General features: G+C 38.0%; 1 protein-coding gene across 1 annotated transcript; it reads left to right on the top strand.

The window, feature by feature from the left end:
• Window positions 1-40,270: 40,270 nt before the first annotated feature.
• On the top strand, window positions 40,271-141,995 carry LOC150078093 (uncharacterized). The gene is made up of 6 exons (XM_090384768.1): window positions 40,271-41,285; window positions 87,479-87,674; window positions 110,779-111,014; window positions 125,340-125,533; window positions 135,768-135,902; window positions 141,361-141,995. The coding sequence occupies exons 1-6, from the start codon at window positions 41,073-41,075 to the stop codon at window positions 141,521-141,523; spliced, it is 1,137 nt and encodes a 378-aa protein (XP_090240894.1). The 5' UTR covers window positions 40,271-41,072; the 3' UTR covers window positions 141,524-141,995.
• The last annotated feature ends 2,184 nt before the right edge of the window (window positions 141,996-144,179 follow it).

Genomic DNA, 144,179 nt, shown 5'->3' with positions numbered 1-144,179 from the left:
CTATTTCAAGTATCGATGCATTCAGCAATGTCAAAGGGAGGGAAAATGGGGAAGAAAAGAAAGAAAGAGAGGGAGAGAGAAATAATTAGATGTATAGATAGATGATATACGGAAAGAAGTAGTTATTCCAAGGTCAATTGCACAGTGTAGCAAATCTACTTGTCTTATCCTCCAAATATGGAACATCCATTTACATAGCCTGGGGCAACTTCGAACAGGCGAAACCGGTTATCTAATTCATCAACAAGTTCACAAAAACAATTCCATCTCTTTCTCCGAATGTATTTTTCTTTTTTCCTTTTTTTTCGGTCGAATTCGTAAACTGGAAATTACAATGGTTATTAAAATCCACGCAAGGTCCCTTCCTATTTCTAGAAATGACTGAATACACCCTTTATTTTACGCCTATTTCTCCTTGAAACACTAAGTTTGAAATATTTTAATCTATATTTAGAGATATACCACTAAAAATCCATGAACGATCAAAGGTATGACGATAACACCAGAATGGTTCCTTCATCCTCTCATATTTTCGATAATATTTAGTGACAAAGGAGAAATCAATATAAATAAACCTGCACTCTTAAAAACAAAATTCTAAAAGAAACCCATCAGGTGAAAAACATTTTCTATTGTTTTCTTTCGCTCTCTTCAATTCATTTCAAACTTTCCTTTGGCTATTCCTGAAAAGGGGTGGGAGAACTGAGGGGAATACACTGGAATGTTTTTCTATTTACTCTTTGAGTCTGAGTTGGTCGTTCACAACCCTCCTGTCGCCATCTATGAATACGAAGGTCTGGGAACGGAAGGTCAGTGAAAAGATTATCTCCACAAAGTAATGGCATTAATCAAAGCTTTACGTGTCACACTTTCCAAAGAAAAGTTTTACATGCCACTTCGCCCTTCCCGACTTCGGTGACTCGTCCGCACCATGTGGGTCACTAAGGGGGGTGACCCAAACCCGACCTCATGACCAGTTGTTGAAACGGCTACCGAATACTGATATGTCGTTGCCATAAATTTGCCAAATGGAGACCCAGCTGACAACTATCCACACCCTCGGAAGTGTAGGATGGGGGAAGTGATGTTTTTCGTCTTTGAAAGGAAACTGAAAAGAAGTAAGAGGATGTAATGCGAAAGCGAAGTGTATTGCAGTTAGAAAATTGTAAATTCGACCAATTGTTTCATGGTATTTGCTGAAGAAAACTATTCAACGTGCACGATGTACAAGGGATGCTTTCCTGCAGAGATTATTTCAATTAGACTTCTTATTCAGCCCAATACTAACTTACAGCTGTTAGGGCTTCGAAGTAATTTATGTGATGGGCGATACCTTCTAAAGTACTTTGACATCACTATTAAATCATGTAGGGAATGATGCTATGGGATTGGTAAAGGTCCTCGGAGAAAGACAGAACGGTATACAATACAGATCGCCTATCACGCAGTTGTAACAAATTTTCTAAGAAATTGTTACTAAGATTGGGCGCAGTCAGTGACAATAGTTGACCGTCAGTATGATACATTGCCAAACAGGAATTGATAAAATCCAATGTATAATTTATGGCTAAAAGGAGGGTCTAAATTCCTTTGACAAGGATCCCGGACCTTTGTTGCCTGCAGATATTTTCCTACGACAATTGTCACAAAACGTTCAGGATTCAACTTGGTGCGAGTTGTCTTAAAGCAACTTCAGATTTGTATTAGAAGTTTCTCATGGTTAGTATTCTGTATTAAAATTTAATACAGAATACTAATAGTATTCTGTACTATTCGGATGCTTTCACACTCTGAAAATAATTTTTGTCCAATATGTTTTATAAAAATTATGAAGGTATTTCTCATTAGGAATTTTCCTATCTTTCTGAAGTTAACTGAAGAGAAAATCTTGTTTTCGTTTCATAGCCTTTTTAATGCCGACATACTAACACATACAGTGTTAGTATGTCTGCATCAAAAGGCTGAAATGAGAAGATAAAAATATACATAGAATTTGTAGTACATTATTACCTACGTACTACAAATCTACTAAGGATAAACAATGTCAAGGGCTACCCGACGACCTTCAATATTATAGATTAAATCCTCCAATAGATGGGGGCTCAAAATGCAATATCTGACGGACATCTGTTGATGGAAAATTCAAAAAAACATAAATCGAAAACTATTTAATGAATAAATAAAAATACACAATAGAAAAGATGTTAAATCAATGGATATAAGAACTGTAACAAATGTCTCTGTTTTACATTAATCTTTAACCTCTCCTTTTTATCACAGGCCTGCTCATCTTCACACACTCATCAATATTTTGGTGATTGTCGATCTTTAATGATGTCCTTAACAATAAATTCCAACTTAATGTCATCTTTCTTGACGTCAAGGATGTTTTTGATAGGGCTATTTTCTGTTCCGGCTATGTTTAATATTCTACAAAATTATTTCAACATCAATGAAAATATCCTTCTAATCTTGGCAATCATCCTGCAGGAGAGGTACTTTTCAGTCATCCAGCAACAATTCCTGCTTGAATACACCGCTTTAAGGAATCCCACAAGGAGTTCTCTCCACCCTACTGTCTACCGTCACACTTGAGTCTTTCCTCTCCAATAATCCCAATTGCTATCGTATGCAGATAACCTTAATGTCCGTCTCTTCTGATGATCCAAATCAAGTTCCCATAAAAACTAGACAGACTAACCCGCTGTTAATTAAACCTCAAATCTACTAAAACTCAATTGGCCTGGAAATTAACCACAGAAAATCAGTTTAAATTCCATTTACGCTGAAAAACAGAAGAATGACAAAACTATCCAAATCAGTAACTCTCAAATTCAAAAAGTCAAATCCTGTAAAAACCTTGGGCTCATTTGGATTGAGAGCCTTGCATTTCTCCAGCCTGTGGAACACCAAACAGGAACTTACTGGTATAAACAACCCAATAATGACCATACAATATACTCAGCGATGCACTATCCCAGTTTTCATTTATGCATCTGTAATTTGGTCGTCTACTCCATCAACTCACCTATCGAAATTGCTCAACATTGAATACTGGATCCTCCGATGGCTAAATGAACTCAGAATCCACCAAGCATCTCGAAGTCAGTGATGCTCGCTAAGTTTTAAGTCGTCCATTGGAAACAACTTGTTGCAGCTAGAAAGCTTACTGCCTTATCTGAACTCATGATGAAGGAAATTGACACCCCTGATATCTCCAGGTTTCTGATAGACTCTCAAGGAGAAGAAACGACACACTGCACCCGAACCTTGACTGCCTTCAGCATTTCTGCCCACTAATACAATTCCTCTGTGCAATAGGCCCTGCCTAGATATCAAAAAATACAGAGCTCAAGCTTTTTCACGATCATTTCCACATATTCAATTCTCATGAAAGCCTGTCATTTTGATGTGTTTTAGTGTGCTGATTATTTCACAAGATACCTTATTAAAAAGATTTTCTTTGATTAAGTCTAAAATACGTATACTGAACTAAGTATAATTTTATATTATATTATTTCTAAATAGTTACTCTACTAGCTAAACAACATGGGTATCAAAGCTGCAACTCTCCTAGCGCAGATGCTATACATAGTTTAAACTGAATCAATAAATAAATAAATCCTCCTCACTTGTAGGTTTTTAAAAGCTAGCTCCAGCTACCCAGTCACCTTGATGTCTATATTTACATCCGCGCAAACGTTTCTTTTTTTTTTCCTGTTACATTTCCGTTTGGTTCTCCAAACCGTGCCAGCCACTTATAACATAAAAGATAGCCTTTAAGGTACCGTTGATGACATCCTAATACAAGGTGTCAAATCAAATAATGGTGACATTTTTCAACAAACAGACTGACCACTGTTCAGGAAACAATCGCGACAGTGTTCTTCATGGAACAATGATGGACAACCTTTGTTGTTCAAGTGAACCATTCCTGTAGGACCAAAATATGTTTTAAGCAGAAATGTTAAATTAACCATCCATCCGTCCATTCCCAAAATAAACAGCAGTGCCAATGACCCCCGTAATGAGTAACGTACCCTTGAATGTCGCCAATTGTTTCTATTTATGAACTAGACTACATTCAGACCTCATCCACAACACTGCAGGAATGATTTTAGCAAGTCTAATGATTCCTTTATCCTTCACCTCTTAGAAAGATACTTGAGATTCACTCGCAAGAGATAAATACACTACAGAGCATAGACTACATTGTAACATACATGGAAACGGAATTTATCTTTTATATCTAAAATAAAACCATTTCTACGCTCCTAAACAGAATACGAATATAAGAAGGTTGATCAAAAATCGTGGTATTTCTCGCCATCCATTAGATACACCAATACAGTACGAGGCGAATCAAAGTATTAGGGTTTGCCCTATTTTGTAATAGACCAAGTAGATAAATTTGCAAGTAAGCTTTGAAATATGTACAGCCCATCACTGTTTCGTCTTGTGTGCGTTCCAAAGCAGCTTTGTCCATTTTTACAGACAACATAATCATCACAGATAGACCTATAAACAAAACAGCAACACACAGCCTAAGGAGTGCTGACAGAGAAAAGATCATTAATGTTTAGTATGGGGTGTGACATCACGATGACAGCATCACAAAGGTATACGAGACCCAGCCCAGAGGAAGATAAACACTACAAGCGAATCACATCCGCGTTCTCTATTTCTATAAATGTAAGCCTGCCAGTGTGTTAACGGTCCTGTCGGTAATCGACTTTTTCTCTCTCTCTCAACACACACACCTGAAGCCCTTCCGGCGTTTATGCAAATCACCACAGAACCCTTGCGCCAATGTCATTCAGGTTAGAACAAAGAATTGCCGGTTTGCCGTGTACGGTCTACGTCACTGAGCAAACGACCTATCGGAATGTTTCTAATTACCGAAGCGTGCCGTAAAACACGTGTTTTTGTTTTACTCTCCGGTATATTTTATGTGCACGCGACAGTCTCAAAGGTGAGCGCTAGAAAGAAAAATAAAAAAAGATAATTCATGACCATAGTTTTAAAAAAAATCTTTTTCCCTCCTCTTCTCCAATTCTTATATTCTTAAGAAAGGATTTCTGCTTTAAGATATCAAGGTGGACAACAAACAAATAATTATTGGATTCATTAATCTCAGGAAAACAAGCGTGAAAAAATTAACATTCTATATAATTCTTCGGAACCTTTGAACGAATAATCTGTGAGGGCAAATCCCTCTGATCTTTAACCTTTGCAGTTTGCCAAACATCACGTTTGAAAATTCTAACGGTGAGATTAATGAGATTCGACCACATACGTGTTCTGAAACATAAAGGTACTAGAAAAAATCATTTTTTTCCCCTCACCATCAACATATCTTCGAAAATCAGACTCTTCCTTCATATCCGATATATTTTCTGATATAAAGATAATATTCAACTATAAAGCCTCTCCACGAAAGTTAGATGTATTTGCGAATGAAAACACTTAAAGCAATAATCAACAATCGTTCTTATCGCTTGATCCGTGGATGCAGTTACTATAGCAACCTGATCATTACCATCGTTTGGTTGCTACAGCAACTGCTGTATCAGAGCTATGATCCTATTGTGATCACCGCGAAGAGGACCTGAAATATTAATCGCCTTATTTGTTTATCTGGTGTAAAAGGATTGATTCTTAGAGTTATCTTTATTCAAATTAAGAATTCAAAGAGAACAGAACTCTTGAAAAGGCACTGAAATATTGCTTTGACATCAGTTTAAATGTTGTAGTTTTAAGTACCTTAACGTTAGTAATTACTAGTCTCAAGAATTGCCCGGATATTCAACGACAATTCGGCAAACACGCGCATTCGCAATTATCCACGATCATTAACCATAGAGTATTGATCTATGCTCAGACCTAACTCTCCATGCCAACAATACATCTATTCTCCGATGTCAGTATTTTCCTCTTTATCCGAGAAACATTCATTGGGTGGGGTCTGAAGTACGTAAGCTTCACGATGCCTAACTTTGGGTGATCTGAGTTCTCACAGACTTCTGAGTGATCGATGTGTCAGTTTTCTTACATTTTATCGCTAAGCACTTTTCCCCATGGGGTTAAAGAGGAGGGGAAAAAGAGGGCAATTTAATCGACCTGAAGTTGTCGTCACACCCCTGGTGTTTACTGATTGCAAGACTGGTCGAGTGTTTTTTTTTTTCTTTATTACCCACAGGAAGAAAGTTCAGCTCATATAGCTTGCTTTTTTTCTTATACAATCAAAAGAAAAAGCAATAATGGAAGCTTTACTCTGCGCTATGGAAGGATTAGCCATCTTCACTGAATTAGCTATCATTAAGTCTTTTTCATCTTCTTTAAGTTTCCCTTGACATTTCAAAAATCTATGGTTTTAATCCTGCTGATCGGCTTTCATTCATTTGTGTTTCCTACTAAAAGGACCATAAATTCATGTGACAGACGTTGATCATTCTCGAAGTTTGTAGCATTCAACAGGGAAGTTGCACAAGCTGCATTCCCAATCCATACTTGACCTCCCTATTTTCCACAGTCCTTCCTGCTAATCTCGTTTATAACGTTATAAGGGACTCCATATTTGTTACTACCAATTAGTATTTCATCCCGTACCCATGGGATGAAATCTTGGATAAGTTCAACCGGTTTAATTTTCTATTCTAACGTTCCATTTCTGATGAAGCTCTAGAATTCTTTCATATTCTGCGGTACACGTATTACAAGAGTCATTTAAATCAGACTACTGCGGCTTTCTTCATGGAACAAGATATAGCACTCGCAGGAAGATAGGTCACAGCCGTAGGCTTGGTATTTCAGCATTTTCCCATCTGTACCGCTGCAGCTGAGATTGCATGTGATCTCGAGGACCACTACTATTCAGCAATTGTCCGTATCGATCAAAAAAATGTTATCGCTTTTCTTGGGATGGGAAGGGGATATGGAGCGAATATTTTTGGTTGGGGAGAGCTGGTTCCATTGTCGATTCGTGTAGTTGGTCTCCAAGTCGTGGTGCCTACTACGACTCATAGCCTACGATAATTAGATCAAAGAAATATTCACCCTCTTCATGTACGTGAGGTGAGTACGCTGCACCTCATTGATCGATTTGAGTGAAAAGCAGCGCAAGCTATACATGACTATTATATGGCTACAAATTTTCGCCCATTGCACTGTAAATTGCATTACCACATGTTGAGCACGTTTGGACATATTCATGTTGTTCAGTACGCAAACTATAACCACTGTTCCCACCTAGAATGAAGGATCTGACATGCCCGTTATTCTTATAACATACAGAATGTTTCGCTTATTGGAGACTGCTCGCATTTGGGTCTCTGGTGGAGAATTGCGAAACTATAATTCTTCCTTGTCCATTCTCTTCTGCATCCTCCTAACGTAGACGTTTGCTGATTTAAAAAATGAAGTCAATTATTCTCGCTATACGTCAGCACAGCCTTGAAATTCAGTCAGCTCCATCTGTATCTATATTAAAGAGTCAAATCAACATTCGCAGCAAATGAAAAATATACAGACTCCTTTCTTTTAACATATCATTGAATTCTTTAAGAGAACGTTATTCGTCAGCACACATTAAATTTTTTGTTCTTTCCCAACAAGAGAAGGTGAAAACTGTTCCAACGTTTTCTTTTCCACAACCGGATTTTGTTTTAGAATGTCTTAACATGATTGATAATAACATCTACCACGTTAAAAGAGATTTTATTTCTCAAATCTTAAAATTCTCTTCTAGCATTCTTTTCTGTTCAACCAATTGATTTCAAAAAACGTCTGAAATTTCCCAAAAAACTTTGCACTTCTCTACGTGGCATAATTCCAAGGCTCTCATCTATATTCTCCATACTCGTATGTATTAACAAATGCTCTCGTAGGTCGGATCAGAAGTCTTCTCAGAACTAACAGCCCTAGAATTGGCCATGTCTGTTCTATAATCAACTCCAATTTGGTTAATAATGAAAGATCAAATCAGAATAATTATAAGAATTTATTATGAGGCCTCTAAGCTGTCAATGCGTCTTGAGTTTTCGGATGGAAGAAGTTATACCATTCTCGAAAGGGATCGCCAGGCTCTTTTTTAAAAAGCATCTCTCGCGAGTTAAGCGAGAAGTTTTTTATTACATAAACAAACAGACTTCTGTTGGGCACTTAATAGTCAAAACAGGTGTCAAGATAAAAACATTTTCCTCCAAGAACGTTTTTCTAAAAAAAACCAAAAGCATTTTAGTCTCTTATTAAGAGAGTTTGATGTTTAAAATCCCTTATAATATGCTTAAAAAAAATCAAGGCAACTAACGTAAATGCCGCCACAGTCTTAAGGTCTACTTCGTCAGCTGTCTAACCTCCCCACAGAAAGGAATTAAAAAAAAAAAAGCGTGCACTGTCACCTGATAAGCATAACCAATGAAGTATATGCAAAATCCCACCTGCAAGCTGTGATACCAGGAAAAAATTCTTTGTGACTGAAGTAACCTTACTAAAATCTCCTGTAATCCGTTCTAATGAGTTTATAGACTCGTAAAAAAGCGTAATACGTCTTTAAAAATCCTTCAAAATTGATTATGGATTCTGTTTCCATTGCAACTCAGAATAGATTAAGTTTCTAAAACCAATTACGATCCACGACATACGAAATCCTAATGGGTACTTCACTCCGGGGGGTCAAATATGACTGATGGTGGAGAAAGCATGACTGTCATTATTAACAGTTCTTAAATACGCACACTGAATAAAGATGAGACTGCAGTGTAATTACCGCAAAGTCATATCTAAAAATATTAGCGAACAAGTTGGATACCCTCACTGAGAAAACTTGGTGAAAAAAAAAGGTTAACTGGGCTAAGCGTGCTTGGGTTAACGATCTGCAATGTAATTTAAAGTCATGATGTTTGCCAGTAACTCAAAAGAAAGATTTCAAGACTAAATCATTAAGGTCATCATCGCTAAGTGATCGATTTTCCATCCCCCCCACCCCCAAGAAACCAAATCGATATTATTCGTTTCAGGCGATTAAAATCTAACTTTACACAGAGTAGATTTAGGTGGGAGAGCTAGACAAGAAATATGAGTTTAATTTCTATGCAGCAGTGATTTTTGTAATACGCTGACCTTAATCTATGTACAGTAATTAGTACATTTAATCAAATTTCCCTGGAAAGTTTACTTTTCTTCCAGTTCTTTCTCTTTTTCCATGATATAAGCCTTCCAAATCATCAATTTCTCCACTAGTATGACACAAAATACACTGGTTGGATGAAAAAAATTCTGACTATTGTGCTAATTGCATTTTCTAACAATCAACTTCTCACGCGACAACCTATTTCCTGTGATCTAAAAGATACACTGCATGTCACTAAAACTGACCCACCCAGAAGTTTATATATTTAGCTCGATTCGCGCACTCGAATAGGTATCCACGTAAGAAAGAAAATGATTACATTTGCAAGTCAAAAATGAACTCATTTACTCTCAGAATACGAAAGAACATTAATATTGCGTGTTGTCCCCGGGGGACATTGATACAGAGCGCTATACATCTTGTAACGAGTGAAAAAGGTAGCGAATGTCATCCGGGATTTCTCTCCACATTTATTGCGTTTGTGCTCTGAACTCGGAAACAGTTTGGGCTAATATATAACCGGTTTGAAGTTTTATTCCGGAATGAAAAATCAAGAGTGCATAGAAATAAAACCACGGAACTCGTGCCCGAGAAAGACGAAATCGGCATGGTGCAAAAAATTCCACAAAAGTTCCTCTCATCTACATGGTATTTGAACCCAGGCCTGTTCCACAAGACATGGATGGACAACGATCATAGCCACTGCATTATACTTTAAACTTCAAATGCCTATAGTGATATAGTTAATAAATATTAAAAACAGTAAGGGACCCAACGTTGAACCTTGTGGGACTCCACTCGTAGCATTAGTCTATTAACAGCAGTGGGCATTAACCTTCCCTTTATTCACGGCGGTAACTTGCCCCTAATACTATAAAAGGTAAACTGCAGCCATTATCAATCCACTGCAGGATGGAAGCCTCCTCAACGATTCATGTTGAGGGTAAATGGACCATAATCTGCCACGCTGGCTCAGTGCGGGTTGGCAGATCAACCGTATTTAGCCGTTAGGGGCTTGAACCCCGGTCTACTCAAAGAGCGGTGCTAATGCACTCCCGATCCTGACCACACGGCTACTGAGGACCTCCCAATGCCATATTGCTCCAATTTCTACAGTTATTCAAGTCCATCTATTTCAACAATGAAGCCAAACCAATATGAGGCAACCATATTTACAACTTCACATAGGATTAATGCTTCCTACTTTGCGTAGACTTAACCAAACAAAATGATGAATATAAATAACAGAAAACAAAATGAATGACAAACAGCCAGCCCATAACACACTAAGCTAAAACTACAGTTAGGAGGCCCATAAAACACTAACTTAGACAAACAAGATAAAGTAAAGAGAGAAAATTTAATGACTTAATAAATAACTAAAACAAAATACGTTCTTTAAATGCCCACGACTTGTGTGAATGTCCCATAAAATACTGGAAACATTATCATAAATCCCACTTCCATTGCGTAGACCTAGGGAAGAAAAGAAAGACGTAGAAGCATTAGATGGGCTCCCTAAATATTCCAGTAGGAACAGCGTATGAATCAAACTCGGCAAAACTGTAGAAAATAAGCTCCATGTTTTCAGACAGGGATATTCGTCACAGGCAATGGGAAGAAACGAACAAAATACAGACAACAGAAATATGCCAAACTAAATTTGAATATTCGTTATTTCTTTATAAGACAAAATGATGGTACGCTGGCTTTAAAACTCGAATTACTGTCCCAAATGAAGTCAAAACAGACGATATATTTCTACTTAGGAAAGTAGGGACAGATTTCTACATTGACATTAAGTTTTTAGTAATACTTCTGTATTATTTTGAATGCTAGCGATCATAAATGCTGCAGTGAAGAATACGTTATTTTACATTTTTATGGTAACTCCCAGATGATAATCCTTCAAACCTATATTACTCTATCACGGCGAATGGACTGAAAGTTTATAAATTCCCCTGGAATTTCTCATTTCCCGTGGAAGGGACTTTGCTATCCTCGCTTGGACTGGCTAACTCAGCCACGGATTAAAAATGCCTATCAAAGCTACTTGCTTCATTGACAGAATTCGAACCAGGGCCTTTTACACTCGATATGGGAAGGAAAGTGATTATAACCACTGTGCTAGACGCAAAGACAACATTGAATGGTAATTTGTACAGAATCAGAAGCTGCTCGCCAGTTTTTGTCGATGCAGAGGAAGCAATATTTGTATTATTCCTGAGTCCAGAAAGGTCCAAAATTAGAGTTGAAAAAGAAAGATGCATTAGTGTCTAGAAATCTGAGTATTGTGGAAGATAATAGAATGGAAGCAGCATAGTGCATAGACAAAAAAAATATACATATAATCCTGATTTCCTGCAGCATTTATTCAGAAAGGAGTCTCCTACCATCACATGTAGGAAGAGACCAGAAAATAAACTGTCCATCCAACTGCCTAAATTAGAAGAGAGACTATAGGATCAAGGTTTACTTAGATCTTCATGCTAAATCTGATAAAATATCTAGCAAAATTTCGCAAAATTTCTTCAAATTTGTCTTTCTATTCTCTTCTGCTATAATTGGAGATATTTCTAGACTTAGAAAGATTTCAGCGCACGCTGCTGGACTTGTTCCAAAGGCTCAAAATGTGTCCCAAGAAGTTTTGATACTTCGGAACAAAAAGTCAGAGACGAGACAGCCAAATCAGGGATTAAGGGGATGTTCTATCTGAAGGATTCGTTATCCCGGAAAACGATTTTCAACATTAATAGATCAATAGATTATAAACATTTATTTTGTTAATTTATTACGATACAAAGAAGCAAATTTGATCCATAAAACCGTTCGCTAGGAATTTGTTACAGAAATGGTAATTATATACAACCACTACACCGGAAGGGAGGTGGAGGAAGGTCATAAGCAGTGTTATAAATATTAAGTCTTACGAAAGCGAAACTTTTGCCATGAAACAACGCATAGGCCATATGGTTGGATCTTTTTTCCACCACAATTAGGGTTCATTAAATAATCATGAGATGTGGTTTTGTTTGATATACCCTTCCTCGTAAACCTAGATTTTATCTTTATATATAACACGGCAACAATGTTTCCAAGATAGACAAGATGCATGTCCAGAACTTTATTAGATGAACTTCCTTAACGCTGAGGAATAACAAAGTAGCCTGTAACTTACGAGAGAGAGGGGAAAAAAGGAGTTCACCCTTGACGTTAATTAATGCATGCATACACAATGGTGTGGAACGGATAGTCAAACTTCTTACACATGTCAGACCTCACCTCATGGAACGCAGCGGTTGCCGTTACTTGTACGGATAGGCACGACACTTTGTTTTTTGTTGTGGTTCGTGTTAATGGATGCCATAAATGAAAACCAGAACCACAGGTGTCGGTTGTCATGGATACAGTGGCTGTGTCTAGTTTCCTCTCTCTTTACCATATTACCCCTACTAAAAAGAAAATAAAGGACGTTGCAGTGCTGTACAAAACAGCGAGGTTAAAAAAACAACTGTTATTGAAGAATCCCGGATGTAATTATCATAATGATTAACACCATCCCTGTTTCCTCTGGAACTTTCATCCTTCCCTAAAGTCCAATTTTTTCCTCTCTAAATCTATTCTTTTTAATTCCTTCTTTTTTTTCAATGTACTGGGTAGTCCCAAAAAAGAAACAATAAAACTATTTAAGAATTCAAATGTAGAAATTTCCGGTAACGAATTGCTCCATTTGTTTTAATAACGTGGAGTAATTGACCCATCTTTGCATCCTTTCGGGGCAGAGAAGAAAGTCGCAAGGAGAACACGTGCATATTTCAGTAGGGTGTTTTAACTGTTTACGACATCCAGGAACATCAAAGATAATACAAACCACCCGGTCGGCTAACTTTGTAGCGAACATTACCATTGTTTTCAAAAGAAACATCGTCAGACAGAAAAAAGTCGTTAGCCTACTTCTTAAAGAGTTTTCTGGGCGTTGTCAACATTACTTTCAACCTCTCAAAAATCCCCAGTCGACTTAAATATGACATGAAAGACTTCCGAAGGTGTTAATTAGAGAAAAGTAGAAACGCGCGATCTATGGAATGAGAGTTACGGCCTTCATTTGCAGTTCATTAAGAATGGCACGAGGAACTGCTAATTTGACAAACGCTATTCACGGCTGCCGAGCTTAACCTTTGAAGTAAAGGACAAATGTACAAAAGTCGGAGATTAAACTCGTGTGAATTTAAATACCAAGAAATGTCATTTACAGTGCGACTGCGCGGTGAGATTTAATTAATTTCAAATTCAATGCGAACGTGTTGTCAAAGGAGGGGGAAAACAGGACACAAACTGGCTTATTTGAATTGCACATACAGACTCCAGCATGCAAAACATACATTAATCAAGTGGTTAGAGGGCAACGATTGTTGTTTAAAGAATAATAATAATTTACAATGGAAATTCGATTATCCGAAACGTCGGTGATCCGAATTATTCTAGGGCCCAGCAGACAGCGTCACCCTCTTATGTTTATGTGTATATTAGTTTAATTTACATCGTTTAAATAATTTAACAATACGGCAACATTCTAAATTACAGCTGACCTCTTTCTTTTATCAAACTGAGCTGATATTTTTGTAAACTATCTGAAGTGGAAATGTAGGTGTGAACTTCGTAAGTTTCAAAAACAGATTTCAGCTAGCTCAGTTTGATAACGTTTGATTAATCAATCTGGAATGTTCGCAAAAATACTCTAAGTTTCAGGTGTAAAAATCAAATTTCGGAGTGGAGAGTAACAATTCTGAAAGTGCCAATTTGCGAGACAGTTCAATCTACTGATCGGTTTTTCACAGTCTTCGTTTCTTAGAAACGAAGAAGGTGAGAAGGTAATTCACACATAATACTATCTAGACGATTCCTGGAAACTCTGTTCGCGCATTACAGGTGTTAATGTCACGACAAGTGTTGGAAACAGAGGCTTATTCTAGATCTTCTTCTGGCGAAGTAGTGCAGACACACCAAAGAGATCTCAAACTAGAAATCAGGAACCAATCAAGCAGATAATACAACTGAGGGAGAGAATTAATCTAATCACGGGGCGGCAAATTAGCTTACGTCAATGTCGATTACAAGAAGATAGCCAGGCAAGCAAAAACGGACACAGACACTACACTTACCACTTAAGACCTATGTACGACCTGATAGGGGATTTATATTGGTCTGGAGTTTATCTCTAGTTGAAAGTTCAGAAAATAAAGAAATCTTTGGGAAAAGCCCGAGTGAAAACAAAAATAAAAACGCGCTGGTTTACATTAACCACGTCGATAAGCTGCGTGAAACTGAAAAGTAGTTGTATATTGGATATATCAATTGGCATACATCAATGTGCACGTGAAATCTATGTGTAAATCATGAAATCATGAAGATATCAATTGGCATACGTCAATGTGCACGTGAAATCGATGTGAAAATCATGAAATCATTTGGCATACGTCAATTTGCACGTGAAATCGATGTGAAAATCATGAAGATATCAATTGGCATACGTCAATGTGCACGTGAAATCGATGTGAAAATCATGAAGATATCAACTGACATTAATGTGCACATAAAATCGGCATATGGCTTCGCTTCTTTTAATTTTTTTTTTTTTTTTTTTTTTGCAACTTTCTTTCTCCTGAGAGGCTACTGTCGGTTATTTCCCCTCAGTGTGTTGGAAAAACTTGTCAGGAACCACAGATAAAAATTTAGCGTTCAGTTTGTGATCATAATATGTACTCCTTAAAATAGCAACGAAAGAACGTTGCAGTGAGTGCTTCAGGCTCTTACACAACCTATCTTAAACGACAAGCCACTAAAAAGCCTGTATTTCTAGTGGCTCTACCATGGTAATGTGATGCCTATGGACAGTTATATTTTCCCATAAACTAGATACGAGTCGTGGTTGTAATATTTATGACGGTTTATCCTCCAATATCGCTTGAAAGTGATATTCAGCGTGTCTACCAGACTGTTGGGAAAGGCATGAAGGTAATGCCCCATTCAGCCAACGTGTATTAGGGCCACTTTACTGCCATACAGAGAGACATCTCTACCAGGTACTAAAGACTACACCCACGAGTGTCTTAAATAATCCTCTCCCTGTCATGGGCCGCGTTTAAAATATTTTAAAGCTAGTTCTGGGGAATGTGGAGTAAATTTAGCCATAATAAGATAGTGGAAAAAAACATCTTAGGGTGCTTGAGTGTGAAGTTCTTTTGGTATTCGAGATTTCAGGGTTGGAATGACTTGAAGACAGTGGTCGTATGACAGGTGGGCAAGTACACTAGCCGTAAAAAAATTTCAATTCGCTCAAATGCATGGCTGTATAAGATCGGAAGAAGAGTGGTAGGTGGTCAAAGACACCATAGTTTTCTCTCCAGAAATGTGTGGAAAAGAAGGATTTTAAAACATAAACAAAAAAGATTTAACTTCTTTGTTTATCATATATTTCTTTATTTCTGTCTGCTCGTCTATCACTTGCCCTTATCAGCCACCACACTTGACGTATTCGCGTTCCTAATTCTGTTCTTTTCTTAATTCCGACCCTTGATATATATTTTCTCTGAATTGCATCCAGTACATGTCACATGAACTGGCTGTTTTCCATTTGGACAACATCCAACTTGTTAACGTTCGCATAAGTTCCGAAGTTAAACTTACTGTAATTCGAACTCGGAAATTCGTTGATGTGTTTGAATCATATAAGCTTAAGTTGGATCACTCACTCAGCATTTTTTTTGGCTCACGAATCGTTAAATAAACAGGATATTGAATGAAAGATTCTGTGGGTTTAATTTTCAAAATATAAATTCATAATACATCAATTTATTTAATAGTTCAATAGACATATCATAGCTTTCATTCTGAAACAACAGGAACTCAATACAAAAAGCCTGATGGCCTGAGGTGGCGTCACTAAGCCTCCTGATGCCCAGAGACATGAAAATAGGCCCTTCTTGTGGACAGGCCTATCTACGTAAATAAGAAGAACAAGAATAATGGGAAATCCAATGTAACCAAAAAGTGCTGTAACCAGATAGGTCGTCGGACTCAAAATTCATTGAACATTCGTTGGGTACTCCAACAAAACGAAATCAAAGTGGCCAACTACAAGCTTCTCCATAAGTTTATAGTAGCAGTCTTGAGAAGGGGGTGATTTTTCACTTCGTTCTTTGGAAAATTCATACCGTTATATGACAACACTTATGTGGCTTGTATAGCTATCAGAAGCGATCAAATTACACACTGGAAGGTACTGGAAAATTGGATTTCTTATTGCTGGTCACTTGTTTTACGTTTATACAAACCTCTCAAGAAATAATAAATGGCATCTCTGTATAACTTTTCATTCTTACAGCTTATCTCAAAAAATAAATATTTTATTCTAGCTATCATGAAGCTTCCCTTAATTTTGTCTGTCAGTGTACACAACACATTTTCTAAGCAACGCTTTTAAATGCCTTCATTTAGATTATAAACTGTTTGTAGCAACTATCATATAATAAATGTTTAGAATTTTTCAATGTGGTCCTCTTTAAATCAATGTATAATTATATATCCGTATGAATAGGTAAAAGATAGGAGAACCTTCCATTTTTCATTGATATTTGACAATTTCTTCGTTCCTGAACTACTGGGAGGATTAACGTTCTCAATTTTGCTCTCTCTTTCTCTCCGTTTCTGACGTCTTCAGCAATTCCTGTTTCTCCCCGCCGTTTAAAATAAATTCGACATCGGGATCTCTGCAGGAATGATTTATATGCAGATTATACCAAGTGAAGTTCATCGCGTCTTCTGAACAGGAGATCTCGTCCATCTATAAATCTTTCTCCGGCCTTTATGCAGAAGGATTTCTCAGAGCAATTTATAGCTGAAGGAATTTAAGTATCAACACTGGCACAATTCCAGAAATGAATGCCCTTTTCTTTCTTTTCTCCCTACCACGAGTATTTGATCGTATATTTGGTATTAAAGCCCTTCATTAGTTGTTGAACTCTTTAACCATAATCATTATTCATATTTAATGTTTTTCAATGTTTAAAATATATATACACGACCGATCATAAATAATTACACGGAATTTTTGAAACAGCTCACTGCTTAGGACTTCTGGAATGCACATACTTCAAAGAGAATATTTCTCATAATTTAAGAAGATAATTGCTCGTTTGTTTTGAATATATGCCAAGGAACTTAGGGTCGTGAGGTGTGAGTATGTAATGCTTCCTTAGCTAGATTAAAAACCCGGGTTTCTAACAGAAAAAGCACAGCTAACCTACAACGCTTTGAAAAACATTAATAAAAGTTCCTCTCGTCCGGGTGGGATTCAAATCCATCACTTTTCACCACGTTAGCCACGATGGCTCGATTAAGGAATGAGATGATGCGATCTTTGAGAAGTTTCCTATTAAAATTATCAAATTTCTGTTTTTTTATTAAAATATATAAGCATAAGCAACAATAAGTAAAAAAATAGCATAGTTTTGAAGTGTTTGTTCGCATTTTTCGTATGTAAATGGTAATAACATTAATTTTTATACATCCAAGCCATAAATTTCAGTTGTAACACTGACAGTTGCTTACATGACCCGTGTAATTACCAAGCTGTATGCTATTCTTTATGACGTAACGCGTAATTTTAAATTGCATGTTCATTGTGGTTACTAAAACGTATGTCAGGGTCACTTTGTATAAAGCGTGGATTAAGTTCCAAACCCCTTCTTTATAAGCATAGATGGACGACAGTTACTAAGCAACATTTGTATGCCGTGACAAAGCCCTTTGCTCAGAAGCACTTACCTCTTTTTACCATCGTATAACTGGCAATGGGAGGATTCATGAGGTATATCATCTGGAGATTTGATCCACGATTCTCATTGTTTCTGCAATGCCTATCAAGGCTGGATCAGGCATCGATAACCCGGTGTGGTCGTCCAGGGTCCTTTTTGGTGGACTTGGCACCTCATTTGATGTTAAGAATATAATATATATACATTTCGTATTTTGTGAAAGAATATCTAAATACGTTAGTATATTTGCCCTCGCTGTAGCACAGTTGGTAGAATCGCTGTCCTCCCCACACAGGGTGGAAAAGACCTGATTTCGAATCCTGGCGACGATGTGAGAATTTCTTTTGCACCTTTTTCACAGCATGGCTGAATAAGTGGGTCTCAGGCGAGGACAGCACGATTTTTCTCCCGGGAAACTCGGGTGGGTTTTTTGACCACCAAACAGTCAAATCGACCACAGAACACCCAATCTTCACAGACAATACGTACGGCACCATATAGCCTAAGTTGCTAATGCTCCTAAAACTCCACAACAAACATATTTCTAGTATTTGCATAAATTACACACGAACATTTAATAGGCTTTTTGTTAACTCCAAGTATATCGATCCCGGACGAGTGGCCATGAGGTTATCTCCCGAAAACTCTGGTTTTCATCCATCAAACGGGCAACCTGACCGCAGAATGCACGCAATTTATGGACACGATACTCTGACGCCTCACAGCAGTAGTCGGCTATCAAACAACAAAACAAAAACTGCTCACATTAGAGAAAGTCGGAATTAGACAATAAAATTGATTATGTAACTTTCATCTTTCTGGGCTATCATCATCCATTCTATTTAGATGCATTATTCGTGAGGGGAAGTGCCCCAGTGTAAAGAACGTTGATGTCATTCTGAAGTTTACATCCTGATGACTCGACATAGTGGTCTATCCGGTATTGTGGGTGGGATGACATCGAGTTTCCCCTGCTGGCCTCTCTACTACACCGATGTAAGGTGTGGTAGGGAGGGTACAAGAAGCAGACTCTTCAGTCAGGCTTTCAAGAGGGGGACACGGATGTTGCGTATATATTTCATTATCTGCTTAAATTCGTTTGCAGAATATTATAAAATTGATCGCACATGGAAGTAACCCTTATTTTAGGGTCCTTTGTGGATAGACCAATTCTCACAAGTGAATGTGTCTGGATTCGAGTCTGAAAGGAGATATTCGGTTTCGAACTGCTGTATAAAATTTTCACCTAGAAACTTGACTTTTTGAGATCGCCAATGAATGAAATGATCATATAATACAGTAGCAGCACTATCTCCAGACGTCCAAGTTGTTGTTATACATAAACTTTCAGTCTCTAATATTTCGTTTACAACGAAGACTGCAACACGTTTTCCCAGACAGCATATATTCGTAATTGAATATCTGCGCTCCTCAGATTTTTATCTTTCTGACTATTTAAAAGGATTAGTTCCAAACACGCTAACAACCATCACATATTGGAAGATTTAAAAGTAAATTTCGAATCATAAATTTCAACAATAACTGTTCGAAAACTACAGGTGTCATCAAATATGGTGAAAAGAGTTTGTACTTACATTTGGGAAGGAAAACCCTTTCAAAATTCATTGCAATCTCTCGAAAAGGTATCAGAACACGTTCATCGCACATTTACAACACTGTAACTCGCTTCAATAACGAGTATCCACCTTCCTGGGTAGGATTTCTACCAATGAACAATAGACTACAGCGGGTGTGGTCTTCAACTCTTACTGAAGAACAGCGATCAGTTGAGCTACCGATGTAGTCGACGTGATGGACTAACCCCCACCCGAAGTTCCGGCTCATGCCATTTGTTTCATGAGTTCAAATCGGACTATGCACTGGCCATTAGAACTTTTATACATTCATGTCCATGAAAGAATTTCGAACAGCACCACGGTATGGGAAGAAACAAATAAGAGTCTATTCAAGGACTGCCACATCGTAGAGCATGGAATTATCAAAATGTTAAGGTAGGCATCGGCGTTCATGGCATGACCACCATAGGTCTTAAGCCATGACATTAGAAACAGCCTACCACCATAAATCCACCGTCTCAGAGTCTACTGCATTGTTGGCACAATATACTCTGGCAGCAGACGTTCTGTAATCAGCCTCCACATCTAAACCCGGAATATCATCATTACACAGAACCGTTTTTCGGAGTTCTATGGATCAATTGCAACATTTGTGCGCTATGCAAAGCGAGATAGCTGACTGCAGATGATAACGTTTGACTTTTACTCCGCCGCAGGCTTCTTCGGTTTATATAAAAGTCGAAGCAGTGAGCTCGGTACTACACATTCAATAAGCTTCCTCTGCTTTGATAGACGGTGATGGCACTGTCACCTTTCCAATTCACGGTAACAACACCGACGGTCGACTTTGGAAGGTGTAGAGTTTCAGCAATTGCATGAATCGACAAACCAGCAATACAACATCGCTCGAAATCAGCCAGGTCGGCTGTACTTCTCGTGACAAGAATAACTCACTTGTGACTTATACGTCTTCCTTATATACCAATCGGAGTCACTTTCTTCATTTGAGATCCAATCGACTATGAAAACAGAGGTGTTCTGATACTTTTTGGAGAGCAACAAACACTGTTCTGCTACTTTATTAGGTACACCCCTGCTGTGCACACAAATGGTATGTCCCAAACGTTGCAAGTCACATGACTACAGTTGTGGATATAAATGCAGCAGAACAACCTTTCTAGTATCAGTTAAGCGTACAAACCATAGCAAGAATGGGGAAAAGGAGTGATAGAAAGGACTTAAACGTGGCATGGTAGCAGGTGCAAGACGTACTGGACAAAGCATCTCTGAAACGCAAGTTCTCCTGAAATTTTCACGCACCAGTTTCAAGGGTATATCGAGAATGGTGCAACGAACCGAAAACATCCTCTCAACGGCACTCCTGTGGAAGAAAATCGCTTGTTGATGAGAGGTCAGAGGAGGATGGCTACATTTGTGCAAGCAAACAGACTGGCCACAATGTCGCACATCGTCAGAATACAACCTTGGTGTGTAGAACAAAATATCGCAACGAACCACTAGTCGCACTTTGTCGCGAATGGACTACAAGAGCCGACGGCCACATCGCGTACCTTGGTTATCAATGAAGAACAAGGGAGCACGCCTCCTGTGGGCACAGCAACACCAGCACTGGACTATCGAGGATTGGAAAACAGTTGCTTGGTTTGACGAGTCGAAGTTACTGGTGCATCATGTTGATGGAAGGTTCAGAATTTGACGAAAACAACATGAATCCATGGACCCGTCATGTCTGATGACTACTGTGCAAGGTGTTGGAGGAAATGCTATGGTGTGGGGAATATTTTCTTAGCACACACCCTGGGTCATTGATATGCATATTTTCACGTCTGAATGCCACATCGCACCTAAACATCGTTGCTGACCAAGTGCATCCGTTCGTGTTGATAGTTTATCCTCAGTCAACTGGTTACTTCCAGCACGATAATGCTCCGGTGCACAAAGCCCGAATCACTATGGAATGGTTCCAGAAACAGGACAATGCCTTTTCTTTGCTGCAGTGACCAGCTCAGTCCCTAGATTGAGATTCAGGGACTGAGCTGGGACTGAGATTCAGGCTGTTTTGAAGGCTAAAGGAGGCTCAACACGCTACTAGGTAGGTGTACCTAATAAAGTGGCAGTACAGTGTATGTTAACAATAATAATCTATATATTTAATACGAAGCCGTTTTTTTCGACAGTCAGTGTGAGCGATAGGCTTAACCGATCGGGCTGGAAATGGTCTCAAATTGAAGATATTTCTTCCTAGGTGTGCACAAAGTTGTTAAAATTTTAAAAATTCCAAATAGATTTATTTTACGGAACGGGCCAGTTTTGTACTATAAACGGGAATAGTTCAATTTTTACTTCATAGATGGAGCCACATGAAGATGTAACTGTTAAACAAAGAGTTATTTAAATTGATAAGGAATTTTTTTTCTAATTAACAATTTCACAATCGTGTCCTTTGTTCCGAAAAAAATAATAACAGGACAGCTAGAGAAAAACTGTACTTTCAATAGAGAAATTTATGTACAGCTAGCTGTAGCCATTGCATTAGTAGAAGCATCCGATGCAAGAAAGCAAGCTTATGCAGTATCAGTCAAAAAAACAAAAAAATAAATAAACCTCCCATTTCATCCCTCAATTCGTTCCAAATGCCTGTCCAGCTCAGCCTTGAATTTATTTAGGCTATCAACTTCCACAACAAAGGATGGAAGTCTGTTCCACCAATCAACCACCCGCTGGCTAAAGGCAAATATTCGCACATCTATTCTACAACTGTCTTTCCTCAATTTGAAACTGTGCCCACCGAGGTTCTTAATCTGAGCAAGAGGAAGAATCCCATCAGCATTCAGCATGCACAACCCATTCAAAGCCTTATACACCTCAATCAGATCACCTACAAGTGCCTACTCTCTAGGCGCTCCAATTTGCAGAACTTAAGACTTCCTTGGTAAGAGCACCCCTTTGTTCCCCTGACCAATCTTGTTGCCATTCTTTGTACTCGTTCTAGCAACTCTACATCCTTCCTAAAATGAGCCCTCCAAACCTGCACACAGCAATCTAGGTGTGGCCTGACCATGCTTTGTATAACGGGATAATCACCTCTCTGTCCCTGCTAGCAAAATTCCTATATATCGTTGACAAGACTCCATGACCTGCCCTGCTCAGCGAACTTCAATATTTGATTGCAGGATTACCTCCAGGTCTTTTCACTTTCCACTTCCATGAGTGCAGTACTACACAGTTGGTACGTTTCTCTTCGGTTATTGCATATTGCTACCCATATCTAATACTTTGCATTTGTCAATGTTAAACTTCAGTTGCCACTTCTCAGCCCATTTGCCCAACTTATCTAGATCCAGTTGGAGCAGCATACTGTCGTTAACAACCCTGCCAACCTTTGTATTATCTGCAAACTTGGACATTAATCCTGATATACCTACATAAATCATTGATAAATATACAAAACAACAATGGGCCAAATACCGAATCCTGGGGAACTCCACTAATAACATTTATCCACAAAGAGCAGTGATATTGATTACCACTCTCTGTCGTCTCTCACTCAACCATCCCTTTATCCATTGTAACAACTTACCCTTAATGCCATACCTTTCCAATTTGTACAGTAGTCTTCCATGCGCAACTGTGTCAAAAGCTTTCCTGAAATACAAATATATGATACCAAAATTATCTTTGGCATTCAGTTCCTTTGTGACAACATCATAGTACCCAATCAAATTGGTCAGACTAGACCTTTTAACCAACCCATGCTGTGTCTTAACTATAACTGCAGTCTTGTCTAGATGATCCTGCAATGCTTCTTTAACCAGTGATTCCATTATTTTCCCTGGAACAGAAGTTAAACTAATAGGTCTATAGTTACTTGTGATAGAATGATGATCATTCGGTGTGTGCAACTGGAGGTGTGCAAATTATCACAATTGGTGATAGATTTGCACACCTCCAGTCCATGTGGACCTCCCCCGAGTACAAGGAAGCTCTCATAATTATGACTAATGGTTTGCTTATTTTCTTTGCTGCCTCCTTTAATATAACTGGATAGAGCCCGTCCAGCCCAGGTGCCTTTTTTATGTTTAACCTCAACAATTTCTGCTCAACTTTGCTCTCAGTTATTACAAAATCATTTAGCTCCCTGTTAGAGTTTGTTAAACTTCTGGCATCTCCCTCATTGAAAAACTCCTCATGTGTGAATGTAGATGCAAAATACTCATTCAGTTTTTCAGCTACCTGAGCATGATCATCAATAGTCAACCCATCTATGTTAAGTGGTCCAATCTGATTCATCCCTTTCCTTCTAGAGTTTATATAAGTAAAGAACTCTTTGCTGTTTTTCTTTGCATCCTTTGCCACGGTTTTCTCGTAATCTGCCCTCGCCTGCCTAACCTCCTTTGTGACTTGATTACAGACAAGTTTATATCTGCCATAGGCTTCTGTGTCACCTGATACTTTATGCATCCCATACATTTTTCTTCTCTGCCACAAGCCTCATTAGTTCATCTGACATCCATTTAGGCCTGAACCTTGGAAAGTATTTTTTAGTTGGAATGAAAAGCCTAGCCGCTTCCAAAATTAAGTTCCTGAAGACTTCCCATTAAAATTCAACGTTGGTAGCGTCATCAGTTGATCCCACTGTACAGAATTTAAAAACTGTCTGAAACCCCGTCACCTTTATGAAAGCAAAAGTCCTTCCCTTTAGCCTTGATGGTAGTTACATCTTTAAGTAATTCCCACATCAGTACATTGTGATCACTGTCACCCAGTGATTCCTTTATCTGCAAATTCTTAATGCATGAATAATCACTGCTGATAATCAAATCAACAGTATTACTCCCTCTGGTTGCCTCTCGAACATGTTGCTGTTAGAAACCAGTCATCCAATAAATCCAGAAAAGTCTTGCTACTGTGCGAGTGACCAATCCACAAGTTCCAGTCGATACCTGGAAAGTTAAAATCTCCCATAAGACATTCTTATTTACTGGCCCACTATTTCTCTGCACAATTGCTCATTATGCTCATCAGATTCATTAGGTCTATAACACACACACACACGCGCACACACTTCCTTTCCCAGTGTTTATATCACACTAAACAGACTCAACTGGCGCCTCCGTAGCCGAGTGGTCAGGAGCGGGAGTGCAGTGGCACACGCTCTTTGAGTACACCGGGGTTCAAGCCCCTGACTGCTGAATACGGTCGATCTGCCAACCCGCACTGGACCAGCGTGGCAGATTACGGTCCATTTTCCCTCAGCATGAATTGTTGAGGAGGCTTCCATCCTGCAGTGGGTTGATAATGGCTGCAATTTTTTTTTTTTTTTTTTTTTTTTTTTTTGGTGGACATTGCATTGTCCACCAAAATCAATTGGATGCACTTCCTTAGGATTTTGTGTTTCTTAACTAACAGCCTATCTATCCTTTCTGTACACATTGTACTCCCCAAATTCCAATTCTGCACTGCTTATATCTGTATGACACCACGTCTCTGATATCCCAACAATATCTGCCTTTGATGTCTTTACTAGCTTCAAGCTCATCAAATTTATTAACTATACTCCTAGCACTGGTGTATATGCAAGTATACATGCACCTGTTCCTCCTACTCGTAATTACCCTAACGCAGCCCATGTATTTACTTGTTCAACTATGACTCCCAGCAATCCTGGAATTCTCCATTACCTTCCTCTCTAGGCTGCTGCTCATTCTAATAGAAACAGTGCAAGAATACTTTTGCTTCTGCCTGCGGCCACTGTTAACCTTAATCAGCAAATATTCTTGCACCCTTTCGATTTAAGTGTACCCCATTCCTGTAGAAGCAGTCGCTCCTGTCAACAAGCACAAACCAGACTGAAAACAATTCTACCCCTCGAGCCTTGCACAATCTCTCAAGGGCCGAATTGATTGACAAGGCTCTCATCATATACTCCCCCCTGTAGTGTCTGGGTAGAATTGCAGACACTTTCACATTCAACCCTAACTAGCGACTTTTTTTCAACATTGACCTGTACTTGAGTAAATCTGAAACCTCTCCCTCTTGATGTCATTAGTTCCAACGTGTACCATCACCTTTTGTGCCCTTAAAAGATATCTGCTCTACGTCATCAACTTTTGCCCCTGCCAGACATACCATGGTCCTGTTCCACCTATCTTTTTGCATAATATATTCCCGTCTCTCTGACAATAGAGTCACCAACAACTACTAGTTCCTGTGGGACCAGCGCATTCTGCCTTGGAGATTGCCTCTGTGTTGCCATTGCAAGAAGTAATTCCAAGGAACCAAAAATTTTGGATGTCTCTATACCAAATAGTGAAGTAGTTAGGAGATTATGTAAAGTGATTTTTACGAAGTTTAGTGATAAAGACCAAAGTCACTAAAAGCTGATGGTTGCTATATAATTTTAGTAGAAAATCTAGAGATGGATTTTCAAAGGTGTAGTATGTTAACACATGCTTAAAAAATCCAAGACCCATAAAAAACATGCTTATTCTACATATAATATAAACCGTATCTTTAAAAAAAATAGTAGAAGTCAGCAAAGACTCAACATGGGCAGTTGATTATAAGTAATTTCATGAATGATTAATAAAACAAATGCAATGGATACATGAGAAAAGTTAAAACATAACAGAAACTTAGTGAGTAAAGAGAAATTAATCAATCCGAAGAAAATAATTCATCGGAAATCATGTGTAGCTATTACTTACCAAGTTGTGGAATTCCACTAGATAATTTTACAACTACACACACACACACACACACACGTTTAGAACTGACCAGTACATAGCAAATTATAACTGCATTTATTTCTGATAATATGGGAAACTGTATTGAAACAATATTTTACAAAGTAAATAGGAATAATATTGTTGACCAGCTTATTATAAAGGAGTTGTAGAGCTTTGGTGAACAGTATTTGGTTACTAAATATGTTAGCTAATCTGATGGTTTGAGTACAAATTATATATATATCAAAATCATTCGAATTGAACTCCGAAGACGGGGAACCATTCATCGAGAGCAACTTCTTTATGGAATTTATCCATCAGAGAAATGGGCAACCTTAAACTACCGGTGAGTCAAGACATCACCAGTAGATTGAGACTGCCGGAATCCTTATTGGCAATCGTTCAATCGGACGAAAGATTTTAAGATAATGTAACAATCTGCGATAATTTCCAGTCGTTTTTGTATCAAAACAAATAAGGCCATAAGGGACCAGTGTGTTATGTCTGTAAACTGCATGTATTCCATCGTTGGTTGGTTGGTTGCGCAGATGTGGGGAACCCCTGGTGGTGCCTTCCACAAAACACTATTCCGTCGTTGGTCTGCCTGTTTTCTTGATGGAAACCCGAGTTTCTGTGTAGAAAAACCGAACCGTGGAACCTTCATACAAGACCTATTAACAACATCCCTGTGCGAAAAAAAAAAAAGCCTATAAAAAGTTTCCTTTTTTGGCAGAATTCAAACCCAGGGTTCCATTAAAAGTACTGAGAAGCGATTATAATGCTAAAATCGTAAACTCTCTTTAGAATTTCAGTGCAGTTTCCTTTGCTACATTGATAACCGCGTGCGCTTAATTCCACTAAACAAATTTCTTCATATCCAACCAATTCCTAAGAAGATCAACTCCTTCCAATTGTCGTCATATTGCTGAGCGATAACTGGAAGGAACTGACCTTCTTAGGAATTTGGAGGATTAGAAAATTTTCATGCAGAACAAAAAAACACTAGTAGAATAACAGAGTGTAAAAAATGTCTCTTTCTAGAGGAACACTAAGGGCGACATCGAGTGGGACATGTTCAGTTCGGTACGAGAAGATTTGCAAAGATCCTCCATGCATGGAAAAGCTAAGAGAAAAAGTAAGATGCTTAAGGTAAGTCAGCCCTGTCATCAGACGAAGATGCAATGTCATCATTAGGATGTAAGCGGTGAAAGCGTGGATGAATACATTTTGCGGCCAATGTCTTTGGACACGTCGAGAAAATTCAAATGAAAAACCACGGTTTGGAGACGAGACAACGCACAAGGGTTTTAGGTGAAATGGGAATTAAGAAATTAATTTTGATTTTTATTTACAGCTATTTACAATTCGACTGCAGACAAATTTGAATCAAGGAGAGGTAAAATAATCATAATAAAAGATCGATACGTGATAAATCAATACAAAAACAACATATTACAGGGCAATAGACTTAAAATAATTAGGGCATATAATACAATAGACTAAAATAATTAGTGTATAACATATTACAGCAGTTTATTGGCAAAATAATCAATTGGGCTAATTTTTAACTACCATCTATAGTTGTTCCATTGCGTGTAATATTTATCGAAAGATCTGATGACATGTTCAAGTTTAAGAATGTTTTCATAAATGCGCAGAACTCTTTTCCAGCCTCAGAGTTTAATTGTAAAGAAAAAATTATTCGATGTGGAAACACCAGTTGACTTGAAACCAGATGCATTTTCGAATTAACACATTTCCGAAAGTTTTTTGTATCTTAAAACCTTAATATTTCTGTTTCTAAATTCCTAAGCTTTCCAACGATATGCTATGCGTCCACATTATCCCGTTTATTAGGTGAGAAAAATTTCCTCGATCACATGTTCATATTTCCCACTATCCTGGAAAAACTACTGCAATTTTCTGAGCTTTGAAAGTTTTTCCTCTTGTATAGGGCTAAGATGAAGCTGCGCACAAAATTTCATTAAATTTGGTCCAGTAGAAGATAAATTATTGTTGCCATCATACAAGTATGACTGCAACAATACAAGTTACAATAAATCGTTTCTCGCGGAAGCCGAAAATGACGTCACTTCCGTAACGCTTTTCGCATGATGGTATCAAAAATTTGGATTGTTGTTTTCATGTCAATTCAACTCTTACCACAGTGATTTTCTTCTTCTTTATTGGTGGGATTTATGTTTACCAGTCTTTCCTAAAACGCTGAGTTCCATATTAGAATTAGGAGCGAAGAACTTAGTCTTCATCTACAACTCCTCTTTTGCTCCTAATGTTCGTTTGTCTTTTAGTATCTGTCAGCAATTGAGGTTATTGACTCTATCCAAAAGGGAGCACTCGGGTTAATTAACTATCAATATCATTCAAAAATTCTCTTTATTCGCTACACAAATGTTTAGTTTCTATGAATTCTTTTAATTATGTCCATAGTTTTTGATACATGTAATTTTTAATATATTTTGATCTTGATTATTGTTTAGGAACTTGAAAAGCTATGAAGAAGTCACTGATAATGAATTTAAGTATTTTCAAGAAAGTACAACTGATAAATAGAATCGCCAACATTTCTTCGGACGCGTTTACAAATTAAATAACAGGCTTCAGAACTCCATACCCCTACAGTACCTTCACAGGCTGAATCTTATCAATGCTGATGTTTGCTGATTCTATCGAGGCAGTGTTAAGTGGGTCAGAAAACTGCTAACTTGGAGGATTAGAATTCACAAACTAATATATTAACAGTAGCCGCAAGCAGAGGTGAAAGTGATTCTTACACTACATCTATGGGAATGAGCAGCAGCTTGGAAAGCAAGTTGCTGGGGATTTCAAGAACTACTGGGAGTCATCATGGAAACAAGTAAATATATGGGCTCCGTTAAGGTGCCTAAGAGTAAGAACAGGTGCATGTATGCTTCCATGTACACCTTACACGACTGTAGAATTTGAAGATACAGAAAGGACAAACGAGATAGGAGGGGGATTATGCTCTTAGTTAAGAAACACAAAATCTAAGGCAGAGCATCCATTTAACATGGGTGGACAGTGCAATGTTGAGTCAGTTTGGTGTGACATAAGCAACAGGAAAGCAAAAATGAGGAGTGTATTATAGGCCTAATGACTGTGATGTATACAACGAACAAGTGTACAGAGAAATAGTGGGCTAGTAAAACATTGTCTTATAATGGGGGATTTTAACTTCCCGGATATTGATTGGAACTTGTATTTGGTCACTCGCACACTAGCGAGACTTTTGTGGATTTATTGGATGATTGTTTTCAACAACAGCATGTTCGAGAGGCAACTATAGGGAGTAATACCCTTGATCTGATTATCAGTAGTGTTTACTCACGCATTAAGAATCTACAGAAAAAGGAACTTCCAGGTACCAGTGATCACAGTGTACTGATGTGGGATTTACTTAAAGATGTAACGACCATCACAGTGGTAAAGCATCAGGGTTACTTCTTTCGTAAAAGCGACTATGTTGGTCCCAGACAGTTTTTACATTCTGTACAATGGGAACAACTGAGTTGTCACCAACAGCAAATTCTAAATGGGAAGAATTACAGGAATTAATCTCAGAAGCAACTAGGCTTTTCATACCAACTAATGAATACTGTTCAAGGTTTACACCTAAATGGATATAATAATAATAAAATTCTTTATTCACAAAATTTTACAAGGATACGATTCCCGTTACAGGCATGCAGAGGAATCTTACAATCTAATTGGAGACATTGTTTACTTAAAGATGAGACTCGTGGCAGAAAAGAAAATGCATGGGATGCATATAAAGTATCGAGTGACAAAGAAGCTTATGGTAGATATAGGCTAGTCTGTAATCAAATCACAAAGGAGGTTAGGCAAGCGAAGGTAGATTATGAGAAATCTCTGGCAAAGGACGCTAAGAAAAACACAGCAAAGACTAATTTACTTATGTAAACTCTACATGGAATGGGGATGAATCAGATTGGTCCACTTGATATCGATGGTTGGACCGTTGATGTTCGTGCTCAGGTAGCTGACAAATTGAATGAGTATTTTGCATCTACAGGCATGTGAATATTATTTAGAGAGGGGGATGCCAAACGTTTACAATCTAATTGGAGACAATAACTCTAGGGAGCTAAAGGATTTTGTAATAACTGAGAACAAAGTGGAGGAGAAATTGTCGAAGTTAAACATAAGAAAGCCACCTGCGTTGGCGGGATCTACTCAGTTATATTAAAGGAGGCAGCAAAGAAAGTAAGCAAACTCTTAGCCATAATTATGAGAGCGTCCTTGGATTCATGGGAAGTCCCAAGAACTGCAGATGCGCAAATGTATCCCCAATTCAAAAAGGGGGATCAAATGGTGACAAGAGTAATTACAAACCTGTAAGTTTAACTTCGGTTCCTAGGAAAATAATGGAGTCACTGGATAAAGAAGCATCACAGAATCATCTAAACAGGACTACAGTTATAGCTCAGACACAGCATGGGTTTGTTAAGGAGAAATCTTGTCTGACCAATTTGATTGAATAATATGATGTAGTCACAAAGTAATTGGATGCAAAAATAATTCTGAGATATCATATACTTTTATTTCAGGAAAGCTTTTGATACTGTTCTACGTGGAAGTTGTTGTTATTTGGTTTTTAGGAGCATTAGCAACTAAGGCCATGTTGCTCCTGGAATATGCGGTGGTCATTCCCTGACCTTTCCGCATATTCCGTATTTGGTGGTGACGGGCTCGAACCCCGGTCTAATCAAGAAGCGTGTGCTACGCACTGGTGCTCCTTCCCACCTGGCTACGGAGGCGCCTCTCTACGTGGAAGATGGAGCAGTATGGCATTAAGGGCAAGTTGCTTCTATGGATAAAGGAATGATTGAGTGGGAGGACAGAGTGGTAAGCAACGTTCCACTGTATTTGTGGACTACTGTTATTAATGGAATCTCCCAGGGTTCGGTGTTGGGCCCATTGTTGTCATCTATGTTTATCAATGATATTGACGAAGGTATATCAGGCTTAATGTCTAAGTTTGCAGATTATACAAAGGTTGGTAGGGTGGTTAACGACAGGCATCAGGGTGAGCTACTGCAATAATATCTAGGAAAATTGGGTTCGATGGGTTGAGGAGTGACAACTGAAGTTGAACATTGGGAAAAGCAAAGTACTGCATATGGGTACAGTAACCTCAGTAATGTATCAACTGTGCGGTACTACACTCAGGGTATTGGAGAATGAAAAACACTGGAGGTAATTGTGCTGTCAGATATGACGTTTTCTGAGCAGTGGAGACATGTTTCCACAGCATCTCATGGGATCTTATCAATGATATACAGGAATTTTTCTAGCAGGGATAAGAAGGTGATTATCCTTTTGTATAAGGCAATGGTTAGGCCACACCTCGGGTATTGCATACAGGTCTGGAGGCCTCATTTTAGGAAGGATGTAGAGCTCTTGGAACGAGTACAGAGAGGGGCAACGAGTTTGGTGAGAGGAGCAGAGGGTTGCTCTTACCAAGAAAGACTTAAGTGCTGCAAATTGCAGCGTCTTGAGTCTAGGAATCTCTGAGGTGATCTGATTGAGGTGTATAAGGCTTTGAATGGTTTGAGCAAATCAAATGCTGGTGGTATTCTACCACTTGCTCAGATTACGCACCTGATGGGGAATAAATTGAAACTGGAGAAAGACAGTTGTAGAAGAGATGTGCGGAAATTTGCCTTTAGCCAGCGGGTGATTGATTGCTGGAACAAACTTCAATCGGTCGTTGTGGAAGTTGATAGCTTAAATAAATTCAAGAAAGAACTGGACAAACATTTGGAGTGAATAGATGGGTGGAATGGGAAGTGTTTTTTTTTTTTTTTTTTTTTTGTCTGTCTGATACTGCGTAAGCTTGCTTTCTTAATTTCATTTGCCTCTGCTAATGCTAATTTTATGTATCCGCAACGACACGCGCAATTAGAGAACTTTTGATACTAATTAAAGAATTAAGAAAAAAAAGTATAAATGTCGAGTGTTGGAGAAGCCAAGAAATAATCCGATAAATTGCCAATAAATATTCTTGAAATGCATCGTTAAATTTTGATAACTCCACAATCTCAAATAGAAAGATTTCACTCGAGAGCGGTTTCCAATTTCTCTCGTAAGCATAATAAAGAACGAATGCAAACAGTAACTGGGAATGGGATGCTAAAACTTTTAATCACCTGCGCCTTTTGAATAAGAAAAGGAGTGCATTAAACGAATGAACTGAAGAATCCTCATAATTATCATACTTTTTAGCTGTTGCAATCTGTCAGCATAATTATACGGACGTGTACATGGTTAGCTTCCAATTTTGTGGTAAAGAGAAACCATTTTGGAATTGAAATTCCAATTTCAGTGGAGCAACATTTGGATGCCACAAGTAATCTGCAAATTGTTTCAGACCAGGCACATCTCTTCATGGCTGCGAATGGGTTCTTGCAACAGGATTCTTTCCAAGTCACAAGACCAGAATTGTACAGAACTGGTTCCGTTCAATTCTGGAACATGAGAATGAATTTAACCAACTGAGGTGTCCTGCCCAGTTATCAGATCTCAGTCGAGTTGGGCAAGTTTAAAGTGTAATGGATGGCTAAAAAAAAATGTTAAGATATCACGCTTAAGATAACAATCTACAGAGGTTACATATCATATGTAGTCAACTGTCGTGATTAAGAACAAACGCTATGCATCTGCATGGCACAGCAAAGAATGAATTCAATGAAAAAAATGAATAAAACTATGGATTGTTATAGCTACAGAAACTATAATAGTGACCAAATTACAAAATTAGCAATAAGCTTTATAAAAAAAATATAGTACGCCATAAACTAAAGTTACATATAAATGATAAATACTGAAATTATAAATAAATTATTATTCAAATGTTATTGACTATAATTTAATTTAAACTTACACTTGACCACTTGTTCCAATTTATACACTGACATTTCTTATTAGCATACGCTGCAGTATTAAAAAAAAAAAAATTTTCCTTCATTAATTCAGGTTTAGGACTGACAGCAGAGTGCTGCATGTTTAAAAGTTTCTAAAATTCTCGATTCTATCATATTTTATGAGATTTTGAAAATTTTATCGATTCTTGTGCTTTTTTTTTAAATTGAAATTATAATTACATACAAAGTCAAATTGGTATTTTTGTTATAACACTTTGTGGTCGCCCATTTATTTAAGTATGCGTATATTTATGTAGAGTGATTAAATACTGTTGTTTCGGATCTTCCTAAAATCACATTCATTCTATGGTTCTAGTCTTCAACGAGGACTGGAACTTTTATCCCGAGTCTGATAATTTGATAATTGTTGTTTTCTAGCCATTCCTCCACAAAATGATCACGAAATTCACCAAATATATTGAAGTGATAATTGCAGCCCCTAATTCACAAATTGTTTAACGACGAGATTTTTTTTTTCAAAATTTAATGCGATTACTTTGGAATTCCAATTGGGAATATTATTTGAACAGTCTGTTATAAATCTGGTTTTTGTTGGTTAAAAATATACTACGTGTCACAGGCTTTAGTATAATTGTAGCAAGAGCTCTTTAAAATTATGTTACTCAATTCCCTTATTAAGCGAAAATATTGTCTTCAGTACCAACGTCAAAAAGAAGAAAGCTCAATTCGGAGTCCGTAATCATCAAATCTTCAGGCAAGTTCAAAAATCAAATCTTTGGCAGTTGAGGCTGGCTCCTTCTCTGTCTTTATGTCAACTTTGCAGTTCTTTGGATTCAGTTCAAAACAGGGTTCAAAGAGCACCGAAACGCCGTTCTGTTTTGCCTCACTCATCAGAAAAGTCATTTACATACATGATTACTTAAAATAAGATAATTTATTAAGAGTATTCAGTTTCATAAAACTTTATTTCAACCAGGGAATCATATGGATAATTTCGCCCTGACATACTTTGGTATGTTTCGGAGACAAACAGGACAGGACAGGATAGCGCTATTAACTCGAAAACTCAATTGTCGCTAATGCTACCACACAAATTCGGTCTGGAATTCTGTTTAGCTTTTGCTACGATAATCCAGTGTAACTTTTCCCACCAAACATTACTGCCAGAATTACATCATTATGAAAGTTGGGAGAAAAATTTTGGTAAAGCAAAATAAGCTATCATTCGACATCTCTCTCATTTTTTCCTTAAGTGTTTGAAAATATTCACTTGAATATTAAAATACTATGTTTAGAATAAGTACTGAGACAAGTAAGGCCACGAGGTAATAGTACGTTGTTTCCAAAAATTACGTTTATCTTATGGTCAATTTTCCTTCTTTTGCAACAAAAATCCGAATTTCTAGGAGGGAAAACCGCTTAACCACGCTCGAGACCGATTAACTCGGCCACAGTGTGAATAAAGCCAATAAAAGTTAATTTCACAGTTTTTGCAGGGATGGAATTGAAGCCATGCCTTTTCCATATGTTGACAAAGTGCAACACCTATATATCTACTGTACTATCGCGTGGGGTTTAGAAAGAAAGTATATGATGAACAAAACATCAAAGCCCTCCCTTGATTTCGAATAATCTTCTGTCCACCAAGAGAGCAGAAAATCTTTCGAATTTTATTCGAACTTCGACCACACCTATGCTACCAGTTAATCAAATTGTTTCCTAATTAACTAAACGCATTGTATTTTATTTGCATATGCGCGCAAATGTTTGTGGAATGATAAAACTAACAAAACGCTTACGACCGCAGTTAAAATCTGAAGAATAATAGAATCATTGGTCAAATTTGACACGAGACTTCCCCATTGATAACTAGGTAACCTGCATTGTAAAACAAAAAGGACTGACTAAGGTGATTTTTTTGCTTGGTTATGAAAACTTTGCACAACATCACCATTAGTAAACAGAGAGCTTCTAAAATCATGGCGTGATCTGCATTTCAACTGTTCTTGCCACAAAAGTCTCTCGCCTAGTGTTTCTTATGAAATTAGGTTCACACTCTCCAAGATAACATTCTCTTATATCCAGACAACATATCAATTAAATGGCGTAGGCACAGCCCTCAAGAGACTTGGGTCTTTCTTCTTCAGGGATACTCTGAGAACCAACATTGTTTTGTTATTTAATATAAAATCGTCCACATCCACCCGTTCATTAAGCCTTTTTGTTGGAATCACTTGGGGGATCTCAAATGCTATAAATCCTGAGAACCTTACTGTCCATCAAGTTTCTATTCCCTATTGCCTTTCCCTTTTTTAATTGTGTGTGAGTGTTTGGTGACGTTGAGATGCGTATACAAAACACTTTAGAGGAAGCGATATCCAGTTCCACTCAACACTAATCTTTGTCTTCGCGCGCAATGAATAAATGGTTAGACTCATTTCCAGTAAGCGTCCGTAATGACGTATGGCACGCTCTCACAGGAACGCCACGTCCAGCAAAAAAAGTAGCTCAGAGGGGAGGAATTTTAATGTGTCTGTTGGCAGTAATGCAGTGAAGAATTCCCAAGGAACAAATTACTTGCAACTCTAAGATCTACTTCTTCCGTCTTGGAGTTACGTATTACATAAATTGTGGTCCCCCAAAGAGAAACTTAATTAAGTAAATAAGCATTAAGTAGTGCCATTTGTTACCATAGTAACGAATTTTCATGACATCATCGTTGTAGTGATTAATCACTTTGTGTCTGGATATGACACACAGAACTAGTCGAGATGCGTGGTTGGCGTCTTTCACTTGAATCTTGGGGTTTCTTTCACTCCCTCTGCTCTCCACTCAGTTATATTTAATGAAATATAGCGTTCCGAGGATCTGCTTCTTCAGACGTTAGCTTAATCTCGCCTTTATTTCTGTGTATGGGCAATTTTCTCCGCAAGAAAAATGGCAGTTTGGACACGCTATTAAACATATACAAGAAAAGAAGATGTGTTTCTGATCACGCAATTTCGAAAACAAGCAGGAAGCAATAGTGCGTGTTTATAAAGGAAAAAAAAAATATTAGAAATCTTTCCATTTATCCATCAGGGGAGTTACTAGATTGCACTAACATCTATTATAAATGGCATATCGAAGGTTTCTATAAATGTCAAAACTTCACTGTCATGGACATTGAACCAGATAATCTTCTGTTGGTTTATCAAAGACGAATCTTCGATGCAGTTTAAAACTAAAATATCGTACCTTCACACATTTGCATAACACCAAATATATATAAAGAGAAAATTTTATATAATTAAAATAATTATATAAAATCTTTCTTCATGCAATCACCGCGACTTTTGAAAATATGGTAGATGGATAAGATTATGATTTCTCCCTATTTAGAAGATGTAATATATTTCTTTCCAATGCATAAATTATTTCTTTCTGTCCAATACTCGCTTAAGACATTCCGACTAAACCCATCTGTCCTCCATTTTTTTTCCAATATTTATTATTGTCATTGCATTTCTTATCTACATCTTGGATTAAGATTTCTTCTCATTCTTGTAACCACTGTTTGGTTTCGTTTGTAAAATTAAGTTTTGCTGGATTTCTCAGTTTTGTGCTTTGGGTGTGGATTACATATTCGGATGGTAGAAGAACCCCGAGGAACTCTGATAGAAGATTCAAAGCCATAATCGCTCTTGTTCGCATGATTATTTCTCTTGATATTTCTGTTCAAGAAATTAATGAAGTATTCTCTTATTCTTAAAATTAACAGAATATGTAAAATCTTGGTGGAAGGTTAGGTACATGTAAAGGACAAAAGCAATAACGGCTATTAGGCGTCAGTATACTGTTCATAATTGCGTGTGTTCTTCGGTCGGTTTGCTGGACCAAAAGCCAAGGTTTCCGGGGGAGAAAGTCACGCAACGTTCGCGTGAGACCGACTAACACAGCCACGTTGTGAAAAATCTATAAAAAAAAAAAAATTCCCCTCATTCTTGAAAGGATTCCAATTCAGGCCTTTTCCACTCGCTGAGGGTGGATGATTATCATAACCGCTCTGATTTGTGAGGATTGTTGGAGGGTGATTTTAATTGGTACGCCATTATATGAACAAAAAATATCGTTTATATTTATTGCTTCTTGATTAGATTTATTTTAGATTTGGGCCAAGACAACTACACTGTTCGACAAAATTAAAAGAACACATAGAAAACGTGGTGTAACTTGTGCAGCTTGCGATGAAGCGGGACAAATTTTGGTATGGTGGTGGTGTACCACATAATAACGATGAAATGAACTGTGGTACACCAAAAAGAATTACCAAAAAAGGTCACATTACAGAAGCGATATATGATGTTCGAAAATGCGTCGTATGACATCAGTACGGCGTTTGATCCCCTCCATGAATAAACAGGCCTAACAGCGGCAAACCATGCCTTATTATAAGAGTGACTATAGGATTCTGTGGTAGTAAATCATATTCTTCCACCAGTTCAGACCTTAGCTCAACAAGTGACTGAGCAGCTGACTGTCGGTGTGCAATGCAACGCCTAAGGGCGTCCCACACACACACGTTCTATCGGATTTAAGTCTGATGATCATACTGGCCGCGGCAGTCGTCGGATATCTTCAGTTTCAAGATATTCCTCAACAACTTGAGCTCTGCGTGCAATGGATTTATCCTGCATGAAAAGAAAATCTGGGCCAACCGGACCCCTAAAACGTCGCACATACGGTTAGAGGATCTGTTCTCGGTACCTCCTCACAGTTACGGTACCCTTATCAAAAACATGAACAGGGGGTGCGGCCGTTGATCATTATTTCGCCCTCACAGTAAGTGTTAATTTCTCTGATGTTGGAGGGACAGTACCGCATTCCTCGTCGTCTCCAGATGAAATAACGTCTAGAATCTGTTCATAGGTTAAAACGGGATTCATCAGAGAACTGAAATATACTCCATTTGTCTGGACTCTGAATCATGGTACCAGTTTCGACGAGCTCTGCGGTGGTTTGGGATTAATGGCATTAAAAAAAAAAAAAACTGAAATTATTATATTAGGGCCACCGGTAATTTCTTACATATACCCAGTATATGTATTATATCTGTAAATTGCGTGTGTTCTCTGGTTGATTTGCCTGTTTTGCTGAACGGAAAAAAAAAAAAAAAAACCCTGTTTCTGGGGGAGGGGGAATCTTGCTCCTGAGACCGACTAACTCAGGACGGAGTGAAAAAATCCCACTAAAGTTCCTCGCGTCATCGACGAGATTCGAACCTGGGCCTTTTCCACCGGTGTGGGAAGGACAGTTGCGATACCACCGTGCTACCGCGCAGGAGGTTAATGGGATACAAACCACCGGCTTCCTTGAGTAGAGTCCGCTTGAACAAAGCCTTCTTAACACAGTCCGGTTGAAAATGTTTTCACCTGTGGCAGCAGCAACCTCAAAATAGTTGATGAAAGGACATCGTTAGGGTTCCTTCTTGCTGTTAGAGCCAGATAGCGGTCTGTTTTGGTTGATACAGCCCTCGGCCACCTTTTCTTATAGTGGTTCCTGTCTCCTGAAACTGCTTCCATAGTGCCAAAAAGACACTGCGTGACACATTAAGCGAACGTGCGATTTCCGCCTGCGACCGCACGGCTTCAAGTCGTCCAACAGCCCGCTATCTCAAAGTATCATCTAAACGATGATGACTTGTCATCCAGATGATGTGGCTATCCTACTGAGGAAGCCAAAGAACAGGAATGAAGTGATGTGTTCGCAACGCGTGTTTTTATAGGCATAAAAAATTTGCATAATGTGTGACTCTGTAAGATGGTAGATTGATTTCTATTGGACACTCAGAATTTGCATGCCTATAATATTAAATATTCACGAAACATTTTCTGTTATTTTGTCAAGCGATGTACCTTCGTGAAGTGTTAGTATACTGTGTCTGAAAACAGAGCGTATTTTATAGTCGGTTTTCTGGTTAGCGGGATGAAAAACCCATCACCAGTATAAATACCACGCAACCCTTTGCCAACACTGATTAATTCGGCGATTACGTGAAGCGAGCTGATAATCGTTCCTGCATCGAAAGGGATTCGAACCCACACCTTTTTTAAACGGTATCGATTGGAATAACTGTTCTGACCGCGAGGACGTTGTGTTTTCAATATATATCATCAAATATTATATTTTATCGATGGTTTTGAAAGCTACATGAGAAAAATCGACCTCCGAAAAGAGGGCCTATCTACACCTTCAGTAATCGTTATAATCAACTAAACTGAACAAACTAACATTAAGTTAAATCGAGCGTATTTTTCGATATTTAAATGTAATGAAACTCTGTTATACCATATAATTAGTTCAAAGATAGTTTATTACGTTCTTGTGACTTTACACTGTATCTGATATAAAAGTGATGTTCCAGCATCCTTGCCAGATTCATGAGTAAAACAATAGATGTAGGAGGAAAGGGGAAAAATTTTCCACTGGCATTTGTTCTTAGAAAGTTAAATAAAAATTTTATAAACCAAGGAATCACCAGACATCGTTATTCCCAAATTATATTGGACCTCGAAAATCAATTTAGATATCAGCGCATCCTAAGAAGTGACATGTAAACTTCTGATCAATTTTACGCTATTAGTACAGACTGGGCAGAAATTAGAAGGTCACTTTTGCCACGCTCCCCCGTTCCCTTAATGAAACGCTTCTCCTGCCAAGAGATCATGACCACAGTTCCACAAATCATACTCCTAACTGACGAATAGTTTAAAAACGGATGAGATATCAACACACGCACAAAGATACAAAATGCTAAATATTAAACACCGAGCAATAAAAGACCACAAAGTGGAAAAAAATAGAAGTTGCGTATAAAGTTAACGAAGCAAGCAACCCTGGTTCGCAAACCCCATACTGTACCGTAGCTATGATTATTACTGTCGAGAGACAGAGAGAGAAAGTTGAAAGCTCCCATCTGACCCTGTACGGAACAGATACTCGTACAGGCCAACTGAATGGTATAAATAGCTGCCACAGGTGGCGTGATAGTCAGTTGCACTCCCAGCATGAAATAGAAGGGACACAGAATCGGCTGGTGATCTCGTGGTTGAAGGCGGGACAGAACTCCTTGGAATGGCCAGCTGATCGGATCGGTAGGGTCGAGCCCCTACCTGGAGATGGATGAAGTTAAAGGAAACACGTGTTCTGCAAGGGTTGGCCGCCCGTCCTCGCTGCCGGTTGGACGTCGCTCGCTCGTTCGCGGTACTTTATGTCGGTCGATAGCGTTACATATTTCTCAGTCGCAAGGACGACCTCTGGTGTAGTTTTACATTCAAACTCCTTTGAGTCGTTGGCCGATATTTATTAGCGTCTACTAGACTAGACGCGTGAAATTATTTGCGAGAAGTTCGTATTTTGCCCGCCAGAGGGAATCCTTCGTTGGAGGAGTGTGTGGCTAATTTATAAAAGTGAACATCAGTGACCCAGGAACAAGTTCAATGGATTATAAGTGCCATTTGTTTTTGTTTTTTTCTTTTTTCCGCAAGATGGGGTTAATACTGGAAACAGACGAAGATTTTTAATCCGATAGAGGGAAACACCATGAAAATATTCAGCCCCATTGTACGTATGTATTTCGTTTTTGACCGCCGGCCCTCTCTCTTAACCTTCGATGAATTAAACACGAGGCTGAAGATGTTAATCCGGTAAATCTCTACTTGAACGGATAATCTCTACATCATCATCATCATCGCTGTGCAGTTTGTTTAGGAGGTGGGGGGCGAGGGGGAAATCCGCTTAACTCTTTCCGTAGAAAGTGGTAGCGTAACCTCCCGGTTACTACGATCCCGCGCGCTCTTCGAAACTCCGGAAAGGCAATGCTTGTCGGAGGAGGTCATCGACGGAAAGAGCACAACTCCACGGAGCTGCTGCTATTGAACTGTTGTGTAGGTTTAGTTGTATTCTCGTGTGTGTGGCCAGCGCACGTGGCAGTTGGAACGAGTAGTCGACAAAGACTGCAGAATTTGCTCAGTCACTTTGGTTCTACGACACATCTCTACCAAGAAGCTTTTAACAGGACTGAGAAACAGGTACGTGGTATTCATATTAATCATTTAAAGAGCATTCACCTTTGGGGTGTTGGTGCAGTTATTTATTCGAGGGCATATCCCTTAAATAATAGGGGAGAGCGAGAGATAGAGAGAAAAATATTCAGCCCTTTAAATAGTCTTCGATAGAAGAGTGTGTGAAACGCTCCACGATAGTTGAATAACACGTCAACAACCTCCTACTGATCAAATATTCACGTGCAACCATGTGACCTCCACAAGGGGAAACGAATATCTCTGTAAGTATATACTGTAGCAGGCTCTTTCAATTAAAGATATTAGCTATCAAAATGAATAGTGTGTGACCTACATTTTGAAAAGAAAACGTATCAGTCAATAGAGAGATAATAACCCACATTCCTTTTCGTATGAGGTAACCTGTCCATTATTAATTGAGCAGTAAAATTATATGTTAAAATGTACGGCTTGTCCTATTAACAGCAATATGAAATGCGCAGATATCTTAAAAGATCATTCCACGTAATAATAATTAACATGCATTTAAAGATACTGCAGTACCATTTGTCATATTTCGTTTTTCCCCCTCTGGCATTTAATGGTCATGATTTGAATGCTAATTTCTCCTAAGAGAAATTATTACTTAATAATTAACTGTCATCAATAAGGGCTTGGATGCTAAAATATATCTGGTTGGATAAAACATGCCCAACGGTAATTGGAAATGACTGGTCATGATAAACTATGGAGGCCTGGTCATGTCATCCAGTGAGTTAAATGTTGAACTTCCAGTTACATCAGAAGCGCTACAATCCAGCATGAATTTAGCCAATTTTTTTTAATTGTCATAAGCGTTTAAAATTTTAAACAACTTCATTAAAACAGCCATGGTTTTTCAACTCTTGCTACAGTACCATTTCAGGTAAAACTGGATTTGGATGTGTACAAGCATAAAAAGTGCGTCTTTTCTACTTGGTTATATTTCATTAGCATTTTTATTGTCTGGCAAATGTAATAGAAGTCATCTTGAGTTCTTTCTTATGACTAAGACATCATTGCAACTTCCATCAAGTTATTTTTTCTTGTTGCTATTGAAAACCCGTCTTCTATCAGGGAAAAAGATCGTTCCACATTTTTTTTTTCTCTTTCCATTTCTTGCAAGTCTTCTCCATGCATGGATACGAACAACCCCCTCTGCCAACGACCCATTATGCACGACGCCTGGGAAGAATGAGTGCCGGTCACTATTGTCGGCAGCGTACAGTAGGTGGTTGGTCCAATAGAAATTCCTTCCATCGTACATAACAGGGCATTTTTAGGCCTGTCCAAGAAAAGATTGATTTAGTGTTGTATCCATTCTGTCTGACTGCTTTTGTACTAGGAAGTAAAAATAGATTGTCCAATTCCAAAGTTTCTTAGAAATTGAAGACATCTCTTACCAGATATATCTAGTTTGGGATGAAAAGCAGATTTTTTCAGCTCAATTCATTTTTAACCTTGGAGTTTACGGATGACTAACTCGCTAATTTAAATTAAATCGGATGTTTTCAATAGAAACAAAGAAAAAATCATCCAATAGGATGTTATAACACGCATTCTCAAAAAGGTCGACTTTTCAAAAACATTGCCCAATGAAATCATTCCCTGTAAGACCAAAAAATATCTACCTCGGGGATTTTATTATTTATTGATAAGATATTAGTAAATATTATTGATCAAATAAAGATTCTGGAGAGTTAATTTACAAATATGCATTAAAAAGCAGAATTAAATTTCGATTAAGAAAGTATACATCGAAAATGTCTCAAGAAGTTTGCATTCTAGGGAAAGATATTGCTAATAATCAAACTAAACTGAAATTCAACCATAAAGATTTGCTAATTCTTATTTCCAAACAAAAACAACCATTTTCATTTAGTGATTAACAATAATTTGGTAATAAGACATTTCAAAAGAATAACGAACCATCTAAAAAACGAATCCTAAAAGAAATAATCCCGAACAAACTTCATTTTGAATTTTAAAAAATTAAGTCTGATATACAAGGTCCAAAAGAGGGCACTGGTGTTTGGCATTAAATAAATGCGAAGGTTTTTATGATGACCTATGGGATGGCCCATATTGTGTTGAGATAACGGGAAGCCGCAAGACGAGGAAAAACATTCATTAATATTCGATAGATAATTAGAAGTGTTAAGCTTTAATTATCTGTTGCTCTTTCTAATTACTTCGAAGTAACAAGCGCAATTTTTGTCATAAGCTAAAGTGGAAAGGAGGAGTCAACAACAAATTCAGAATAATTTGAAAGAAAGATACTCCACATCAGCTTACCGAACTAAACAAAACAAATCCAGAAATAACATCAAAATACTGGAATAAAGGTAGTTCTACCTACTTTTCAAAAGACCTAGCGGACTTCAAAAAAATAGAAGCATTATATTTTTTTGCACTTGATGAAATTTATGGTAAAATAGACACCCGATGGAAAAAACTTGATAAAGCTAACAGAAACAAACGTTTTGATACATGGCAACAAAAGAAGCATAAACCCCGTCCCATTTGCCAAATAGCTAACGGAGAAAAGTTTTGTACCTCCACTTGACCAGCTAATTCAGATCTGAATGGAAAAGATTGCCAGAAATTCCTCCAGTCTGCGACAGAACTCAATTCCAGGCCTTTTCACACAGGTGAGAAGAGATTAAGCCACTATACTGACACGGAGGTCCACAAATTGTGTAAGAATGGTTTATTTCTTAACTAATTTCTTCCGAAGAGATGATATATTATTCTGTAGGGTTTTAATTCTCGAATAATAATCTGTAGTCCTGATCATCAGATGGCGCCACGTGTTTCTAAGGGGTTTTCCTCACTTCAGGCTTTCGTCTTTGAATAAGAAGGGTTTTCTCCTTAACCCCCCCCCCCCTCCTTGCATTATGGAAAGCCCAGCCAGGATGGCGCGGTTTGAAAAACTAACACATTAGTCGTAGTCTGGGATTTTCTGAGAACAAGAGAACCTCCACCCGGAGATCTAACCTCTGCGGAGCACGTGCATTCTATTCACTGCTACTTCCTAATGATCGGAGAAAAGGGGGTGAAGACTTAGTTTTCTTTAAAAAAAAAGTCTAAGGTTTGCTTGCTTGTATGGGCTTTCTGGATGGATCGTGGATTTTCAAGTATGCCTTTAACGCATCTCAAATCCTCGGTTCTTACCCCATTAAAGGCCTTGTCCGCGGGGCGTAAGCAATCTTTGTGCTATTTTCTTAACCTCCCTCCGTGGGTGCATGATGTACAAAAACTAATCCCCCTCCAATTCCCTCCTATGCTATATGTAAGGAAGTGAAAGCAAATGGGAAGTGTCTTGACCTCTTTTTTTTCCCTCTTCTATTCATTCATGTTAGCGTAGGATTAACAAGAATAATTTTTTTTCAAATCCCAGCACCACCTTTTTTTTTTTTCAAGACTATCTCATGTTAAACAATCGTTGGTATTTTACCGCTAGCGAATGCTTGGAATTCAAGGCAAAAGTCTTATTTCGAAGGTTATCTTCCAAGAACTAATATTTGTAGTAAACTTTTATTCTTGGCTGGTTTCCATAGTAATAAATTATTCCTCGATCTGTCATCAGAATTATGCAAATAGCAACATGCAGCCCCAACTCCAAAGTATTCTCTTTTTTTCAGTCTTGAAACACCTGAGTTCCCAGTGGTGCAAACAGGTATCAAGTGTATGGAAATGCTGTATAAATATGTATTAGCTGAACGAATGTAGCTTGCTTTATTTGTTGGGCACTTAATGAGTTTGGGTGGCTCGGCAACTGCGAGTTCTTTAAATTGGTTAAGGCAAAAAGCCAAAGGAAATTTTATTCGTAAAATTGTGCAATGATTTCTGAGAATAAAAAGTACAGAATCTCGGACAATGTTGCCTGCATTCTGTGCTAAAGGCTAATATTTCATACCACAATGTAATTTTGAACATCAAGATTTCAAAACTACATATTTGAATGAACGGTATTCACTGTTAATTTTTGTTGATGACGTGAATGGTGGTTAACGATCGGGACCAGTCTTATGCTGCTTCAAAAGGATTTGAATCGATCGCAAGTATGGCTTAAAATTGGCAATTCGAGTTTAATACTACCAAAGTGCAGAGTATATTTGAGGAATAGAAACCAAGGAGTAGTTTATAGACTGAGCGGTTGAAATATGATTGGGAGGATAAAAGATTTGGATCTTTAAGGTGTGTACAAATTCCAGTGTGGATCCAGACTGGACCTACGGACCACCCAAGTGGAAAATACAACTGGCAAATCTTATCAGTTTTATACTCTCAGTAAGGCATGCAAAGATTTAAAATTGTGGTAAAATCTTGATATTTATTATCGAAACTATAGTCAACCTTCCAAACGTGACAAATCTAATTATACAACTGCGCATGAGTATTTCAATTTTCTATTTCCATTCGCACAACGTGTCTGCTGGTATCAGGAAGGGCATCTGGCCTTTAAACTCAACTGCAGTCACGGGCAGACCACAAAAAGTGTGGGAATCAACTGTTCGAGGAAAGAAAAACTCATAAAACAGACCTAGGGCAGGAAAATCTGGCCCGCCTCCCCCACATGTTACAGCTTGATTACTACATCTGTCAATGCACAAACAACCAGAGTACACATTATAACACTCTACCAATGGTTAAAACTTCCATTGTCGTTAACTTCAAACTTTAAGAGATTTCTTATTACTGTCATGCCATTACCCGACGGTCCAGAATCTTAATGACCACCGCAGTTATTTCTCCGCCGGCATGTTTGTTCACAAGAACAGCTCCTTAGTTACCCAAAACAGATTACACCTGAAGAACACGTCAGACGTGTTAAAGAAGAACCAGAACATGTCCCGTCAATCACGCAGTCTTGGTGGGGGTAGCATACAGCAAACACCTGCTGAGACACAGCGACTCCACTCCAGTCAACCACTCAAGTGTAACTACATTGTCAAGCTTTAGACAAGTGTCTCATCTTAGAACTTCGGATTTCTTTGAAAGGCGTTTGACCGTCAATGCCTACATTTCTGTAGATGGTAGAGATAGTGAAGTTGAGATAAAAGAATGGTTTTGTGTTATCGTGATGTCAAAAAACGAAGGAAAAAAGTTGGTCTAGAGTAGCTTGACTTGGTGTATCGCGTGACTTTGGAGAGCACTTTCATTCGATAAAATTTCGACAAGGTTTCTTCTTTTTTTTTCAATACTTCATGTGGTCATAAAATGTACAAAATTTTTACTTATTCAGCGAGAGATTTACATAAAATCATTACTTTGACTTTGTTCCTTTTCAAGCATCATTGGAACCAGATAACTGGTCGAGTGACGTCACAAAAGGGGTGGGGAGTATAATTTGATATTTATGCTAAACCATGTTATATGAAAGTCAAATGAACCACTGATAATCCTGGAACTAATCGAATGATACTTTAAATACAGTAATTAACATACTGGTTTATTTAATCACAGATTTGGACTAATTATGATAATCGCAATTATTATAATTACTGATAAAGGACACTTAAGCAAATAGGAAAATAACAGGCTTAGAAATTTATATTTCGAATTATCAGTTTTTTTCTCAGAAGAAAATTAATCACGAATTGGCATAAAAAAAATTGAATTTATTATCACCTAAACTGAAATCACCAGCCATTTTGGATATATACGGGCTGTAACCTGTTCACGAGAGCAATACCTTGAAGCTTTTAGAAGCAGAACGGAGTTAGTTGGTCTCAAGAGGGAGGTTTAGGTTTAATTTTTTTTTTTTTTAAGAAAAAGATAAATTCTGGGAAATCCTAACCATCTTTGGAACACATGATACTGAAATTTCCAAATAAAAAAAAAAAGCTTTATTTCAAAATTCGATTTAATATCAAATTAAATTTGTGTGCATCTTTAATTTCACAGTATTGGTTCTTAAAACCACCGCTCTTCACACCTAAGATGTTTCATCATTGCCATGAGATAGTGACGTCTTGTTTTCAATGCCCGCTGTGTTCCGTATCCTGATACGTCAGTGTGCAGCTGCGAGATACTCTCACAAGGCGGCCGACAAGTAAGTGGAACGCGACATGGAATAGCGGATCGATATCACTTGTTAAAAGCAAGTTCCAATTTAAGGCAGCTTGAGGGTGAATACGCCCGCTGAGTAAACAGTTTATGTTGTGTGATGATTATGTGGTAGATCGACGAAAGGCTGATGACAAGGAATGGTTGCGAGAATATAGCGAGTTCCTATTTGAATGTGCAGAATAAAATCCCAACTCTGAGCATTTAGGTTGTCTTACTATCCTAACAAGATGCTAACACGGAAACTATTTCACTGGATAGGTTGGTTCCCGTACGATGTTCTTTTATCCAACATGGATGAACTATGTCATTATTTTGCCCATGGTTACATTCATAACGATGCCTTTTATATGAAGAAAGAGGCCATCAACGAAGGTTACATGCAAAATTTGAAAATATACTTATCAATAACGCTTATCTGCATTGTTTTTTCAGTCGACCGTCTGGGACACTGTTGTCCTTGCAGTGAAGTGACAGCACTCGAAATTAAACCCTTATTCATTAAAAACTTAAAAGGTGGAGTGTCGTGAATTTTAATGGATTTGCCTAATGGGCGATTTTTATCCGGCTAAAAACAATATTAATTACTTTGACTCTGAAAAAATGTAGTCTTTCTAAAGGGCTTAATTCCGAGCGCTCTCACAGTCACTGGAGGAACAACAGCTTCCACAGATGGTTAATTGAAACACACTCAGAGAAGAGTTATTGTTGAGGAGTAGTTCTAATTTTATAACAATACACCAAAATTAACATGCACGCTAGGGACTATAGGTTTGAAAATTATCTTCGCGTTAATGGGCCAGCTAGTAACTGTGGATATATCCTCCAGCCAATGAGGTTAAAAGACGCTATAAATATCTAGTATGATACCACCATTTTCTGTTACTGAAGGCCCTTAAGTGCTAAAACCATGTTTGAACTTTAGAGCAGCAATGTTCCAGCTTCTTATCTCTTTTATAATTGAGTGGTAATGCTTTCGTGGATATGACGCCATTTTGTTGTGATGCAACGAAGCAGACGAGCCCAAACCTAATGGTAACGCTTTGAGAAGTTCTCAGGGTAGCGAAATTCTAAAGATCCTTTAGGACTGGGGTTTTAAGTTCCTTGATTCTAATACTCGCTCCAATTGCATTATTGAAAAAAAAACTTATCCTTTTTATCTCAACTAGCTTTCATTCAAATTCCAGCTTATTATTCTGCCTACAGTAAATTTCTGCATTATATGCAAAGAATTCATCAATAAATATAAATATGACTTTTACTTCCAAGAGTATAAAATGGCCTTTTTAACTCTTATTCGTTAAAGTCACTTGTAACTTCTATCCATCCGTCTAGTACTTGCCATCCTTCATGGTTTTATTTCAACTTCAAAGATAAAGTGACCTTCCAGCATTGTAGATAATTTTCAGCTGCTATCTCCTACATTGACTATCTTAATGAATCTCCACCTACTTCTATATCTCAGTATTATCAAGAAATAATACAAATATTAAGTAACTTCAGCACACCTCCCAAGCTAATTCTCTTGATTTATGTCAAATACTTACTCTTATTGCCCTGGTAACTCTTCTATAGCAGGTCTATTAAAAAAAAGAAAAATCCACCCAAATTATCAACCCATCGTGTTTGCTCCATTCCTTTTCAAAATAATGAAGAAATCAATTATGAATTCCTTCAGCGTTCATCCCTAAGTAACAGTTTGGTTTACTTCGTGTTTCATGTAAATATATTGAGAAACCAATTACATTTGGAAAAGGTATTTGGGTTTGGTAGAAAGGCTTTAGGGCTTTCTGAAAACTCATAGGTGTGTGACAGCTGCTCGTCTTCAGATATTTCAAATAAGATTAGCTTATCTCAAGGTTCTGTTCTTTTTCTTTAACTTTTTGGTATACCAATGTCTTTCACCCAATCCCAAGAAATGCTGTTTAGAATTTTACTGGTGAAGCCCGCAACACGTTCCTTTTTAGATCAACAAAATGCAATTCGTATGGAGGAAGAATACCCATATTTCTTGGCATAAATATAATGCATCTTCTGAAAAGCTATGACTTTTAATTAAGTGAAACACCAAATTAACTCAGCAGTTCCATTTCTGGTTAGAAATGAAGATTAGGATTCAGCGCAATCTCACCAAACAGTTTTGAGTATGTATTGAGGTGGAAATAATGGATATAATCCACGTCTTACCCACCAGGTGGAAAAGGCCTGAGTTCGAATGAGCCAATATCCTAATTTAGCGAAGTCAATGCGTTATTTTAAGCGACGCCCGATATGCGAAATTCTATTTGCATATCTAATTGCAATTTTTCTTATGAATAGACATCTCACTCTCGAACTTGGCTGATAATAATGCAGTCACTATCGTAAAGAATAGTGACATTTTATTCTCCATTTTAGTCTTTGGAAGAGGAAAATATAAACAGCCATTTTTTAGGGTCTTTAAAAATATACTTTAAGCGAGGCCTCCCTGTTCTGTAGTCTGCTATTTATACCGTACTTTCGGCTGAGTGAACTGTATCGCATTGCGTCTTTCATTGTGCTGTAAAAATTGCTAAGAAGGATGGTATAGCGGTATTCTTTAATGACAAAAGGTTTTAAAAGTACCAGTTTATAGATCGATTATCCGAATAGGTCATTCAACGCTTCGGATAATCAAGATTCCGTTTGTTATTAAAGTTTAGTTATTAAGAAGTAGAAAACAGAAGTATTAAATACTGCGCGCTTCTCTCTCTCTCTCTCTCTCTCTCTCTCTCTCTCTCTCTCTCTCTCTCTCTCTCTCTCTCTCTCCCCCAAACATAGTTCTGCACTTCATATAATCACGCTGAGCTTTCACGTATGTTAATAATCCTACCATAATTTATCTTTGACGTCTAAGAGATTAGAACAGCGCACGCGTGTTAATGATAACAGGAGATAAGCCGCGATGCTCACCATCCAACGATCAGCTGACCAGATAATCAAAATAAACACAAAAATGGAAGACTTATGAAATCCGCGCAAAGAACTGAAGAACCGGCTAGCCTTTTTCATCATTAATTAAAAGGGAAGTCAGAATGATATTGATCAAGAGGAGCTTCAATACAGGCGAAAGTTCACGCGTCTTCTCTGCCATGGTAGTGCTTTCCTTATTCCTACATTAATAGAAAATAAAAGTAGGTAACTCCCATAAGGACACAATTATAACTCAAGCTGTTACACGTGTACCGGATCAAACCTTAAATGAATCGGACGTTTTTCTCGCTCTAATAAGGGAAGACAAGAATTTTCCTTCAGCATTCAGTGCAATGTGATGAACACACTTTTGTCAGATGTCCCCATTTCACTATTTCTGGTTTCCTTATTTCGGGCTATGACTCTTGGCAGCTCTTCTGCGAGCTTCCGGTTGAGATTTTAATGTTTATGAAGAAAAATCTTACGTCACACACTTATATAAACATTCGCGTAGACTTTAAACCGCTCAAAAGTAGCCTCATCTTTGGCCACAAGAGTTTTGCTAATGCTAGCGCCAAGATGGTAAGAGTTATGTCAAAGATGACGCTTTCATCGGAGTAACAAGATTGGGACTTAATCCCTCAACATCGTCGACACTTACATGACGTTATCTACTTAACAGTATCGCGGGTTTTTTCACGCTTGGCAACAATTGAACATGGTTGCCACGGCAACTGCTGTATTACCGTGGTTACCACTTGAGCACGGTTGCTATAGCAACCGTTGTATTACCATAGTTACCACCGGTTATTACTGTATTCGAAGTTACAATACGCTGCCTGCTTCGTTTTGTAGTTCCTAAATAAAACAACAGGCGTCGCAACTGTCTGGTTTTTTTTGTTTACTGGACAGCCAAACCTTGACTTCTTTTAATATGAACTATGTCGATGCATATATTTGATAAAACGGGTTGTAATTAGAAAAGTTGTGGACGTAATTTATAACTGTAAGTTTAGATAACCCTCTCACATTTCTAGTCATTTTTTTCAATGTTGGAAATTGAGCTTAGAGATGATAATGAAATGAAAAAGTTTTTTTGTGTGTTTTCTGGTGCTGTAGTAGGGTCTGCTTCAGATGATGAAAAGTTCCGTTGCTTTCTCTAGATCGACAAATGACATTATCACCCATTACTTCTGGCAAGCTGCCAGCAACAAAACCCTTAGCTACAGAAGCGAATGAGTCGTCTATCCATTTACAACATACAAAAACACTAATAACTCAGCTGACTTTTTCCTAGTAACACTTCTGGTTTTTATGTTCACCTTGACTTCTCGCTTTGTCTTCTTAGGAGCTCATGGGAGTTAAGAATATAGCGTGTCTATGCGAATGTCTTTGAGATAAGAAAGCTTTTCAACGCACTTGATAAGAGATTTTGACAGAAACTTAAAACACCCATTTTCTGTACGAACATCTTTGTTTTTTGTTAAAAGAAACTTCGTTCCTTAGTGTGATTTCCTTGTGGAAATTGTACAGGCGTTTCAATTTTTATATTACGTGTCAGCGTGAATTTCCCGTACAGAGAAACACTCTTTAAAGGGGAAGATGTCATTCGTTCGAATATAGTAATAATCTTTATTGCGTATCAAAAGAAAACGCCCACGTATACGACTTACCCCCTAAGGAATGAAGCCAGGGGGTTAGGGATTATATACTCGTACAGGACGGAACGTTAGTCAATAACTTCTTAAGCAGTTTGTTATACAGTTCCATTGTCTCTAAAGTAAATGTAGTTTCCTTAGGCGTCGTCTACAAAGGACATCCTATGTTTGGGGTGGGGGAGGGACCAGCAAGTCAGAGAAAACGTGATATGGGAGGTTTCAGGAATGTGAACGCCCAACCCAGAAAACGTTGAAGCAAAACAACTCCCCCTTTCCCTCTGCTGGGAAAGACAAAACCCAGTAAACTGACATTTGACATTCGTGTCAAATTATATTAGCTCGTAACTGAACGCGTTTGGGTTGGGTTGTTTGAATTAACTAAGGCCATGAGGCGACAGTGTGTCGTCAGTATAACTGCGTATGTCCTAGGTGCCAATTTATTTGCTTTCAGAATTAAAGCAGGAAAAATATCGGGTAAAGTAATGCACTCCACCTAATACCATAAACCGAGAACAAATCTGAACAGCGCTCAAAATAACTAGTAATCAGTGTTTCAGAAAAGATGTGCATGCATTTTAAGAAATTACAAACCTCAATTATGTGGTGTGCACAAATTCAATAGTACTTTAATTGGCAACTGGTGGGCAATTGGTATTCTTTTAATTGATGTATAATTTGAACATCTAGTTAAAATTATCCACCAATTCCATCCTTTTAGTGGATAATTTGAACATCGATCAAATTATCTACTAAAAGGATGGAATTAAACATGCTTGTTTAATTTCATCCTTTGGTATGGTATCTCATCCAGTGGAATGACATCAGCTCACCAAATAATCTTGTCCAAAAACCTCGCGTCCTGTCCATCTTCGCTTTAAATCATTTACAAAACTCAACTTGACGAGCGAGATCATCTCATCCATATTGTATAGCATCTTCGCACATATTTTTTTTTTAACTTAGCTTTTGTGAAAATGCGATGTACATTTGCTCTGCTGAATCCAGTCTCACAGCGTTCCTTACAGATAGATTTTAGTGATCATACAAATAGCGACGCTGCAGTACCAGTTAGTTTTCTCTAACTTTAGTTTCCGCTACCCTTAACGAACCCAAAGACATTTAAAGATTTATAATTAAAATTTCTTTCAAAAACAGCTACTGTTTGACTTAATGCCAGCGAAAATTCCTCCCTGAAACTGGGTTCTGTTACAGTTAAGTCCTGATAAACTCCGGTAACAAGAATCATTTAGTAGCAGCCATCCACAGAAAGATATGCTTATCTATAAACGTGCAAATTCGGAAACTGGAGAAAAAAAATAATAAAAAAAAAAACCACGCGCGCAAGAAGGCAATAAAAATCTTTCTTTAAGAAAGAGAAAGAGTCCATTTTTATCGAGTACATTTTTGTGGAATAAGTCGTGTTTATTACCACCATACAGGCCTGAACACTAATACCGGAAGTAATAATAACAGCGAACAGATGTCACAAGGATGTTTTTCTTTCTGCCTTTTCTTTTTTTGTAACTTGCTGAATCCGCAAAATATCCAGCACTCTTTTAACCTCTGGTACCATATCAGAAAGGCACGCGTTAAAAGAAAGAAATAAAAATGTGGTGAACCGCTACATCGCACAAATCACCTTTTTGCTTCCATAAACTTTTTCAACCTTCTTGCAAAAGGCAAATATTCTTAAGACATCTAAAAGCATTATTTTTAAATAGTTTACTTACTAAAAAATATTTAAAAAATGCTTGGAAGCAAAGAAGTTTGATCTTTGATCAGAAAATATTGTAGGTTTTGAATTAATATGAACAGGATCGTCTGTAAAATTTACATACTTTAAAACATTTTAAACACTTTCAGAATTTAAAATTGTAGACTAACCAATTTTAATATTTGCTGGTGTAGAAGAATGAGGAGTTCTGAATTGGTGTACCAATTCAGAACTCCTCAATGCAGAAGATATAATACAGGACTATTTATTGTATCTAAAATATCTGTTTTAATCCATGGCACAAGAAGACGTATGTGGAGAAGTAAATTTAAATGTACACGACGCATAAAAAGTTATATTGCACAGTGAAGGTTAAAGACAGTGGCATAGAAATATTAAAATGCTAAACAGTCTTCAAATAAAAGTGCAGATTTTGAAATAGATTAAGAAATTCGTGTTTTATTAGATAAATTTTGTAGTGGGGACCATCCTATCATGGTGCTCACATAACTCAGGGTAATATGAGCATGCATGTCAGTGGAGAGTATATTAGTATGAGTGATGTTTACAGTTTCTTTATGCAAAGTTTCTGCTCCAGAGACATAAATGAAAGATGCTATTTCGAGCAATTCACAATGGAGGGTTTCTTTATTTACCTTTTAGTTTTCAATAACAGAAGACAATCTGTGGGTTTTTAATTAAGTGCAAAGATACATAAATTCAGTTGGAAGAGTTTATATAAGTTTTCACCCATAATTTCAATGCATTGTTTATGATATCACTCCTCAGAGTCATGTCTGTTCCATTCCTCTCTATCGCTGTGATCGATCACTGAATTTTCCATTACACGTTGGGCTCCAACAACCTTAAACTTAATGTTTTCTATTCAGGCCTTTAGATGCGCACGGAGGTTGTTGGATCTAAAGGTACTTTTCGTTGCCACTACATTTCTGAACGTCTATGCTGTACTTATAGGTGATCGTTTGTTCAAGAACTTTCTTTGTGTTCAAGGACCGACTTCTGTAATTTTTTTTCCTGCAGATTTGCACAATTTGGATGTTCAAATAACAGTGAATTTACTTTGCTTTTCAAGAGCGGATGGAAAAATTACTATCATGGTTTTCGATGGTTGAGAAAATATTTGAGTTGACAATAGCAATGATTGTATTTTTGGGGGATTTCAAAAAGGATCCTGCAGTGCAAGAAAGCCCTGAAAATCCACAAGGAAACTCGGAAGAGACCTGTGTTTGAGGACAAGTGTCAAGACTCGAGCACCGATATCCGGTTTCCATATAAACTCCACCTTGTTAAGACTTAAAACCTAGGGAAGATTTCTCTAGTACTAAACCAAATTGAACATCTTTGAAGACACCGAAAATATCAACACCATTCTTCACATGTGATGAGATATTCTTCTAGCTTCCTGATTGCCTTGTTTACTTCCTCTGATAGATGGGGTGCAGAGATTCATTTCGATTTAAATAGTCGAAGAATTTAGATTTCTCCTTTGCTTCTCAACTGCTAAAATCATTGACAGAACCGCAGAAAATGAACTGTCGGAGCCACATGTGGCCCGCGCATTTGAAACCCCCTCATGTATAGCGCAGTAACCGGTAACTACAGGATCGAAAGAACGAAAATCTCTTTACCCTAGCAACCAGTTACCATGGCAACGAAAAAAAAACGCGAAGGCCAGACAAGGTGTACACGTGAGGCTTTCCACTTTTTTTTTTGTTATCGTACACGCAAAGAACAGCTAATAAAAAATGATAAAAAGTAATCGCGCTTCTTTTCGAAGTAATACGAGTAATTACCCTCTAAGGTGTTCTGTTGAAGAATTGCAGACCCGCCCGAAGTTTCCTCACACTTTAACTGCGTGTTTATATAAAATACTTAACTAATTACCAACGTACACACAGTTCAGTTGAATAAATGCTAATTTTCCATTTGAGTTTCGCGATAAGGAAGTTACGTAGCTCATCTGTTTGACAGCATAAACATAACCTTGGCCTATTTTGTTGTGTAGTTCAATTAGTGTTAACAGTAATATTTTGGTCCAGGTATTCCTCGTTTAATAATTCTACTCCTTCGCTCTTTACAATGTGTATAATTTTCAAGTGTTTACTGCGAGTCATCAATCACTATGAATACGAAGAGAAACGTACGTGTCATAATAGGATAATTTACAAAGAAGTCAAGGATAAAAGCATTCATAACAGCTGAGGAAAAGACGCATTCCACTAGAATTTTGTATAGTGTAATGCGACCCTTTTTACACTGTTACTAAAAAGCTTGACGTGTGTGGTGTCGGCGATGTTGGGAAAGAACACATGCACGAACCATAAAAAAAAAAGAGGTTGATGGAAAGGTCAACATGGTGACGGAGTGTGTAGCCGCCAGTTTTTTCTTGCCGGTAACCCAGATATCTGTGATAGTCGATGGAATGCGGTACACTGAGCCAGTATGATATGTCGCATGCATCCTGAATGTTAATAGCTTCACCCTACATCTAAGAATCTGGTCTTCTTGCACTGAGATGGTGTTTAATTAATTGCAAAAGCGATGCCCGGCTGTCTGGAAGTGGAGCTGAATGTCTCCAGTGTTTTCTTTATAAGAGAAAAATCTTGTTGCCCTTGATGGAACACGAGATGTAGTTTGCGTTTTCTTGATAAAAGAAAGAAAAAACTCACTTTCCTTCTCCGTTCTGAATATTAATTAACGGCTTTATCTTTAAGTGATATGACATTACATCGTGTATCTCCCTTTCATCTCTGCGCAGTCTCCAAAATTAGTCTTATAAGCATTCGTGAAATTAAAAGTTAAATTCCTTCACTTTTTGGCTGAAATTTTATTCTTCATTGGTGTAATAGAACTGAATGAAACTTGTCAAAGTATTGGACAATTGGTATATAATAAACAGATATGCTTAATAACATCTTTCCTTTCCTCAGTCTTCCCATTTCTCCAGTTTTCAGAGAACACAGTTCCATCTGGACCACAAAATTATAGACTTTCTTTCGACAAAAATTTTAAAAGTTGGTCACGAGAGCAAGCTCAACTTTCGATCGACATTTCCCACCTCTATTCTTAGGGTAGTTATTAACATTATCATACGAACGCGGTTTTTGCGTTTAATCCACTCACTAGGCCTCCCATCAAGTTGAGATATGATGGCAGTGTACTTGCACGGAATTTCTTAGCATCTCATTACTCGATAGACATCGCTAAGAGAAGGAGAGCTGTTATCACACGCTTCTTAGAAAAGAAAAAAGTCATTATTTTCTTCTGTGTGAAGGAGGAGACTAACTGAACTTTCTCGAAAATTCCTCCTTTAGCTTTCCATACTTGCACTCACCCACTTCTAGAACTGAGATGATGACCCCAAAGAGTTCATCTGCATTCCAATAGCACGTGTGCAATATTTATGAAAGGGCACCACCCAACCTCTGTTAAACCGGAAATGCCCGAAAACACGGACATTTGTATTCGGCGCAAAGAGAAGTGATCTTGAGAACTTTTAGACGCCAAGAAAAGTATAACCATCGCTACGAACAGTTACCATCTAGGCTTTCTTAATGGGTTAAGTGGTTTGGTCCTCATACATTCTAAACCGTTTGTGTCGCAAGAAAAACTTAATGCTGATCGAATTTAGCCTAATTTTTACTAATTTATAGCGCATCTTTGTAATTGCTTCTAATGCTTTATTAATAAGCTAAAAATTAAAGCTTAAATGGTTAATTTTCTCTGATTTAACTTAACTATAAAAAGTCTGTTGAGACCAACAAATTAAAAGTATCTTATATTTCATATCTCCATTGATGAAGAGCTTCAGTTTCGTTCAAAGAAGTATATCATCAAGTTTTTTCAACTCAATCCACTGCTTCTCTAAAAATAGATGTTTTGTTGTAAAGTTAAATGAAACCGCATGTGAATGACGATGCATTTTATTTTTTAAACAAGCGCTGCAAAATGTTTCTTTGCTGGGTCACGCATATTTGTCTGTAACCCGAGAACGATATCTTTCGGTGTAAATGTGGTAGGTATTTCAGTATCTGGCCGTCTGGTATTTGTCGCTGAATAAGCTTCTCTTTGAGAGTTTTACTTCTCTGAGCTCTCTTAAACCTTTGCATCAATTTAAGATATAACGAAATAAATCATTTTTTTATTTCAGGCTTGTGTAAAAAGCTGATTGAATATGCAAATACCCTTCACATATGCGATGTGGTTAACATCAAGATGAAAAATAAAAGTAAAAAAACGAGCAGATAAAAAAAATGTAATCAGTAGTAATTTATGCGTGCCGTATGTGGTCTCCTGCCATAACTACACATTTGTCACCTCCGTGGAGGTGATTCGATCAGGTCATACAATCTCGACTTTGATCCGTCAAGGGCCTTTTCTAGCTGCTGGATTATCACAGGAAGTAAAGTAGTGTCTAGAAACTCCTAAGCATGTTCAATTGGGTTAAAATCCGCGGAGTAAAATAGCCAGTCTGTGTTCTCTGTATCATCGCATTGGAATTTTGCCGAGATCCCGTGATATACGGAAGAAACATTCGTCTGAGAATCGCATCTTTATACTTTTGGCCTGTCAGCGATCGTTACAAAGGACACAGATAAAATTCAACCAGTTTGTGCAAATCTACAGACAATATGGGTGTGCATAAATTACAACCTTTTCACAAACATTCAGTTTGATATTGTTTATTTTGTTTTATAATCTTGAAATTACTGGGTTTGGAAAATTGAATTATTTTATACAGCTAAGTGATAAGGAAGCAAACTTATTCTGCATCAGCAAATAAATTATCACAATGTTCCCCATTTCTAAAAGAAAAAAAAAAACAAATAAATAAGCCAATTCCATTCCGAATCTTGTCAAACTCTACCTCAACTACCTTGCGAATTAATTATTCCAATGATCAACAACAAGTTGCCCGAAAGTGAACTTCATGAGGTATAATATTCTGCTGCTTCCAAGAATTCAATATTTCTGTCCTTGTTCCACCTGCTAACGTAAAAACACTTCCCTCGTTCATTATGCTTATTCCTTTAACGACCTTCACCTCTGTCAGGTCACCAGGAGGTGTCTAGTCTCCAGGCTCCGAAATCCACATCTTCTAAGATGCTCTTCATAGGGATCATTAGCATTTCCAACCAATATAGGACCATCTCCAAAAGTTCTGTGTCACCTGTTTTTTTAGGTTAGGCCTCCAAGGTTTGAATACAATATTCCAAATGAGATCTCACTTTTTAATATATATAAAAAGGAGTAATAACCTACTATTCCTTACTAGCAAAGGTTCTACTGATCATTAACAATACCTCTGAGAGTTCGTGGCCGCTTGACTAAACTGCTTGGAAAACTTCATATCTGTTTGCATCATAACCCTAAACTAATCATTTCTAATCCTAAACCTTCTTTAATTCTGTGAATTAAACTTTAGTTACTATCTTTCACACCATGTGTAACCTACCTGTCGTTTTAAAGCAGCACAGCCGGGTCCCAATTGTACCTTTAAATCATAGGAATCCAGAGACCTTCCTTGTGTATCTGCATCATTATTAGTGAAGACAATCAGAAACAAGGAGTCCTCAACGCTGAACTTTGAGCGACTACGCTAGCTACATTACTGAATCTGTTGTCCCCGATCGACTTGATTTGTCAGCCAAGACCTCTTACAAACCAGTGTTGTGATCCTTTTAGGATTTCACTCTTGTCGAGGAGGTTCTTCTCTGTTGTATCCTTATCCCATTAATATAGATTTCTATGCAGATTTGTGGACGGCAAAGAATGCAATCCTTGTTGACTGAATTAAACTATGGGATTAATCTAAATGCATGAATATCTAAATGAAAATATCGGCAAAGAAAAAGTGAAAATGCAAGAGTTAAAGCGTACCAAGAACGATTGTAAAATAAAGCTATAAAACACATGAACTGATAAACCAAAAGATGTGATCCATGCTCTAACAGCAGTAACTTATTGTATAAAAATACAGCTGGAGGAAGTGAAACTTTCTTTTCCGAAATTAACTAAAAGCGTTTTTATTCAATGTTGGTCTACAAAGAGGAACTTGAGTCACGCTATATCACCGGGCATAGAGAGAAAAGATACCAAAGTTCTATCGAGAAACAGGAAAGAAATGAACAGGAGACAGAAAAAACACCCTTGGGGGTTCGTCGATGGGCAAGTAATGAAGAAAGTTTCGTGGTCATGTCCTGTCAGGTCCAAGTGATAAATTATATAAAGTGTACAAGTCCGTGCTAGTAGAGAAAAACCATTTTTACTTCTTCTAGAAACCCTTTTCTTCTAGTATCCCAGAAGGAACCTTTTTAGTGTCCTTGGGCGACTCTCGAGACTTGTAGAAAGTTAAGTTCCAAGGCCTTGCTTAGAAAGAATAATTAACGCGACGTGTGTATTATCTTAAACTATTTTTTGGTGCTCAAGGCCGATATTATCATAGTTTGGAAAGAAGAGTTGCCCACTATATCCTGATAGCATTTGTAAAGAATTACGCTATTTGGATATAAAGTATACGGCCGCCATAGCCAAATGGTCAAGCGCGAGGGTGCTCAAGGCACGTGTGCATAAGCACACGTGCCTTGAGTGACCGAGGTTCAAGCCCGTGGCTGCTAAATACGGTGCTGCTTGTTGTATTCTCTGTCTTGTGAACTCCTCTGACCGTGTGGTCGTCCTGGAGTATAAACAGAAATTTAATTTATCCTGTGAAATAGGAATCGAGGAGAAAGAAAGATGTGGGAAGGCTTCCAATTATAGTTATGACATTCTATGAGAATGTTTCATTGCAATTATAATATTTGAGAGCATGTAACAACACGTGCTTTTTATATAATTAAGTTTTCAAAAATTTTCTTGCTAAGTTCCATCTTGAATGGCGTTGTCGCCTGTTAGATTTTCTAAGTCGGTATTAATGCAGTATCTTCAGAGTTAAAGAAAGTACTCTGAGTTGGTACGTTTCAGCAAAGTCGATATTCTCTTTTCCAAGAATGTACATGACACTATACGACTTGCAACTAAAAATTGGGTCATTACACTATTTATGACCCAAGCATATCGGCAAGGATCTCTGATGACTCTTGGAATTTTTCTTCTTGGTCTAAGACTAAGCCATTCGCGCTACCCATAACTCATAACTGCATTTCCTCCTGTCAGTTTGTTAAATGCTTCTTTAAAATAAAGTCCTGGTACCAAGCTTATGAAGACAGACAACCACTACACTATAACATACATTTTCAGAAAACTTAGGGCCTAATTACCTCTGATTCGCCTCCAACCATGTAGATGTGGTGGTACAGTTTTGTCACAACAAATTCCCGAAAAAGGAATGGATATTATTCATTCAAATTCGAACGCGTTTTCTTCTGTGGAAATTTTGAAATTTTTAAGCGTCTAACCATGCATCCGGTATGGTGTCAGACAAATTTTTGCAGTCCTTTCGATTATTGTGGTCCTTTCAAGAGTTCATGCATTAGCAGGCTTTATTAGGGGGGACGTAAAGGGACTGTGGCCCTGTTTGTTACTCTGCCAACCAACTGATCCATTAAAATGGCAATTACAAATAGGATGCATAACTAAAGTCATCTTGGTGACTATTAATCTAAACATCCACTTGATACAGGTTTATTGGGAGGAAACAAGGATCTCAATCATGAATGGCTGCTTCTTATAAGATTTAAACGTTTTTAAGAAAGTATTTTTAATATAAATATGCAAATAAAATGCCATCGATACAGGTGAAACTTTTACTCAACATTCGAACTGAAGACTCCGAAAGATATCAAAATAAAATGATCGAACAATAGCCTGTAGAGATAGGGAGTAATAATCCCAATGTATACGGCAATTGTAAGGTCACATTTGGAATACTGTGTCCAAGTATGGAGACTTCATCTGAAAAAAAGACTGACCTTCTTGAAAGGGTTCAAAGATGGGCAACTCGCATGGTGAGAACAGCAAAAGAGTGACTACAAAGAAAGACTTCGATTATGTGGTCTACAGAGCTTGGTATCCAGGCACCTTAGAAGGGAGGAGGACCTGATTGAAGTTTATAAGGCTCTGAGGGGGGGGGGTTAGTAAAATGAAGGCGGAATTCTCACTGTTATAAAGAATCCCAGAACTAGGGTCAATAAATTCAAATTACAGGGGTTTAGAATAGATTGTAGGAAGTTCTCTTTTAGCCAGCGAGTTGTTGATTACCCTAATGAACAAGTTGGCTCCGAAGGTAGTTGAAGCTTACAATTTGAAGAAATGCAAAGGTCAACTAGTTACTTCCTTTCGCTGTATGGCTAATGCTAATTTAAATTCTCACATACTGGCATTCCCTGTTAGTGATAAATGATCCCTCTCTCACAATCAGTGACTCATAATCGATGATTTCTCTCCCACAAACTGGCACTCCCTGTCACACAGACACTGTTTCTGCTGCATGAATTTTTAAAAGATAATTTCATGGTCACTATTCCTTTGAACTAAAATCTACTCGTATAATTCCATATCTTTCTTTCAAACAAATTCGAATCCATGCGCCAACCAGACAGCAATCCATTCACAGTTCAACCCCGAAGTTGCAGAACTAACTTGACTCATTTTTCCCGTCCACTTCTGCTCTCTGGAACAACTTCTCTCTGCCGGTATTTCTTTACAAAATAATAACAAATAGTTTCTTCTGTCTTGGCAATATCCAACCCTTCCACAGTTTCAGAAGACTGCAGCTTTCCTGTTTCCAATCACATTAAAAAAAAATAATAATAAACCTTTAGTGTTGCTGTCTAACTAACAGTGTACCTTTTACAATCGATGATGTAACTAGATAATTTTGCGGTCGTACACGTTTCAGAACATGATCCTTTCGCAATTCATTGAATCAGGATATGAGCCTCTGCAAATTTGCTCTGTTCTGGTTCCGTTACTGCTTAAAATTATACCAACCCCTGAAGTTATTAACATCATATAGAGCAAAAAATTGAACGACAGTGTTACTTGGAAAGTAAAAAAAAAAGTGCAGGGGAAGAAATAAAAAAGGATTGGAAGGGATACTTCGAAACCCATAATTTCTTAAATGTCTTTACGGACTTTCTCGTGAACTCTATTCACATCGAACAGTTTGTGCAGGTCAACTAACCTAGATACGATACTTCGAATGAAAGAAGTGACCTCACTTTACACTATCTACAACGTAGGTCAATCACCTTTTAAACGAGCAATTACAATCTCTCTCCCTCACTCACACAGCGTTAGCTGTAAGGTGAAAGTAACGGCCTATTACCAACTATGAGGATGGGGAAAGGTTGAACTGTAGGCATATCGTACAATCTTAATTAATTAGCTGCATCAGTCTCATTGGACTCTTCCTTCCTTGAGTTCTAGGGGGACACGATGAATTCCAGCCAAGTGTATTGCTAAAATTATCTCCTTGCCTAATAATTAGGTCTTTATATAGCGCATAGGAGAGGGGGATGGGGATTATGGATGAGATACGTTGACAGTACGTTAAAGGTACCTTGTTTGTATATTAATAGCTGAATCCTTTGGGTACTTTATTTCCACATCAGTTATTGAAGTGTTTACACGTAATCTTTACACTACTTTTTATCGATAGTTTTAACGCGGCTCTGGACTTTATCTCCTTTACAACCTGTACTGCCAGAAGCTAATTACAGTGGCATATTAAATGATAATTATACCCATTCATCCAGAGCAGAGTTATCGTTCCGATACTACCAACTTAATCTCGCAACATCCCACGCTGGAGAACACTTGCCCGAAACGATCGAAGTTGAATCAATACCAAACACCATTAAATATAAGTTAAACAAGAGGTGTAGTGACCAGGGACATCCTTAGGTGGAGATGTCAGATAGATGAAGAAGTCAAACAGGGTTACCCTCGGGATATCTGGTAGTGTGAATACCAAAATCGTTAGCTGATGAGTTTTCGCTACCCGTTTCTTGTAAAGATCACATATTACCCCCCCACCCCCTTTACCCCATCGTCGTTTATCCCCTAGCAACAAACCAGATACGCCCACCTCGCCAATTACAGCTACCAGCGGATCAAATGCATTTTTGTGAGATCAGAGACACAGGACTGATGACCTGTCCTAGTGGCACGCCTTCTGGGGTCATCGTTCGTTCATTCCACAGGTGCTTCCCTGTCGAATGACAGATAACGGAAGATGTACACACTTCAGCATAGAAATATGACCGCAATTATGTCATGAAACTTGGAAATTTTCCAAGAAACTTCGTTCCATCTTCGTTTTTGGTCTCAACTCGTAAAAATAACCAAACTAAATATATCAACGTACATCTAAAGTGTGTAACTTTTAATAGGATTCTTATCTATCCCAATTAACCACCCCAAAGTTATCTAATAAAACTTCCTAATTAATTTCGGAGAATCTAAGTGATCAGATTTTTTTTTTTTTTTAATTAATGTACTCTCCTTACCAATTTATAAAATTCTCTTTAAACTTTTAGAAAGAGAATAAAGATAGTGAAGAATAAATTTAGGGACTTTGACATGGCTAGAATGTATGATCACGAAATCCATCTCTGAAAATTCCATTAACCAGTCCCTCAGAGTGTGAATATCAAGAGATTCCGCTACTCATAAAAAGCCAAAAAGTTTTGAATGCGGTGGGTCCAAAGATAAGATCTAAACGGCCGGTCTATAACCTAACGATGAGCAAAAATTTATTCCGAAGGAGTTTCAGCATCTTATGCTAAACAGTCTACACCTTCGTACTATCCGCAGCATTATAAATACATCCCTCGAAATGTCTTTAGCACACTCTCCTGACCTGACTGATTTTGTATGCAATCCACCATTCGAAATGGGGTGCGTTTTATCGTAAAGTAAAGAGGGGAGGAAGGGAAAGAGCCTAAGTCTACACAGGCTAGACAGACGCATAGAAAGGGTCGTCGTCTGAATTACTATAATTCAAACAGAACCAAGTCTAAATATGCAGCATTTTATTGGTAACCACACTCCTTCCTAGAAGAAAATTTAAGATGGGTTCAAAGTCAGATGCTGTTAAGGACCGGAACAAAAGGTGTTCCAGAAACCATTTTATAATGCTTTATTGCTTTTAAGGCGCAAATGCCCGCCCAGGATCTCTCCCACCATGTTTGAGCTTCTCAATTTTCTATGAGTATTAGCAAAATAAAACTAATTAAAACTTTAATAACCTCGCCTTAGCCTTTGGAGGTAAGAAAAAAGGATTATCGTTTCCGTTTGCTGTTCAATGTGCATATAATTAGAAGCAATGATTAATTAATAAATTCAAGGTAAATTTCATTGGGCACCGGTGGGTGTAAACACTAATATGGCCGCTCGTGATCTGATGGCAATGTAATTTGCATACAGTTAATGCAGATAGCTGTCCAAGGTTAAAGGATCACGTAACATGAGAATTAAATACTTCGCACTTTCTCCAACCCAAGTATTTTAATGAATCCTTGGTCGTGTGTGTGTGTGTGTGCGCGTCCTTCCCTTTTGAACTATATTGTACGCCCACTGAAAGATGCTGCAGTTTAACCGGAACACCCACACTGTAACGGGTGGTTGACGAAGCCCAGTTGACGTCTCAGTAATGTGTCCGTTTTCTCTCCACTCCTAACTTCTTCCCCACCCCATCAAAGTCTTTTCTTTGCCAGTAATAAATGACCGAGTGACACAGAAGGTGGCAAAAATAGGTTATTTCGTTAAGCATTAAAAAGTGTGAAATTGCCATTTTAGAATAAGCGTGGGCCAAAAAAACATAAAAATTACAAATGATGTGATTGTTGGGGAAAAAAAATTAATTGGGTTAAGCCCAATGTGATGACGTATTTATCACGGCTAGAAGTTGGTAGATTGCAGATTTATCTACAGATTTATTTCGTTTTTGATAAAAACTGTTGCTAGGCAACGTTCAACAAAGAAACGTGTATTGTGCGATGCTGTGGTCTGAATTTCAATTAGTTTTTAAGTCCAAAGTTCCCATCAATCACTTCTCTGTAATTTGAAAGTGGAACAAACATTGTTGGTTATAAGTCTCCTAGCAAAGCTCTCTGGAAAACGCACTTTAAAACATTTCTCGGTATACATCCGAGTTACGAAATAACAAAAACGAAACCCGAGGATCAGCGAGCATCAGAAAGCAATATTTTAACCCAAATTCCATATTTGGCCTCCTATTCCAGCAATTCCCTGGAAGCACGAGAGCCTGCGTGCTATCCAGAAACACAGCGGCTTTTGAGATATAATATGTGCGGGGTATCGTATGATGTGACCTTTCAACCTCTCGTGATTTTGTAAGTAACGGAAAATGAAATATTATCGGAACAAACCGCGACTTGGTGACGTAGCTGTCAGGAGTGTCCCTTCCACTTCATATATATTGGCATTGACCAGGTCCATGATTAAGCTCGCGGAATTTCACCCGACTGTAGTCGATAATTACGCAAAACCACCGTATCATTTTGCCAGTGTCTGATTCATCGTTGGTAACTAACGATCCCTTCCCCCCACCTCTCTAAAAGCCTACTTTTTTTTAAGGATAGGACAGAGGATTTCGATTACACCTTCCAGGAACTACCAGCTCATTCACTTTCTAAGTGTGTACAGAAGTTCAAGGAAATATTTTCTCATCCAATGACCACTTGCTAGTTTTTATGGTGTGGAAGGAGAACACGTGTTCTTCCTAACCACCCGTCTATCAGACAGCTATACAATCTCTGACCCGAATCTTAATTCTAAGAAATATGACTACTCCACACGGAATTCTCATGTAAATGAATATCTCGACGTGCTCTGAGGTTGTTAACAGTTCCGATCCATTGGAACTGTTAACCAATTCTATCATTTTGATGATTCGCAGTTATTCTAAGGAGATGCTCACCTATGACTGCCTTCATCAGGGGTGAGCGTGAATGTGTAAGCGCTTTCATTTATGATCGTGTACAACCCAACGAAAAAATATGCAATCGTGCTAAAGCTAAATGACTTTACGAGGGCACTTGAAGTGTTTGGTCATGAAAGTAACGTATTCTTTAGGCGCTAAACCTGTTATTGTGTGATTTATTGTGACCAGTAGTCACTCTGTGGAACTACCGTTTTTATCTAAGTTTTATGCGACCACTGTAAGTCAGTTACATTTCTTCTCCCTACGGGGCACGTTGCACACCATAAAATACTGTTTCGCATTCCAGTCAGCGACGCTTCTCAGTTCCGCTGCGAGACTTGGGGAAAGGATGGGGGGAAGGGAGCAGTAATCTAGCGCCCAGCAGTGACAGAGCCAAAACGTTGGGACTAGTAACGTGATGTGGATTTTCAAAGAGTTCAAACAGGTTTTCTATCTAATGCTTTTTCGCTGTTAAGACTTCCCCGTTTTAACTCCGTCCGTGTTCTCTAGGTGTCACTGTGGTTAGTTTTATCTTTGCCTCCATCTCTGTTTTACCATATTAAACATTTAAACTCCTCCATTTGTATGTCGAAAACATCGTCGTGGTCCATATTATCGGATGTAAATTCTCGAGGCATTCTTTATGAAATGGAGGTCGCCATGATTATGGTGAGAAGCTTAGCTCGAAGACCAACGCAATAAAACGTTTCGTCCTAATTTGTAACTCAATCCAAGTATCATCTTACGTGATGCGAATTGTAATCACTGACTCAGTGGAAGGGAGGATTAATCTCGTTATTTTTAACTCAAACTGTTTTCAACATTACGTTAAACACTGGCACCAAGTGCTCTTTCAACCTGTTGTGCAGGTGTGTGGTTGGACCGGAATCGACTTCTGCATTGCTCAAGATCTTCGGGTAGTTCCCGTGTCAAGGATTTTAATGTGTCGTAAATGTTTGTTAACTGTCTCCATATTGCATATCTAGTAGTCTCTAATTTCAAAGAATGGAAAATTGTGGATAATCTTTAAAATGCAAATTATCGCACTTTGAATTTTGGCAATTGTTAGTAATCTTACAAATTTTTAAAATATAAACTTCTGTTCTATTGCTGGAGAAGAAATTCGAATTTGATTTACTGTATCTAAGAGATATCTTCTTTACTTCCCATTCCACCAGCACTCCTTGCCAAATATAAAATTTCACGAAAATCCATCCACCGGAAGTCGAATTATTACATGAGGACAGACATGGTGAAACCAGTAGGTGTCTTATGCTTAGATGGTAACGCACCACTAAATACAGTAATATTCTTGTATATCTCTACCTTGTGAACTCCTTTTGACCTTACGTGGTCGTTGCAGAGTATAAACAGAAAATTTATTATATTTATTTATCGCAAGGTGGCTGCACGGCAGGATGCAGAGGATTGCGATTAATAGTTATTCTTCAGATTGGACTAACGTAAGAAGTGGGGTTCTCCAAGGATTGATACTGGGACCACTGTTTTAATTTTCTTAAATGACATCGACGAAGGGATAGAGGGTGTGATCTCAAAAATTTGCAGGTGATAGCAAGACCAGTAGAGTAATTAGTGATTGGCGTCGAGCAGCTCCTTCTGGAATTCAACAGGACTCAAGAATGGTCAGAAAAGTGGCAGTTCACCAGTTAATACAGCAAAATGCAAAGTTTTGCGCTTGGGGAACAGGAGCTGCAATATAAATTATACACTTGATGGAGTCTAATCAAAAACAGTATAGGATGAGGGGGATTTGGGAGTTGCAATACGTCGAACATGGACTTCTATAAGTAGATCTACATTAAACAGCAGGCGAGGAAGGCAAGTGGTGTCATCGATGATTTATCGATCGTTTACCTCTAGAGAAAGGGAGATCATAATTCCACTATATAAGGGAATTTCAAGACCAAACTTGGAATACTGTGTCCAAGTTTGGAGGCAACACCTCAAAAGAAAAAAAAACAAAAAAAACAAGCTTCTTGAAAGGATCCAAAGACGATTAATGCCCCTGAAGAGATCAACAAAAGGGAGTCCATATGAGCTACAGAACTTGGTGACTAGACAACTCAGAGGAAACCTGATTGAGGTGTATAGGGAACTTGAGAGAGAAAAAAAGAAAATGGACAAGAGTTAAAATTTTCACTGTTATGATTCCAGAGCTACGGGCCACAAATTAAAACTACGAGGGAAGTTGTTGTAGTAGGGTTTTAGGAGAATCAGCGGCTGAAGCCATATTGGTCCATATATACTGTGTGTAAATTGCATGTGTTCTGTGGTCAATTTTCTGTTTCCGGGAGGAAAAATCATGCTACCATCGTCTGAGACAGACTAACTCGGCTGCGTTGTGAAAAAAAACCATAATTCCTCACGCCATCGAAGGAACTCTAACTCTGGTCTTTTCCATCAGGTGTGGGGAGGATAGCGATCCTACCAACTATGCTACACACGAAGAAAGAGGTTTAAACTCGATTGCAGGAAGTTTTATTTTAGCCATCGAGTTGTTCATTACTGGAATAAGCTGCTTCAATGGGTATTTGAGCTGACAGCTTGGGGAGATTCAAAGGTCAGTTGGACAATTACCTACGTGAGGAGATATCAAGTAGGCAGTTTATTTTATTTTGATATTTTTTAAAATATATCTTTTTGCACTTATAGAAAGCAGGAGGCTTTTACTGCGACTAATAACACTATATGACTAATACTAAACTTGTATACAGAAGAAACAATTCACCTCATTTTATGAAACAATTTTATGGACCTCAAGGATAGCAGTTACGTTTTTTTTTTATATTATCATTTGCTCCTGTTTAATGGAATATTCTCGTTTCAGCCATTAGCATATGATCAAGAAAAAAAAAAAGGATTGTTTCCACGTGAACTCGCCAATAACGAGTTCAAATTTTAATTGATGAACGGCAAATCAAAAACAAATTATTATTATTATAACAGTACTGGGGCTTGTTGCTCATGTGTGTATAATGTCATTTGCTCGTGGATGGGATCCCAGGAGCCAGACCTCTAAACGTGTAGCAGACAGCTATGTATCATGCCCACGAAGTTGCCACGGAGGACTTCGATGGACGGCAGGGCGAATACTTTATGTAATTTCTGTTTGTTGTACTGAACTTTGTAGAAACCCCGAGGGCGGTCAACATCCCTGGCCAAAATAATTGTAATATCGAAGAGTGTCGCATATCACCCGAAAGAGCGTTTTCTTTTGAAATGAAAAACAATATTTTGATTGGTAGTGTGTAATGACTTAAGCGCGCTGGTTACGGTTGACTTAGAAAGAAATAAGGCCATCACTAAGAATGGCAAAGTAATCCACCTAAGCAGGAGCTATCGGTTTTCGGGAGCGCCCAACACACGCCTACAGACAACGTCAAACAGCCAACACACTGGGAATGGTTTGGAGTTGACTCTTGGGTTATAAAATGTAGAACGTGGTTGCTCCAGTCGATTGTAACAATAGAAATATGATATCACTGTAAATGGAAGACATGTCCTCAGCTGCTGGTAGAGGCAACAATTTTTTACCTTTCTATTTGTATATTTTTTTTACAATGCAAGTCACTGAGTTCTTGAGAATCCAGCCTTAAACTTTTACATGCGGATCAAACTTTTTGATTTTAGAGATCACATTTCATTCCATCTTGCAATATGTTCTTCAAAAACGAGATAACGTTATTTTCGAAGTGTACAAAAAGTGTTTTATCTAGTACCACAAGAGAGAGAGTTTATGATCGCATTCACAATTTCAAAGATTTGAATGATAACACCAAATTGCTGGTCCGTATTCTCTCCAATTGAGCCGAATTTTTTTCAACTACTCCCGCAGGTCGACCTGGCTTCTATGGGTCAAATAAAGAAGCTGCGCATCCTTTTTTTTACACATACGGGTAGAGTCATGGGGGTTACTAACCCTCATAGAAATCTGAGATTCGAAAAGAGATTTTTAAACGCACCCGGATAATTTCTTGGGGTCATTGACTTCGTCCCCTTTCACCTGTCTGAAGGCAGTGAACTTGGCTCGTTTTAAATGATGTTTCCTCGTGTCATATGTCTTCATTATAGGTACGGGATCCATCAGACACTCTCTAATTTCAACATTGACTGAAAAACACTCCTTTTTTTCTTTATGAATTCAAGAACCATTAATGATCTTCTGTAGATTACGCATGCTCAGATATATTTTTCAGACACTGTTGACATGAAGTGAAAAACATCACACGCTACTTGCATCAGTGTGTTTGGTGATAACTTACTGGTAATACTGATGTATTTATATAGAATATGAAATTGTCTGTTTCAAGAGATCCTGCTATACTTTTGAGAACTCCCATATGTGCTAAACGTCATTAGCAATGTGTTGATTCTTCAAACATTTCTATTAGAAGATTGAATAGAAGCACCAATTCGTTTTGTTTGTTTTTTTCTTAACTTTTGCTGAGAAATAGCGAGGACCTGTCCATGAACAGTGTGATAATGATTCTTACCATAATACTTCATCCATCTTCGAGTTCCCGTCCTATTGTTTATAACAGCGTTAAAATTCAGTGTGTGGTTCAAAAAACATTTCGGGTTATTTATCTGTTTCTTGACGTCTTCTTCGTGACTTCGAGCCCCATTCTTTTGAAGGTGGAGTCGTCCGGCGACTCTTAAATAAGTTCCGTGAATATATTTTAAAAATGCTCAACCGCTTTGCTCCAACTATGTATTCTCAATGGAATACGTTGTAAACGAGCGTGGACAGAATAAAAAGAAAAAAAAAAAAAAGTTTTAATTAAGCACGTGCGCCGCCAGAGGGCATTGGTGCGCAATTCACAAGTTATTCTAGGTTTCTGGGAAGCAGCAAAATATGTAACAATGGCGGGCCACTAACCTGTTCGGATAAAATACTCGACTCTCCCGTGGCCAGGAGGTTAACGTAGGCAGCTGCGGCCTAAGGGATAGCACAGCTTACGTCAGGGGGGGATGAAAGAATGGTTAATGACATCACATGTGCTCCACAACCTCCTCCTCTATCAACTGACAGCTGTACCACCTTCTTTTCACCGTATGGTGGTCTGACATCTGTAAGTTTCAGTGTGACGGTTATGCTATTCCAAAACCCCCTTTTCCCTTCCCCCCTCTACCCAACACACAGCTTCTCACGTGCACATATCTTAGCACTTAGTCAATGAGCACCAATTTCAGCAGTTCGTCGTGGGGGGAGACGAAAAGAGGGACGTAAACTGAAAGAAAATACCTTCACGCTTACTAGCTGGTCTTGCCTCGCAAGTTTTTCAACCAATCGCCTCTAGACTGTTTCGGGGTATTATGAACGCTTAGCCTTTACTTCGAGTGAGGAGACGAACAGTCTACCCCTTTTGTATAGAGTTATGCCATGCCTGTCCTCTCTTCCTTGTTAAAAACTTAACCATGAGTGCATTCAGACTTAGTCATATGTAAATATCTGTAGCGATAAAAAGTATCGTTTTTCCAACCATCAGCGATAAATCAGCGAAATCGGGCCAATTAACAAAACCCTAACAATGCAAAGAAACATAAATCAAAAACCTTAGAGCCTTATACTGTTACAGCAAGGGTAATAATAGACGAATTGGGTTGCTAGGATACCAAAAAGACATTTCATTATTAGGAAGTAGCCTCGTTAAATAATGGCGCACGCGTCGATTGTTATCAAGTGTCAATTTCAAAAATAAAAAAAAGTTAAACAATTCAACTGCAACAATTTTAATAAACGTGATTTTATCGATAACTTTTGAAAAAAGTTATCGATAAAATCACGGTGACATTACGAATCTAATTATGCATTATTATGAAAACGATTCTCGAGTGTATTTGTTCAAGATATTTTTCAACAAAGACAAAATTATTCGAAAAGTCTCAACCAGGAATCGGATTTAGGATATTTTTAAAATACGAAATTTGATCACGTATACTTCAGGTATACGTGATCAAATCCAGATGTAGTCGGTTTTCTGAATGTTAAACTGGAACCTTATTTTTCGCTTTCACGTTACTTGTATCTTTTAATCTGGTAATAAAACATTAAAAACATTTGAGCATGCGCGCTGGTAGCACAATACTCGTAGTTATAGCTTCTTTTTATTTTTTTAAATCCCTATACAAGGCTTCTGCGATTTTTTTTTTTTTTTTTTTTGTACACGAAAAATAACTCATTCCAGAATGGATAACGTTTGCAGGAGAACCCAATTTAAACGAGATGCACAATATTCAGAGGTCAAACTGGTATTCAACGTTCGCTGAGGAAAATTAATACGCACTTAAAACCATCTCTTGTCTTAAAGAAGCCAGGAAAACTAATGATGCAATTGCTATGGAAACCCCACCCCTTATTCTTGAGCCGAAATAGACGCCAAGTTAAAAAGAAGCCGAATTCCTTATCTGGGAACGAAAGGATTCACTGCTATTCTGAAGTGAAGGGTGATGAGAATACGTATTATGAAAGTGGAGATTTACAGCCGGAATAAGGAACAGTTATGGCACTACTGAAGTAATTCCTCCTCTCCTGCCTCAAGAGAACTAGATTTCGCGATAGGGATAGATAACCTGGGAGTGCCCAGCTTTAGAATTAAGCAACCGGAAAAAATAATTTTTTTTTTCTTGCTGTCGCACTTAAAAATTCAATGCACGATTATCTGATCCAGTTTATTTTCATCAATAAGCGACTGTATCACTGGATTATCTAGGAATATACCAAAAAACAGATATACAGGATTCTGTATATTAATCGTATTTGTATGTAGTTTGAAATCTTTAAGGCAACTTCTTATTTCTCAGATCTGAAATTAATGAAAATGTAGAAGACATTAAATATGGAGTATTAATTCCTCTCGCATCAGTAGATGGTCTATAACGTAATCTTTCCAGAGTAATATTTAGTTCAAGAATCTTCAGGATGCGATCTTGATTCGTGTGTGAAGAATATTTGACTTTATCTGTTGTCATCCCAGATCAGGTGTTGTTGGCTCCAGTTCAAGTGGGTTACGCTTTAACCCAAGCGCAAAAAAGTGCTTGGGTTAAAAGGAAGCAGACTGCTGGTCGCCTTGCATTAATGATCCCCTTCTTGACTTCTGTAAACAGTCTCCGAAATAATCCTTGTAACAAGGGCAGGTAAAAATCCCAGTTGATGGGCTGTGTACTCTCTAAAGAGAGTCTTTGAGGTTTTCGTAATATATAATCGGTAGTTGTGAAAATAAACGCAAGGTGGCCTTGAACAGTTACTTGAGTTTCTTAGAATTGTCTGCATAACCCGCTTACCACATTACCACCTCTGTCTGGGTTTGGCCTGCTTCCATTCTTCCTCTCACAGAATTGTCTGTCCAATGTCGCCTTGGCATTTTCATCAAAAATGCTTATTCGGCATAGTTCGAGCTGCTGTCCAAAGGCAGAATTGAAGAGCCGATGTCAAGGCTGTCTAAATAATTGTCTCCTGTTTTGCATATTTTCAACATACGCATAAAACTCTAGTCCGTTATATTCCATATTATTTTTGTTGTACATTAACCGAGATTTTTATTTAAACTCATTGAGTTATTCACGATGTTTCATTTGTCGCTTAGCTTTTGATTCGCTAAGGTAAAAATAAGACAAAATAAAGTTTTGGAACACTAACAACTTCATCACGAAGGCATTTGCCACTGAAATTTTCCAAATGTTGGCATTTCTGTTCACTTTTCATTTTGTTTTAATTTGATTTATATGAACTGGTGGGTTGAATACAGCAGTTATCACCTCTCAAGTACCATTTGCAGTCAGCAGCAATTTTCATACGTGTTATTAAAGTAATTTCAGACACCATTAATTAACCACACTACGTGTAACTTATATTCATTTTCATCAATTACTATATTTTCAATAAATACCTCAAATTTCGAAGTAAAGCTTAATTTTATACCTATGATTAATAAAACAACTATTATACACAACTCGCCTCAAAAATTCGTCAAAACTAACGCTACATTAACAATCCCTCAATCTTAAGGCAATATGTAAATCCCTTAACTCAAAAATAAAAGAGCAGAAGTTGGTACATCACGGATTTAACCACAGAAAAACGCAAGATCCTGAACTATGCTCACTCCTGATGAACACGAGAACTATGCAGTATGAACATAAAACTCAACTGATAGTAAATTCCATCACAATTAGAAGTATTTCAATTTCACTCCATTTCTCTTGGTTCTGGCTTCGAGCATTTTTCTCAGTAAAGTTAATCCCATCATAAAGCATCACGTGTTGATTGTTATAACCCTCTCTAAATAGGAGAGAATGCAGACCTCCCAACTTGCATATTTATGAGGATGACAAGCTAGAAAAGTTGAACCCATTCCATGACAAATATAGCAACGGCTACCGAGATACTAAACGTTTATAGAGGACCTTGACTTTACCATTTCTGCATCGTCACCCTTTCGAGGACCAGTTGTTAAGGTATCTTATTACTTCCTCCTTACTATGCACAACCGACAGGTAGTGTTAAAGCTCATATCCTTCTTCGAGCCTTTTTTATTGTGATTACGAAGAAAGTGCTATTGTCTTGCTCAGCAGGTCACCAAACTATTCGCTTGGAATGGACATCGGATTCCGTTGTTGGCCTTTCCTCTCCAAAGACTATTAATTAGGCTCTTGTCATAGCCACCTACCAGAAATGTGTTTTAAAGAGACAGAACGAGGAAGCGGCAGTAAATAGCGATCTTAGGTAGTCATACTTTTCTGCGATTACTTGCAGGCGCATTGGACTCGATGGTAAAAAATCGTTGAATACCGATAATATTGAACAGATGCGTATGCGTTATTGATTGGGGGGGGGGGGGGGGGGACCATAAAGAAATGCAGAAATAATGTATGGTTTAAAATACCCGAAAAACACACCCAGTATTTAACATCAAACAAAGGTCGAAGGACACACTGGAACGTTTCATGGGATTCTGTTGATGTCTGCAACGACAGGGCACACCCTAAGGATTCAAATTGGATTTTCGCTTAAAGAAATCTTTCTTGGGCAATTCTTTCTTTCCTCCTCCAATTCTAGTAATCCGTTGTCTGTCGCCACCCTAAGGATTGATGGGCAGTCATTTATTCGGTGAAACATTTAATAAAAATTGTATCAACTAGATTTTCTTGCGTTTAACGTAATTGTATAATAACTGTTTCCTTTTTTTTTTAAACCTCTGTTTCGTTTCAAAAATTAAATTACATTTTAAGATTAACTTTGTAATGGTGCCAGTATATCACTGGCGATCCTTTCTTTTTTGGGGGGGGCCCTGAAGGAGGGGAGGGGTATTGGAAGAAAACCTGACTTAACTTCGATTTCTAACTAGACTCAAATGAAAGTTCCCTTCCCTGAAACTAGCATACTCAGACTCAAGAGAATCATTCTAAAAATATTTTGGGAAGGCTGAAGTCTTACTTTACCCCTACCTACAGATATTTACCCAAAAATAATTTGGATATTCAAGAACTTGTATCGATTTCTGCATGGTGGACTTCAGAAACTAGTTACGAAAATAACGGTAACTTTATTTGGTGAATATTCAGAGCTACTTCCACTGCCTAGTGAACTAATCATCCTCAATCCATTAAAAAGGAAAGACAGAAGGAAAGATTTTTATTCGAATGTCTTTCGATGTCTCTTGGAACTTACTGAGGTCTACATAGCAATTAAATAGTATTAGGAGAATGTTTCTTGACTATTTTCATCTCGCAAATAGAAGTTGGCCTTCAAGCACAGGTACCATAAACTGACTCTTCAGCCTAATAAGTGGCCAGAAATCCCTCAATCAGCTGAATGAATCTCTCGCACTGAGCTTTTAATATGCTTAGAGTTCGCTGACTCACTACATTGGTTGAGCCCCCAGCCAATACGAATAACTACACTGGGACATCCATTATAAAAACCATGTAAATCACCACTGGCGATTTACATGTTTTTCATAATGATGTCCCAGGGCGAATATCTCTAGAGTCAGTCTGTCTGGTACCATTGTTAAAGGATGGGGTTACTACTTCTAGAAGGGGAAATTTGTTTCAGAAATTCATCCCTGCAAGAAAGAGAAAAAAAAGAGAAAGAGAGAACCTTTCAGTTAGGACACCAAGTTGGATTGATGTACAACAGCATCCCGGTAGCTACACGGTGGTTATAAACGTTCTTATGTGCGGAAAGGACCTGGATTAGATGTAATTGAGGGAGTAACTTTTAATAGTTTTTCACACCATGGCCTAATTAGTCGGTCTCAGGAATATGCTGCATGGTTTTTCTCCCGAAACTGGTTTTTCATCCAGAAAGACGGAAAGTCGACTAGTAAAGTTACACGAATCCTTATCACACCAACTGAAAAAATGAATATGAAATTTGAAAAGGCGTTTTTATCCAAAATCTGTGCAGGACAGATTGTGTTTTGGGTTGACGCTGTGGTTTTGAGTCGAGAATGCAAGATGAATAAATAAAGTAATCCTTCCAGGCAAGAGATTTAGACGGAGTTAACTTTTATTGATCAATAAACTCGTGCTCTTTTTATAATTTTTAGTATCAGTTGTAGCTGAACGTGCTAGTTTTATATGTGCGGAGCTTACACAAATCTCACAGACAGTCAATGAATTATGCAGTAATTGCGAAGAAATGGAAGGTTGAAATCCTTCAAGGGAGTTTGTGAGCATTTTATACGCAACAACAGAGTAGAGAATTATAAAATCTTGATAGAAAATTCATTACAAAACTGCCAAAATGTGGGTTGACCACCTCTCAAAAAATACACTTCCTCCATTCGCATTTAGACTTTTCCCCCAATAATCTTGAACACGTTGCTGATGATGATCACGGTAATTATTTCCTTCGTGATATTGCTACCATGGAGAAACGTTACCAAGGAAGATGGAAGTCCAGTATGCTGTCATACTATTGCTGTACATTGATTAGACTGGCTCCTCTCATTGCAAAAGATATTTCAGTCGGAACAAAACTGGTTATATCTTCATACCGTTGGTTGCAATCCTTGTTAAATTTTCAATAAGCGTAACCTGCATTCATCGCTAAATCCGTGGATGTTGGGTAATATGACTTCAAGTTTAGATTGAGCTCAAAGTCCATGATACGTATCATCTTTCGGTAGGGGGAAAAAATCTAAAGTTTAAAATATTTTGTTCAGTATAATATGGCCACCTGAAATCTGTAAATTCAAAGATCCAGCAAGGACTAGGTCTGCAATTGCTGGATTTCGAAGGTCCAACTGTATGATGATATCAATCATAGTTAAAAATCAAATAAAATAAACAAATACTGAAACATAAAAGGTTGTGTTATCCATAAATAGTGTGGCCAAACAAGTTGTCTAATTATTGCATTGCATGTGCTAAGTTTGATTTGTGCTGCTCTCACTAACCGAATCTATTCCCAGGTTCAAATATCCTTTGGAAGAAAAAAATTTTTTTTTTTTCTTCTTCAGTGTAAGCTTAGTAGGATAACTAATTGGGGGAACTTGTAAGGAAGATCACTTGCGAAAGATGCCCCTGTCTCATAAATCCCAGACCTTTTGACCCTTCTCAACCAGAAACGCCATCTGTAGGCATACACGTGTTCATGGTTAATTTCAAAACAAGTGTCTAAGGATGACATCATATATCGATCAGTTACCATTGAACAGCATGCAGTCGCATGCATAAGACGAATCCGAAAAAAATATATACATTACTAAAAACTAAAAGGAAACCGCCAAGTCAACTAGCAACTGTTTTGTCTTCTAACATTCAATACATACAGCAAACCATCTGCTGAAAATCACATCGGATCCATCCCCCCCCTGCCCAAAGGATAAAAAAAAAAAAAAAACAACACGCGCCAAAGAGCAACGCCACCTGTGTGACGAGACTTGAGAATCATCGTAAGTAATATTTATCGTCATTTTATTGAAAGAAAGAACGTGGCACGAATGAAGCAGTCCAGACACACTAATGAAGACAGGCAGGTGACTTTCACTTACACACAACATTAATAAATGTTCCATCAGTCATGGCGTCACTTTATTGGAGCAGTTGAGGACCCTTCGGGACTCGGTCGTCAAAAATGGGGGAGGGGATGAAACCTGTGTTTCTTGAATGCTCTTCCCCCTGGGGCTACATCCAAATGTGTTATTATCCATTCCTGAACTTGCCTGATTGTATAATGGTCCCTAAAATGTGGACTGTTGCTAGAGGGTGTTACAAATTGTACTCTGACAGTTCGGAGATGGGTGATGAGCGATTGTTACAATGACGGTCCCCATACCCTATTTATCTTTTCGACAAAGTTCCCTCCAATGGAGCACTTTCCCCAATGTGATAAAGTTAATTCGGACAACGTTTTCAACCTTCTTCATCCCAAACACCAGCTATTAGCTCGTTGGGAACTACTTAAGTTAAAGGTGTAATAACGGGAATTAATGAGAATAAGTTTCCTTAGCGTTTCCTCGTAGCAGACATGTATCACTTCCTTTTTCCTTTCATTAAATGTTGAAATTTAATTATTTCTAAGGTTTCATTAACTTTGTGGAATATCCTGTTGGAGTTTACCGCTTCAATGATTTCTTGGACTCTATACAATATTTGGCATCTTCACATTAAATAATAGTGAAGAATAGTCAAACATTGAAGAAGAGTCTGCCTCTTTTCAATGGAAAAAAAAGTGAAATCAATCCTGTTGTGGATTGAAAAAACAAAGTTAGAGCCGGCACTACGTGTCTCGAGGATGGTTTTCAAATTAGAAGATTATGGATGGTCGCCGCTTCTTTTGGGGTTAAACTTCGGTAACCCGAATGTTTATTTAGCTTTAATTGCATTACCACACACAAACAACGGCAAATGTGAACCGACGTTTTACAAGCCTCCAACATAGGGAAGAAAAACGAGATCCTTATTCAAGGGACGAGGGGCAGAAGTCGGCTTAGATGAAACAGTTCCTCCAAAATAAACGTACTTCTTTTAATTCCGCCGCCCAAGCCTCGGAAAAGTTTACTGCGCTAATGTCTTTATTTCTTAGATAATTTATGGCCATTGAAGGGGCCCAAGAAGATTTATATAATTACTGGAGCGATCCGTCAAGAGAAAGAGCTCGTGTATAGAAACTTACCATTCTCTTCTGCCAACGAGAAGGTTCAACGAGGTTAAAATCGGAATTCAAAAGGTGAACTGTTACCATAACAACCACATTGTTAGTGGTAAAGAGAAAACAATGCGGTTATTATGAACACGTTGTCCTCTTAACCTTGTAATTACAGCTTTAAAGTTCGGTTACAGGTCTTGCAGTTTTTAGTTTTTAAGCAAACAGTCCGAACTGATTAGCCTTCGCTTTTGAAAATGTATAGCATTTTTAAAAGGGAAGTATTTTTGACATTAGTTTCAAAACCAACCGTGAAAATTATCTTATTTCTCTCTTTGGTAAAATTTAGGTGCTCACTGATCGTTAAAACTTTTTTTTTTCTTAATATATAAGCCTACTTATAATTTTGATGTTTCGCAAAATGTTTAAACTTTTAAGTTATTCGATATGTATACAGCATAACAGAAGTGACCATTACATTTTAAAACTTAAGCTGTTTAAATTTATTTATAGTACATTCTAAAAGTTTCTGGAATCGCACGCTGGTATTTAAATGATTTGCGCTACGCGGTAAGGTTTCGTGGGGCATTGATCTTGGTGCGCATGTATGCCAAGATTGGAATGATTAATAATCTTACTTCAATAACCGAAGGGATCAATTGTATGCAAATTAATCGATGATGACCATCACTACTTTCAACAGACCTAGAGATATGCCCCACTCTGAAGGAATGTGCAAAATGTCTGCCATACCATTAGAGTTCAGTCTATTGCTGTACGAAAATTCTCCCACCGTTCAGCTAGTGACATTATAAGAACTATAGATTTAATAGGCCAGAAATTATAATTTAATTGGAAATCTGAGAGCTTTAAAAGTTCATGGGGGAGTAGAATTAGGTTTAATATTCCTGTCCGAGAGAAAATTGGGAGCATGGAATCTTCAATATTCCACAATTAATTCTAAATTTTGAGACAGACCTTTTTGAAAGACAAAGGAAGGGAAGGGAAGTTTTTCCTGCATCAGAAGTGGGAGTTTACGAAGTTGTCACTGGTTCCCCACCTTGATTTTTATTGCAGACGTTCCTGACTGTAAACCTCGCGAGTTCTTTCTCCGTAAAGTAACCATTAAGGGGGGTAAAACACGTGGTACATCAAAGTAGTGCCTCGAGTAGTCCAGTGAATGCTCCGTATTCCTCCCCAGACCAGCAGGTCCGCTGATCCCCTAGCGATACGAGTAATAATACATAATTTACGACGGTTTAATTGTGTAATAGAAAACGGAAGGGAGGAGGCAAGAGAGTGAGTAAGAAAAGAATTATGGAAATCGAGAGAAATAAGAGGAGGGAAAAAATCGTGTAGAGTGAACCAAAGAGAAAGCAAAACCGTGAGAATGGAACATCAGACGAAATGTAAAAATGATGTTGACCTAACCTTGATCGTGGAGTTAAACCAATACGATACCAGAGCTGTAGTGGCGCTCGGGGGGGTCATGTTTGGGGTCACGGGATGCAGGTGTTTGGGAAGACAGCGTGAAGTCGTCACTTTATAGTGGCCCTTGAACCACATGGTCATTTTATCCGATGCTGCTATGGAAACGTGTGAGACCGTAATCCAACACCGCTGCAAATGTGTGTGTTGACAATGAAAAAATACGGCTCGAACGCACGCTTCGGCTGTTCTACAAGGTTCACATCGGTAATCTTGCGCATTCCCGGTTCACTCGGCGTGGAGTCGCTTCGATCGCTGGTACTGACAGATAACAGAAAGAGGATTATCTCGGAGATGGGAACTCGAGCGAGCTGATAGGTTTATTAGGCTGTGCAGGAACTCCATGATTTTGAAGTCTCGTTCACTCTTATTTAGTGTTAAGGAATGGACTCTCTCTCAACGCGAAGCAACGTTAGCCAAGTTGGTAAATATATACAGATGTAGACAGATGAATCTAGCACGCCACAGGGACACCAGTATATTAAGCTACTGTATAAATTTTATTATAAATATATAATTCTAACTTAACTTAGGTTAAGTTAGGATCATAGTAATCTAAATCACTTTGTTGTTAATGTAGCAGTAAGAAAAATAACTGTGTGCGCGTGAGACAGCAGCCTTGGCTTTTCTTTACGAGTATTTTCTATTATTTTTGCGAAATTTTCTTAAAATAGATCTTCTCCGCATGATGTGCTACAGTTTCCTAAAGATACTACATATTTTGTAACAGCTGACCAAAACGAAGGTCAAATTCCTCTACTTGCTATGAATGTTCAGTGTTTTCGAACTCTTCGAAATTAGTTTTGACAGGACAGTATGCGCTTGATAGATGAATATTAAGCTCTAGTTCAGGGCCGCACCAAGGTTGATGCTTTGGTGCAAAATATTTCTTTCTCTCACCATACAATTCGAGAAGAAAAAAAACAGTAAAATATTTGCTCATTAAAATAATAAATTAACACACTTATTATTGATGGAACTAATTGTTTAACCCGAGCCAATTTTGTTCTTAAATCTCAAAACTACACTCATTCTATTAACGCCAATGCTAAAATGTCTCGTGGCCAGCAGTAATTATTGCTGTGATACAATTTGTCACCCTTCAAAATGGCTTCAGCTTATTTTGATGAAAGAGTGCCCTGATCCGACTAAAATTCCACGGATGATCATTTAAATGTGCAACACACTCGATGCCGTATTCCACAAAATTGAGTGCCGAGGTCCACTCAAGGTCAGCATTTAAATAATGGCGCTGTCACATTTTTCTCCTTACGTAAGCAGACCTGCAGGGCCGGATATTTGCACGTTAATTAATGAGAACAAATGTTTCAAAAGGAAGATAATTGTGTAAAACAAATGAGGTCATCTCGGTGAATAAAATACGAGTTTTGGATGCTTCTACCAGCAAAGACCACCGATTGTAAAGACAGATAATTGAGCGAATAGGAAGTGGGAACTTAAATTCGTTTTTTTGTCTTTCATCGATAAATTTATTACACTATTCGACCTTTAGCTTGCATACACGTTAAGTTCGCAGTCTGGTCGTCACTTTTGTTTTAAAAAAACAACAAAAAGCATCGTCAGTTGGGCGAATATTGTAAATGATGACAAATTGGAATTGATTTCTGCCATTTGCCACCAGGTGCTGAGAAAATGAATATGGAACGCGCCTGACACCACGTGATAAACGACACTAAATGTAATGACAGTCATAAAACCCAAAGGACGAAAACGAAATGCCTTAATAATAGTTTCAATACTTTCATGCACTTTGCATTCCACACAAACAGAGATGTGAATGATTTACAGCTCTATTAACTTTTTTTATCGCCCTCCCCGTGCTATTACTATGGCGACGAGTTATACGCACAAATAGGTAGTTTGTTCACAGGTGTGGTAGTGAAAAATAAACCAAAATTGGCCCACTTGATTTATTTCTATTTGGGATACTTTCTTTCGTCTTTAGGTATCGCTTATTTTTATAGATATCAATGCTTTAGCGCACTACTTTTAGATTTCGGGCTATTTTATTTCAAGACAAAACAGGCGAGACAGGGCTAATTTTAGTCCCAAGTCTAAAATCCACGTCAATTGCCCAAATAATCCAATCCATCAAATACTGAAGAATTGTCCAAATAATCCAATCCATAACATGCTGAGAATTGTTGTTGAGCCAGATGTCCAACTACTGCTTTATCGACAGAGGATTTTTCCTGGGAAGCTTTATATTACACGAGTTTAGTATCACAAAAGCAGCACTCCTTTTTTAATAGGAAGAACCTTGAAGGATCTAACACACATACTGAACATGAAGCGACCAAACCAAACTTGATACAGACTATGAACGTTCTAATCGATTATTAGTAAAACTCGTTGTCAATCACGATCCTTAAAGACAGTACTCTATGGTCATCTTGGTAAAAATTAATTCATCAATATGCTTCAATAAAATGTTTTCACCATCGCGATGAAAACATTTTACTTCGATGTAATGATGGATTCGAACTCTGAATTTTCCCAGCTCATAAATGTTTTTATACACTTTTGTCTTGTACATGATGGAACTGTGGAATTCGGAAAATTATGTGGCTGTACTCATTCCATTGTGGAGAAATGTCAAAACTTGAGATGATTATCAAACGTGTTGCATTAGCAACAAACGTTTTTTAAGATTAATCTGAAGTCTTTTTCAACAGAAAAACCTATTATTCTCTATACAGTGGAATGAACCTCTTCTATATTTTATCTGTAGGCTATCCAAGGCTTCAAAAATAGATTATACATTTTATAAACCAGTTCATAACATTTACCAAATCTCAGGTTGTACGCCACTGCTCAAAACCAGCAATTCTCAACTAGATTCATGCGAGCACAATACCCATAGAGATTATAATGTTCTCTCCTGCAACTCGATATAAATAGCATATTTAATGATACTTATATAAATGTCTCAAATACTATTTATATACATTTTTTATTCTAGAACATTTTTCTCCCACACAAGACTATTGATCCATTAGACAATTCTGAAGCCATGGTTCCTGGTACTTTTTTGCAAGGGTGTATATATGTAATAACTGTTGGCAGAGCTTTGATATATTTGACTTGCCTTCGGTTCGTTTTAACTTTTCGAAATACTTTATTTGAAAGCCGAGGGCTACGAAATCGTTCAAGAAAATAATCTATTTCTAAGGAAATCTTCCGAACTGTGAGAAAGATGTCAGCGACCTTTCACCTCAATACTTGCTTTTATGCAATTTACTGTGGCTCCCTCCACCTTTGCATTGATACGACTGTCAACTATTATTCACGGAATCTCCAGCAAAAACAAACATATAAATATCTCCCCTTATGTACCTTCCTCTCTAGGTGGACAATTGTCCCATTGATAAGTGTTCCCAGACGGAACTAAGTGAGGTTGTGTACACACTCTATGGCTTCCAGCCAACTTATAAACATATGATTCTCCATACCGGCCTTTCCTTCGAAATAAACGTGCAAACAAAAGTCGGCCCTTTCATTGGCTGGAATGAAATCATGACGATATAAAGCAGACTATTAGAGATGTAGGAACCAAAATATATTCCCGGATGGGTGTGCGCCATTGCTATCGAATTCCAAACTTTGGTCCGTCTCTAAACCGCTAAACAAAAATAAAATAAACTAGTCTATAACCATTCTAATAGGTGAATGAAACATTACTGAATGTAATATTTGAATTAAATATTAAGTTTTGAAACAAAGATAATCTTTCTTTAAAAAATTTGCTCTCGAAACAAAGTAATTTTTTTTGGGATGCAGTTTCCATAAAACAAATTCCGGTATTTAAATTTTAAATATTTATTGAATGCTATAAGATAGAACACAGCAGAGTGACTTAAAAACAATTATAAATTCTTGAAGTTAATGCCCAGTTTTGATCTTGAATTAACTGCATCCTTCCTCCTAAAGAGTCTCAAGGAGATTTGAAATTTTTAGTCCAAGCGATTTTGTTTAAATTACACTTTGATCATCTACTTTAGTTCCATGACACCTTTACACTATTTGGAGCCTTAAGGCGCTGTGGGATTATTATTAATTTTAATTTCCTGCCCACGGGCATAACCCACATCCGTATGTGTAGAAGTGTGTTCATGGATCGATTTGCATGTGATGCAAACTGAAAAACCCAGAGGTAAAACCCTACGTCCTCCTGCTGAAAGCGGCTAACTACAGCCCCTATTGAAGAGGGCCTTAGAAATTCCTCAATTCGTCTACGGGACTCGAACACAAACATACCCAAAGAAGTGACAAGTGGTGAAATCACTGTACTGTCACAGATATCGGAACTGTAAGGTTTTGAGAACCTACTGTTAAAACGTTTGTGTATCTGGATGGATATTTCAACATTTTGAGTGCTACTAGGAGAACGCCTAGTGTGCCTATGTGTAAAAGCACCACTGCCTACAAAAAAAAGGTATGATTTTTAATAATTTCTCGCCTTATTCCTTCTGAATCCGCTTCACTTATAAGGTTAACCTCGAATATTCGCGATAAACAGCAGACAACTTCAATTAAACCAATCAGAGTTCGACTTTGTGGCACAAATAAGCCAAAGTAACTTACTTTACAGTGATACTTGAACTTGAGTGTTATGAATTATTGGCTCGCTACTGAAGATGTTGTTTCACTTATAACGACAACTATTTCTCTTTTAAAACTGCTCGCGTTAATGTCATATTAAGAGACTGGGTTTCCATGGAAACTGTCGATGTTAAACATGTGAGAAAACATCAGGACGACGCTTTGCTGGCTTTTTGTGGTTTAGTCTTACAGTTAGTGATAAACAACACGATGAAAGGTCAACTCAACCGGCTGGTACGTCGCAGCTGGTAAAGCAACCTACACTTGCATGTGTCGTGTGATAATCATCATAGTCATTACTGTTCTGCTAGAAAGTGTGGAAGTGGATTAGCTTAAATGATGTCACTCCACAGTATTTGCTATGCCCCGTCTTGTACAGTCACATTTTTACCTCCAGTTAGGGAGAAAAATAGCTTCAAGGAAAACGCTCTTTGCTATTTTTAGCGATGAATCCTGGATACAGATTCCTTAGAGTTTTTAGCACGATCACCTAGTTTACACACTCACTGATACAAAACTCCCGTATATTTCTCTCCAACTAATATTGACCTAAGTTTACCTCGAATGCCTGCCTCTCACGGGTATGTTTATCACTACAAAAATGTAGCGATACATTCGGTACACGACCTCCCTGAACTGCAGCTGTAACCTATATTTACGCTCCGCCATAACGTCAAGCTTAATTCCAAATTCGCTGATACACCGATGCACTGAAGTCAATTTACTCGCTGGCTCAACGAACATCCTTAAGAAAATTGTACTCTTTCAACACGAGAGATCCCTTTTCGTTCCTTCGACACTATTATTTTCTTCTTTTGGCCGTTTTCTTAAAGAATTTCTATTCTCTCAAGAAATTTCTCGTTATTACTCTAGTGAAAAGCACGATCCCCCTCATTACGAGGTTTACAAAGGCAGTTTTCGTAAACGACTCTTGGAATGCGTCGCGATAGGTTAATGCAGTTTTTAAAGCAATCTTGCCACAATAAAAGAAGCTCAAATTTCTTGAGTCTTCAAGAAGACTATTTTAAAATTGCTCGCTGAAAACTAGACTATAGCTTTATATTTCTTGAATTTAACTCGGCAGAGATAAACTTAATTAATGGAGTGGAGCAAAAGAGAAGAAAAATATAAGTTAAATATAAGTTTAGTTCAGAAGTTGCTTTTTAACTTGCACTCCACATCCCATTGATTCAACTAACTTGCAATTTGTGTCCGTATAAGAAATTTTATAACTCTGGTTTCTCAGACGCGTACACAGAAATTTCATTACCACCCACCAATCTACAAATTTCGAGAGCATGTAGCTTTGAGACTATTTAATAAACACCCCATTCTCTTCTTTGATCCAATATTTATTTTCCTTTGCATGCCCAGCCATATTAAATTCCCTTTTGTGTTTGTTTCACTGCATTTCCTAGAACAAGGGCCATGAGCCACCAAGAAAAATGGATTTATTTTGGAGACTACGATATCTAATAATCCTCCACATCCTTAATATTTTCCTCCCAGGAAGGATATGGTTCTTAAAGCAACCACAGAGGTATACAACTGCTTCTTCTATAGGAGTTTTAAAAATTACTTTTTCGAACGTAAATTTCTAAAAGGATCCAGCTTTTATTTAACACAGTATTTGTTTTCTGTATTAATTCGTTTATATTTGATTTTCAGGACCATACAAGGTGGTCTTCTGACCACGAAGTGACTTCCACTGAGCAGTATTCTGATTCCTTAAAGCCCTCTGCGAAACCTTATCAAGATTTCTACAAGGCTTTTTACAGTTCGCAAGAAGGCATGAACTATTTAAGAAAAAACTACGGTCCCACGGGATTATCGCAAGCGAGGGCGAATTTTGGCATGACTCAAGGTGAGTTCCTCTGATTTTAAGAAACCTACATTGCCCTGTCTATAAAAGGTTAACAAATGTGCAATTTCTGTAGGCTTTAAAGAAAAAATTTTCTCGCAGATGAAAAGAGTAAAGAAAGAATATATATTTATGTAAACTACATATTATTGGTTTATCCTTTAGGCGCTGCTTATGAATATCTCTATAAACCATCAGGAACTTTTAAATCAGAAGGAGAGGCAGAAAACGAATGTCATACCTTCAAATACAAATACCTTTCTTACTAGATATAAAGCTGATGATTCACACATCTCCTAAATTACATTTCTCCGAATGTATAACATAGGACCTAATAACTAATTCGATTTCAGTACTGGTGGAAATAGATGAAGCAAACATATATCACGTATTCCATATGCAGCAACCATCAATCGTGTACCCTATCCACCTTAGCTTTTTTCTCTCCCTAACCAGAAGATGTATTTGTAGGGCAAGTTATCAATAACGCTGCCAAGACGTGGAAATCTTGATGACAAGACCGCACGCTGAGACGTTCTGTTTAATTTTTCATGTTGACGAGTTCTACGAGGTCACTTGTATTTTCTTTCCACTCCGTACTATGTCTACAACGGTCAGGTCGATAGAGTTCACTGAGCTCATTAATACCTGTTGATAAATGAGTTTTTTGTTCAAGGCCATCTCATATTTCGGGTGCCAAATGAATATACAAGATTTACCCTTTAATATAGCTGTCAATCTTAGTTGTAATACCCTAAAATTAATCCTGTTCGTACTATAGGAGATGCATTGCATCCCTGTTTCTTAAACCCTGGTATTAAATGAAATATCATCCGTAGCTGAACCACCCTGGTATGTGGGGTTACGTTACCAATGTAAGCTTGTTTATACGTAAATACATTAAAGTTATTTGTGGCAATACTATGTTTAAGGCTCTAATTCTCTCAAGAATTAGACAAGAGTTTAAATGTCTAAAGTATTAACATACTTGTTAAGCTTCTGTTCCTCTTTCCTTACAAAGTACAACTGTAGGTGTAACCTGTGGCAATTGTAACTTAGTCATAAATCCAATCATTATTAATACGTGTCTTTGAAGCTAAATCTACGCATTAAAAAACGGAGGGAGAAAAAAAGAACGAAATCAAGAGCCGGCGAATTTAATTAATGAATCTTTCCTCGCCGGAAAGATGAAAAGAATGTCATCACTTGTTTCCATAGAATGAGAGAAGAAAATGAATTCTGCATAGCAACAGAACAAAATTAGCTTCTGTGTTTGTTACGAGTTTCTCCTTTCCGATTTTTGATGCTTAATTCCTTTTGTTAAAGGGAAGGAAGCTACATCAGGCAAATCCCTCCCAGTGCGCCTCGTTCGTGTCGCCGGATGAAAAGTAGATCAGGAGATTAACTCGCTTTCATGTTTTTTGCCAACGTTTTCAGACTTGGCTAGAGACTTCAAAGGAAGGGCCGGAAAATGAAAGAACCGAAAATCTGGAAAAGTGCCATCTGGAAGCAAAATTAGGAACTGCAGTTGTCTTTTTCACCTGTTTGTTGTCTTCTCCAATATTTTTCTTTTGGGATGACACATTTAACCTTGGAGTTTATCTTTAATCTGCATTTTTTTCTCAATTTCCATTACTGTAGTTTGTATCCCAGCTAGCAAATGATTGCTGTTTTGTTCACAACTTCTTATTAATATTAAAATTCTTATAATTATAATCTGTTTATAGCAATCCGCTTGTGTCTCATCTCTCTTCCTAAATTTCCCCCTCTATAAATAAATTTATTTACATTTTTACGCAAAACTGTAAATACATTTTTTAATACGCTGTGAAACTTCAGCCTCATAAATTTATGAGGCTGAAGTTTCACAGCTACCGTCTTCGCCAAACTAAAATAAGATACTCGTGTTTAATGGTAGTTCAAGTACCGTCAGCGAAGTACATGACCACTGACCCATCCTTAAGGGATATATTCCTTAAAAATAATACTGCATCGGTACAAAGTCTGGATTCTTCTTAAAGATCACTGGTGAAGCATTGGGTATTGTAGACAAATACAGACGATACCTGAAGTTAATGTTTCTTTTGTTCAAGAGTCCAGTTGATGTTCAAAGAACATCCCCGGCGATTGTGCGTTATCAAAACCAAGTTAAACAACTTCGCTCGTATTTCAGAGAAGATAAATAGAGCTTTTAGGGTTCTGCGAGTCAAACAGAAATATTTTATTTTAAAAAGAATTTTCCTAAAATCATTTGGAAAAATCACAGGCCCATCGCCTCCTTCAGAAACACGTGATTGTTGTGACAAGACCCTGAGGATCGAGTCAAACTCGAATTTGACTCAGCTGCGCATGTATTTCTTGTTAAATTTCTCGCTTTCCGACGAATGTCTCCTGAGATTTTCAAAGACAGAACGACCTCGCTTTCTGTGATCCCTGCCGACTACAAGACAGTCTGCTTCCTAGGATAAACAGTGACTCATCGTGTTCGTACTACTTGGCACTCGACACAGCCCCGACTTCTTATAAACACGAAGGGAAAAAAGAAAAATCTCGAAGGACGCAAAGTCCTTCTAAATATTGAGAAATATATCCCCAGAGTTAATGTTGATAAATGGCTTAGATGCGGCTAGACTGATGGAAGAGCTAGCGGGAGAAGAATCTGCACGTGTTTGGAAATCGAGGATGGTAAATGCCACCAGAATATTTTGACAGTTTTACTGAGAGATAAATCGGCGTGGAAGGTTCTTATTAAATGACCCACCTGCTAGAAACGTGTGGACTTTTTTTTTTGTTTTGTTTTCATCTCCAACACCTGCATATTTTCACTTAAAGATGGAATAACCAAAACGTATTTGAAATTTCAAATTTATACTTTCGTTCCAACTGAGTAACTGAGTCTGGTAATTGGGTGTAGGATATCTCTGATTATCAAATGACACTACCTCTAATTTTTAAAAATCTATCCACCAGAAAATATCAATAAGTCCCAAAAAGGAACTGAAATAAATCTTAAAAGGCAATGCCTTTCAATAAGAAAAAAAAATTACCCGAATCAAGACTGGTTTCTTTGCAATCATGATTCCTTAGGATGTCAGGAAAAGAATTACGAAGGAAAGAAATTAACGCACTCTCACCAGCAACTGAAGCTTTAAGAATTATTCTGTTTCTTGAGTAATTAAGTATTTTTGAGTTTCTTTAATTGCTATTTGGATCCAATGGTGAATTGGAGAATAGTTTTATGGCTAGTATCCCACGCATCTAATAAACATCAGAAGCATGCGGTAAGTCTAATGAGCTTTAACTATTGGAATAAATGAAAACACCCACCCTCACTTACCTAACAGCATGTGTTACACCGAGGTCACTCCGATTAGCTCACACAACTTAAGAGTTAAGTTTCTCTTTAATTTTTATCATGTTTAATTTTTACCCTTAGAAAATTTATTAATACTACACTTATTGTAGGTTGGTCTTTGTAATGCTCAAGCTTAATGTTGGCCTTCGCAGTAAAGGCCATCATCGACCTACCCTATTTTCTTACACTCTTGCCTCCAGCTTGGATAGGTCCCAGTTCGATTCACAAAAGTCAAAGAGTGGTCATTTTATTACCATCGATAGTAGAGCAACTACAAGTGGAGGCTACATCTTTACAAAGGTGTAGCCTCCACTTTCTGGAAGCGATAACTGTTTTTTAAAACTTGATTTTTTAAAAAATAAATTTGGACATTTGATATTGAAAAGGCCTTAATCCCTGGTTTATATATTGCCCATAGAGTGAAATGCTGTCCAGGGACAATGGATGTCAGCAAAGATGGTATCCAAAATTAACATTAAGCTGATAAGAAATACTTTGCATTACAATAAAGCTTAAATTTTAGCTTTTATTAATTATATTTAATTATTTCAAATCGTAATAATAAATAAAAGTTGATGCATTTCAGTATAAACTGATAGCTACTCAAATGTTTTTTTATTTAAAAAATAACATTGAAATATGAAAGAAAATATCCAACTAACATCCTACCCGAAGACCCATACATTCCGTCACGTCTTTCAAGAAACTCGGGTGAATCTGTCCTATACATAATCCTTACCGATATCCGAATGACCTCGACCTTTTTCTTATCAGTAAAGTATTTTCGCCGTCCATTTGTACAGCAGAATGATTAACAGTTGGCTTACAGGTATGAGCGACCCAAACCCTCCCACTATCGCTTTAGTTCCGTTGGCCATTTCGTCATATCGCCTACCCACTTGTAAAGACGAGGTCCCTCATCGACCTACCCTATTTTCTTATCTCTTTCTTAAGAGAAAAATCTGTTAAACAACAGCTTTACCCACCATAATTAATTTCGGGCTTCCTTCTCCAGGAAAGGACGTAATTGTATGAGGTAATCAACAAGTTTATCTTTTACAGAGAAATAGCTGCAAGGGCATAGATAAAACGTTCATTTTTGCAGGGGATACACCGAGAAAGATAGCCTTAAAATCCATCAGTTACTGGACTTGGTCCTTGTACAACAGCTTGAAGTAAAAAGTCAAAATTCGAATAGCAACGTTTGAATTCGATCCCACAGAATGGAACTGTGGGAAGTTTAATCTGCATGAAAACCAAATTCCGATACTCTAGGCGCCACGGCTAGTAAGACGTTCATGGCCGAGTTAGCCGGTCTGGACAAAGGGTTGGCGATTTTCTCTTCAAATTGCGGATTTTCATCCCGAAAACAATCTCTCTGCTTTTCGTTTCTATGGGAATAACTATCACTTGGTTGGTTAACTAAGAAATGGGCATATTTTCTGGGAGTATTCTCCTGAGCTAGATATCGTTACTGTCATAGTGACACGACACCAAACCTTTAAATTATGATAAAATATTAACGCCAATGCGTTTGTTTACTGTACTAAAGTAACTAGCTTATAGTTAATTCTCCTTTATCCGCATCACAAGTCCGAGAAGGTCACTTGAGTCGTTCACACACTTTACTGCTTCCCCCGGAAGATGGCTGGCTCGTGGCCATAAATCACAGGTAATGTATGTCTCGCTGTTGCCTTTATGACGCTGAAAAATCACCCGAATAAGCCATAAGAGATATGTGGGATCAACTATCCCCGTGTAAATAGAAATATTACTGCCGGACAGGAGCCGGCAGAAAAGTCTTAGCGCAAACACCTTTCCTTATTATAAATGACGGTTAAGCCCAGAAGTACCAGAAAAAGAAAAATCGCATTTCGGAATGCGGTATAAAGAGTAGAAAAAAATGAAAAAAAGTTTGCATCAGGGGCTTAGATTCGTCTATTAGCTTCAACAAATTCTAACATTATTTTGATGGTGGCTAACGGCAAATCATGTGAGAACTTTACCATAAATCGGTAATATCTTGAGTGGCATGTGCTAGAGTTGACCAATTAATGTAAAAATCGTCAGAAAATCAATTATTGCTCTGTAGGTAGCCTTTATCAATATTTAGCTGCGTTATAAACACTGAGTGTAACGCACTTATTTCATATATAATAGCATCCTTTACAGGTCTCATTCTCTTTACGATCTTGATGTTGTCGTAAAATATTAATTGATGGTGGCAGTGAAAAGGAGACTAGATGTCACGCCTCCCAGGAGAGGTACACCTATTGTTATGGTTCTGGTGCAGATACTGTCATTCACATTGAGGTCGATCGTCTAGTTTCGAAGTATTAATGAGAGAAATTACAGGATATCTCCACCTGGATCAAGTAGATTGAGGAAGAATGAGTATGGCGTCAAACAAGCGAGAATTATTTTCTCTAGTACTCTCAGGAGTTTAAATATTTCTATAATGAGTTATGTTGTTATGAAAATTATGTCTTATGTTCTCATAACTTTCGGTATGGGTTGTTTTATTTTAAAAGAATTCCATAAAAAAGAGAAACTTCCGATTAGCCAATCAGTCGCAGCGTTATTCCGCTAGCCTCCAGCTCCTTTTTTATAAACTGGGGGAAGAGTGCTAACTAGTAATGTTTCAGTAATCGAAATAATCATTCAAATGATACGAGTCCAATCGAATCATTTGCTATAATCCATTATGCCCATCACTAGTATGAACGCCACGTGTCATTTAAGAAAAAGGAGGTAGTGAAATATTAATGTTGTTAGTTCCTTCAACACAAGTTACTTTTTTTCAGATTTTATATTTTGTATCTATAATCCTGTTGTTATGTTCTCCAAGCTGACGGGGAAAAAATGGCATAAGCCATGTTGAAATGATTTCATTTTATTTATTTTTCTTTCTTTTCAACCATGAAGATATCGGCCACTTCGAATTCATATCAAGGGAGCCAATCTGTGACCAAAGAACTATATAGATGTTTAGTTTTCTCGTCCATGTAGACATGTTTAGTAGCTTGTGTAGGGCGACACACCAGGATGTTGGTTCAACTCTACCGTGGTACATTGGTACTGCCCATTGACCGTCTATACCACGAGGAGGCTGGCCACAACTAAATGTGAATCGTGGTGGACCTTGAAATATCCGGTACAGAATGCCCAAAGCGAGTTTGAGATCATTCTTAAAAAAAAAAAAAAAAAAAAGATAAAACTTCCGCATCCAGGCTGGTCGTTGTTGACTTTCAGGAGCATCTGCAACTAAGGCCATGTTGCTCCGTGTATGTAAAAAGAAGAAATATAAATCGTACCCAGAGCCAGCTGGGCGGTAGTATAACGCGCAATGCAAAAGACAAGCATCACATGAAGAACAAAAGATGAAATTCGCCCCCTTCTCTTCGTGGTAATAATCATATCCCACTAACTTTGCAACATATGTCTGGTTTTTGCTAGGCAACGAACAGCTATCAAAGTAACAGCCTCTGAACAACGGAACAAGTCATCTAACTTTCGCTCCAATTGTTCATGAAAACATGATTGGAAAACTCTTTCTTTCAACTACATCTCATCTTTCATCGACAGACATTTAGCAACAAACTGTGCTCTCTCTCTCTCTTTCTCTCGCGCGCACACACACACACGCACACAGTTAAGCCTGGCAAATCTCATTAAAGTTAGGGTGTCGGTTTTCCCTTCATGACGAACACCCGACACAACGACTGACAGATCTTGTCCCGCTAAGTACGTTCACGCGAGTTCCCCAAACACCTCTTTATGGCGATCGAGAAGGAAATTTGCGGAAGAAGAAAATCTGCTGATGTCGTCGCTTTCCTTACAAGTGTTCTCCGCCCGTTATCTTGCGGATTACATCGGAGGCTTGACGGTATGGCGTTAAAGCCCGGTGTAATTGAAAGTATCGATTACAAATAACTGGCAGAATAAATTACTGATGAATTCGTCCCGATCCTTCTTGTATGGGTAGAAATAGATTAAGCGCAGTTACTTCGATCAGGCGTTGCTATTTATTTCGAGGATTACGTGGCGCGGTTTGGAATTAGTGGAGGCTTCAGTTTGAAGTATGAGATTCGTGTAATATTTGACGAACGCGATTCTTTTTGAAGATGGTCAGTCGCAAATACAAGGAATATCAGCTTGCAGATATGGCGGTCAATTGGGTCACTGCTGACTAGAGATGAAGTCAGCAATGATCCAGTTGATCAACGATGAAATTAGCAATGACCCAGTTGATCAACGATGGAGTCAGTCGATCTGACAACGGTCCATATGAACTGACGTCACTGTCGAGCATATTTTAATTCCAAAACAGTATTAATGAAGTACTAAAAAATAAACAAAAAGATCATTCTTTTACACCAATAAGGACGTAGTACACATTTCTCTGTAGTATTCAAATTAGGTTTATTACCACTTCCGTAATTTGCGGTAGCTCTTTGAACTTGGCGCTGATTAGCTAAAAGGCTTTCAGAAGATACTGAGAAGTGTGAAGCTAAGTGCTGACTCCCACCATCGCGGTAATTATAAGGGTGGTTCAAATGAAACAGGAACTGCGTATATTTTACTTTACGTTGCGAAAGATTGTGCAAAATTGCCGTAGGTGTTTAAGACATTTGTCATACCACTACACAAGAAAATGTTCAAACACCCACTTCAATGGAAGTCCTGTCTAAGACCTGCAACAATTCTCCCATGATAAAAAACGGATTTTTTTAAAATTCTAATAATGATCTAACTGGTCTTTAACCACCCTTCCTACTTTTAAATCGTCGTTTGGAAACTTTCCCATTCACTTAAAAGAGGAAATAGAAGTAACTTTAATACTGATTCGGGCTAAAGTTCAGAACAGGGTCCACGAACGGTTGAAGTGAAGAACGTGATTGCTCCTCCCCATACACTTCAGGAAAATGTCACGTGATGAACAAAAAGGTAAAAATTATCGTAGAAGTATCTGGGCTGTGGAGTGAATGTCTGAGCACCTGCAACGAAATCTTCCCAGCCTTTGTACAGAAATTATTAACATCAGAGGATTTTCCGGGGTGGGTTGGCTGGACGATTCGATCCCCCTCGCTTATGTTACTAAATCCAGTATTAATACAAACATTCCCCATTTATCACAAAGTTGAATCGTTAAAAGCATGCATTTTTCCAAGCAGGTGTTCTCTATAAACAACTGGCCTTTGTATAAAAAAATAATAAAAAATACAGTTTCGTTTTTTTTACGGATTACGCTTTTGCGAGTTTTAATTTGTATTTATTTATTTATTTTTATTTTTTTCAAATTGAAAACATGTCATCAAACATTGCATATGTAAATCCTTATTACGCTTAAAGAAATTAATGGAGAAGAGGAACTCCTTGAGCCCTGTTTTCTTCTCGGAACACATCGAGTAATTAACTTGGAACAATGCACATTATGTTTATTCGATTCGTAACATCGCCTCTCATCTCCATCCCAAAGATTATTAGAGAACAACAACTCCTTAACAGATTTTTCACAACACTCCCCGAGTCGCCATACACACAAAGTGCTGTTGCTATGGAGACGTACAATGAAACATCCAAATATGTTAATATATGTTAATATCGCCTCAGTCTCTCTTATTAAAATGCTTTAAAAATTTCGGAGTGAAAAGTATTTAGAATGAGATCAAACTACAATAACAACTCGGAAAAAAAAGCGCAAATTAATCAGTATTGCTCCAGGAGATGGTGTGAGGGTAAATGAACTTCTTAAGATGCGTTTATTGATGTACATATTCAAGTTGAGTCTCTTCATACCATCTTTTATTTTGGCAAAGAAAGTTAGCTATTATTATCTTCATCCACAGCATCTTTATTACTGAACGCAGCAACTATTTTCGTTAATGGCAAAGTACTCTACCTGCAGGCCCACTTTCTTAACTTCTTAAAATTTGCTATATGATCAGAGCATGCGCTGTTTAGACGTTCAACATAAGACACGTGTAACTATCTTCGCTGCTGTTTATATGTCAAAAAGACGCTGTTTAAACTGAACAATAAAATAACTGCAGCCTTCTTCTCCATTGGAGACAACAGCGATGACCCAATATCCTGTCATAAAAGCTGTCACCGAAGTGGTAAAATTTTATGGATATTAATACATGAATAAAATTAGCACCACAGGTGGACTCCTTCGAGGGCTGGTTATGGCATTTTCCTACTCCAAGAACGACACCCATAAAACACTTCCTTGAAGAAGTAACAATTGAAGAAGAAAAAATCAAGAATTCGAATATAGAAGTACTCGTCAGAGGGCGCGAAAATACTCTGGTTGGGGGGAAGGAAGGTCCTCGGGTTTACTTACAGAAAGAGCAGATTTCATTATTATCACCAGGGCAACTAAAAAAAACTGAATACTCTAATACAACGCTATTCATAGGCCATCCTGTAGAGGGCGCAGCAACGGCCCACGAGGCACATCTTCAGGTGTCATTCACGGACCAAATAGAATTTATTGCAACGTTTCGTAGTAGTCCCAAGATGGTACCTTTTCTGAGCGCGTGTACTGTCAATCCAACCAGCACGTGACACTAACTTCAAGCGAAAACCCGCTATGCAAGATCCAGGGCGACAGTTTTATACGTGACACAAGTCTAAGGAAAGCAGGGTGGATATTTTTGTATCAACAAGGAGAAACCACCTTCCTTCTCCCCCCCCACGACCATCTTTCAACTCCCCTAATTTTTATTGAACATATAATGCGGTCCAGAGGGTTTCAGCGCTAGATGTAAAGTTAAAAATAGCGTGGTTTCTAATAAATCAAGCAAACAAATTACTGGTCTCTGGTGTACCTGTGATTAATAATCTAATGAACGATAAAAAAAAAGAAACTTTTAGGGTTATCTGTAGACCCGATGCCTTTCGGGCATATTCGTGTTTATCGTTTCTTACGGGACCTAACAGGGGGCTGATATTTAAGCACGTATATGCTGAAGGCTACAATTACCAGATCGACAATACTCTTCATAGGGTGGTTCTCGTGTGTCGATATTTTGTACAACGTGCTGCACGCGAAGCTGAAATGGTGACTTTCCAAATAATAAATCTAAGAGCGCACAAAAGTGGGATGTTTGGTTGCTAGGCGACGTAAAAGTACATTTCTGTTTCTGCGCGCTGAAGAGGACATTTTTTTGTGAGCTTTCCCATCTTTTATTTTGTTGGGGGAGGGACGAGTTGTTCGATTCATTCACGTACAAAGACATTTATACAAGGAAAAGTATTTTAGTACAAATATATTTCATGCTGCAGTCGCACTGTGAAAATTGTTTTACCAAACGATGTAAGGTATAATAAATTGAGTGGATGAATACGCCAGTAAATACGGTAACACGTTTAACAATTTTTCTACGCGTTATACCGCTGCTGTGATGTTTACCTTAGCAAGCGCATAATAACCACATTATTTTGGTTACTTTTCCCCAAACATAAACATCAAAAATCTTTGAGAATCACAATGATACAGTACTATCATCAATATTGACACAAGGGACATCAAAATAAAATAGTTTTACCCCACTGAGTTTTCCTTTAGTGCGTCTGTAAACATCCTACCTACAATCCCCCTTCCTTCTCCCCCCTCCCAACAGCTTCTCATATCTCCTACGAAATCCCCAAATGGACCAAGTATTCAAAAATGACAGCAGGCTATTGCTGTGTGTGAAGACATGAGGCTTTTCTTCGATATCGATAAACCAACACTTTTTATACGTTAGCTACACGACACGGAAGGGGGCATTGCGAGCTGTGTGCCCGAACTTTATCGTTACTATACCATCGATAGCTGAATAGAAAGGTCTGTATTGCTTATCCAAAAAAAGTCAGTTCATTCCTAACAGCATCATTCAGGTGGTGACCGCTAACACATTTTATGTCACATAAAGGTCTCGATGTCACTGTTCACAAGGTTACAAAAATAGCTTCTGGGTTGTATGACCAATAAAATGTATTCTTCCGCTTAAAATAATGTTATTTTAGTTAGGTGAAGTAAGATTCTTGGGGAGGGAAGGCATTTATACGATTTCTGGTGATATTTATTTACAAAACACCCTTTATTTATATACTATGTACACATATAAGTATCACAATACTTATTGTACTAAGTATCACAATACTTATTGTACTAGAAGCAGGGAAAATCTGAGAAACAGAAGAACCCGTTGGACTACTCCTGTCGCTCTGTTAGCTAATCATAAGAGTAATAAATGGGTCAGATATCAATTTGAAGCCCTCTTACGCGCAACTCCCTCCCTGATTCTTCAGGGGTAGGATGATTGCGCGCTTCTTAACGTATAATTACTGAACATTAATACAATTTACCCCCGAGGCAAGCCCCGAAGTATTCTGACTGTATCTGCTTCACATCAGCGCCATCTGTTGAAGTAATAATCGTCCTTAGCAACGTGGGTGTGAATTGTACATTTATTGCGATATTGTCAAGTCTTCAGCTGGTTCCCTAATGAGTTGGACTATTATTTAATCTTCTATAAACCAATTGACAGTTAGATAATTATCCTCGGGTTTCGCCCTCTAACTTGGCCGATGTTAAACAGAAAAAATATTTGGAACAACATGTGCCAGCCGTTGATGGAGAGCGTCCCCCCAAAGTGAAAAATGTCCGTTTAGGGGAAAGAAAAAAAGGGAGAATTACTTAAAGGCAAACGGGGAAGAAGAGGGACCAAATGGGAGGGGAGGGTTGAGGCAAAACAAGAGTGATTGTCGATGTCACCAACTGTTGTGGGTGGTCCTTGGCATGTTAGGTGGTCCTCTTAATCCCGACAGTGCCTGGGTCTTATGGCAATTACATACAGTTGTTACGGTGGGTAGCGAAGCATAACGGCAAACACGCGCGATTAGTGTTTGCTATTAATTACGTAGAATGCAAAAGACCAGTGAAAACACGGAGGGGGTGAGCAAGGTGCGAGATTGCCGAGAAAATTTCTTAACTTTGGTGCTACATTAAGATGCTATCTGAGACGACTGCGGGAGGGGCTGTTTATGTCTGTGAAATCTTAAATTGCGGCGAAACCGTCCATGCGTTTGTGGTCATTACGTCTAAGGAATGCAGGGATTCCTCCTGCCTTCTTAGCCTAACGAGCGTGATGTTTATTTCTACTCTGACCCGCTAGTGGAGGAGGAGAAAGATTGCGAGCGAACTCGAAATGGTGTCTTTTACATACGAAGCGTCACAGTTCACTTTGGTGCACAAAAACAGGACGTTCATCTTCGACTTTGCACAAAGCGAAGTCGAAGATGAACTTTCCGAATGCTTTGTATCTTATGTAGCATTTTAAAATTACCTCATTTGCATAAGATGATCCCGAAAGGCTCTCCATCACAGGTATCTATAGAAAAAACTTGCTCAAAATCTAAATGATCCTTGGAGCCTAATCCAATTATCTCTTCACTACAGAGATTTATTCTTTCCATCAATATTACGAAAGAATAAACCAAAAAAAAAAAGGTGTCTATCACTTGCTCGTATATCATACATACGACATGGGGGTTTCACGTAAATTTATGCCTCTTCTCCCCCTGCGTAGTGCGTTCGTTTTCGCCATGGCTTGAATCTCGAAAGAACTGCTCCATCATCAACAGCTGTACGTCACCATGCGTAGGAAATGGGAAAGATATATGGATGTTTTAACTCATATTTCTAGCCTTCGGGGACGCTAAACTTTGTTACTAGGGTATGAAACTATCGTGTGTAAGGGAGGCTTAGAGAAGGAAATGCGACACCTCGCCGGACATACATTGGGCTAATTATGTCTTGTTTGTTATCCCAGCTGTGCCTTTTGCTCTAGAGGAAATGGCCAAGAAAAGCACCTGAGTTCATGAATAATGCATTTTGGAAGCGATACGCTGTCACTAATGGATGAGTTTGTTTTTTTTTTAACTTGCTTTTTATATTCCCACCTTTATTAAGGTCGCAAGTTACGTGAATATATCAGAGGGAGCAAGGTTCTTGTGTACTTAAGTGGGCAACATTATATAAAGCCTTTAGCGTTCAGCATCGAGGAAAAACTAAGCTTAAACATTGGTTACTTTGCCGCTCACATTAATGTGTGAGCAAACAGTGATACTTCCAAGGTAAAACCACCCCTTTTAAAAGGGTAATGTTTCCTTCTTAGATCTATGTACTGTATTTAGCTACTTAAAAGTCGATTTAGTATTAGTAAGACCAAATGGTGCAAAGAACGGACTTTTTCTGCACCAAAAACAAATAATAAAATAAAATAATAGTAAAGATAAACTAATAAAGGAATATTCATACTTTTTCAATTCCCACCAGGCAACCATCGAAGTTCTCTTTGAACGCAAAGCGGAATTGGATTAAGTTCAAATTGGAATAAGTTTAAAGCAACTTATTCCAGTGTGAGGCCATAGCCGAATGGTCAGGTACGAGGGTACGTAAGTACACCTGCTTTGAGTGACCGAGATTCACGCTTCAATCTTCTAAATACGGCTGTTTCTTGTATTCTCTCTATCTTGTGAACTCCTCTGGCCACTTGGTCGCCCCGGAGTATAAACAGAAAATTTATTTATTCTTGAGAGACAACTTAATCCAGTGTTTGACTGACAGCCCGTTGTGCATAGATAAATTCATGAGCGCCAGTCTTCTGTTATTGAATGGGATTTTATATCTATGTACTCTGGTTCGTATTTCACCCACGAGGGAGATCAGATCATCTTGAGATGTCTGGTTGTCAAACTTTGCAGTCCAACACCTAGGCCGTCCTTGCTTGCATCGATTTGCATTCATCATTAATATGATCGCCCTTCTCCTTTGAACCCTCTCCAGAAGTTCGGTCCCCCCCTCTGAGATGCGGTTTCCCTACTAGCAAAATGGTCCTATAAATCATTGACAGAACGCCATACGCTTTCTAGTCCCTGTTCACACTACATGAAAAATGTAGTGTCAGAGTGAATCGTAACACCTACGTTTTTCGTCTTAAACTGCTTTTAGCTTCTCCTCTTCCCCAAATAGCCTACACGTGACTCCAGTTTATGTTCTCCAAAATTCATACGATTTAATGCTTCAAACCTTACGTTTTGAAGCATTAAACTTTAGTTGCATTTTTCGAAACATATTCAGCTGATCGGTTTTATTGAAGCCACACGGTCTGGCTCCAATTATTGGCAATTTTTCCCACCTTCAAATCATCAGCAAATTTTAATAATTTCTCATGGAATTCCCTCATATCATGGATGCCCTCAATGTTATTTATGAAAATTAGAAACAGGCGAAGACCCAACAACCATTACACTGTGCATCCTGAAGATGACCATTTATGTTATCCATGTGTCTCCTATCTTTTAACTTTTTTTTTTTTTGGTAGTTGTTGGCGCATAGGCTTCTGTGGCCATAATGCACCTCCCAAGGTTTTTTTGCAGTACTTTGATCCAAGCCCGAGGCGGGAATCGAACCCGCGACCTTTGGATCTTTTAACTAACCTACGATTCAGCATAGGTTCTTACCAATAACATTCTATGCTGGATCGCAGGTTCATCCAGTTTGCATTCAACTGTTTAATGACTACATCATAACTTACCAGACGGGTTAGGATAACCTCCACTTAACGAACCCATGCTGAAATCTATTCCAGATATTCTTGTCAAGATTGTTCTGAATTGCATCCTTAAAGACTATGGTCTTTACTACCACTGAAGTCAAACTCATTGTCCTCTAGGTGCCCAAATCCTCTTTAGCCAATTCCCACTACTTTTGTAGAGTAAGGAAGCATTAGCAGTTCACCAGTCCAATGAGTTGAACTTCTCTGATAGCGAAGACCATGGTGTCTTTGTCCATTTTCTTCGCTACTGTTATAGACTGAGCATATTGAGCATATAATAGCTCTTATTGCAATAAGTTATAGACTGAGTACGTGGACCGTTTCCATATAATGTATTTTCGTCCACGTATTCAGTCTATAACAGGTAGGTAAATTCGTCCATAAGGAGACAATTGTATCCACTCAACCTGCCTAAACAGATAGATCTTTTTCATACTCCTCAGAGTCATCTGGCCTATAACACACTCTCACCTTCATCTTTCCTTTATTTCAACCCCGCACTGATTTAACATCCACGTTACCTTGATATCACTAGAGGAACATTCTTTTCTTCAGGCAGTTTTCAATCAGAATCATCACTTCCCTAAATCAAGCTTCATACGCTTTACCCATGTTCGATGTTGATTATGGCGAGGTTTTTTGCTCTCGCTAAACATTCCCTGGAGCTAAGGCTTGGGCTTTTGTTCAACTTCGAAACAAATACCGTTATCCATAGTACCATCTATGTTGCTAATCTTTTTAATTTGTTTGGCAACACTAGAATACATTTCTGGTGTTGTTTCTATACAGATAAATATCATCAGCTTCAAACCATTCCGCGCATGTATTACCATGCACCCACTAGAACCATTACGAGCAGATAAACTATTTGAAACATCGTCAATTTTTGCATCGGTAGACATACTCTTGTTCTGTGCCATCTAGTCTTTCTTGCATGTTCCCCAAATTCCCTCCTTTATAAAAGGAGTTCCCAGTTAATACTATTTCCTCTGGAACAAAAGCATTCTGTACCGGTTGATCCGTTTCTGAGCTGGATTCGGAAGCCCCCACAGACATAGCATTAAACAATTGAGTCCTACATTGAATTCTGCAGGGCATCAACTCGCTTCTTCAGAGACTCAATCATGCCTAACAGTATGTTGATTTTTGATCGTGTGATTTAGATATGATTTATTGCCGATTTCTCCCATTCAAGCAAGAGTTTAAAATGATTTCTAACAGAAATGCAAACATATTTAAATAAATGTTATGTTTATACTTCATCACGAACATTAAGCCAGTGGAATTTACAATTAATCATTTTGACAATGAATGAAATCGTTAAATCATATTTAGCATCCATGTGAACTTGAAATTTCAGGGATCGGTACACAAAGAAGAACATTGTCCTTTTCACAAGGTTCGTTTTAATATTTTCTATAATTTTCACAGTTGAATCAAGTTTAGAAATGAGCGGATTAAACACTTCTATCGACATCAAGTATGCATCAGGTCTTTCCTTCAACTTGTTCTAGTTTAGCCAACCGGTTCAACAAGTCGTTTTTCAAAGGCATGGAACCACTACTCGTGTAGCTGAATTTTCAACAAAAAAGTGGTAATTAAATAGTCCTAGTTAAAAGCCGTACCCTTTCTTTGCTAAAAAGTTGATTAACCAATCGCTACAATAACTTTATTTCCATCCATTATATTTAAGAGCAATAAGAACATCGAAATTTGAAATGTTCTCAGACAGACTAGCAGACGAGATGGTTATAAGACGTATCATCAGCACTGCTGTTATGGTGAAAACAATCATGGTTTAGCAAACTCTCCTACCGCGGTCAGGTATACATAGGATAAAAACAAATAAAAAAGCCTCCTCAGCTGCAGCCTCCTTTCCCCTGGAGCCCGGAAGGTAGTGAAACCAGCCAGGCGTGTTCAACAGTAGGTCAAAAGCTGTCTGGGAGCTCACAGAACCAGAAACATACACTCAAGCAAGAAAGAAAGGCGGTAAACCCATCATTACTCAGACAGAGAAGAAGAAGAGATATATCTTGGGAAGTATCTCCGCTTTTAATGCATTTTGGACCCTTGGGAAGATAACAACATACTTTAATGGACTTCACGAGTTTAATACGAGTCCAATTATTATAACCATCCGGAGCAGTTTCGTAAAACTGCTGAACGTTGGGTTCATTTCGTAGTTCATGTTACATCCGGTAGGAAAAAACAACCGACATTCGTTTTTTTAGAAAAAACAGCAAGCTCTTGTCTTTTTTAACAATGGATATTTGCCATGATTAGTAGCAGACATTGAAAAAAGGTGTTTAAGTTTTTAGAATACTGCTCTTGCTATGACTAAGCGCAGACTATGATAAAACTATTGTCCACTTATCAACAACACTTTCAATTCCTAACACGACTGTTTGTAGATGAATTAGATTAAAAATGTACTCGTCTATCTCCTTCTGCAAGGTGTTTGCCAACAAATAAACAAAGGATGATGGAATGAATTCTTGGAGAGTGGTTCTTTGCCATAAACACTCCAGACAGGTTTTAATTGGTTTTGTTTACCACAGATTCTAGGACGGAGTTCTGGCTCAGGTTTCTTTACATACGGGTAGGGGTGGGAAGAGAGATTCTAACAAGGCACTGAAACGCAAATGTTATCCATTTGTAGAATACCTAGCGAGCCTTTGTAAACAGGGAGTGAGCCAGTCTGGGAAAACGACTGTCACGTGACCACACAAGTCTTGCTGTAGGCTTAACTCGCTGCGATAACTCTTGCAGATAGTATCTGTGAGTGATGTTTATTTTGTGAGAGATGGTGACCGAGTGTTCAAGGACAGATGTTTCGGGCAGTTGAAGGTCTGTGACAGACACAGAAGAAAGATATAACCCTTTCACGCAACTCAATCATTTCCGTGGGTCCTGCGCACTGAGTAATGTTTGCAATGCAAGCGTTTAGTTACACTGAGGTGGGTGGGAAGACAAGCATCAGTGTGTGTGTTCCTCAGTAGGTGGATGACAGCTGGAGATACTTCGTCATTATTTCCGACTCTTGACCTTGCGTCTCCAGCCAGGATGATAATTACATAAAGAAAAGGGTTTAAGGAATCATTAGGTTTCTCTACGGGTGTTATAACAGCTGAAAATCGCAATTAAAAAAAATATAAAAAAGTCAGTTTTAAAGAATGCTAGCAGCAGTCATACTTGCAAGGGAAAAAAAAGAGTTATCTTTCTCTGGCAATATGAACTGAACTATTCTTTTTCTCTCTAATTTTTGATTACGAAGTTAGTGTTCTAATGTCCATTATCGAGATAAATAATAACTATCTGCATTGACCATCAGCGAAAATGATTTTAAGACTTTTCCAGCTTGTGAAAATCCAACGATGCAACGTTTCTTAATTTCTTTCTCAGATCATCAGGTGCAAGAGTGGTGAGAAGTTCGCAACAAAGAATGTTCATTTTCAAAAGTTAAATTCGAAATCGGAATTATGGTTAATGGTCTTGAAACCACCAACGAAGAATGTGTACAGAAATATGGCATCGAATGTATTCCTGCTGATCGTTCTAGTGAACTGATAGTGGAAAACCTAGCAAGTCCATTATGCATCTTAAAGAGAAAAAAAACACGTGATCACAACCACCATAAAGCTTGTCAGGTGACTTTCCATATGTTTGTGAAGGTGGTATATAACTTGCTGCTTAAATCCCGGTTTAGATTTACTGATCGTGACTAGGGGCGGCAGGATTTTCATTACCCCTCGAAAAATCGTCCCGTAATCTTACGGTTGTCCACAGCAGGAAGCCAGATAGTTTCCCTGAACTGATAGTAGGAGACTTAGGAAGCCCAATATGGAGATCATACGGTCTGGACCTCTTTACCAATCTAGGTGACACCCAGGCTACCCTCTCGACTGACGAAGGGAATGACCAAATGAAAACTGTAGGAGCACGTCAGCTGAAGATTATTATTCAAGATTACTTTTGTGTATAAGTACCTTATTATTCAATAAATATTTATTATAATTTTTTTCTGATGGCCTTCCTTACCAATTTTTCAACTAATTATGAAGTTTTTTCTAGGCTGGTACTCCTCACTTCCTCTGTTTATTCTGTGTTGGGGGATTTGCGTTCAGAAAAAGAGTGCTAATTTTAAGAAGTTCCGTTATCTTATAATCGAATTTAAATTTATCGACATATAAGGGTGGGAACTAAGCAAAATTACTCAATTCAGCGGGAACTTGCGAAATATCTAATCTCTTATCTAATGCCTTCACAAAATCAGCTCACTTTACGTCTAATACCCCACCCCCCTTCCGCTGCAAATAACGCAAGCCTAGCTCCTTTAAGTTTTCTAGATAACCGCTTGTAATTTACGTGACCAGTCCTGTATATCAGGATAATGTCAGCTTTCTAGCCAGTACCGTATTTATCGCTTCATTATCATCAACTTTAGTAATGTTTTAGACTAAGAAACTTATTAAGTCTTCTTTTCGCTGTCGCTTATCCTCTGTCACGTTCACCCGGTTATTCTCTCTGCGTACTTTCTGTCAGTCTTGCTACGTCTCGTAACAAGAAAGTGTAAGACTTCCTTGTTACGTGCTAAGGAGGCCAAAAGCCTATCAACCACAATGTTTAAACCCTTAAGTCAATAAAAAGAAAGGTTAATGGTCTTGAATTAGCTAACTCCATGACTCAGAGAGAGCGAGAGATAGAATAAAAAGTGTCAGATGATTTCTTAACAGTTCAGGTAGTGGAGGCCCTTTAAAAGAGTTTTGAACTTGGTCAATATGATCCTCAAACTAGTGCATCTAACACGATACTGACTTCTCTTCCATCAACTTCTGTAATGGACGTTAATGGAATCCTCACCTCTACAAAGGAAATCACTCGATTTATTTCTCCTTGGCTTCAATCAAACGGAGTGGGTGTGTTCGAATAATTTTCAGCACGAGGCTCCCGTAGTCTGGAACAGTACGCTCGTTTGTGGCTCCCTCTAGTGAAAAACGTTAATAATAACAACTGAGTTTTGTTTTTTCCTTGGTTCTTTCAACACTTCAAGGGTCAGCCAGCTTTACAACCCCTCCTATAACAGCGAGATCAAAGAAAACCGGCATTAGTGACCGCAGAAACTGATCCCCCTTAGATTTTCTTTGGTCCCCTACAAAGTCGGTTTCCTTTAAAGAATGCGGAACTTTTTTTTTCCCCCATGTCTGTGCGTCTGTCTCTCCTGCTTCGACTCTTATCGGAGGAGAAAGTCCTAACTGTTGTCCTTTCTGCTTAATAAGGATCTATTTTCACAAATTCGGCTATCACAGACATCCATAAATGTCACCGCTTTTGCCGATAAATCATTCTTTTTCACCCACTTTCATCCCTCAAGGGATAGATAAACGATACTATATACGCGAGACAGAATTACAGCCGCATTATGAGTTTCTTTGGTATTTTTCTTATCGAAAATTGCTACATAAATTGCCATGGCCCCACACTGAAAACAGATACCAACTTCATTCCCCCTTCTTGTTAGATTCAATCTCCCTGTAATTTTGATTTTTATCAGGAGACTAAATATTTTATTTCGTTTAGTCCTCTTCATAATATAATATTTTGACAAAAATTATATGGAAGCCACTGTAGATGGAGATTGTCGTCGATGCACTTCGAAATATAAGTGAAACTGTAATTAGTTGATTCCCAGCAAGCATGAAGTGGGGCAAAAATGCTACATAATAAGCACCCCATGAGATGTGCGTGGCATTCGGAAGATGGTGAGGAAATGCACAGCCGAAAATCATATTTAAATCGGATGATGGTTACTCGATGATGCACTTCTTGAGGAACAAACGGTCCGCCATCCATGGCCACGAATTGAAGATCGCCATTGGGGCGGATTCCAGCAAAACCTGCCAATTGGTTGCAGAAAGGTTCATTATGAATAACGAAACCGCTCATTTGCATTTGTATCGATCATGACAGATGTAAAAACTGAGCAAACAGGCTTCCCCAAAGACTCAAACTCTTAGTTTGTTTGCCTTTCAGTCACACTAACGAGCCATTTTAGATCGGTTGTTGACGTGGGCGAAAAATGGCTTATGACAACAACAACAAACGATCATCATTGGTTATTAATATTAAATTCGTTTATTATTCTAACAAATGTTTGCTTTCACCCCTTTTATACAACCGACTGACTAGATGAGTCCACTGTACAAAAAGGCAAGAATGGCAATTATTTACAAAATTACAAGAGGCAGTTATTTACAGTATCATACAAAAGTAAAGGTTCAACAGTGATTTTATGTTGCACTTTCACTTGGTACAGGATATTTCCGATGAGTTTCATCAGGGGTGCTCCCGTCCTATAGTTGAAGTAAGCTATGGGCTTCAAGAGAGGCTCTTCACTCTGTTGCTTGCTTTCAGAGTATTTCACAGTCTTTTGTCAATGAATTAGAAAGGTTGACTGCGTTGTTTGGAAAAATTCTTTTAACAGGAGAAGATGAACAGTATAGAATGTAACAGTAGGGGTCCTTAGGGGTTGCCATTACCGCGTCCAGCACATGGAGTAGAGATAAATCCTTGAATGCTGGGCGTGTCAATTACACCAGTAAACATCTGAGAAAGAAGAATATTACTATTCTGGATGCTCTGTGAACCCGTGCCGCAGACATCGAAGTCTCCCCCCCCACTTCGCCAACAGAAGATTTTGTTGTCCGGTGCTAGCAGCTGGTACCGTTCATTAAGAACTCTTTTCCGAAAAAAAAAATTTTCCCATTTTCAACGTGTTTTAATTCCATTCTAAAAACCCACACTTTTTCTCCTAGACCATTTCTAAAAATAAATTGAAATATCAGGTCCTATTCTGATGATCTTAAATTCTTCATTATTTCAAAAGACCCAAACAGATTCATACAAAGAATAATGAAACCTATAGACAGATTCATCAGCTAATTTACTAATTGACGTACAGCTAGTTGTACTCCAACTATTCAACCAAATCAGCCCACATAACAGTCACGAGGAGGAAGTTCAGAATGACATCCAAGGTATTCTTAATGTTGAAATAATTCGGAAAGTCTCATCCCATACAGACCTAAAGCCAATGTGGAATGAAGACCTGAATTTAAAAGTATACCTTCAAACGTCCGATAAGATTTTATGATGTATTCTGGGCTATTCGACACCAACTTGTAGGTTGTCACAATATAATATTAGATTGATCGGTTAATACTTTGGGAGATGTCTCACACCAATGCCTTTACATACCTACGACATCTGGTCCTCTACACCTGCCTCTCATCTTAACAAATTTCTAACGATAGATTATCAGTTAGATTCTGTGGTGAATGGATCTATTGTTCATTTTAGTTTAGGCATAACTCCTTGTTCTCAAAAAAAGCCTGATTATACGCCTAAGCTGCTAACTCGCTGGACTGATACTCCCCATTTGTGGAAGACATCTCCCGGAAACAGAAACCAGCAACTCCCACTGAGGATGGTACTCGTCAACCTGGATTCATTAAAAGGGATGTTCCCAAAGGAACACCACCAGCATTTCAAACCATGTGCATTGATCCAAATAAGTATTTAATATCATTAATGTTTTAAGAATTGCTGTAAATAAAGTATTTGTAGACTCTCTAGCCGTACAGGAGATGAATCTATCGTGAATAAACAGAAAAACTAAGTAAGAATAATATACAGTATAAATAGCTTCGTCCATCTACTCCCTTACAGAACTCTAACGATGTATAAATTGTGGTGCTTATGTTTTAAAAACTATCCGTTTTGTTTAATATACACTGTCATCAAAGGTATTGGGTTCGTCTAATGCCCATGCCCTACCATACCAAAGTATTGATTATGGTAGTAGGGAACGGGCATTAAACGAACTACAAAATGCACCTCGTTCAGTTTCAAGCGAAATGCCACGTGGACAAGACAACATAGAACGATTATGTTCCCCACAGTTGAATTAATAAAACAATTAATTTAAGAATATTCCAACCTTTGATTTGATCTGGTCTCGAGGCAGGACTAGAGCTAACCTTGCACCTGATGTGACGAATATTTTTCTTTACTTCATTTCCAGTACTTTTAGATATTATGGACCACACATATGGAAGTATGACAACACTTTCTTTTCTTTTAGAGCTGGAAGACGTGAGGAAAGCCAACGAGCATTTCCTACGTATAAGGTCAAAGGGCAAATGCAAAGTTCCACGTGGCAAGGTGGTACGAGTGAAGGATTATTACCCTGATCCCGCCAAAGAATACCTCCCTCGATGTACCATACTGCACCGCTGTGAAAATGGTAGCGGGTGTTGCGACAACGATGGTTTTGAGTGTGTCCCCCGGGCGGTTCAAGAAGTAACCCTCTATTTCTACGTAAGTACTTTTGTTATTGTAGTTACAAAAAAAAAGAAGAAGAAATTACAAAAACCACCCGCAGCCTGGGTGGTGCATTTTTATCCCACCCTCTTTTGTTGCAGGATAAAATATTCGCGTACCCAATAACCTCTGCAGTTCAGGAGAGGACACCTAAAATTACTGTACTTAATTTGACATAGTTTTGACATTTGTTATTGCGGTTTTTGAATGTAGAAATAACTACACACCCATCTGCTCATTAGTATACTTATTTCTTTCAAAAACCCTTCTTTTAAAGATTCGACAAAAGATAAAAACTGGAAGAGCCATTTTTTAAAACAAAAATGTAAATTATTTTGATGACTAGTATTGTCTTATTATTCAGCTTCAAATTTTATAATACATACAGTAGTTTTTCAAAATATTGAAATTTTTTTCTCACAAGTGCTAGTAAGAAGAAAGTGTTGGTTACAAGTGGAAGACTTAAGATATCGGCATAGAATGTAAACTGGAGATTTAAATGTCCGTCTTCTGGTCGAAAATCTTGTCTTTGTTTTATAATGATGAACTAGGGGGCTTCTCCCCCTACTCGCTTACCCCCGCACGCTTTTTACGTATATGTAGAGGTAGGACGGAGTAAGTCAAATCTTTTCTACGTAAAAAGGACATCTGTCGAAACGCACTAATCGATATCTAATCTAATATATAAAAGAAAATATAACGTGTAAGAAAAAACTATAAAAAGTAAAATTGTGTGAATGTTGAATGAATTAAATTTGTTATTAATTGCATGTTCTATCTTAGACTCTTCACTGGACAGACTGATGGCTATGCTGGCCCTCAGAGGCCTCATGGTTATCCAAGCTGACACCATGCTGTAGCTTTTCCTAGCTTAGCTGGCATGGTGTGGGATGCTGACACTGGCCATTAGGGTAACCCCAGTCTAGTGTGGGACAGAGCTGTAAAAAGCACGCCCACCATAGGAATCTCTTTCCTTATGTTCTTTTCCTACCACCTGAGGTGGTCGAGTCTCCTTCTCCCAATCCCATTCCCACCCTGGATGGTCCCTACCCCTCTTTTGCATGGTGGCTCAACCAATCACCCACTTTCAACTCTCTGGACCAGGATGGGCGTCCTGTACCAGGGGTCCCCTTACTGTCTCCCCTTTCAAATCAGGCAAGTGCCTCAACTATTTTCCCCCTCTGTTCTCTGCTCCTTTTTCCCACCCTTGTCTTATTTCCTAATTATCCCCTTTCCAATAAAATTTCTTCTCTTTTGGGGGGGGGTCTCCTTGGATGCCTAGGCTACACCAGGATTCACCCCACCAGAGCTTTCTTCTCTCCTAATGTGTCCTGGCCTGCCTCCACCGAGGCAGTGATGGTAACTGGGGTATTGGTGGCTCTCCACAGGCCACCAGGCTAAGTGGCTAGAGGAACAACAACCCACACTGTTTCACAAAACACATTAACACACACCCTGGCCTTATGCAGAGTATTGAATTCTACATGGAGTAAAAACGCAGAGTTGGGGGATCCTGGTGTCGCCAGACAAAAAACACTTATGTCTCTATTATCGATATCTAATCAGGAAATGACCTATATAATTATTTACCAGTGCATTTGTAATGCGCGGCATTCTCAAGGTCGAATAAATATCACTATGTAGTTATTTACCTTTTTTTTTGCGCAGGTTTAAATTTACCTAATTTAAACCTGCATTTAATTAGGTCACTTAGGAAAAGGCCTTTTGCTTCGGGTTTCAGAATGCGTGAGGAATATTTGTTGTATCCCAAAGAGCAGGACTTAAGTATTTCTCTGAAATATTTAAAAACTATACAAATATTTAAAATATTTACAAAATACTAAATTACTGTATTTACAAATATACAAATTCATAAATATACAAAAAACTTTTTACAATGTAACATCAAATGTTAGACAGGGAAGCACGTGCACGAGATTGGTGAACGTAATGGAGGCAGTTGTCAATAATTAATTCCATTTGTAGTGAGGTAATTGCCTCGCCCTCTTCTCCCATTGGCTCGAATAAATATCACTAGGAGGAAAACCTTTTTTAATGTAAACAGAGATTTAAAAAAAAAACTGTTTACAAAAACATCCGTACTATGCACAACAGAGCAATCAGTCCGAAAAAATATAGTACTCCCCGCATTACGTTATTTCGCTTAACGATGTTTCGCCATTAATTTATGAAATTAACGTATTAAAATTACTGAATAGTCTTAATAGGGGGGAATCACAGTCTACGATAAATTCGAATAATTCGTACGCTTTACTCTCTTCAGTTTTCGATTATGGAGTCTTTCTGCGACCGCTAAGATGTAGGCCGAGTCTTCAGCTTATTAGGCGCGTTAGCATATATGTAAATATCTTCATGTCCGTACGTTCGTTCGCATGCAATAACTCTACTCTCAGTGCATGGATTTTCATGAACTTTTATATTTGAATTTTCTTTTTAACTACTGAGCTGAAATAAAAATTAACTCCTCTAATTCTACGGTACTGAACAATAAATTGAGTTGCCAGTCCCAAATCCTCTCAAATTTGGTACAAGCTTTGCGCGCTAATTAATTACACATATGTGCAGCACTATGATTAAATATGGAAATTCTCAGTGCCCCTCAACAACGAAATTCTTAATGAAGATAAATAAATATGAATTCACAGCAGTGACGTAATTTGAAATATGATTTAGGATGATAATAAGCAAGAGTCCATGCATGCCAATTCTTACTTCCTTCTCCAAGCCATTTAAAGAAAAGGACAGAACGTTTAGCGGACTCATTCGCATATCAACATTCAGACCTTACTCAATTCCCAAGGGCTAGTAACAGAAGAGTCAAGCCAGCTGGGTGTTGCTACAAGATTACTTTATCCCACCCGTGTTTTTTAAGTGACCCGACCTTGGAACTTCCTGAAAAATCCCTCCTTACCTGCTTTATTCCAATAGAAGGTGTGTCCGCGGTACTTTTTAATTTCGGCGTATACATCCCTCCCTTCCGTGTAGGTAATCAGGTTGAGTGTGTCAATAGTAACAGACCAAATAAAGTTTTGTGGGTCGCCACTTGCTAAAGAAATAATTGGAGCTTAAGACATGGAATCTTAAAGAAAAAAAAAACCTCAACTTTCTTAATAAAGTCCTTAGGCTTATTAATTAAGAAATGCATTTGAATTCGACCCCATTGTTGGGTTAATTCTCTCGAGATGGTTGTACAAGATAAGTAATACTTTTTTTCCCCTGCTGTTACAAGTCCCGAGGGAGTAAGAAAAATGAATAAACCTCTTTATCTTAATACACAACTCAAGTGATTGATGTCACAAGAGTCTGCATAAAGATAAAGCACGCAGCGAGTTCCCCCTCCCCTTTTTTTTAACCGTTTCTTTGTGTAGTAATGAAGATATCATTGTAGGTCGCTTATTTAATGGCAGACAACAGCTACTCATGATGAATTTCTTTCCGAAATTACTTTTGATAAGTAACAGGAATATTATTCATTCTGATAAACAAAAAAAAAGGGAAATATAATGGTTAGGCTTAAGTGGAATTCTGTACACTTGGTTCGCTTGTTATCTTTCCAATCATAACAGTTGGGTTATAAATCCTGCTACCTGCCTGTAAATGATTCTTTTTGTTGAGATAAAAGAAGAGGAAGATCTTTTGTTCGGAGAGTATTTTATTTCTAAATGAAGCTACATCGAAAATTAAAAAATCTTTTGGGTAATGATGGCGGCTTTTGAAAGCTCAATTTGTTAACCACCGATGGCACATTAGCAGAATTCTCCAAGGAATGATTTTGTCCATTTCCATATCGGATTTAGTTCCATTAATTCAAATTTCAGACGTGAACAACACAGCATCGCTGCAGAATTTTAAATTACCAAGAAAACGTTCTTGGGTTATCAAATACTAATCGATCCATGTAGATAATCTACAACTATCCGAATGTTTATTTTCCTTATTGCAGTTAGTCGCAATCAGAGAAGAATCGTTTCTATTTTAGCCACAGTTAAATCCAAACTTACCTCGCTGAGTTAAAATCTTCAACGATTCTTCTAATATGGAGACTTTTAAATACTGATATCTCGTCCATCAGGGGAAACTCTTTCCCAGGGTCAATATTTCTGATACACCCTTAGGAATCGACAATGACTTTTTATAAATTTACCTTCAAAGAGGAGATGGGCCTCTCCGAAACTACATTTTCCCCCAAATCAAAGGACAACACTGATTTTATTAAGGGTTACAAAACCTGCATAATGGGAGAAAATTAATAACTCTCTGGGCCTCTCCTGGCTGTAATTACAGCGTGTAATCTGTAATTACACCAGATGGACGACCGACCGATTATATCTGTGGCAGGTGGGACTGTTTGCCATTCCTCACATAATGCATCACCAGGTTGTTTCAAATGTCGAGGCCGAACAGATGTGGCTTCCAACATGGCGTCCCAGTGAATCACTAATGGACTAATGGTTAACAGGTTAACAACTGGCCTTGAGGTTAACAGATGAGCTCTACAAATAGCGGGTTCGAACCAGAACTGAACCGTAAATAGGCTGCAATAACCCGCTGATTTCTTCTTATCAGTTGGTCCAAATCGTACTTGAATCCTACAGTTCTTCTTCCCAATAAGGAAGAAAGGCTGAACTCTAATCCTAAACTAGATGAAATTCGCACAAAAGGATGAGTGAACTGTTAATTCCCGCTTTCAAAAAAACAGAAAACCTTAAACATACTACTGCTCTTCAATCACTTCATTACTCGCCTGTGTATTCATCCGCGAACTGAATACTTCTACTCTTTATGCATTTGATTTCGACAATTTTCAGAACAGTGAGCCTTGAACTGCACATTTGCGTGTAAAGCAGAACTGCTTCTCTTACTCCAACAAGACATCGACAGTGTTAAAATATTTAATCTTCCCGATTTCATTTTCTCCGAGGGATTCGACCATTCTTAAGTTACCACGGAAAATTCGCGATTATTCCGCTTAACTTCGGGACTTATCTTCCTCGACAAGCGTGTTTTCACTAAACTTTTTTTCCCAGACAAGCTCTGTTAGTACGAGCCGACAATAAGAAGCCCGAGTAGCAATTTCTTTTGCTTGAATTATTCATAAACAGATAATCCTGGCAGGTACGTTGCAACATTCCCTGGGTTTATATTATTCAACTGTTCGTCAGTAAGACATTCGGAATTGGCTCAGTCTGAAAGCAGGCGGAGGGTTTCCTCTAAGAAAAGGGGACAAACGGCAAGAGGCCTTTCTTAATACCATCCTTAAGAAGAGAGCGGGAAGCTCGAGAAATGGGACTTCTGCTTCTTCGGTGTTTCGAGTATCTCGTCACTGGCTAACGCACGCGATCATTTGGACAATGATTTCCCTTTTGGAGGAGAAGACAACTTTCATATATTTTTCGGCTTCTTCAAATATTTAAAGTGCTGAGAAGAAATCGGGGCGCTTCATGTAAATCACTATAAGACGTTTTCCCTCAAGATACGGTTATAGTGCGGGGAGAAGACCGGTAATCGGTATTGTAACGGAGCCAATAAAGACAGATCGAAGGAAACAGAGAAGATGCTCTTGCCATGTCTTCTGAGCAAAGGAAAAATATGATTCTGTACTTTTCATATTGCTTCCATCTTTCGATTGCTACATCAGTAACATAATGCTAGAATGTTGACTAGAAAATACTTCTCTCTGAAGTCTGTTCATCCGTTTAATCTGTTCTTTCTTCTGTCTATCCAGTTCCTCCTCCTTAGTTGGTTGCTCTCTCCCTCTTGCCTTTGACCCACTAATAAACTCACTGAGGAAGGAGTCCCAACGCTACAAGACCAAGAAAGAGATCTGTGTTCAAGAAGCAGGTAGTATCGAATATTTAATTTACAATTTATTTCCAGTCGAGGAAATGAGCAATGATTGTTTAGATCCAAATTTGGACGGTGTTAATAAAAGAAAATATATGGAGGAAATCAACACAACTGTCAAATGAGCTTACTCCAACAAATAGGATGTTAACTCATTAACACCTCTCCCTTCATGTTTCTCAGTTCAAGTCACGTGTGCTTCACAATACATCCCATATTTTCCTTCAGCACACGCCCATGTCTCTCCTGGAAGGTGTCCAAGTATTGTTTACACACTCAAGAATTCCAATTTTTCTTGTTTGTTTCTCCAGCAGGAAGTTATCCGGAAATGGGGCCAGAAACAAAAAGTAAAAGCTACCTGGCGAGTTTTATTCAATATTAAGTGAATTGTTGGAATGTAGGCTGCAAGGGGGAGGGGGTGCATATTACGCTTACAAGAGAAAGTAACTTCACTTAAGTGTATTGGCCATTACAAGAAGTGCCGATATTTCCTTTAAAATTGTACGTTCTCGTGTGAAAGGAGTCTATACTATTTATCCAATGTTTTTAGCAACCAATTATTGGAGACCACAGTACACGTAATTGAATCCAATCCACAAATTAATGAAAATCAAAAATGACTATCAGCCAAAAATTATGGATTGGGGACTATATTACAAGGTAATTTAATAGTCAAAGATATACCCCAATCAGACTTTGGGGTCCTTTTTGTCCAGACGAAGGTCGAATAAAAGATATAATTAAAAAAAAAATTCAGAAATCATTTCAATTCAAAACATCACTGCACGATATTCATTTTGACCTTTTTTCAAGGTCATTGTACAACTTTTCACAATTCGAAACTTAAAAACAGGTTTCAGTAATCATTCATAGTCAAGTATAACAGCATATGAAAACGTGCATTCCAGCACAGCTGTACTAATTCGATGGTTCGCATCGAGCAACTTATCATGGCTGGTCTGATAAATCCCTATTTGGCTCATCAGTCCAAGGACATTGGAAGCACTGATTAGATTCATTAGCTCCACTTCGTTTTCTCGGAGGCTACCGTACCGTGTCTGTCCCATTGTCACGAAGTTAGCCGTCAGACAGTTCACGGAGCAAGAAAGAAAAAAAGACAAAAATGGTTGATTGAACTTTGACCTTGCATACAGACAAAAACAGTGCCTACGAACGTCTTGTGTGTCACGTACTGAAAATCGTGGAAACTCTCTAGTACTTTATTTATTCGAATAGCGTGTGGGTTGCTGGGGGGACAAGGGGGAAGAGGACCTCCCAATGAACGTAATCGTTTATCTCAATACTCGAGAGTGACATTAATAACGGACTCTGTGTCTGTCATCATTACCACACTCGGTAGTTATTGTGAATCCTGCTGCTGAGCCTTTTATCTTAAAGAGAAATCTGCATATCATCCACAACAATTTCGCTGTAACTCTTTGTTACACTTGTTTTTGTTTTTTCGCTTTTCGTTCACGTTGGATAACACCAAGATGGACGGTGTTTTGATTCTTTACATTGATTAGAAGCTGGATGCACAGATAAATGTCCGCTTCGTATACAATGTTACGTTCTTTAAAAGGAAAGCAAAAACAAATGTGCAACATCTTTGGCTGTTTGTTATTTACAATCTCAGCAAAAATAATTATTACAGTTCCGTGACATTGTCTGGATTTTGTTTTTAGTGCGTGGAAATAAGATTTGAAAGAGAAAATCATTTTTAATTTAAGTTTCACCGAAACTTAATTAACTTTGAATTTTTAATGGGTAAAAAGATTAAAAATGTCAGTTGGTCATTTGTGCAAAAGGCATCAATTATTTAATTTCGTATTTAGAAATTTACTCATTAAATACTGGTTGATATCAAACTCAATTCCTGGTTCAGATTTTTCGAATGATATGATTTATCTTTGCAAACTGGAGGCCAATATCGTAAATAAACACCGGTGTGGCAATGAAATCCCCAGACTGGTGAATAAAATGAACAGAAAGTGAAGGAGCTCAAAAATATTTTATTATTATTCAAAGCAATCGCTACCTGATTGAATGCATTTATTACACCGTTCTAAAAGTTTTTGAAATGAGTCAGCGAAGAGAATGGTCAATTCGGTGGTTACATTTTACTTTATGCCCTCGACATCGTGAAATCTTCCCTTTGAGGGCAGTTTTCACCTCAGGAAAGAAGAAGTTCGCTGGGACTTTACTGAGAGTGGATGGTTGATCTGTACAATGCTATATTCCTTCAGAAATATCTTCACAACAATTGAGGAATGGGCGGAGACATCGTCGTACAACAAGATCCAGCTGCCTTTCTCTCGAAATTGCGGCCTCGCCCAGGAATTACGCTTCAATAGCCTTTGAAGCATCTGTACGTTGAACGCAGTATTGTTTCTTTCCCCTTCAGATAAAAATTCTTTGTGAATCACAACGTTTGTCGAAAAACACGATCAGCATTGTCTTGATCTTGGACTTCTTATTCAGAAGTCCAAGATCAAGTCCAAGATTTCGAACCTTAGTGTTGGTTTTGAAGTCCACTGCATGCTCTGACGCTTCTCTGGGTCGTTCGTCAGGAAATAATCTTTTGCCACAGTTTCCCTAATATTTGCAATTCTGTCCTCATTTCGTGAGATTGGTGGACGCTCACTTCCTGGGTCATCGAACATTCTCATATCCGTCTTTGAATCGCTTATGCCATTCAAACACACTGGTATGATTTAACGCTTCATTACATGTTAGAGGAAGTTTGAACTACAACATACCACTTCCGTTTATTTTCAAACTCATCGAACGTGACAGCAACAACACTAGTCCGGGAACTTTATTGCTACACCTTGTACTCGTGTATTCATATATTCGAAACTGGTCTTACAATGTGTAATAGATTAGAAAGGATAGTTTATAATAAGTAGATGGTACATGTATCTATCGTGCATTCCCGTTGTCAGTGTGCCAACACTTTTGGTAACAGCGTATACATCATGGAAATTCTTTCCAGATTATTGATCTGGCTGTCTGCCAATCCCCAAACAACTTTATTTGAAGAACAACACAGTTATACGAGTAATTTTCACTGTTCCAATCTTAATACAAGATGCAGAACACTAATTAAAAATAATTCTTAAACGTGTTTACAATCTCAGCTACCATAAGGGAATATGCTAAAGGAGAAGATGTAATTCTCTAAGGTCAGACTACATGGTATGATCTTATAATAGCATCCCCAAAGTCTAGTTAACGAATAATCTACTGTTATTAATAATTTATCGTCACGAGACGAGAGGATGAGCTGGGATTATATCTCGGGGTCTTGTTTAAAATAAGATTATTTCTTGTTAAGCTAAATGCAAGATGAATACAGCACAGATATTTCTCTGGGACGAAAATTTGTCAGATCTAAAATAAGTTTCTTCAAATTACAAAATGTTGAATAATTGAGATTGTTTGTAGCTAGAACTGAATTAAACGAACTACTTCCAGTCAAATGACTGAGTTTGGCCCGCATGGGAGTTAAATATAAAGCTGTGATTTTACAGCTAATTATTATTTGATGTCACCAGGATGAACTGGGATTATATCTTGGGGTCAATTGTTACAGGTACTGGTCTATATGATAAATTAATTTCCTTAAAAGCAGCGCAGTTTCACCTCTTGAATTATGTTCTATTATCAACGGTTGCATGAGAGTAAAGAACAGAAGTCAGATACAAAATCCAGTAGGGGTCAAACTAAGGTGTACCTAGCTTTTCTCCGTCTTCATAACCAATATTTATAAACAGTCAGTATGTAAACGAAGTTAAGAAAGAAGCCATTGAGGTACTGTACTTTGAAAACTTTCAAGAATGTATACAATAATTTATAACTTTCCTTACAAAGTAGGTTGTAAGTGGGCGGGGATTTCTAAATGAAGTGTTGGACCAATACTAAAGTAAAACATTCTTACGTCGCCTGTCAGGAAACCCATGGCGATGCCCTCTTCCGGAAACTAAGCTGTAGTTGTAGAACTCGTACGCATGACGTCATGCCTTCATCCTGGCTATCGACTTTTTAAAAACAAAAACAAACCACTATTTGAACCCAACGTATTGCTATCTACACTGATTACAATAACAGGCACGTGACAGTCAACCGGGCGATCAGGAAACAAGTTTTGTGACATGACTTGTCCATACGCAAATAAATCAAACGAGAAGTCATTACTGGTACTTCAGCAAAAGCTCTGACTCAACAAGACATTCACACCCACGTAAGAATGTTTTTCTTTATTGAGTCACACTTCCTATGTTTATTAGTGGAGTTCTGAATCATTTCGTATATATTCTATGTTGCACAATGTCCTATTGTGATAACTGAATGCCAACTGTTGTTCTTACTTCAGTTAAAATACTAAATCTTCTTGCAAAGAAGCTGCGTTCTTTTACAGTAATGTGTTGTAGTTTATCCTCAATAGCTTCACCAATTTTACTCAAAATCCGTAGCCAAACTTCGGAATTATTTTATGATTAAACCTGGAGTACATCAGATGGCCAAGTTGATGCGTTCACAAAATATATCATTCCTTCAGCGCCTTTGTGATATGTTATCATTCACCAGAACATAAATCGTAGAAAACAGCACTCAGAAAAGAAATATGAAATTTTTAACCTTTCTTCTATATTATATTCTTGTAGGGTTATCCTCTTATATTTATTGCACGCAATAGTCTTTCCCTTAAACTGCGATGCATTTATAAAATCAACTTCAGTCGGATTTCCAGGTCCTGGTGGGTGTGGTTAGCTGAAATGTTAAGATGATACCGTTCCGGGACTACATGGATAAGCCCCACGTGTGTGTGTCATTTGTCAGACTACTTCGAACCGTATGTTTTGAACAGACCGAATCTGAGACACACCCTACGTATTCGATTTTAAATACGAGGAGAAACATAGATCAAAGTTTTAAAAGCACACCCGTGATAGAGAATACCACACCTTGCAGCATGATCATAATGGCGTCATTCCAGAGAGGTTGTGCTCGGAGTACCAAACCTGAATCCAATGAATCACTGCTTACAAAGTATCTTCTGCTGACAGTAACGTTATATCCAGTGATGTACGAGATTTCACTCTACAATATCCGGTAGACAGATTCCAATGGTGCATGCAGCGCAGTTATAATAATAAACTAGAATCGTTGCCAATAGCAATTCAATTTGGACTAATTATGAACAGTCTCAGTTCTTTCAGTTTCTCAAAGTAAAAGAATAAGAAGTTGCACATAAGAAAAGGACACTTGAGAGAACAACGCTGTTTTATGTGTAGTGGGGAGGCTAACGACCCAAAGTCCCATTTAGGATTGTCGACGTTAGCGATAATCAGCTGCCGTAATTGGCTCATCAACGCTGATTACCTGCCCATTCGTCTGCTATCGTGTTCTTAGAAACTTGTAAATCAAGGTGTCGCGAAAATGGTAGCGAGTCAGGCATTTCTAAGAAATGCTTCTCGTGGAGGGAAATTGTACTGTACCTGGAAACATCTGCTAAGTAAGCTCTTGCTCCAGCGGGAGAAAGTGATAATATTAATGAAATTCATACTTTTTGTACGTGGACAGCTCGTCCAATTAATAGCCCAACAGAAGTAGAAATGTTTACGAAGTTATCTATCATCTCCCCTGTAATCTTAGGATACATAAAAAGGTGCCAGTTAAACTTCCTTTATTGCTGACTTTCGGTGAATGAATTCAAATAAATAAATTTTTTCCTGATTTTTACGTGGTTAAATTGCTAAGACCAGCTCTGGATTATTTCGAGAGCTACTTCCATTTTTTTTTCCCTAGTCCATGTCATTCTCCCGGTGTTGTAATGGGAGATAAGATTAACACTTATCTGAGAAAGTTGTAGGAATTTAACATTGGCTGTCCACGATCGTTTCTTTCTTCGATGCGTTATTTACCAAGAAAATCTGTGATCAAAATGTAACTATGGATCCGGTTATGAGTATCGTGGTAAAAACAGTAACTTCGGAAACTTGAACACAGTAACTTTCAATAATATTTGAGGGAATTGAATTCGGAGATACTTTTCTCAAATAAGATGGCGTCAAGCAGAGAAGACTTTGAGATACTGTATTTGGAACTGAAAGGTTACTAAGGATTCGATAAGGGTCTTTCTTATATATCCCTTAGTTCAGAACTCCATGAATCTAACCGATAAAGTTGAATTTTCCAAGAAATACTTTTGTAGATTCCAAAATGTCGAAACTTAAATGTTTACGAAATAATGAACAGATATTACCAATATGTGGTAATATCTATTCGTTATTTGCTTATGCATCGCCTATTTGGTCGTCATCTCTTCGTCCTTTAAGTAACATTGAGTATTGGAGTTTAAAATGGTACGAGTTTAAAATCAGCCTTCTTTATACTAAGTTTATTAATTTTTTACCTGATAAGAATAATTTAGTGTTTTCCAAGGTTCAATCCCATAGCAAGAGTTCGATTTATTTATTAATGCCAGTATCAACACTATACTTCATTCTGATATTGAGTAAAACCAGTGGTCATCTTCCTCCGGATATTTCATATGCAGAGAATTGTTTACTGTTCAGTGTGATCAGAACAAAGATCAGCGTATAGTGTACAAACTTTTATGATATGTGCACATCCATCCTGCTGTGGTGTTGTGTTGATTACGCCTAATTTATGTAGTATTATTTTTGGCAATATATATTATATGTACATGTTTCCGTCCCCTTTCAAAATGAAACTCAATAAGTGTCGAAGTCATTGACAGAAGTTAAATTTAAAATTCAGTTAAGAGTTGCAAGAAATTGTACGGATAGTAGGCATACCCATGCTTTCGTTTTTCTCCAACCACTTGGTGATAAGTGCTAAGTGGATATGAAGACGCCGGCCGTAGAAGACATCCTTTGCAGCAGGAAGGAAGTACTGCATCACGGGGTACAGTTGATCACTCAGAACCGTAATGAAGCAAATAGAATCAATCGTGACTTCTAACAGCATTAACAGATCCGGCTATTAAGAGAAAAAGGCGCACCACAACATTCTGAAAGTACCTTAAATCTTTCACTTCTGGAAATAAATACTCAGGGCAGACGAACTCCTTTGGTGGTTGCCTTCAAATATGCACACATGCAGTAGAGTCGCTGTTCCCACACTGTGTAGAAAACAACCCGGTTCGATTATCCCTCATTACAGACCAAAGTTGAAATATACTTCCCGTTGGGATGGGACCAACTTATGCAGATTTCTCACATCCGGTTTTTTTTTTTTTTTCTTCTTTCATTAATCTTCCCTGAAATTTGTGTTTTTTTATCCCACAGAAAACCGACCACAGAATACGAGCAGTTAATAGACATGAAGCGCCTTTTTGACAAGTTCCAAAAAAGAAATACCCACATTTTATAACAGCTATAAACTAGTGATGCACAAGCTAGACTGGTGGAACGCTAGAACGAATACAGGTAGACGACCATTGGCTATGGAACAGCGTTTGGAATGATGAGCTGAGGCCCATTTCCACGCCTCAGTCTTAGTTGCTTTGGCGCTTAATACGTACCTAATCTAAGCGTGGCCACCTACCCTCACCTCTGACTTTTGGCTGTGCGGTTATTTGAAGAATAAGTAGGGAGAGTTTAATTATGCTAGCCATGTCTAAATTCAGCTATTTGTCTCATTACTCAGTCACACCTCGTATATATCGTAAGGCCTGCGTACCCCGATGTTCCTACTTTTTGTTCACTGTCCCTATTTTTAATTTCATAATCGTCCGAGAAAGTTTCGACCTTCAACATCTGTCTCCGTTGTCTCAGGGCATTCCCCTTTCTGGTTATAAAAATCACCATCGTTTTACTCGCTATCAGACCTGTTTATGGTCTCTAATGTCTACGGCGTTTTTCTGAAGGACTTCTAATTATTGGTCCTTCTAAGACAACAAGCACAGTAATAACTGTCTGGGACTTGAAAAAGACGAAGGCTGTTCAGTATGTTTGATGACCCCATAAAGTATGTCTAACTGGGAATTAGAATGTCCGTAAGAAATATTTAATACTACAAAACAACCCATTCCTCGGGATACAAAGAGGCTTCAAATGAGACTACATCCTTGTCTATAAGCAGATAATGCGTAAAGTGGTTGTTGCGCGTGCAAATAAATATAAATTCCTATGTTGGTTTACTGTGAAACATTGCATGTGACAAGTGGCGGATTATGAAGCTCACTTCAGCTGCAAATGATTAAGGGTTCCATGAGCTATAAATAAATCTGGTCATTTATATTACCAAATCGTGTGCTAAATTTTCAAGGTCAATGATAATCCTACAAGAAAGTTTCCTTGCGAGTAACCTCTTCTTGAAATTGTGACGCTTTCAGAGATTATTAATCATGCAGACCATGGCTGCTAATTATATTTGTTTAAGTTAGCTGACGTTCGAAATTGAGATGTTTTCTTTCTTATTTTTTAGACTCTACACGTAGGAAGACAAGGTATCAATACTGTTGGAATCAGCAACTCAGTGGAGAAACTTCTATTCATCAATCATACAGAATGTGAATGCCAGCCTATTAATGATGTTCCAAGGACGGAAGAAGACCCGAATCCAACAGGGATACTCAGATTGGGCACTCCGCATTCAACTCAAAGTATCTCTCATACAAAGTAAGTGTGCTTGTGATCTTTCTTTGAAGAGATCATTCACAAAGTATAACCGAATAGCTATTCTCTGGAACCTCTATCTGTGTCCTGTTAATTTAACTATAACGCTTGCTTCTACATTCGATATGTTTGTGTTCAAAAGTGTGTGCGGGACATAGTCCCACAGAATGTTAACTGTCTCGGACTTGGAAAATACGAGGGTCCAGATCCGGCTACGAAGGCGTGATCAGATCTAGACTTTTCTCTGGCCAAAACCATCATGGTCAATAATTCTCGATATAGTAATTAGGTAAAATCTGATTCAAGTAGTTACGAACTAGAATTGTTTGCCGAGCTCATTGATTTCTCAAACAAATATAAACCATTCGGATAGTGTTGCCTTCCTCACCATGCCATTGGAAAGATTAAGCCACTTCATAATAATGGGGACCTTATTCTCAGAAATTAAAATGGAAAGGATAAACCCAGAGATGTCAGTGAATGTTATTACCCATCTTTCTTTGGCATTGTCAATCTGCATACTATGAGGTACTAAAAATTGAGGGCCTTTTATCACACAATAAGGATAAGGACGATTTACTATCTCAGAAGATTGTTATCGTAGTGAATTCTTTTTTTTTTTTTTTTCCCTTTTTTGAGACCTCACAAGTGATGGTTCAATCATCGAAAAGCGGCGGTCGACTATATCTCTTGGATCGTTGTTTTGGGGTTCTTTGGCACATTGACTGCTCTGAATATAGCGGGTCAAATTCATATGGACCCATATGCGATCTTTATCTGCGTGATATTTGTACAAGTGTATGCTCAGGAACTCGTTTGCACGTTGTCCCTCCGTTTGAGATCACTTAACCACAGCCCAGATTGAAGAGGCCTTTAACAATTCTTCCAGTCTTCAAAATTAGACCTCTCCAGACAAGTAACACGCCCAATATATTGTCCAAGAGGATACCATCTTTACTGAACCCCTAATCAAAGATGCAAGTTTTGCTTGTGCTGTAAAAGCCTCAAGCTTCATTGAACGGTGGTTCATATCAAATATTAATACTAGAGTGGACATCAATATTGCATTTTTATAGAAACCTTTTTTTAAAACCTGCTTATATTTGACTGTCCTTTTCATGTACTTTTTTTTTTCATGGTCCAGATAGCAACTATAGATCTCTCATCTATTAAAAATTGGTTCGTACGAAATCTTCCGTTTTGCATAAATGTCATTTCCTGAGGGAAAAATTTCTAATAGTTGGTGTCCTGCCACTTATGAGATCCCCTCCTTCCTGCTGACTTGAGAATATTTTTCCTTCAGTAGGGAGTTAGTCGGCACCGAGACTTATAACAGAAATAGTTCTGTTTTTTGCCCTTGAATTATATTCAATATAATATACCAAGTCCTTTGTGATTACTGAGATGACTAAAAAATTCAAAGACAAGCAGGCATTAGAGATAGCTTATTTCTTAGGAATGAATGAGTGGCAGTTTTAACTCTGAACCTCAGGGCATCTTAAGAACGAAGTGCCGGAAATGATTTATTGTAGTCCGTACTGAGGGTTGGTATCTGTCGTGTATCAGCCTCTTTTTTAAAGCCAAAAGGAATCTCCAGAAATCCTGCATATCTTAAGTTACCCCCGAGGCCATTTTAACTTGTGCAAAGGTAGGCATTCTTGGATATCTTCTTGTGGCCTTTGAACTTGGGGTAGTAATACCCGTAACATCTCTAACAAGACACATTGGTATTTTTAAAATAATAAAACGTTTGTTGTTAATCTTGAATTCTCTCATACTGTGATAATGTATTCAGTATAATTTATGAACGTGCGTGTCACCTTCGTCCCTCTCAAGTGACCCGGATGAAGTGGTTGACCGATTAAGTTAGTTGACTAGGTACCATCATTGTTACCGTACCAGTAATATTCATCGCGTGTGCCCATGAAACAGCCGCGGAAATAATCATTAGGAGCGGCACATATACAGGCAGAGCAAGAGGATTTCACGTCCACTTATCCATTAAGCCTCACTTGCTACTGGCAAGGGCGAGTTCCTTTTCTTGTTTGTATTGCGCAAACAAATAAGACCTTGTAATTGAAGCAAATGAAAGTTTCGATTGAGCTAAGGAATAGTTGGACCGATCTGATTCTGGCGTTGGTTAACATGCTTTTAGATTGGACAATTATCCAAAATAGGTCCAAAAAATGAAAAGTAATAAAAATACAAGTAAATTGCTGTACAAATACGTCAACAAATGTCAAAGTACATCAAAGATAGCCACAATAGCCTGCTTTTCTGTATTAAATGCGCAGATCGTTCTTTGGTTTGGCGTGTTACCAATCATCACGTAGGTATATCCCCAACTGGGATATTTAATAGAAAACTGGCCCTTTATTTTGTAAGTGATGTGAAGAGTGGATCTGGTTTCGTTTAGCTATGTCCCATGTGAAAATGCGAATTTGGTGTTTGTTTTCTTTTAAGGAAAGAAAATTTGCACGCACGTTCTATTGTACGAGTGCAAGTCAAGGGGGGGGTGGATGTAACTTTTCTTTACCTGTTTAAATAAATAAACATTTCTAACCATTCTTGCTAGTTGGAAGAGAAGACTACGCATATACACTGGGCAAGATGGTGAGGTTCAAAAGAACTCAAGGAAGTGGGAGATCAAGCTCGAATAGCAGGGGAAAAAATGTTTCTTTAAAGATTTCCAAGTATCGTATTACATTATGTTACAGAATTACATTTAAAAGTAGTTAATCAGTTTCATTGTCCATATGCGCTGAAGGTATTCAACGGTTTTCTTTCATCAGGAAACTTAACAGATCGATATGGTCCAAGGAATATTGATTAGCAGTCCAGAGTTTCTGCGAATTGTTCACACTCGAGATATTAATTAACTGGAAAATCTAGACTGAACTTGCTCCCTGGTATCGACAAAATAACATGTTACGTAAACATTCATGTAAACATTCAATGCTATCAATACTGCGTGCACTCTGTTTATGTACAAAGTTCTTCTGTTAGAAAATAATCTTATTTCCTTGTTGTGTTATGATAGTATTAGCTATGTAATGCAAAGGGAGCCACAGGCTTGTGATGCACCGGCAAAAAAATAATAATAATAACAAAAATAAAAATAAATAATAATAAAAAGAAAATTTGATAATAAAATACAAAAATTCGCCTTCAGTTCACCTTTGAATTTCTTCAAATTGTCAGCCTCCATTACCTGCGGAGTCAACTCGCCTTCCAGTAATCAAAGGTTCGTTGTCTAAAAGAAAAACTTCTTGCAATCTAGTCTAACCATCTTCCCCTGTAATTTGAATTTAAATTTATGGCCCCTAGTTCTAGAATTCTTCATGGCAATGAAAATTCTGCCTTCAATCATTAAACTAATTCATCTTAGAGCCTTATCAACCTCGATCACATCCCCCCCCACTCTAAAATGTGGTTTCCAAGTTCTGTAGCCGACATATTCGAAAGTCATTCCTTGTACGGTCTCACCATACGAGTTGGCTGTCTTTGAACCCTTTCAAGAATCCCAAAGTCTTTTTTCCAGATAAGGTCTCCATACTTGGACACGATAATCCAAATGCAGTCTTACAATTGCCGCCCTCGTGGGTGTTGCTGTTGTGGGGTTTTTAGGAGCATCAGCGACTAAGGCCATATTGCTCAGTGTATAGATCTGTAAATTGCGTGTGCTCTGTGGTCGATTTTCTGTTTGTTGGGTGAAAAACGGCCCCTCGTGGGTAGTACAGTTGGTAGAATCGCCGTCCTCCCCACACCGGGTATAAACCACCCGAGTTAGAGTCCCGCTGATGATGTGAGGAATTTTTATGGGCTTTTTTCACAACGTACTGAGTTAGTCGGGCTCAGGCGAGGATAGCGTGGCTTTTCGTCCAGCAAAGTAGAAAATCGACCATACAACACACGAAATTTACAGACGGTATATACGGAGCAATATAGTCTTAGTCGCTGATGTTCCTAAAGTCCTATTACAATAACAATGCCTGATAACAGTGGATTATGATCTCTTTTGATCTCTTTATATCTACAGGATACTGTTCGATAAATCATCGATAAATCACCATGGGTTTTCCTGGTTGTTTATACTGCTCAGAAAACTTCATATTTGCCCGTATCGTAACTCCCAGTTCTGTTTCCTCCTCTACTGTTTTTAATTAAACTTCAACAAGTGTATATGAAGTCATTGTTCCTCAAGTGTAAGAACCTTTCATTTTGCTGCATTAAAACACTTTTTTGACCATTCTTGAAGCCTGTTCAAGCCATCCTGAAGGAGCGCCGCTTGCCACTGATCATTAAAGACCCTCCCAATCTTTACCTTGTCTACAAATTTTGACATCACGCCCTATATCCCCTCGTCGATGTCGTCAATAATCAGAAACAATAGTGGTCCAAGAACCAATTCTTGGAGTACTCACTTAAGAAGTTACACCAATCTAAAGAATATACATTAATCACAGTCCTCTGCCATCTGCGCTGCAGACACCCTGCAATCCATCTTAAAATATTTACAGTAATCCTAACATATTCAAGCTTACACAATCTCTCATGAGGTGAGGGACTCAAAAAATTATTCCTTACATCCAGCTCATGAGTAATTGTGTCAAAAGAGCTTACCAGGTTAGTTAAACATGATTTTCCACAAGGCACATAATCAGTGTATAATATCTCCTATTGTTTTCGTATTGGCTGGTTATTGAATGAGCAAATCTTATAATACTAGTTAGTTTAAACGGATATAGAAAATAGGAATACCCAGAGGGAAACTGTTATATGCTCCACTAACCGTATTCTTTTTAATTTTAATGGATTGGGATGCAATAAAAATGTTAGTCGTGAATTGAATCAAGAGAACATGACAAATAGACAGACCATAGGATACACTTTCCTCCCTTCGGAATACATAAATTATAAACATTCCCATAGACAGCGCTAGGGAAAAGTCTTCGAAATTGAGACAACGAGATACATTGTATGCAGAGCTATACTAGTTTATAATGCAAAGAAGGTAACATGGGAGCATTGCAGGCACGAACGTCTGAAAAACCTCTACAGGGATGACACTGTCGATCGAAACATTACTGTCTGTTCGGCTATGCAAACGCGTCGGACTAGAACACAAATTGCGCAGTAAGGAAATAGTTGCTGACACGACAATGAGGAATTCCTTTCCACGAATTGTCATTGGTAATAAAACGTTAATACACCGCTCTCGAAGCCAGAAATCAAACGACACTCCATGCAACAGCGTCATCCACGTCCCAAGACAGCTTCTCTGGCAGGAGAATTGATAGCCACGAAAGGTGTGATTTTGATGGACAAACCATAAATCCATCATTTTGTTCCACTGAAGGGTGCCATTTATAGACGAAAGCTTAGATATAATGGCTTTTGAGAGAGACTGAAAAGAATTTCCAGCGACAAGGAACACTGCCCTTGCGTTTAGGTGGTATAAAACGTAGAAATAAATGAGAATTATGTAGAGAAAAGTAGCGTGGGTGAACAAGATGTGAAAAAAGCACTTTTCAGCTTTTGTTGAAAGTAGCCATTTTATAAACTCCATATAGAGATCGGACCTCACAAATTGTTTTGGTTATAGCCACGCTGCTGTTCATTCTACAGTTTTCGACTGTTAAATAAATTTGATAATCGTGCGGAAAAAAACATACCCTCTTCCCCAGCCCCAAAATTACGTTTCCCAGGTTCGTGTTCCTCGCAATTGTAGCGGCAAGAAAAACGAATAATTAAGAAAAATTTCAATGATTTCCCTGGTTTGGGAAATCATTGAATCCAACAGAGTATGTCTATTGGATTCAATGATTTCAGTGATTAATTCATGGTGGATTATCTATTGAAGAGAATCTGTCATCCAAAAGAGCCAGGAACTCTCTGTACCACGTCTTTGTTTTTCAAAGACTCGTATTAAATAATAAGAATTTCTCAGGACCGGGGAAGAGCCTGGTTTTATCAATATCAAGGTCTTACGTTTAGACAGTGCCTTTAGATGGAGGGATGGGTTACAATGTAACTCTATCATCTGATATAATTCTATGATTATTTCATTAAAAAAAGATGTACTATCTCTCAACCATCTCAGAACCCAATATTGAATTGCCAGGTATTTTATACAATACTTTATGGGGCCGAGGACCATAACTCAGACGCGTATAAAGCGATGGGCGTGAGACATCTTTCAATATATTTGCATATTAGGGACGCATTTTGCAGCCTGCCAGAGCTGCATATGTTTTCCTTTTTGTGTATATGCCTGGAAAGTAAAGTTTTCGTCCTAGGTGAGACCAAGATCCGTGTGAGATGAAACTTTTGTTACATTGCCATTTATTAGAGCTTGGATATCTTTTTTGTTCCGCTTCTTGGTGATAAGATATTTGGGAGGATTTTTTTCTGATTTAGCTGGAGCCATGCCATATCTAAGTAATCAACAAGTTGATTAATTTGTTCAGCAGTGTTTTGATTTATTTCCTGAATGCTTTTAATGTCATCAGAGATGACGTACAACTTCAAGTCATCAGCGTAAGAGCTGAAGTTTGTAAACCTTGCTAGAAATGGTATAAATAAATAAATAAATGTTCTGTTTATACTCCGGGACAACCACATGGTCAGAGGAGTTCACAAGGTAGAGAGAATACAAGAAACAGCACCGTATTCAGCAGTCACGGGCTTGAACCCGGGTCACTCAAGGCACGTGTACTTATGCACTCGCGGGCCTGACCACTGGGCTACGGCAGTGCAAAGAGTGTGGTAGTTAACACCCCCACCTTGCGGCACTCCTCTTCTTACCATTGTCATAGTCTGGTATCGACTATGGGATATCAACAGTATCCTTTCGTTAAGGAAGTTGCGAAGGATGGAGATTAGTGAGGCGGTTGCCTTGTAGTAGTTCTTTAATAAATGAAGCAGTGTTTGAATTACACATTGTCGAAAGTTGATTTTATGTCAAGGAAGATGTCTATTTGAGATTGTTACTGATGGCATGTTGAATCCGAAACAACGCGTCAAGCAGGTTTGTTATTGTAGATCGGTGGTGCAGCGAGGTGTGTAGATGTGATGGTCTGTCACCGAGGCAGTGGTCAATATTGCAGGAAGTAACAGCTTTTCAAAGATTTTCAGAAGGAGGCATCCGATGGATATAGGATGGAAATCAGTCGCTAACTTTGGATGTTTCTTTTTGGAACCGGTTTGACATAGGTCTGAAGACTGAACAACGGTTTCTTATACACTATTGTATTCGATGTGAACACAATAGTGTATAAGAAAGTAAAGATTCGCGACACCTTGAGGTACTCCGGAACAATCTCGTGTGCATTGGCATATGAAATTGACATTCTGCTGCTTATCTGACGGAGTTGGATTGTATCCAGAATCTCCAGGGACTTTGCAATTTTCTCTGTGGTAGTTGCAGCTGTTCAAACCACAGATTCAACTTTCTTTAGTGCCCCACTTCAATTGCACTTTTCTTCAAATATTTGTCTCAATATATACCCGAGATTTCTCTCAGTCTCTACACTTCACACTTACTGCATGTAACTCAAGGTCACTCTGCAACTACGAGATAACATACCCGAACTTGCAACTGTGTCAACGTATCCTTGGACAATCTCCTTCCATCTACCGGCAGTTCGAAGAAACTTGAGTAGTTTTACGGTGGTGCTGCCCTTCCGCGAATTAAATTGTTACTCTGGGTACCATTAATCATGTCATGCTTTGCAAGAGAATTCTTAGAGATAAACTTGGTTGCAGATATATTCACGATGTATGCATTTTTCTGTTCAGAAGAAATCAGCCTACCACATGAAACATCCAAATTGGGAAACAACGGATTTATAGATTCCTGTGTGAACGTAACTAGTTTCTGAAAGTATAAACAATTTAAAGTGATCATCTTTGCTAATGCAATGCGTCTCTTCCCCTTTACAAGTTCTTCATTTCGCCCTCTCCGTTTTATCCTATTGAACTTTCCATGTGCAATTATGATATGCAAATAGTCTTCTCGGATGTAAACTCCATCACAAAAGCTGTATGGAATTTAATCTTTGGATCTAAATGCACAGTTCCTCGGTCTGCATTATACAACGCAGACACCATTTTTAAGGTTTATTCATTGGCATTTCCAATTAGCTTTTTTTTAAATATACATTTGTAATAACGTTTGTTTTTCATGGACAAATTCAAAAAGTTTTAAAAATAAACGAAGTCAACTTATACTATTATTATTACTACACCTGTCTGATTATTAATCCTTTATAATCTTCATGTGGTATTGAAAGGAAAATACGTAGAGGTTGCTTCTCTAGCTCATAGAGAAACAGCTGATAACCTTGGCTCAATGGCAGATCAGGGGAGGGAAAGAGGAATCAAATTTGATTGTTTAAAAGTTGAAAGTGGGACCCAGCGTGTAATTTTTCGCACCAAATGATCCAACACCAAAGAGATAAATAGGTAGAATACACGAAGTCATCTCGTATCTAATTTTTAGCGCACGCCTAAAACGCGTGCCTTGTCAGGATAATTCAACCTTAACCCATCACAATTACAAGTTCCAGTCTCTAACCATACATATAAAGGAAAACAGGCGATGAGGAAGTTGTGCATGCCTTAAATGGAAGGTAAATTTGTTTCTATGACACTCCATCCTTTCCCCCAACATCAAACAGGGTGTAAAGGAAATAATCACATATATATGAGAATGAGAGCGCGAGCTTAAGAACCCCCATTTACAATTTAGACAAGAGAGTTCTGCACTCTTTCTTTTGTTTGCTCTTATTCTTTAAGAAATTTTGCATTATTTTAGAAGACTGCCAGTCGATATAATTTCACACGAGATCCAACGTTGGCAAAATTTAAGTCAATATAATCAGGAATGGAAATGTGTCTCATTAGTTACCGTTAGATGGCACCACTCAACAGTCTAAAGTTCTAAACAAGGTTTACAGTTTATTCAATTAGAATTATAATTACGAATTTCTAAATAATGGGATAAATGAGATTTAATTCATTGTTTGTTGTAGTTTTTCACTTTTTTTTTAATTCTTTATAAGTCGCTTTTATTAAATATTAAATCAAGTTGTCTCTGATACAAACGTACTTAAAAATTGATAGCGTAGTCGCGTGTTAATGCTGGTCCAGTGTTATGATTGAATCACGTGACAACATATAATTTAGAGGTGAAAATGTGCGTACATTATTTTTAGTTTTTATGGGATTTTTCGTACTACTAACAAAAAAATTAATACATTCAAAGCTCCATTAGTAAATTAAAAAAAAAGTCTCAAGGAAAGCAAAGAGAAAAAATAAAAGTATTAAGGGGGAGTACTCTTAGAACTCTTTCCCCCCACACAAACAAAACAGCTGTTACAGGTGCGGTGAAAACTTGTCCAGATGTCGATGGAATCTGAACTTCGGTTTCTCAACTACAGTCATCAAATTGCTAAAGAAAAAAATAAAATAAAATAATAATAAATAATAACAAAAAAAAAAATACGCGGTCATCTTTTAGAAGGCCAGAACGTATATTTGTAAACACACGAGGGGGGCATAAAAACTATTTCTGTCTCCATTCTACACTGATAACTTTGTTCCTATCTTTAAATGCATGTGTGGGTTCTGGAAAAGAAAACAAATATTCATAAACATTCGGAGATCGTTACTGGTTAAAAGCTGATGACGTCATAAATACCCTTTGACCCTAAGAAGTGATTATCATTTTTTTTTTTTTTTTTATATATTAGCGAGTTCTTCTATCCAGCTGTGCAAGCCTCTCCTGGATACATTGTTATTACAAATGTGACCCAGTTGCTCGCTCAGCATCCTCCACTTCGATTTACCCATGCGCAAAAGGACATTTGATGAATCCAACCCAAGCTAACAAGGACATTTTTTCTTCACGAGTCGTAATTTGAAGTTCTTTATTTTATTTGCATATCTTAATGGTGACTTGAGGCTTATTTTTATGCAGCCCACTCACAGCACACCCATGTATGTGTACACCCGTACAAACTTAAGTGAACATTGGACTCAACCATTCATATTTCTCGTGGTCTCACTAGAGAACTGCATTGTCCATGACCAATTCGAGTGAGCTAATTAGTCGTGCCAGATAGATTAGCGTCGCTTTGTTTTTATCTGTTTTAATTAATACTTAATTTCGATTGGCAAATGTTTTCAGATGTTAAACTTGAACGAATAAAAGATTTGTTTTATTCTACACTAGATGTCGCGACTGTCCAGTTCCATTTTCGAGGAGGGATTATTCGGATGGACGCTGTAGCTGTGATTGTTTTGATCGCCAAAAGCCTTGTCTTAGAATAAAAAGAGGAAGGGAATCTCTATCGGACATTGAAAGAAGGTAAAGCGCTATAATTTATTTCCTTCCTTAAAAAAACAATTTTGCAAAATAATCTTTCACTTACTTCTGATAAAGGTACGTAATCCTTCCAGTTCTTTTCTTCCCCCTCACGTTCTTTAGAGACCTTGTACAACACAGCAACAGACACTTCCTTCGTGGGTGTGGCAACAGCCAACCAGTCTCTCACGAGGAAGCCATGTATAAATATCCCATCAATTTATCCTCAAATGTTTTCAACGCCCTTCTTTATCAGGACATGAATCAAGACCACCAAGATTTAATCTGAGGCGAACCTACAGAAACATGAAAGACCCCTTCATATTTAACAATGGCCCCTTTAAGCATCTGCATAAAATACCCGCATGCCCTTAGGACTATTACAAACACTAACTCATTCAAACTTTTCTCGTATAACTCATCTTACCCTGTAAAGGAATATTCTCTCTTTCTTGAACTCAACGTAGGTGGTAGCTAAGTATGTCCCTACGAGTTAACACGTTTCAATGTGTTTTTATTCCCAGAAGCATTTTTAACAACTTGATCATTAACCAGCTTTAAAAATAGATTTGTGACAACTTTCTTGTCTTTCGAATTGTAAAACAAAAGTTCAAATTATTGTCATCCGAATTTAGAGTTTATATTGACACTGCCAACAACCAAACCAGAATCTAGACTCAACTCAAATATACGGGAATGGTTTCAGAGGTCCAAATAAAGCGTTTTTATCTATCGCTCGATTCCTTCATAGCATCAGGGATAAATTCAGAGCGTTTTCTTTGGAGAAAAAGATTTTGTAGGTTTTGCCCCAACAAAAAGACGAGTCTCTAATTTGACGCGTTGACTTTTTTTTTTTTTTTTTAAGGCGGGTTAGCCTATATGCTTAAAGCGCTTGTCTTCACCATGACCATCTGTCTGTCCGTTCGCATGCAACAAATCGATTTCTATTGTATGGATTTTCATAAAATTTCATATAATGTTCTTTTAGAAATATTTGTACAGCCAGCCAAAACTTCACATACCACACAGGCTCCTATATTGCAGTTTAAGCAATGAATATTATATTTGTTGCCATGCGCTGATTGGAGGAATGAATGAGCACTGTGGCAGCATGGAATACCAAGCCAAAGCACTTAAAGGTCCAAACCTCTATCAAGTCGATTCCCGCCTTAGACTAGAAATTTCTGAAGACTTCCTTCAATCTGGCTTGAGTCAGATTTCAAGTGGAGTTTCACCGGGGTTTTACACGCCAGCACAATATGCAAATTTACCAGTGAACACGCATTTGCATAGACAAAACACACACAGTCCCCAACCCGTTTGGTCAACGTGACAATTTATGACCAATAGCCACCTTCTGGGATAAGGGACCAACGAATAAGAAGGAACCATGGTGTAAGCTTCGTAAGATATTAAAATCATATTTCTGATAGCCATAACTCGATCCGATTCAATAATATGCATTTATAAAAAAAATCATTTATGGCTTCCATTATATTGAAAAATTTATTCAAATAGCAGCATTAATTTTCAAAGAGCGTAGATGTGTTTTGGGCATGGCTAGAAAAAGTGTTTTTCTACAATCCTACACAGAACACCAAATATTTCAGCCTTGCATAGAAATCCATGATAATGATTAATTTTAAACATTAATTCATGCGTCTCAAGGGTTAAAATTCGTGAAAAATTCGTCATGTTATCTTAAATTACAGATTTAAGAAAGCATCATCACGATAGAGAGTTTAAAATAAACGAATTTAATTTCCAGACGACCGCATAGAATCAGAAAAGTTCACAAGTTGGAGAATACAAGAACATTACCGTAATTGGTAGTTAGGTGGGCCTGAATCACAGTCTGTGTCCTGGATAAATAAAGTTTGTTTTAAATGAGTTGGAAAATCGGAACATAAATATTCATAACATGAAGTTAGTATTAAATTCATTCAGTACAGACCCTTAATTGGGTCTGTATTGAATGTATGATCCTGGACGCAGTAAAAAGTCCATAAGAACCAAGAGTAGGCTTTTAAATCAATATTATTGAATTTTTTTTTTTTAAACCAACTGTCAGGTGAAGGATTTTAACTCTCAGTACCAGTTAACTGAGATTAGTGAAGCAGGACCAAACTTTTCAACACACGAAGAAAGCATAACTTGGCTCGAAGCCAGCTTAGGGGTTCTTACTGCTACAGCGCATGAAGGTAAAGGATTTATCCCAGCCTCCCTAATAAACCATTATCGTTAATATGCACGTATCTAACTATTCTATTAATGGGCAATAGAGAAAAGCTCTGAAATGCGCAAAACCCAAAGTGAGACCAGATTATCGCGAGGGAAAAACAAACAACTTTCGCTGGAGAAAAAGTCTACTAGCTCGTTCATCTCAAGCTGTCGAATGAAACGTTAAGGGAAAGAAGAAACTGTTGCAATCACAGGAGAGTAATTAGGCATCATAACGTTACCATACCCTCCATCCACGCCACCCACCCATCAAGTGATCTGCGCGAAAAAACTAATAAAAATCATTGACCTTCTTGCAACGAAAAGTTTCTTCTGTCGTCATGGCAACGTTGCCGAATAGGGAGGAGGTTGGCAAACGATGTTTACCGGATAAGGTTTTGATGCGAGGGTAATTACAGAAATGAAGATTCGCAGCTGTGTCCAGGTTTTCCGCTCTCCTTACATGAGAAATTACCCGAATTGCTAAGTAAGATGGATGAAAATGTGTATCCTAAAGAAATGCATAACATTGCCGGAAGAGGGCGCTGTAGACGCTTATTGAACGATAGAAATCAATGCGCGGTTCGCTTTTTGGGCACTAGATGGAGCCATCCGTTTCCTTTATTGCTACAGAATGAATTTCCTGCGCGCTTAGATTTTTATAAATTAATTTTGTATTAAATTAGACTATATGGCTGCCAGTTATTAGTTTCGATAGAATTTATGCATGGTTACAAAAACCCTTGCTGTATTCGCTTCCTGACTGGGAAAATTCAATTCCTAAAAATGCCAACTCATTTTGATTAGAAGAACTCGCAGAATTTCTAAATTACTAGCTAGGACGTCTATTATTCACAAGACATTCAAAAGGAAGTCTTAATCAACATTTGAACCTAGTGGAAGCCATCTATCGGGACACATCTGTGCTCTGAGATCAAACCAGGCATTTCCATACTAACCGTAAATACAGGCACTGGCAAAGCAAACGATCTATTTGAAAAAGTTGGGTTCTAAAAATCTCCATAGTAACAGCATCGCCGGATGTAACCTTCCATGAAAATGAGATTCTCCATCTTCGGTATTATGTATTCATTCTTTTCGTTTTGTTCCCCCCCTCCCTTTTTGTCAGATTAAAGATATTCGGATTTATCAGAACTCGAAAATATTCCGCATTGAAAGACGCGCTGAGTTCTGTGTTCGGTATTGAACAGAAAGCTACCCATCACTTTCAAAATTTGCCAAGGCTTCAACAACACCTAACAAATGAAGAGAGCAACGGAGGAAAGAAAATGGCCATTTTTATAGCCGGGAAAAGAAAAAAAAAAATCTTCGAGTTCTTCTCCAAGTAAAATTTTCATATGAATAACAAACAGGCGTCTTTTTAGAAACAGAACCGCGACCTTTTCTATTTTTTTTTGGAATACAAATCTGTCATATATGCATTCAAGAAAGAGTAGAGGAAAACTTTTGCATAATTTAAACGCGTCCAGAGTAAAAAGTCAAATACAGAAACATATAAAAGTAACAAGCCAAATATTCCTCGCCGGCCGTTGAACTTTAGATATGGGCGCGTAGAAATCTATAAGGCTCCTCCCTTAGCCAAAGACATACCACAGTAGAAACGCAAGAAGCAGCTGTCAGAATTTATTCTTTCAAACTACTCATTACCACAGAGGACTGTGGAGAAATTTATGTCAAAAGATGGAGGAATTGACACTGCATACAACTGAAGGAAATTCTATTTCTTATTGTATATCAGCCACCTCTACGCCGGTGAACCAAGAGGTTAGAGTCTATGGGAAAAGGAAGACTTTTATGGTACATTGATATTTTTGTATGGGCATGTACGCATTCACCAGACCTTGATGGACGAGGTGTAGTTTCAAATATTTTTCTTGAATAATCGAAGCGCGAAAGACGAAGTATATCATTATGACGATATCTCAAAGACTTTCTTTTTCACCCTTTAAGCAACAGGGGCTATATTTCCACCTTTTAAAGTTGCGTAAAAATAATTACCTTAATTAGGCATCGTTGTTTCCTACTCAAGCGCCATCTGTCCAAAATGGAGATTAATTTCCAGTATCACTTTACCGCTACATAGCTATTAACCATGTAGCTATCTGTTAAATAATATAGAATTACTTTGGAGTTCCTTGAACGGGTTATAATTTAAGTTAATTACACTTCTAAGTTAATGAACAAATTGCCGGGTCGAAGTCGTCAATTAGCTGGAAGGTTTCAGTATTTATACTTTCTGAATTCGCATCCTCTGCCATCTTTCGCCCAAGTGTATACACGTAATCATATATGCAGGCAATTTTCGACCAGCAGGGTGGAGATGTCTGAGATCATTATTCAAGTCATACTAGGGTCGTTAGAATTCAAAAACACTGCAAAGTGTGTGGTCAGTAAAATATTACTGACCACACACTTCGAAGTGTTTTTCTTTGGACTAGACGTTTGCCGGCCACGTTTCTAAAACTCCTCAAATCTAAATAAATTAGTTAAAGGTTTTCCAATTTCTTTTTCAAGCGATTTAGAGATTTCCAAACACCAGCAAACATTTGAAAAGGCAAAAACGTAGCATTTAAAGAAGTAGGTCACTACGTTTGCTTTCTATCTTTAATATTAAAGTGGCTACTTAAGGCAAAATGGTTTTCGATAAGGAAAAACGGCTGGATTGTCGCGTTTGTGATAAATAAGCAATTCAGCCATTTCGATAAAGAGAGATGGGCGGTGAATGGACACATGAAAGCGTTTTTATTCATATTTCTTGTATCGTTTTGTTGTAAAATATCACGTGATTGGCTATGAGGAAAAATAATCGTTGAATATCTTAGAACTGAAGAAATAGCTTAGCAAGGCATTTTCCTTTGTCGTTGTTGTTTTAGACTGTGGAATCCAACTGCTGGGCAAAGGCCTCCCCCAACTTTCTCCATTCATCTCGGTTCAATGCCAGTGTTGTCCAAGTGGAGTCCATAAGAAATGTTAACTCATCTTTCCACCTGGTTTTCTGTCTTCCTCTATTTCTTTTTCCTTCTCTTGGTAGCCAAACAGTTGAGTTTATCCCACGATTCCTCTTGTTTTCTGGCGAGATGTCCTGCCCACTTCCATGTTAAGAAGTTGTCTTGATGGAACTAGATTTATCTTTTTTTTTTTGGTTATACCATTTTCCTTAATTAGCAATTAAAAATGAAACGCTGTTAAACACTGATTTTTTTTTCTGTTTATTTTTCAGATGTGTCGAAGCTGGTCACTGTCACGTGCCCGATTGCGAATACGGTCTCTACGATGTCCACATCGGCCGTTGTCCAAAGCGGCCAGAAGACCTACAACCCAGAAATAATCACCAACGTAACTACCCTCACAGCCATCGATGGGCGTATTTTGAACGCGATTAAAGATGAACTGTTCTTAATTCACAACCTGTAGCCTAGTCCGGTGTTTTCGCTGTTCGAACCCAAACGACGATGAACACGGTGCATGTAATAATGCTTCTATCTACTTCACTGCCACCTAGCGGACCAGTGTAACCATATAAATTGGTTACTATAACGTAAGCAGGAACAGTCTTTTTAACAAAGTGCCAATGATTTATTGACTTCATTCATGACGTCATGAATACGCGTGCTACCATGGAAATATGCACAACTCACGAAGAATCATGTTTATGGTTGACTACAATGGTGGTTTAAGAGTGTTACCAAGGAAACGTGTATGATTTAATATATTTCCTTCATGCTTCAAGAGGAAGTGGTTTTTTTTTGTACGCATGCCATGGAAATCACGCGCAAGATTCATGGAGAAGTTGTTTTCGTCCATTTACTGAAGACCAGACATTACCATCTTTATATACAGCATTATATATATATATATATATATATATAAATATACACACACGCATATAAACAAATATAATATTTTGTTAACGTGTTTCTTAACGAATGCTAGTGAAAAATGTGACTTATGTTCTTGTAAAAACACTTCAATACAAGTGTTAATAATTTACTACTATGAAAGGAAAAGTCCGTTTTTAAAATATGACCAAACTATTATATTGTCATTCTCTGCACTGAAAGAATGTTGTAAATATATTTTAAGTAAAAGAGTCAACGTTGTAATTATTTTGTTCTACTCAAGAGTTCTCAAATATGAGCGAGAGTCTAAAATAAGTTTCATTAAGTGGGAAGATGAAACTAATCAAAAGTGTTTTGATGGTGTTTCGCCAAATATAATTTAGATTTTATAAGATTACGATGTCTGTATATTTTGGTGAGAGAAATATTTCTTCCATTAAAGAGTTAGACGTAAGATTAAAATATAATAAAAATTTTAATAAACTATTGAGTAACTTTCAGTTGTCTCCTAGGACCCGACTAGTTAAGTTTTACAATTCTAAGTGCCAATTCTCATCTACTGAAAAACTGATGGGGTCAAAGTTCATTCAGGTTTTGCTTTGTGTTTTAATTAAAGTATGTATTTGAGGCAAAATATGTAAAGAGATGTCAAGTAATAAAATATTGTCCAAATAATATAATTTATTAGCTTTTATGAACTACAGCTACACAAATTATCCCAAAGAAACTAAAGTCCAAGAAGATTCAAGCTTCCTGTAACAGACTTCCATTGTCGTTCAATAATATAAGCAGTGAAAAGAAATCAGAGGGAAAACAATGCTAATGTGATGTCAAAATTTGGCAACAGCCTTTGAACCACCCATTCGGAAAGCTCTGATTTATACAGTGCATTTAACAGAGGGTGACTTGTCTAAAATGCACTGTATAAATTAGCCCAAAAGTTTCTTTTCGGGATGTACAATGTCCCAGTTGGCTGAAATTTTTTAATGACAGCTAGTGGTTTTTATCATCTCCATTCGTAGTAATTCATGTTCATGCCCAAACTAGATCAACCAAATACAATTTTTTTTAATAAAAAAAAGGCACTCATTACCTGCTAGCAACATTCCTGTATACCATTGACAAAACAAGATGAGCTGTCCTGGTGCAGACAGGCTGCCAGGACAGCTCATGCGGTTTGTCAATGATATATAGGAATTTCGCTAGCAGGGATAAGGAGGTGATTATCCCTTTATATAAGACAATGGTCAGGTCACGCCTTGAGTACTGCGTACAGGTCTGGAGGCCTCATTTTAGGAAGGATATGGAGTTGCTTGAGCGAGTACAGAGAAGGGCAACAAGATTGGTGAGGTAGAACAAAGGGATGCTCTTACCAAGAAAGACTTCACTTCTGCAAATTGCAGCGTCTGGAGACTAGGCAACTGCGAGATGATCTGATTGAGGGTGTTAAGGCTTTGAATGTTTTGAGCAAGCTCAATGCTCATGGGATTCTTCCTCAAATTACGCATTTGAGGGGGCGAGTGGCTGATTGCTGGAACAAACTTCCATATGTCATTGTTAAATAAATTCAAGGAAAAACTAGAAAAACATTTGGAGAGAATAGATAGGTGAAATGGGAAGCTTTCTTTCTTGCATCACTACTAATGCTGTCTATAAGCTGCCCCAGTAGTGTAGACTGAGTGCAACCGCTGTGTCATGCTGGGAGCTAAAATCCGGAATTCCACTTGAACAGTCGACTCGACAGACAACCTGCACTGTGTGACGAGAAAATAATGTAATTTTGAGATTTTAAGAACCATACTCCCTCGATCGGCCCTAATTACAGTCCCAATTGACGAGATCCTAAATTCTTCCCCTCTCCACAACGGGATTCGAACCGAAACCTCTCCAAACAAGTGTTACTGTGTATATTATCCTTCTACGGTATGCAGACGTGGAACGATGTTGCTAGTATGAATACTTCTTATTTTCCAATTCAGAAAAAATAATGAAATTTAAAAAAGTTACAATATTCCTGAATATCCATCGGGATACAAGAAAATTAAATAGTGTTATAACATTGTATTTGAATACATATCTTAACACAAGACCAATTAGTTTCCCATCAATAAAACATCAGTTCTATATTGAGAAATCTTGAGAAAAATTCCCTTGCAAAAAAAAAAAGTCTTTTCATAGAGCCATTAAGCGTAATAAATGG

This window comes from Mastigoproctus giganteus, chromosome 11 (assembly GCF_048544385.1).
Source record: "Mastigoproctus giganteus isolate SK-2022 chromosome 11, ASM4854438v1, whole genome shotgun sequence".
Taxonomy (NCBI): Eukaryota; Metazoa; Arthropoda; class Arachnida; order Uropygi; family Thelyphonidae; genus Mastigoproctus; species Mastigoproctus giganteus.
The sequence above is the reverse complement of the archived record's forward strand: the minus strand, read 5'-3'. Positions and strand labels throughout refer to the sequence as shown.

What these genes read in the sequence shown, in the direction of transcription:
- LOC150078093 (XM_090384768.1), top strand. Translation starts at nt 41,073, where the DNA reads ATGCTTGTCGGAGGAGGTCATCGACGGAAAGAGCACAACTCCACGGAG. An exon ending in AAGTAACCCTCTATTTCTAC is followed by an intron (nt 111,015 to 125,339) that starts GTAAGTACTTTT and finishes CTTATTTTTTAG; the next exon opens with ACTCTACACGTAGGAAGACA. An exon ending in CAAAGTATCTCTCATACAAA is followed by an intron (nt 125,534 to 135,767) that starts GTAAGTGTGCTT and finishes ATTCTACACTAG; the next exon opens with ATGTCGCGACTGTCCAGTTC.